The sequence below is a fragment of the Oreochromis niloticus genome, linkage group LG19 (genome assembly GCF_001858045.2).
Source record: "Oreochromis niloticus isolate F11D_XX linkage group LG19, O_niloticus_UMD_NMBU, whole genome shotgun sequence".
NCBI lineage: Eukaryota > Metazoa > Chordata > Actinopteri > Cichliformes > Cichlidae > Oreochromis > Oreochromis niloticus.
In genome coordinates this window covers 26,182,986-26,310,560 of record NC_031983.2, presented here as the reverse complement: position 1 = coordinate 26,310,560, position 127,575 = coordinate 26,182,986, and the positions used below count along the sequence as shown (strand labels likewise).

The 127,575-nt window shown below is 41.3% G+C and overlaps 3 protein-coding genes and 2 long non-coding RNA genes across 15 annotated transcripts in view; 1 reads left to right on the top strand and 4 right to left on the bottom strand.

Moving 5' to 3' along the window:
- LOC102081255 (uncharacterized) overlaps positions 1–3,047 on the top strand; it is a 3,556-nt gene extending 509 nt beyond the window's left edge. The window contains exons 1-4 of one of the 2 annotated variants that reach the window (XR_001224418.3): positions 1–176; positions 967–1,034; positions 2,224–2,369; positions 2,618–3,047. The exon at positions 1–176 is cut by the window's left edge and continues 509 nt beyond it. This is a non-coding gene — a long non-coding RNA (uncharacterized LOC102081255). The remainder of the gene's footprint in view (positions 177–966; positions 1,035–2,223; positions 2,370–2,617) is intronic. The other variant, XR_001224417.3, reaches the window with a different exon arrangement.
- Positions 3,048–6,766: 3,719 nt separating this feature from the next.
- On the bottom strand, positions 6,767–79,658 carry kiaa1109 (KIAA1109 ortholog). Of its 10 annotated transcripts, none has more exons than XM_025900930.1 (91): positions 79,500–79,658; positions 75,337–75,472; positions 74,461–74,577; positions 73,270–73,348; positions 73,110–73,174; positions 72,715–72,889; positions 71,842–71,923; positions 71,563–71,756; positions 70,930–71,009; positions 70,567–70,717; positions 69,490–69,646; positions 68,983–69,061; positions 67,226–67,317; positions 66,926–67,043; positions 66,670–66,825; positions 65,952–66,049; positions 65,560–65,744; positions 63,279–63,385; positions 62,970–63,178; positions 62,573–62,791; positions 62,105–62,242; positions 60,339–60,515; positions 60,030–60,158; positions 59,301–59,420; positions 58,851–59,179; positions 57,975–58,225; positions 57,496–57,739; positions 56,838–57,329; positions 55,469–55,742; positions 55,230–55,367; positions 54,997–55,067; positions 54,565–54,738; positions 53,960–54,080; positions 53,655–53,804; positions 53,077–53,204; positions 52,561–52,763; positions 52,168–52,368; positions 51,832–52,043; positions 50,024–50,175; positions 49,497–49,647; positions 49,160–49,312; positions 48,727–48,967; positions 48,352–48,500; positions 47,501–47,732; positions 45,956–46,105; positions 43,413–43,597; positions 42,796–42,971; positions 42,071–42,662; positions 41,070–41,268; positions 40,343–40,606; positions 40,062–40,155; positions 38,926–38,976; positions 37,998–38,204; positions 36,715–36,950; positions 36,329–36,579; positions 36,092–36,197; positions 35,441–35,538; positions 35,121–35,309; positions 34,807–34,975; positions 33,536–33,747; positions 32,463–32,546; positions 31,007–31,205; positions 30,763–30,822; positions 30,371–30,597; positions 29,250–29,417; positions 28,654–28,784; positions 28,445–28,568; positions 28,187–28,299; positions 27,631–27,724; positions 27,287–27,340; positions 24,987–25,243; positions 24,622–24,837; positions 24,235–24,415; positions 23,951–24,140; positions 23,425–23,586; positions 23,193–23,332; positions 22,788–22,983; positions 22,159–22,359; positions 21,832–22,008; positions 19,387–19,524; positions 18,667–18,912; positions 18,380–18,533; positions 16,475–16,632; positions 14,245–14,434; positions 13,505–13,722; positions 12,869–13,120; positions 12,531–12,734; positions 11,032–11,226; positions 9,856–9,990; positions 9,053–9,218; positions 6,767–7,683 (listed from the first exon to the last, which is right to left on the bottom strand). In XM_025900930.1, exons 2-91 carry the CDS (start codon positions 75,440–75,442, stop codon positions 7,467–7,469), a joined length of 15,525 nt encoding a protein of 5,174 aa, XP_025756715.1. In that variant the 5' UTR covers positions 75,443–75,472; positions 79,500–79,658; the 3' UTR covers positions 6,767–7,466. The 10 variants fall into 10 exon arrangements, with proteins under 10 accessions (XP_025756715.1, XP_025756719.1, XP_025756716.1 ...); XM_025900934.1 differs by having other exon boundaries at positions 24,044–24,140; XM_025900931.1 differs by having other exon boundaries at positions 48,352–48,494.
- A 4,883-nt stretch (positions 79,659–84,541) lies between these two features.
- Positions 84,542–98,606, bottom strand: c9orf72 (C9orf72-SMCR8 complex subunit). The gene is made up of 10 exons (XM_019349061.2): positions 98,439–98,606; positions 97,200–97,679; positions 96,585–96,680; positions 95,974–96,038; positions 95,340–95,412; positions 93,690–93,806; positions 92,112–92,347; positions 91,773–91,830; positions 90,493–90,602; positions 84,542–85,336 (listed from the first exon to the last, which is right to left on the bottom strand). Exons 2-10 carry the CDS (start codon positions 97,644–97,646, stop codon positions 85,150–85,152), a joined length of 1,389 nt encoding a protein of 462 aa, XP_019204606.1. The 5' UTR covers positions 97,647–97,679; positions 98,439–98,606; the 3' UTR covers positions 84,542–85,149.
- A 7,105-nt stretch (positions 98,607–105,711) lies between these two features.
- On the bottom strand, positions 105,712–107,202 carry LOC109196005 (uncharacterized). Its single transcript, XR_003215249.1, has 2 exons — positions 107,083–107,202; positions 105,712–106,560 (listed from the first exon to the last, which is right to left on the bottom strand). It is a non-coding gene; the product is annotated as an uncharacterized LOC109196005 (long non-coding RNA).
- A 17,833-nt stretch (positions 107,203–125,035) lies between these two features.
- lingo2b (leucine rich repeat and Ig domain containing 2b) lies at positions 125,036–127,114 on the bottom strand (the record flags this gene model as incomplete). Its single annotated transcript, XM_025901164.1, has 1 exon — positions 125,036–127,114. A coding segment is annotated over one exon (1,842 nt), but the record flags the coding sequence as incomplete, so codon positions are not given.
- Between the last annotated feature and the right edge of the window lie 461 nt (positions 127,115–127,575).

Below are 127,575 nucleotides of genomic sequence, written 5' to 3'. Positions count from 1 at the left end.
AGAGTGCGGCGGGCTTACGGCCTCAGTAGCAGCACAGTGCTGTGACATGATGATGGAGCAGTCAAAGGCTCGCTTTGAGAAAGCACAGCACTTGGTGTCGTTTGACTTCAATGACAGGGTGATTAGCATGTTTGCATCCCAGAAAACTCGATGATGTGATCTTCTCTTTAAATAAGGTAAGCCGACCCCCTCTCCCCTTAAAATAGGGTAACATGCTTCTTTCCTGTTGCCTGTTACTCATCTTTAAAGATCAACATTTTTCTGCTGTGGATACCAACTCCTTTTGTTGGTGATGTGTCGTTTGAGTCAGTATGTTGTGAAATAGTTGTGATATTGCAACTGTAGTCTATTGGCAGATTTTACATTTTTAAGTACATCCCTGGAAAATTCAACAGAATTTGAATAGATTTTTCTGGCATTCTGCTCATTCAACCGTCATTCCACCCTTCTTGCATATTTTGTTTTTGTAAAAACAAAAAAAGCATGTGCTAATGTGTACAGAAACAACCTAGTCAAAAGGTGTGTGTGAGAGTGTGTGACTGGGATTCTGGGTATTCCTCTATATAGTTTAGTTAGTGTTGCTTTGACAAGGTCTTGTGGCTGTAAAGTGGTATCAAGGATGTGATGTCAGTATTATTTTACAGTAATCAGGCTGTATTTCCCAAATGCAGTAACATCTGTAAACAGCAGTTCTGGGAGCTTGTGGCAGTTTATTTGACCTGTAAATTTACAGGTGCACTGTGGGATTTCTAACAGTTGTGACTGCAGGCAATTCCAGTGGCAGGAAGTGACTTATTTGGTTCAAATGTTATTTCAATATTTTACTCTTCATGTTTTACTCTCCTCTCAAAATGAAAGAAACCAGAAGAATAGTGTTTCTGTTGGTCTGAATTTTAAATCAGAGCTTCATGCAACTGTGCGTTTATGGAGACGCTCGTTTATCTTCCCCTCAACTTGTAATTTCAGTGACTGTTTGAGAGTGAAAAACTCCACTGTGCATGGGGAGGAACTATTGAGGAGTGGAGGAGAGACAGGTGAGCTATTTTATTCATAAAATGATGTGTGAACAAAAAAAAAAAAATCACAGCAAGCAGATGTTGTAACATAAGAACAGAACAGGGAGAATAATCCCAGCTGTTTTTTTGTCCACATCAGCAGCAGTAAGCATGTTGTGTTTGGGCCACACAGTTTAGTTAACTGCTATAGATGCACTGCAGAGCTGCTTACTTCATGCTTTTCCTAATTTGACCAGCTACACGGTCAGTAAGAGCCGTCTTTGATGTGGCGTTTTACAGGGATTCAACACACGTGAATGCATTAATCTTGGAAGAATGCACTTTGATGCATTGTTTCTGTATTTTTCATCTTTAAATGTGTATTCTGCCATGCACGGGTATGATAACCACTGTCAGAGAACACAGTGATAAAGTCTTGCTTCTGTGGGGCAGGGGGAATGGCCTCACTTGGACAGAGGGGGTCATTCAATTTCAAATCAACCAAGCCTTCTGCTTGACCATCGATTTACACAAATAATTTTGAACAATTATAATGATTGCTGTGACATTTTGGCTTCATATATCAAATAGTTTTCAAGATAGATTATTTTGAAAAGTTGTCTATTGACACACTTCCAGTTTTTCACACATTGAAATCTGAGGCAATCCTCCAACACGAATATCTGAGAAACTATTAAAGATAAAAGCCTGAACATTTCACTGGTGTCTCTCACCATCAACGAGAATCAGAATCTGTAATTTGAGACAGACACAACAAAAAAATGTCTGAGTACTGGCTAGTTAAAAGGTGGAAAAAACCCAGCACTCCTGCAAAGTTCCATATGATCACACACTGATTACAAAAAATGTTTAAGTGTTGAGATGATCCAGAAGTGTGCCGCCGCAGCAGCTTTTCAACCAAAACACACACCACCTGGGAGCCTGTGACTCACTGTACCCATGGTAGACTGTGTGCACTCTGTAATTAGTGTATTTTAAAGGCTCACTATTGGTCATGCTGTGATGAACAGATCTGTGTGTTTGAGCCTTTTGCAGGAATTTATTTGTACACAAAAAAGACTAAAAACTTTCAGTAAAAAGCAGTGACATCTTAAATCAGTTAAATTAAATTCGTAGCACATTAAAATTACAGTAATTAAAAAAAAAACAGCAACAAAAAACCACTTCCTGGATGTCATCACTTATGGGTGTGTTCTTGTAATTGCAGTGTTCCGCATCTTGGGTTGATGGATCCAGGTGAAAGTCTCATCGAGATTTAAATGTCCTTTCCAGGAGAGACCTGGCCACCATGGAAGCAAAGTTTACAACAAATACAACGCATAACATAAAAAGTGAGCACAATTTAAAGCAAAAGTACGTTTCCAGTTTTACTGGGAAACTTGTGACTATTTTTCAAAGATCAGCCCCACACTGCTCTCAGGGACTATTTTTGTAGTTGTAGAAAAGTTGTAACATTGAACTGGTATATTTAAACTGTTAATATTTACAACTGATCCTGATATTGTCACTGATGTTTATATTGCCATTTTGAATAATCTCGTCAATGTTTATAAAGCATGCTTTTATATCCTTCAGCTTATTATTCTTTTTTTCTTTTACAGTTACTGTATTGTGGATTTCAAATTAAAAGCCTTCCCTGTCTGCTTAGACTTGAACCTGACTGCAGCAGGTTCAAGTCTACCTATCTGTAGGGTAGGGTAGGGTAGGGTAGGGTAGGTGTGCACTGGATGAGTGCAGAGAACTTAATTTTTGTGGTCGCAACTCCATACGGTGGTAACGCTTAAATCTCTTTTAAAAACCTGCAGCCGTCGTACCTGGACCTGGGGAGCGTTTCGTGTCAACACGTCTAACAACGAGACACAAGCATCCTGCAGTTTTCATCTTCACTGTATTGGTTTGGTTTGGTATGGTTTGGTTTGCTTCTTTCTTCAAAATGTTGGCACCAGCAGTCTCTGTTGCTTCTTGAAGTATTTAGTGCAGGAATGCTGACAGAGTTTGGTACCTGCTCGAATAAAACTTTTAACAAACTGACTCCAAGAACAAGCTTGTATTATTTTGTGTGTTCCATTAACCAACACCAACCAAAGTATAAAGAACGTCGTCTTCTGTTGTAAATTGTCCTTCAAGATGATTCCGTCTATGTAGCTTGGACGTCAAACTTAGCTAGGCTAGCAGTGATAACAAAAAACAAAAATAAAAAAAAAATAAAAAACATAATTAAGTAAATAAATAAGAATCTGTAATTTCACAAGAAAGATCTATCTATCTTTCTTGTGAATGAAGGAACAAGGGAGAACGCAGAACTATACATAGTAGTTAGCATGATAACTAAGCAGCAACGATAACTAACACAAGCACCGACTGACTCCGTCTAGCTACTCTGGTCAGACCTTCAACTACATAATTATTATGTATTGTATTATGCTTAGCCCTAGCCACAAGGACCCACTCAGGTGCTAAACACAGCCATGGGGGGGGAGGTGGACACCAGGTTGGTTAACATGAAGAGGTTCCAGCTTCCAGCAGTGTTCCTGTCGTTATTCTTCTTCATACTTCCTCCAAGATAAAGATCATCTGACTCGCTTTGTTCCTGTGAGTGAGGGGTTATGATATTTACCCCCGCTGACCTGGCGTCCTGGCTCCCCCTTGCCGTAGCATGTGTGTTGCACTTTCTAGGTCACCCCAGGCAGGAATCGAACTTGTGACTCCCACTACAAAGATGTGTAGTCTTACCACTACGCTATCTAGCTGCTATCTGTGTATGTATATATGGTCCCTCCTAAAGTCCAGGGGCGTTAAAAGAATCTCATACTGGCACATTCACCCAGGCTTTCTGCTGTGTAGCTCGGGGCAAGAGACCAAAAATGATCAGTAAAGTCTTCCTTACAGGATCCAATAGAGAGCAGTCATGTCTAAGGTGATGTGATGACATCTGATAAACCAGAAGTCAAGCTGCTGCTGTTTGAACTAGCTCAAGGTGATATACTTGTTTTGTAGTGTTATGCTCTCACTTGTGTTCTGTATACTGCTTTTGCTTCAGCTTATTTTTTACCATCTCATCTTCCCAAGGTCAAAACTACTCGAGGCTGAAATTGAAATGGTCACAATATATTAAGTATTACTATTAGAAATGTAATTTAAAATGCACATTGAAAAGCTTGTATCCAAGCTGAACTTTAAATTAGGTTTCTTTTTAAGGAATAAATGAAAGGAATGCATGGATCTGTGCTGCCTTTTATTAATGGGTCAGGCTGCTGCTGCTAGTGTTGTAATGGGGTGGGGGATATTATCCTGGCACACTCTGGGCATCACAGCCTACCTGAGTACTGTTGCTGACCACGGTGTACATCTTCTGACAGCTGCTTCCAGCAGGATAACGCACCATGTCATAAAATTGAAACTGTCTCATGAACATGGCAATGTTCACAGCACTGTACTCAAATGTGCTCCACAGTCACCAGATCTTTTGGTAAGTAACTACAAACGATTATGAGGCTGCAAAATGAATACAAATGGGTTCAAAGAGACAAAATGAGCACAGATGGAAAAGCAGTGCAAAGTAACACAAAATGAAACAAAGAAACTTAATAAAGAGATGCACAACAACAAGGCTAAAAACTCATTTCATCTTTTAGTCTAGGTGAATTCTCTCCTGTAGTCCCAAAACTCAAGACATACTCTGGCACCTCAACAAAGACTCGAGCGTGGCTCTCATGCTGAGATGCCCGGTGTTTCTATGTGGCAATGACTTGCAATTTCTGCAATTACATTTTTTCTTGCCGTGATCAAACACAGAAGATATAAAAAAACATGCTAATTAATGACTTTCATGTAGTTTCGCACCCAGTTTGTGAGGTTAAAAGGAACCCTGGTGCTTTTGTCCAGCTCAGTTTGTTCATTTGGGTTGGTGAAAACCGGAGAGACTGGTCTGCACCACCACCAAGTTTGCAGTGATTTTGAAATTAATGCTACAATTAGCTTTTCAGAACGGTGTTTTGCACTCTAATCTATCAAATAGAGATTGTTGTCATCACATGGAGGCGACCTAATGGTCTTTGTTAGTCTTCCTGGACCTGGTAACTCCAGCGAAGAGCGCCTGAGCCGGACGGATCGAGGGCAGACGAGGCCAATTTAAGCTGCTCGACATCTCTGGCCACTTCATGACTTTTTAATGTCTTCTATTCCGTTTCTATTTTATAATTCAGGAACACAGCAGTACACTAAAGGGAGGTGTCATTAAGGTGTTCAGCTTGTAGGACGACTGGCTTTTGACTCCATCTACTGGTCATTTGCTTGGCTCTCATGTTTATATGTATATACTGTAGCTCCAGGAAATGAAGGAAATAAAAGAAATATGCTGTAACGATATGCAAATCGGAAATCACTTCAAAGGAGAGCGCGTGGAGTAGGCAGAATAAAAAATCAAAAATAATGTCCGGTCCTGGCGAGCGAGACCAAAGACGAGTGTGCTCTCACACTGAGCTGTCTGCCTTTCCTCAGGTGACACTTCTGCAGTCTCACAGCAGACATCACAGAGGAAACGCAGCAGTTCTCTTCCCCCTTTGCTGTGCTGCCGCGTGCCCTGCTCCACCCGCCAACGCACCATCAAAAATTCAAAAAGCATGGCATGGAACCAAAAGTGGAACATGGCTCATGGTGAGGGGGGGAAGGCACGGAGGAAGAGATTAGCACTGGAGAGGTGGGGAGGTGGGGAAGGGGGTCTTACAGTCAGAGTAATGTATTAACAAAACCCCGCAGTGAGCAAAGCCGGTGACATGTGGGGAGGTTTTTTTTTCCCTCACAGACATCAGTGGAAACTAGTAGGAGTTAAATTACAAAGAGTCTTACAGGAGCACTCATTACCTCCTCCAAAAATCCAGAGGTGAAGCAAATTACTGCCTCAAGAAAGGAAATGTATTAATGCAGATACCATTACAGCTCTGATTTAAACCATCTGAAGCACTTAAAAGCATCAGACATTGCTCCTGTAACACCTGACTGACATTTCCTGGAAAAGTATCAACACAAAAGATGCATTTCATAGATCTGAGAAAGAACTGCTCGTGAGTCAGTGGCTTTTAGACAAGAAAAAGAAGAGTGCTGCCCTTTTATTTAAAGGGTAAAAAAAAAAAAAGGGCTTTGTTTCTTAAACTGGATCCAGTTGTGAACCAGTCCACCTAGAGGCAAGTCTAGACACCAAAGACAGTAGAAATGACATCCCTCCGTCAAGTCCTGTTGGCATCTTGGCGTTTTGAAACAAGATATGAAATATCGGTGACTGAACCCATAAAATCATCTGGAAAGTGTTTAAAGTTGTTAGTGCTGAGGGACATTTTCCCATGGACTCCTATTAAGCTGCCTCATGTGACATTATGTGGACATTGGATGGAGGATACAATGACAGATGTTTAAACAGGGAATCACTGAGCGGTCTGTAGGCCTGGATTACTGGGACATTCAGTAGCACATTATCAGTTTCCCAGCTACCACTCATAACCAGTCGGGGAAAACTCACTTTTTTCTCTCAGGACTGGTGGTTGCCAGTTGGTCGTAGGCAGAGCTCAAGGTTTGTGAGATGGGGGGGGTCTAATTCATGTAAAACTACACTAACTGTCTTCCATGTTGGCTTCATGGGTGACCTCATAATGAGGACATGAGGGCTGTTTTACATTTACAACAAAACTGCTAAAGCTCATGGAACAGGTAACCTACCTTTAGGCTGTGTAAAATTAACAGACGTGAGCTTTATCTTTTAAAACTTCATGGCAATAGTTTTATTAAGTTATGAAATCAACACATTTAAGAAATTTAACTATATACATTGGTTCTAATGTGTGGATTAAAAAAAAGACAAAAAGAAGCTTGACACATCAAGCTAATACATCATACAGACGCTGAATTTCACAAAATCATAAATAATGATCAAATTATAATTACAAGCTTATATCATCCTCACAAGTGAGGGGATGATTTTAAGAAAAATCTCCCAGGATTTATTTGTTCGTGTCAAGACTGAGGAACGCGTCACCAAATTTCTCTTAAATATCGCGAAGCTGCGCTATAAATTACATCAAGCATACCGACCATGTGTTCCATGGGAAACAGAGAAAAAGGCAATGGTTTAAGAAATCATTTCTCATGAACGACTGGTAAGCCTTAAAATAAACTTTGAAGCAGTTTCAGTAAGGTCATTTACAACAGGTAAGAGAGGCAGGGTTTTACCTTTAAAGCAATCAAATAACGCTAGCATTTGCTAATTTGTTCAAAATGTACAGAAAAAGACAAACAGCAGTGCAAAATGCTTCAGTCAGAACCCCTAGAGGCAAGCACCACAGTAAACAACTATGCAGAATGCTGGACATCGTAAAGTAGTGGCCTTTTAAATACAGAAAACTAGTGTTGAAACATTTTGCACAGCTTTGATTCCAGTGGCATGACTGTCTGAGTTCCTCAGTGTTCTTCTTTGTCTCGGCCTCTCTTTTCCTTTTCGTCCTGCAGAGCGGTGCCCAGCTTCTTGATGAGTACTGACAGCACCTTGTCCAGTGGGTCCATCACACCTCTCTGCAGCCATTTGGGAATTGTAGTCCTGGCATGGTGGAAGCCCAGTTTCTGTAAGATGTAGTCCACGCCGACTGGGTCGATTTTCCGACCCGTCCAGGAGATGAGCCTGAAGGTAGAGGTGAAGTTTAAGCATTGCTAAAGGTGCATGAAAAGAGTCCTTGTTGCTGCACGTCTTTCTCCATTAAAGGATTTGCTTGTTCCTTTTGAATCTCAGGGGAGAAGCTGGTGCTTTGTACAAAGATATTTCATATAAAGATTCAAAAATATTCTTTTTTTTTAATTAAAATCTTTGTTCTTTCCTGGGATTAATGAAGCAAAGTCTTTGTAAAGAGACTAAGATGCTTTATTTATTTAGTGTTTGTGCTGCATTTGTACAAACTCACAAAAGACTAACGATTAGTAATTATGAACTAGTATCCGAAAAAGACTAAGGGGGTTAATAAGCGATACTACACTGCAAAGTTATTGCTCATCCTTTACAGGCCATTTGTTAAATTATACCTCCGTTCATTATTTTTTGATAAAGGTTATCGTTAGGGCTGATCGGGTGACCCTTAACCATCCCTCAGTTACGCTGCTACAGGCTCAGGCTGCTGGGAGACATCCCATGATGCACTGAGCATTTCTTCTCTACTGTTGCAGGTCATTAACTTTGGTCTTCTCTCTCCTGTAGTTTGAGTTTAGTCGTCATTTTTTCCTCTTCTTGCCTGAGCCTGCCTCTGCGGGACATTTCTTCCTGTGATAAAGGAGTTCTTCCTTCCTGCAATCACCTGCAAGTACCTTCTCATAGGAGGTCGTCTGTTCGTGAGTTGGGTTCTTTCTATGATACTGGTTTTTTCTCACTGTATTACTAGGGCTATAAATCATACAGCTATAAATACATTGATGTGAATCTAATTTTTAACAGGCTCCACCTAAACTAGCTTCACAAATTGCTTCTCACATATAAAAGAGTTACTAATATTAGTAAAAATCGAAATATAACATTTAGATAACCCAGCACTGACAGCGCATCTTTCTGTTCATTTCAAAACTTACATTTTTAATGGGCTAATTGCACTTTTACTTTTTACAACGCAGCTCATTAAATAGCTCATCTGCATCTCAGTGGAATCGAAAATATTCAAAGAGTCTTTAAGAGATGATAAAACCCACAAAAATCCAACAAACAGAACAAAATTAGGCCATAATTGGGGCTCAGCTGTTCCAAAAGACCCACATCTTAGTGTTTGTGCTAGAAAGAAGAAATGGTTGTGCTGTTTCACCAACTAAACAAAAATTTAAGCAATTTTATTTTAAACCTTTGCTGCATTGTTTGTTTTTGTTGGTTTGTGCAATCACGGTTGCTTTGAGAACAAAGTCGTAGAGAATGATGCTTTTTATTTTCTCCTGTAACATTTTTGAGTGAGCTTTAGGACTCCTGCTCATCATGTGAAAGTGTGCGTCTTACAATAAGAAACAGATGCTGAGCTGACCTGAGAGTCGGCTCCAGGTGCCACGTGTTGCACATGAACTCCCTCCAGTCCACCGTGGTGTAGTTGATGCTGTCGTCCTTGTCTTTATCCGCGGAGCTTTCATCGTGCAGGGCGGTGGGGCTCTTCTGGCCGGGCCGAGGTGCGAACATCCGCGGGGCAAAAAGAGCTGAGGACACCGAGGGAGAGAGGCAATCAGGTCTCTGCTTTGAAACGCTCCAGTTTTCTCTTTTAACACATTTGTGAACAACAACATCAGAGCACAACATAGATGTGTCCTACTTCAATTAATCAGAATAAATGAAACGTGTGAAAATCTGAAGCGCTCGCAGTGCTTCTCTTTCTACTTTGCTGCAGAATCAACAGAACAAAGTCGCGGCTGTTTTAATTGTGGTGATGAAAGCGAGGTCGCCGGCATAAAGAGTGCTAATTTGTTCCTTTGTGACGACTTGAAACCCATTAGGATGCGGCGCGCGTCGGGCTCCCTGACCTGCCTGCTGTGTGTGAAAGTGACAGTCAGACGGCTGCGTGTCACGCTGCTCCCAAAAATCTGTCCCACAGCACATGAACAGCTTCACAGGTACAGAGACAGACAGATGTGCTTAATCTTGTGGTCTTCTCCTCCGATGGCTTGATGACTCATATTCTTGACAGACTGTACAATGCTTGGAACTCTGGAGGGTGTTTTTTCGTGACTAGATGAGTCATAAATTTGTGGGCAGTTGAAATGAATAAACATTGTTGTTGGGTTTTTTTTCTATTGACTGACAGACTAACATCGATGAGTAACATGGAAAAGACAAAACCTTTCTCTTTCTCTTTTAGATAGGCTGACACCAGGTCGTGCAGGAACATGATGAGCTCAGCGTCCATGGTGACGCAGATGTGGTCGGTGAACTCTGTCACCACGCTGCACTCCACTTTGGGTTTGCTGCTGGAGTCTGGAACAAATGAAAACAAAGGGATTGGATTTGTAAGGTGATATTTAAAAAAAACAAAACAAAAAAATAAAACAAAATCAATTTCAGCAAAGACATCGATGTAGAGTTAGTATGACCTTTGGTTTCCTACATACTCAAGAATATTATCCAACTCAATGGGATTATCTCCTCGCTCTTATTTTGAAGTTTCCATTGCTGCTGACTGTGTGAGTCCTCTGTGTTACTCAGATTGACTCTTTGTTCTTTGACAAAGAAAATTATGATTTTTTTTGTGTCAGCATGAATTTGTACGTAATATTTTTCAGTAGGGAGTATAATTTGTGTTGTCCAGGCAAAGTGGGGGATACGTCACCATAGCAACTACAAAAACCAGATGTGTAAGAAGCAGCAGCAACTGTTGTATTTGAACCGAAACCTTGATTGTTTTCCCCTGAACCTAACCTGGGAGGTTTTAATCCTTAATCTCAACCAAGTAAGTTTTAATGTCTAAATTGAACCAAGTAATTCATTTAGAATTAATAACTGAGTCGGGTATGAATCCCTCCGACCTCCAAATGTGGATATGGACAAAAATGAAATGAGTACAAATTATGAGACACGATGAAATTATTAAGTTCTTGTTCAGAAATACGAATAAACAGATTCGGGCTGCAACTATTTAAAAAAAACAAACAAAAAACTGCCACAAGACTGCGTTGGTTTTGCTCTGAAATTGCTTTGCAAGCTAGACAGGCACTAACAAGAACCTGCAGCAGGGCGAGAACTGGTTCACAGTCACAGAAATCTGAGGCTCACGGAGCAAAGCGAAGGGCTGCCGTCACTTCCTGCAGTGCGAGACGGGGCTGGGATGCAGATGCTCCAAACAAGACGAGCTGATTATTCGTTCATTTGTTAATTTACTTAAGGAAGCGCAGGTAATTTTATGACACTCCCATACGCCGAGTGTGATCCCAACAGTTCATTTACAGACTTGTGTGAACTAGAACATCACAAAAAGCTCATTCATTAGCAGATTGTTTTTATGGTGTTACTGTCACCTACCCGTTAGAGAAGGCTCATCCGGATCTTGTACGTGAATTGACTTAAAGTCCAGCTGCATTCTGGGTAGTGCAAAGATGGTCTCTGTTTCGTGGTTGTAGCTGGATGTGCTGCGGAAGCTGCTCAGCAGACTGGAGCTCTTAGCAGTCGATCCGCTCTCTTGGTTGTTGGCCTCGACGTTCCTGAGCAAGTTCAGCTCTGCGACAGGAGATAAAACACGTGGGAACTCTTTTCCTGAGTTTAAGGTCACGCTCACGCTCTGCTTTTCCGCTTTGTTAAATGCTATCTCCACCTATTTTACATTTAAGATAAGACGCAGCTGCTGCGCGGTGGAGAGAAGAGAAAATATCTCCTTTTAGTCTGAGCTGTCTCAAGTGAAGAAAAGGTTAAAGTCTGAAGCAATCTTTTCTTCCCCAGATACCCCCAGTTAACACTTATAGTCTAGTAAATCAGTTCTGAAGCTACTTAAGGCTAGGAAATTTATTTTTCCTTCCTTTCTGTTTATCTTCTACAAAGTTTGTGTCACTGATTAAAGAATGCAGGATGTTTGATTTGCAACAGTCCCAAACTGGCTTTTATCAACATTTGAAGTGGTTGCTACTTTGCCCCCCCGCACCCACATATCGGCATGCTCGTATGACATTAAAGCAGCATTTGGTCCCATTAATTGATCTTTTTGTTCTCACTCGGTCTCAAGAGTCCTAATGTGACCGATGGCTAAAAATGAATTCTGTGCAGCTGAACTTGATGTGAGACAAATCGAGTGAATATATTCTAAACTTATAGTCCAAGCATGAAGTGAGATTCTCGCTTTGTTTACCCAGACTGTGTTCCCCTGCAGAACTAAAACAGATAAACACAAACACATCAACTTTGTGAGAAAAAGGGTGTGATCCTGGAAAATTCCCATTTGATTTGGTTCACTCAGAGTGTGAAAGCTTCGTTTTAGAGACACCTGAATGCATTTTTGCACAGAACAATGACTCTGGATTCTGTTCCCCTTTTCTTCTATTGTCGTGACTGAGTTTGGAGGGATCTCGTCTTGGCTACTACAGACAGAACGCACAATTATATCCAACCGAAAACTGCTCCCATATTCATGGAATAATCACATTCCAAGGACAGCGTGAGCCAAGTTGATGACAGAGTTGAAGCGGACATATCCTGCACATTTCCAGGTCGTTATTTTAAATCTGGGGGTTTCTTGGCATTAATCAACATGATTTACAGATCCAAATTGATCCTATAGTTTAAGTAAGTTCAGCCTCAGGCTATTTAAGGTCCCCCATCAGCCCACACTGACTGATTGGACAGCTCCAAAAACAAATCACAGTAATTAGATTGCACTTTTTTCCTGTATTTTCCAGTCCCAAATATTTTCTTTTTAAATACACGTTCAAGCCTTTCGATCCCAAATAAGCGAGCATCAACGGCCCACTGAGGAGGCTTTGCACTAAACAAATGGGAAGACATGAATGAAACGATTTTGCTGAAATGTTTACCTTCATTTCTCATTGCAGTGACGTAGTTGAACCATTCTTTGACAGTAGCGACACCATGTGGAGGGTTTTCATGTCGCCGTCGTGTGATTTTGGTTATGGTGGCCATTGGGCTTTCGAGAGCACCACACGGCTTCGTGACCATCGTGTTGTGGCCGAGATGGAAATCCAGTGTCTGCACGATGTAGGTAGAGTCGTCTTTGGAGCCTGTGTGTAACAGGAACAATTCATAAAGAGATGCACCTTTATATATTTAGTTATGGCATTTATCAGGAGCGAGCATCATCTTGACTGAATAATAATGATATTCACGAGTCCCTAAAAAGAACATTTAGTCTCACCATCCTCCCAGATTTTCTGTGCCTCTGTCCAGAAGGCGATGTTGGGCTCTTCCAGGTGGAACAAGGCCCACGACTTGGAGCGGAAGTTTGGCCCGTGGAAGCAGGCCAGAGTCATGTGATTGCCATGGAGGCTCATCGACCCGCCAAGCTGCACGGCATCCTCAGGCAAGGGCGTCTGGAAGAGGGAGATGTGGCAGCCGGCGATTACCTTCAGCACCCCGGGCCAGTGGCGGTGATGGGCTGCATCCATGTCTGCGTGACAAAGACGGTTAGGAGGGAAAATGAGAAGCAGGCGGACAAATGAATTCTGACTGGAACACGAGGCTTGTTGCTGGCGCTAACAGGATCAGATTTAGTGTGTCATGTTGTTTTTGTCCTTATAAAGCCCTCGATCTTTAAAATGTAGCTGCCTGTCTCGTTTCTGATTATCTCATGAGTGAGGCTGATTACATTCAGTTGCTAAACAACCTTTTCAACTGTTTGAAAAAGTTGTTTACAAATTAGGCTTATTAGAATTACAAATCATTTCACTTCCTGTAAGCAGCACAGCCGCCTAAGACGCTTGCTGTGCGCGCCTTATTATGCTACAGACTGTGCTCAACATTCACCCAGCAGTATGGAACGAGGCATGCTTACAAAGCTCTGCAGCTCCTTTGTCAGTGTTGACGACGGGGGTTTTGGGGGGCAGGTAGGGGCCAGGGCCCCAGGTGGAGAGGGCCCGCTTGCTGGTGTCGAATTGCTGAGTGAAAAACTCCTGCAGCTTCATGCCGATCTTGATGAGGTCTGGTGTGGTGGACCGTGAAATGATCACCTGGAAAATGTCCCACTGCAGGTCTCCGTGGATGAAGATCTCACTGGAAGGAGAAAAGACGGGGAGGGAAACGGAGCAGATGAGTGAAAAAGGATGTTGCAAGAAACAAAGGAAAGGAAAGCAGGCATAAATGGCTCGCAGATGAAAGAAAATGGCATATATTCTCGACATAATGTCGTGTAATTTCTGTATTCTTGTGTTCAAACTAGATATAAACACAAACCCTCGAGTCCAGACATAATGTTGTTCGGCTTGCCGAGCATTCTGAAACGTGGGCAATAAATGTCAGCAAATTGTCTGTTTTTCTTCATAACCCGCGATGCTTTGAAATTGTGCTCTCTGGTTAGTGTGCTTTGTGTTTCAACACTTCAGAAACTGAATACAAACCTCTTTGTAGAGAAAACATCTGCATTTCAAAGTACAGAGACATGGAGACGTGAAGCAGGCTAATCTCTGATGGCCACAAGAATGAAATGAATAAATGGCACTAAACATGACTCATCTGAAAGTGCTGTATTGATCGTGTTGTGCTGAACGGTGCAGTCACGCTGACATCATACCACACCTTTTCTCTGATAGGCTGGTGTCCACTGTACACAGGTTGACCTTCCATTCATCCTGCAGCTGCAGGTCAGCATTACTAAACACTCCCATCAGGATGCTGGAGCCCATGTAGTCCACTCGCGCCTCCGTGGAGCCCATGGTAATCTGGATCTTGTGGCTGGGCTGCTGGTTTGGATGTTCTGAGATGTGGGCTGCGAATTACACGATAATAGTTACCAATGAGAGCCCACAAGCAATCTCATACCTCTCAACATCAAAATCAGTGGATTCTAGTAAGTAAGGACTGACTTCTTTCTAGTTTACCTTTCTGTTTATTGCTGCCGAACCACAACAGCAACGGGGCAACCCTACACAGCAGAACTCACACTACACATGGCTGCTTTGTATCTGTCTGAGCATGACTGCCCTCCTCCCCAGCCCTGTAAGCTTAAATTCACAGCTCCACAACCAACAAGGCATATCATCTAAAAATGGTAAGCTAACTTGTGTTAAGATATTCAACTGGCATTCATGAAAACGCTTTAGGCTTTTGGTAGGTAGAAACCACAACTGGTACATGTCAATATGTTTGGTCTAATAATAGTTTTATAAAGTCACGCACATCCAGCCACAGCTTCATGGCTTCAGTGTCTTTAAATACATGCTGAGACTGACTGTGAAGCCTCCTCTCAGATAAAAATGGCTCAGCACCTTGTTCTTATGTTTTTAGTCTAAAATACCAAAGTTAAAATGATTCATTTTGCTGTAAATATTCACTTTTGTGTCTATTTATAAACTATTGAAGGTGAACAGGCGAGAAGGTGATGTGTTCTTCACACACACTGTGGCAGATTTAATTCATCTAGAGAGGACAACAAATAGGGACGATTTCAGCCAACAAGTAATTTCTTTAGCTGCCTGCATCTCAAGCAGAAGCATCAGTGATCAGTGCTACATGTGAACCTGTAGCAGGAGAAAGAGGAAAATGAAAGTTTTCAGTTTGGGAATGGCTGTTCTGCATTTAGATATTAAACTCAATGAACAACGATCTAATATGCAATCACTGATCATTTCATTAGTTACACTTTGCTAGGACTATGTTGGACCCTCAGAGAGTCAGACAGTTGCTGCAGATTTGTCAGCTTTACATCCATGATTTCAATCTCCACATCCCAAAGGTGTTCCAGTTTAGAGTACAACAAATTTATCATCATGTTTAGAATGAGTTAGAGCTGCTTTTCGTAACACTTTGTAATATTCTGCTGGATATAGCCATCAGAAGATGGGCACAGTGTGGTCACTCAGGCAGGCTGTGTTATTTAAATGATGCTTAGTCTGTATTAAGGGGCCCACGGCGTGCCGGCAAAATATCCTGCACATCATTACGCCAGCAGCCGCAACTGTTGTTTTTAAAACTGTCGTTTTATGATTTTATCCCAGAAATCGAGACTGGTCACACCAGGCAACATTTTCCCAATCGTCTATTGTGCAAAAGTGGATTTTAGTCTCAGTTTACTGTTCTTAACAGAAAGAAGTCGCACCCAGTGTGGTCTTTTGCTGCTGCACTCCATGTGCTTTAAGGATAGATGCTCATCTGCACATTTAGATTTTTTAACAAAGCTTATTTGAGATACTGTTGCTTTCCTGTCAGCTTGATACAGTCTGACTAATGAAATCCAATCCATTATTATTATTATTATTATTATTATTCTCCTCTGACCTGTTGAAAGAAATGTTCATCATTTGATATTTTCTCTTTTTTTCAGACCAGCCTTTCTAAACTTTAGACATGGTTTTTAGGAAAATCCCAGCAGATCAGCCTTTTCTGAAATACTCACACCAGGCCGCCTGACACCAACAGCCATGCTCCAGCCACGATCAAAGTCACTTAAATCGCCTTTTTGTCCTCATTCTGATGCTCAGTTTCAACTTCAGCAGGTCGTCTTAACTATGTCTGCATGCCTAAATGCACTGAGTTGCTTCCAGCTTCCAAGTGGCTGCTGAATCTATATATTAGCCTATTAAAACATCAAATGTAAGATATAAAATAAAATGCATTTTATGCCTATTTAGCAGAGTAAACATTTTTGTATGTGCATAATATTACATTACTGCTCCCGGTGTTTTAAGAACTCTAGCACTGAACTTTGGCTCAGCTCCACATCCACACTTTACACTCTGTTAGAATAAAAGCTGCTAACGAGTTGGAGAAAAACACCAGATGTCGGAAAGCTGATGCCTTGTTTACTTACAGACCATCTCCAGGGTGTTCACGTCTATATTGCCACCCACCACCCCGCCCTTGGAGTCGAGCTTGGATCGGCCGAGGCCGACAGACATGCTGATCTCTCGGTCTCGGTTGCTTCCGACAGAAAGTCGGCCCTGACTTTTCAGCCCGCTGGTCGTCCAGCTGCAGGGACAAACACAACTGTGAGGCTCCTGAAATGCTGCTGAATAATGTAGAAGGCTTCTCTATGAAACATAAATGACTCATCACAAGAAGTTTCCAAGGAATAAACACAGGTAACAGAGGAAGAAATGAACAGCCAGTTCTGAGCGCTAAACCCATTTTCACAAGTCAACATGTCAACTGTGTTTTCTAACGTGTCGTTGTGCGTTTCACCTTCAGCAGTTTGATGTGTTATTGCCTTTTTGCTTATATCCAAGCGTAGCTATTTTGACAATACAATTCTTGCTTTAAATCCAGGCTGCACCCTTGCATAAAAGTTTTTATGAAAGAAGAATATCCTGAGCTCATAAATGATTTAATTAGAGCTGGAGAAGTGTACCGTCTGGCCTTGGTGAGAAAGAAGCAGAAGGTGTGTGTTGTTTGTGGAGCCCACACACTTCCACTGTGGAAGAGGGTTATTTTTTTAACGTTATGGAGACACAGAGCTCATAAAACAGTACAGCCTTAGTTATGAGGGTGCTGTGTTTGCCACTGCTTCAGCATCATTTTCTGCACTTCAGCCTCAACCGTAGAGATCAGGGGTGTACTGACACCATATTGTGGTGAACAGTAAAATCCAGCAGTGCAGTAGAGTTAAACCGAACCCATAAGAGTGGATGATAAAGGGTGATAAGAAGTGCAGGAGAAGCACCCCAGAGGCATCTGTACGCCAGTTTAACAGCTGTTTACTGCAGTAAAAAGGTAAATAAACAATGTTGGCTATGTTTTATTTAGACAGTAACGTTCTTAAGCTAAATTTATAACTTTAGTTTTACTTTTAGAGCTACAATGAATAATGAAGAGTGCTTTCCAGTCAGTAATTTACTGTTCAAGCGTGGAATCTTTCACTTAAGTTATTATAGCTTTTAAAGTGACTTGATATATGTTACAGTAGCAAAAATTGCAACAATTAGACCAGCATGTGAGCAAAAAACCTAAGGATTCAGACCAATCTATAAGAGAGCTTCCAACAGCTTTTCTCCTCTTGGATCTTAATGATACCATAATAGGAAAGGATAATATAATGTGGACATCTCAGGCTCTGAGGAGGGAACTAAATCAGCTGGTTTCAAACCACATATGACCTGAGGGACTGCAACAGGGCCGGGTATAGGATAACTAAGGATTATATTGAAAGCAACTTTAAGTTTAAGGCTGGTTTCAATGATTGCATCACCTGTTAGGATACTTTAGAATAAACTAAAGAAAATACAGACACTTGTAAACAGGCTTGATTTTGTCTGATGTGTGGCTGTGAAAACGCCTGGCTTTTCTGAGGTACTTATTAAAAATATGTTGTTGGCAATTGATTCTTGTTGTGAGACGAGAGTCTGTTGTAGCCATCAACAAGCGTTAAAGTGGGGCAGCCAAAGAATATACTTTGATTGAAAATCATGAGATACTTTCAGATGAAAGATTTTTATCTCTCATCCATTTAATTAGTGTTTTTTTTCCTTTAGTGCATAATCCCCCTGCTAATTCATTTTTAATGATATTTTGTGTTTGTTTTTCTAAAGTTTCTTTTATGTTCTTTTGATTTTAATGTTTTTTTTTTTTCATGATTTGCGAAACTGGACAAGTGTGGCTAAGATATTCTATAAATGAAAATATAGTCAATAATTTTAAATTGCTTCTGTGTTTGAGTTACCAGAGTAAGAATTCAATCCTAATTATTAGCACGTGTTTGCACAGCGGTGGGTGCACTTACGTATTGTTTCCCATCACGTTGCTCATGTTCATTTGGACGGTGAGCAGCTTTAGGTTGATGGCAAAAACCACCAGCGTCTCCCACGGTGACCCCTGCTGACCTGCTGCCTTCACATTTTTACCAAATGAAGGAGTCGATGTTTTTGTGACTGAATCTAAAAAAAAAAAAAAACAAGGAAAAAATAGGAAAAAAGCAATTGCAGTTATTCTTTCTTCTTTATCTGGATTTTGGGGTGTATGTGAAGATTCATGCTCAGGTAACAAAAGGCATTTAATGTTCCCCGTTACCTCTCCTTGGAGCGGAGGAGTCAGAGACGCTCCTGGTGCGACCAGGTGCAGGGGACTTGAGGTGGCCCAGGCTGCCTGGGGACATGTTGCTTCCGGTGGAGTGCTCCGAAAAGACGTTGGGGGACTGGGGCACATGCTGCGTCCCGGTGCTGCCGTCCCACGTCCTCCAGTAAGCTTTCCGGCTGGACTCGGGGGACAGGTGATGGGTGACGTTTTCAGCTGAGTCGGGAGTGGCGGGGCCGGAAGCTGAAGCGAAGTAAAGGTTCGAAGAGGTAAGTAAAGGACACCCTTGTAAATGTCAACGTAAAGTGACTGCAGGAAATGTTTGCTAAAGGACTGCCAGTGAGACAGGATATTAAAAATGAAAAAAGGCTAAATGCACAGAGGTTAGAAGGTGGATATTGGTGCTCATATTAGAATTTTGGGGGAGAAATGTTCACTCATTTCTGCACCGAGTTAAAGATTTTGTTTTTAGAAACCCATATGAAAGGCAGTGCAGAGATTTATATAGAAGCCAACAATATCTCGCTTTAGTAAAAGCACATCAGTTACACTATGATCATTTCAAATAAAGATCAGCACTGCCAGAAGCCTGGAAAAGCTCACTGTTCCCTGTGTCAGATGCCACATAAAAGCTGAAATTCTACAACAACTTGAAAGCCAACAACGTAAACAACACACGGCCATCACAACACCCGAGTGCAGCCGCTGAGCACTCACGTGGGAGGTTGATGGTTTGGTCCCCCAGGAAGAGGCGTCTGGCGATACTTCGACGATACCAGGCTCTCGGGAAGGCCAGGATCTCGCTCAGTCTTCTCATGTCGTACTTGAAGGAAGCCGAGCCGATGTCACACACAGCTGACGGAAGAATATCACATTAGTGAGCATGTGAAAGACTTCTTTATAAGATTGCACAGGATAAGGCCACAGTTCTAAAAGCTACAGGGGGAAAAGTATGCACTTACTCTCACAGATTGGAAAGACGTATTCTTCAGTCTCATTTATGTGCTTGTAAAATGTCCCATTCAGCAGCTCAAGCACTCACTGTGAGATGCCTATTTCAAACCCTGCGTTAGAGCTCTTGATGTTCCCACTCTCTTTTTACAGTGTGGCTAACCATTTTGGAGTGTTTCTTTTTGAACATGCAGGCTCTCCAGGATCGGTGCCTACACTCACCATACATCCTGCCTTTCTGCTGCTTCTGGCCCGCCTCTGAATGACTGGACTGGTGCCCAGGCCTGTGCACCAACCCTTCCAACACCTGCTCTGAAAAGTGGCTGTGATCTGTCAGTCAGGGAGGCTGATTTGGTATGAGCAGATCGTCATTGTCTCTCTTTTTATTAACTTGCTTGTTAGCGGTTTGTGCTTCCAGACACTCATTTTCTCTGTGCTAGTTTGCAGACACCTTATCATGCATACCTGCAGCTGCGTGTTGCAGAGGTTGTGCACTGGAGACTGGAGAGGGTTTGTTGAATAACTTTATTGTAAAGTGACACTCAGATTTTAAGGTTGCTTGTCCTAACTGTTTGGGTTTAATCTGGCTGGTTAATGGAGTAAAGCTCTTTTGCTATTTTTCCAATTTTCTTTTTAATCAGTAAATTTTAATTCGAATGCAAGTTCGGAGCCCTTTATTTCTTTGTTCTGAGGAGCATCCATATGCCCATGGCTCTTTCACTACTTCTTTTGTTACTTTGTGCTTTGCTTGGCTTCACTGTTTGTATTCAACACTTTCATAAAAAGATAACATTTTTGCCTTCAGCCGTTTCCATCTGGTTGTTTGTGTTACTGCCGTTACCCCCCGATGAGCTGGGGTCGCAACAGCCTGCTTCTGTGCTGGAGTACATTCCCACGGTGCTGCTGATATGATTGAGTACTCAACACAGAGTTTCATATCCCTTAAAGATGCTTCTCTGAAAGGGTTCACATCTGTTGTACATCACTTCCACTTCATATATTCTGGCTGTATTTCTGACTGCTTTACAGAGAGAAAGAAAGGGGCACGCTTCTTGATTCCCACTTTTAGTGAACATGAAATATTTAGCACTATGCAGGAGTTCCAAAAAAACACAACGTTGTGAAAGTTCCTGCTGAGCTGGGACAAACTTTGAGACAGTTCACAAAAAGGATGGCCAACAAAAACACTCAGTCCCAGTCTTGTTAAGCACATCTGCCCAGGACTCCTCAGGCTGTGCGTGCTGACACATGCGACCGAATTTACTCCAGTTAACTAAAATTCTTTGCCTTACGCCTATGTTCAGAATTTAATTTAGGTTTAGTTAACCCTTTTCAAAACTGAAGCTGCTACCAAATGTCAGCCCCAACTGCATGATTGATGTTTTACCTTAAAAGCAATTTAAGTGAAGCGATTAAAAGGTGATTTATGGTCGCACAGAGAAGGATTGTGGGAATTTTAACCAGCTAATTAGCAACACTGACGCGCTTGTGCCTCGTCCAGTCCAAACCAACAGTGTGACGTAGAAGAAAAGGTGACTGGCTGAAAATCGGGGCTTAAAAAGTAACAAAAAAAATGATAAAAAGCAGAGTTCACAACAACAAAGAAGAAGCACTGATGAAAAGCAGAATGCAAAGAGTGAATCATTTTTAAACACACAGCAAAACCTCAGCTTCAGCACTGTTCAGTTCCAGTAGTTCAACATACAGTATGTTTGACAGTCCCCCCACGTTAGCGGACGACAGATACAACATGAAGATATGGATCTTCAAAGCTCTGCGTGGTTCAGTATCAAAGCAGAATCAACACAGCACCATGCTGGAGCAAAGTCCTTCCAGAAGCAAGCCTCACGACTCAGGAGCCATCTTAAAATGGCTCAGTGTATTTATGTGGGCAGTCACGAGAACATAGAAATGCTGAAAATAATCACCAGTCAAATCAGCTTTTGATAATTCTGCCCTAAAATCCATTTTTAAGACGTTTTTCCCCCCTGAACATTGCACTTTGACAAACACCTTCCTTTGCTGTTGCAAACTCTTCTATAAACCCAAGAATAAACTGACAACTTCCTACTTTGTATAACTTTGTGCTGCATAACAGAAAGCATATATTTGATAAATATACCTTAACTTTTGCAGGAATTGTGTCAAATTCCCAATATTGTTATTATCTGTCTAATGGATAGGTGTTTTTCTCTGGAGACGACTGTGTACCTGAGATGTTGATGAGGGTGGTGTCCATTTTACCCCCTTTAGGAGGAATAAAGCTCTCAATGAAAGTGGGGCCTCCTGTTCGCCTCATCCTCGATAAGCTGACCTTCACAAACTCCAGGTTGATGCTCAGAGAGTCTTTCCTTCCTGTCACTGAAGTCGACTCCTCATCCACGGTACCTTCAGGAGGGGGAAAAAATTATGGGTGATGGGATCAGCTGGCATGTAATTATTTTACATGAATCCTATCTACACGAGGTGCATTTATTAGTGGATAAAATGCAGTCCTGTATCTTTAACAGATAAGAATAACACAAAAGTTTAGCATACCTAACGGCCCTGGCCCCGGAGGCAACCCCGTGACTGCAGATTTCTGCTTTCCGGCGCCATAGGGGTGGAAGACGTAGAGGGAGAAGTCAGACATGCAGGCTGTAAAGCTGAGGCCCGAGGAGTTACTCGGGGGCCCGGTGAGGTCGGACTGGCTGCTGCTGTGACGGCTTCTGCCCAGAGGGCTCCCCAGCAACGGAGATGCTGGAAGGGGGCAGGAGAGACAGAAAAACATCCAGTCACACACTCATTAACAGCACTAAACACTTGTGATATATTTAAGTCTAATTCTTAGAATGCATTAGCAATAACACAATTTCTGGATGGAAAGGAGTGAGCTACCAGATATCCAAACTGTGCATTTAGTGACTCGCGGATTTCCAAGACCTGAGATGCATCTTAACATGCATCATCTGGCATAAAGACAGACTGGAGAGAAGAGTAATGAATGCAGGAGAACATGCTGCGAGCAACATTAACTCACACAGGGCCCAGACATGCCATGGAGTGGCAGCTAATAGATATTCTCACGGTGTGCGAAAGACTTTAAAAGAATGTTTCGTTCACGTATCTCTGCACACATTAGAGCGCCATTATTCTGCCAAAATAAACTGAAGTCATGCTCTAGATACCTTTGCTGGGAGGTGGTTTGGGGATATGCTGCCCGGGTGGAGTTGAGGACGGCTGGTGTGACCCGTCTGTCACATGGGCTCCTGTCGGGGTCTCCAGTTCTCCACGGTTAGAGGAGAAGACCAAGTCTAACGAGGGCAGTTTGAGCATACACTCCACCCTGGACATTGGCAGGCAGCTGAAGCGGATCTGAGAGGGCTGGAAACAGAAGACAGCAGATGTTTTTATACACTAAAATTCTTATTTTAGTGTAAATGTATGACTTGTAATTGTTATTTGTCATAATACTTTCCTTGTGCTTTTAGTTTTTTCTTACATATGACACATTAATTATTATTTATGTAAACAGTCGACTTAAATTCCAAAGCAGCTCTGAAGAAATTGCACGAATTACAGCTCATCAGTACCTGGACTCTGACGTAGACAACCACATCCACGGGGAAGGAGGAGTATGCTGACGTTGAAGAGGAAACCAGGGAGGTGGTCGATTCCTCGAGCTGTTCCACTGTATCAAACTGACCCATGTCTTCCTCCTGGGAGGCCACAGCTGATGGAAAGACATCAGAAGAAGAAGTTTACTATGAATATCAAGGAGTCCTCCAAGAACACGGTCCCAAAGGACTGGATTTAAAAACACACCTGTGTAGTTCCTGTCCACTGGAGTGATAGGAATTGTCTCAAGTGCTTTTTCCAGAAAGTCCAGCAGGCAGGGGCTGATCACCATCTCCTCTGGCAGGGTCTGGAGGGCCACCCAGGCATACAGCTTGGCCGTCTTTACCCCTCCACTGCTCTTACCTTTAGCTGCAAAAACACATGAAAGTTAAAGTCATCTCCACACTCTAACTATACACTGACAGCACTTTCAGAAGTTTGTTTCTTGAACTTTAAATAAACTGGAATCATATTAACAGAGGTTCTTTTAAACTGTCTTTTTGAGTCTCTCCCTCTGTGGGGCGCATCAATATGCATGAACCCGTTTGATCAAAGGGTGCCCTCTAGATCCATGCCGTAAAAAAAAAAAAAAAAAAGGGATGGAATCGCATGCATTTGATTTGGTCGGTCCATGTGTAGACTTAAATCATCAGATCGAAGAGGCGTGGCACTCTAGTGTCGGTGATTATGGATGGTACAAGGGCATGCAATTAAATGAGGGAATGCTCAGTACCTGATGGAATAGGTGGGGGCGGGGGAGGTAGGAGCGAGTTAGTCTTGCTTTGGACAGCATTGGGAGGATTTGGAGGGCCGCTATCTTTCATACCATACAGCTTCGACTCTTTGGAGAGAGTGCGGGGCAGAGAGGATCCACGCGAGGCGTTGGGTGACTCCGTCTTCAGGGTCTTGGAGTTGTAGTGCAACTGCAGGGAAAAATAAAGGAAAAAATAATTATTTAAAGCACAAAAAAAAAAAAAAAAAAAACTTGGCAGTTTGGATGATGTAGAAGAAGCTGACCTTAACGTCCACTCCTGGAATGTAGAAAACTGTAGTCTCCATGTCATTGGATTTGGTCGGCAGAGTGGAGGGACATTTCTTTCCAGCTAGGAGATGGCTGGATGAGGGGTAGTTGGGCTGGAGCTTCTTCTTCTTGGGAGGAGATTCTTGGTCCAGGTTTCGGAGGCTGCGCTCACAACTCCTATAAAACCCAAATTACTTTACTGAATATAGAACGTCTCATTTCTTCTGTCCAGTGAGGATAAACCATCACAGCTGTTCAGGTACTTCTGCTAATATAGAGTCTGATTTAATCTACGCTTAATACTACATTTAGGAGGAAATGTGAGACCAACTTTTAATATGAGTTTGTAGTTCCCAGATTGAAAAATGAACTTTTTACTGCACCTCCTCAAAGAAACATCCTCGTGCTCGGGCTGTTGAGTAGTAGGGTGAAGGACGCACTTCCCGCTGTCGATTTCCACACGGACATCCAGCTCAAAGTCGATGTTTCTTTCCGTCGTTGGGCCACTGAAGCTGCGGTTGGCAGGAGTGCTTGGCCAGCGCTCACTGAACAACTGACTCACAGCAGAAAAGCCCGAGGACTTTCTCTGAGACGTTTGGCTGAGAATCAAGGAGGACAGCACCGTTTAGTGAATGCTGAAAATTGAAAAGCTTTTCTTTTTTAGACAAAAAATAAATTAATGGCGCTTTCTTTTCCGAACTGTCATAACAAGTACGCCTGCACTGACAAACGCAATAAGACAACTCACACAGGCCTTCGATAGCTCTGCTGTCTGTCATGCTCGAAGTCTTCCTTGTCCGAGTCTTCCGAGGAGGAAGAGGACAGGTCATCGCGCCTTATGTCGTCATGCTGGAAGGGAAGTGTGGGTGAGAAGACAGCAGGGGTGGCGGGGGCACTGAAAACTGAGTGATGACCGTCGACAACAGATAGGGGATGGAGGTGATGAGGATGGGATGAATCGTCAATGGAGATTGTCGACAGGTCCCCCTCTGACTCCTCAGGGAACTTTAGAAAAGGACAAAAGGTCAGACTCACACAGGAAATGGTTTAATGTCTGTCTAAATTTGTTCCTACGTGGAGACATCGATCCAGGGAATCTGAGAGCTGGAGCTGACGTCTTCAGCAGAAATTCGTCCAAAAAAGGAAGCAGTGTTCTGTAGACTGGACCTTATTAATTAGTTTAACTGATCAGTTCTGAAATTTGTCTTTACTGCTCAAATCAAATTTAATCTTTTATGGCTACACGCCCAGAGGCAGAACACTACTACCTGCAACTGTTCACCCGAGGAGCTCAGAGGTCATGCACTTTCTGTGAGGAGGGATGACAGCTTGAAACAAAGGAAGAAGATGAGGATGAGAAGATGACACACCCCGTCTCAAGATGGTGACAACAGAAAAATGCCCAAGAAAGTGTAGAAGTATCCTTATGACAGCCAGGGAAAAAGCCCATTTGTGTAGGAACAAACATAGTGACAGAACCCAAACAGTGACAGAGGCTGAGCATCAGTTAAATTAGAAATAATCCGTCTGCGACACAAATACTCCTTATAGGACATATTTACAATATAGAGTTTTATATAAATGTGGTATTGATTTATTGAGCAAATCTTGTTCTTTGATCAAAGAGTAAGAGATTTTTTTTTTTAAATTAATATTAGGATTATTGTTATCAATTTCATCGTTAATTATTTTATTGAAAAAAAAAAAGATTTAATGTACACTCACCAAGAAAATAACAACTGCACAACAGATTCATCACCATTCAGTTACAGCGCTGAGCAAATAAACCCAACAAAAGCTTAAATAACTAACTGAGAGATTAAATAACTCATGTCATCAAAGGAATTTTGATTATGCTATTGACGTATATTTTAAGTGGCTACAGGTTGCTTGGCAACTACATAATAAGGTCACCACTTCATTTTAAGACTTCCATCTCTTGCTTTGGTTAAAATTAAGCAAAAATAAATGATTTTTAAAAAAATCATCTTTCATGATGGATTATGTTACGTTCACACATGCCTGTGACCACCTGTTTAACCCGGATTCCAGCCTTTTTCTAAAATTTCACTAAAGTAACTAAAACTGTGGGGTAGGGGGAGGGAACCTTCTTGTGGCTTCTGAAGAGAGAGGATTGTCTGAAAAAGGTTTGGGAACCACAGTTATGAAAGTTGTTTGCAGTTTATGTTTGCAGTCATGCCTTCACGACTGCAAATAATAAGAAAGTTTTCTTATATAGTTATAATTCTGCTCAACACACATGACTGCAGTCTTCACAGTATGAGCCACAAAGTTAATGCTGCTTCAGGGATGTGGGGTTAAAGAGAATTGATTCTTTTCCCCGGGTATTGGCTGAGTTATTATTTGTGATTGTGGCATTTTAAAAGGTAAACTGGTGACTTTACATTAAACGTATTATTTATTTTATCCTTGTGAAGTTTTTGGTATTGTCGGGGGCGATTAAGGACCTGCTGTAGTGACAAACAAAAGCCGACAGACTGTGACTCAGTGGCCACCCATGCATAGTTGTTAGAAATCACTCAATATACTAAGGTTAAAAAAAAAAAGCTGATGGATTATTTTATGCGGCTTCAAGACAGGATGAGTGTGTGTGGGGTGTGAAACTATAATTCATTAAGCAGCAATTCAACTGTAAAGTGTTTTTATTCTGCAAACAATTGATTTTCTGAGAACTTTCTTGGGTTGAGGTCATCTAAATAAAAGCAGGGATAAATTGCTGACTCTCACACTCAGCAGCTAAGGGAATAGTAGATTTTATTATAAATCCAGATGATCCTTATGCACCAGTAATAAATCAAAATCTAACTGTGGACACAAAAGTGTAAGTTATTATGCAAATGAACGCGCTGCTGCAGGTCTACTGCATATAGCCGAAAGTTCCCATCTTATCATCCTGTTTTGATTTTGCATATTCAAAATCCTGTCAGCACTGTCAAGGTAATCACAGAGGAGAAGAGGAAACAGAAGTTTTTGATCAGCGTTGGTTATGTATTTTCATTTTTTAAATTTTATTCTTGGACCATATACCTTGAATATATCTCCTGGACTGACAGGTGCAGACTCCAAACCCTGATTATTAATCTTTAATTGGACAGAAGAGTTATTTTTAAAACGAGTTCATCGCTCTGTTTCTACTGCAACATACTGTACAAATCAGCTTTTACAGAGATCAGTTATGGTAACAAACAAACATGTAAATGGTGGATGAGATGCAGATGATCGCATATAAAATTGCACAAAACTAAAAAAACATTATATAAAATATTGATTTGTTTGGAACTGCTTTAATTAATAAATAAATCAATTAAGAGGTACAATGCAATCTATCAATGTGCTACAGCATATCTGACACATGAAGAAGGCAGGCTTACCGTGTCCTGGATGTTGAAGGTGACCCGTGGTGCCGGAGAGGACACGTCCACACGGATATCAGGGAAATCTGCATCCACATCTCCGATTCTGGAACTGAAGCCAACATTGTGAGAATCTCATTCTTATTTGATTTTGTTTCAGAACATATGGCAGCCAACACTTCTCAAAGCCCGGCCTGTGATTAGTACGATTCATTTCAAGTCATTGTTGAGCATTTGTTGACCCCTCCAGAGTAAATATTTTTCTCCTGTGAAAGGTCTGTGAACTGCCTGAATATCAATACTACATTAATCCTGAGATAATCTGCATAATTACTATAAACAAATGCAATGAGCACTTCCTCTTCACTACATTCTAATTTGTGAGTCACTCCGTCCCTCTTTGTCAGCAAGATAATGGGAAAATGTTTGAAAAACATAATGGCGGCGGCGGCAGCAGCGATGTGAGACAGAGGTCACACGGTCCTGTTTGTTTACAGTGAAGCTCCCTTAATGGTGTCATTTCTATGATAATCTGATACCAGGGAAGGTGCCTCCTGCTGCCCTCCTTTGTTACCTTTGTCTGTCCATCCTTTTTAGAGGTGGCCGGCCCGCTGCCGCCGAGATGCTTTTGGAGCGGTTGTAGCTTGGTTTGTAGCCAAGACCCCACTTATCCTTTAGAGAGGCCGCCTGGGAAAGAACAAACACAGCTAGAAACGGGTCCATAAAAGGATAAATATGACCAACACTCTAGCATTATTTCATGCTATTTTAAGTTAAGGTGCTGTGGCGAATGCACTTCTACTCGGGGAAGGTAGAGAGACGGGGGATTCACCCTCATGCTGGAGCGACGCAGCTTCTTTCTGACATCTCTCCTGATGTCTTTGACGGCCACAGACTCCAGCTGTTGATAGCGCTGGATCTCTTGGTTGATAGTCCCTTCGCTGGCCCCCAGTTTCCTGCGTTCGTAAGAAGAGGACGTGGCTAGTCACTTAGTTGTTGCAACTCTTTAAACAGAACAGTTACAAAAAGCTGGAGTCTTACTTGAGGTCATCGATGACTTTGGCTTGCTCATTCAGTTCTCGGATGTCAACAACCCTTTTTGTGAACTTCCTCCCACGAGCATCAATTATCTGGTTTCCCGTCACCATCGGCCTTCTGGGGTCAACCGTCTCCTGTTGCACCAAAGCAGGAAACCAAACACACAGATGTGGTAAAACTGACTGACAACTGTGACAAACTTTCTGATCAACTGATGGTGCAATTAAGAATCCATCGTCCCGATGTCCCCGTGTCTGATTAAAAGGTGCATTTTTGTGATTCAATCATTAGAAGTTTATCTGTAGAATTATCCACACACCAGGAGCCATGTCACAAAACAAGAGACACCACCACCACCACCACAACTCCTAGTGAAAGAAGGAAACAAAGCTTTATTGCCAAAGGGAATTATGGGCCACTAATCTACTTCTTTTCACCCATCGTTGAAGCTTAATGAGGAGGGCAGTGGAAGCAAATAACACCGCTCAGAATTTTGGAATCCACAGCCTTCATCTCTTAAGTGCAGGTGCCTGAAATGTGACCTTGTAAGTGATTCAACCAGCCTGGAGAAAAGTTTAACACTGCGGGCGGCTACATACACAAGCCCAGGAGAGGGGTCTTTGGGTTCTGCCACTGCCTGGTAGGCAAGGAGATGCGCAGTTTAAGTAGTCGGCGGGGACAGATACACTCTGAGGCCTGGGGCTGAGACCCAGGATGTGGTTTACCAGACGCTTCCTTAAGGTCAGCCGAGGGCTGAACTCTGGAGTCTGTAAATAACAGCAGGGACAGGTGAATGGAAAGGTGGAACAACGGACAGCCTGGGTCAGACTTCGCCTTCTGAAGCTTTTTTTAAATGCAAGCCAGGTAGGATTTGTTCAAACGGACTGATGCATTATTAAAGGAATAGTTCAACATTTTAGAAATCCACAAACACTATCCTGTCGACAGCACGATGAGAAGATATCGTAGATCTTACCTGCGACACCACAATGAACAGCAGCTGGTTAGCTTTGTGAAAAGAGAATATAGGCAGTCCTAAAGAACCCAAACTAACACATTTTATCAGTTTGTTTAATCTGTGCAAAAACCAAAGAGAAAAAAAACAACAATTTGCTGTTTTACTGAAGGGTTACGTGCCTGAGTGTTTCCTAGCTGGGAGCTGTGGCCTCAATCTTGTGAGGCTGCTGGAAACCAGCAGAAAATCATAACAGCCCCCCAGACAACCCAAACCAATTTGTTTTAGAGGCAGCTTTAGTTATCAACACATTCCCTGTTTCCAGTCTTTGCATCAAACTAAGGTAACAGCTGCTGCTGCAGTCTGTTATCTCATTTACATACACCACAGTGGTACTTATCTTCTCATATTACCAGCTGCAAAATAAGAGAATAGATGCATTTCCCTGAATGTTGAACTTCTTCTTCAACCTGTGATACTGACTAGTAGTAAGCTCGACAGCTGAATATCCCCACTTCAGTTTAGAGTTTTTCTTTTCACAACTTTCAACACTGGAAATATATATTTTTTTAGCTATTTCCTGAGAACTTTCTAACTTAAAGGAGACCATCTGATCTGACTGATGTAACAGCTGCTTGTGTCTCGTTAAAGTCAAGCTGTGAAAGAACGACTGAATCCAGCTGTGGCGGAAATACACAATTACTCTTTAGCAATCTTCCGAATTCAAACTAAACTGTAATAAAAACGAACTGAGGGGTATCTGACCATGTGCGTGGTGGGTGACATGGAGTCGGTTTCGTCCTCATCTGAAAGGTCTGCCATGTTCACAGAGTTCAGATCAGCGATGTCGTCTATGTCCTCCTCGCCCGTCAGGGACGTCAGGGTGTTACCCAGAGCGTTGAGGCGCTTGCCGATATTGGGGTCCATGTGAACGTCGATTCCACACATCTTCCAAAGCACATTGAGAGTCCAGGTACCAGCGCTGCTGCTTTCTGTTTTGGTGAAAAGGAAGCCAGGATTGAGAGGGAAAACAGTGGATGATGTGGGCAAAATTAATGCAATAAATAATAAAATTTTCCACACAGCCTCAATATCATTGTGCAGCTCTAGGGTGTGATCTATATTTAATAGACCAGAGCACAGTTAAAAGAACTTGCCTGCAGAGGGCTGCCCTGTAGTCCTGGAACACACTTCATATGTACCGTCAGGGACTACACCTGCACACAGGTACATACAAACAAATATCTTTTATGATCTCTATAGAGACACACTGACATAGTCTTCTCCTGCCCACTAGCTCACAAATCAAATGTGAACGGGCTCACACAGTACACAATTTGTACTTGAAATGGCTTTCTGCAACACTTAGATAAAAACATTTGCATAAACTGTGTCACTCACAGGCATTCATGACGAGGTCTCCCCGGACTTCAGGCTTCCAGTCGTCCCAGGAGGTCTCGAAGCCCTCGGCGAAGCGGATGCAGAAATTTTTGAAGTGTCCTTTACTCACCAGGGACTCGGAGGAGCAGGCGGTGATCAGTGTGCTCTCGATGGTCAGGACCAGTGCAGAGCCCGTGTCAAAATCTATGCTGTGATTGGCCTGGTGGAATGGCAGGGAGAAAGGTTACTCTGGCCTCAAGGGAGAGAGGAGAAGGTGGGAGAGTACAAGGAAAAACAAACCACCTCCATTTGTTTGGAAAAGGAAGCGCTGGCAACACTTCATTCTGTACAGCCGTCATCAACTTAACTAAATATTAAGAACAATAGCACAATGGCAAATTATTGCACATTAAAGGGGATTTGCTATGCTTATTTCCAGCTTTATACATTTTAGCTTGGACTCTAGATTATACATGATTCACAGTACAAAACAAATAATCCTTTTTACATCTTTCGGGCCTCTGTATAGTCTGTCTCCACACAAGGTGGTTTAACACCCTTTGCACCCTCTCTTTAACGCATCTTTACTCTTATGGCCGAAAAATCACCAACAGAAGCTTTGAATGGCAGGTGAAAGAGTGGAGCCAGAACTGTGTACCTTACCAGGTCAGCATATCAGTTCTCATTAGCATCATAAAGATCCAAAAAGTCTGAAACTTTTTTGTTTGTTATTTTAGCATGTTTAATATTAAAGTCCACCTGAAAATAAGTCAAAAGCTTAACAAGAGAGGTCCACTTTAAAACCTTCAAGGGAACAAGTTTAAGTGCTACTGACATAAATATATCTCTGAGTGAAGTGTTACCAAGCTCTTCAGTACATTTCAAGTTCAAACACAGAAAATCAGTGATTAAAGAAGAAAAAACAAACAAACAAAAACCCACACATCCAAATTACATGAATTTGATTAACCTGACATTAGTCCCAGAATAGCAGTCTGATCATCATCATTAGGAAAATACATATATCTGTATCTGAACTATTTACTAACCCATTTTTAATCAGCTGGATGAAAATAATCAGACCACAATTTTGGGGCAGCTATTACAAGATCCCAGATATAAACCAATGCAAAATACCACATGCATACAAGCGTAGAGAGAGCCCACCATGTGCAACACTGCACCTAACTATATTCTTGATTAGTCTCGTATATAGAAATGTACGTAACTTAAAGGCACTCACATAATCAATACTCAATACCAACAGGCATAACTTTTATGATGAAAACACACCTCAAACACCAGCCCGAGCTTCACTACTTGTTATGCCGCCGTTAGAGAAGCATTTTTTTTAAACCACAAAGCACCTATGATGCAGTATACTGCAGTGTGACAGGTTTTATAGAAGAGCGTCACTCAGTATCAGTCAACACCTCACACCAAGCCATCCCAAGAGATGTAATAAACTTTTGGTTACTTTTCGTGCATTTCTTTGCTGGCCTGCTGATGAGCTGGCCCCAGCTTCAGAGTTTGTGCCCTCCGTAACTGGTTCTTGTCCTCTCTATGGAAATAAGTGTAACATAACTGTCTGTGTCTCAAATCTTTCCAATCCTAGCATGCAAAGTAGAATAAGCATAATTCAAACTATAATGAATGAGTACAGTAAAATATAGGACACCCAATATGCACATGCTGACTTAAAATAACTGTGAGGAAGCCTGTCTGTTGGGACTGTATACAGATTTACAGCGATTATTGAGGAAGCACTGACATCAGATATGATAGGAGTAGCTCAACATTACTGAATGGTTCTTGGTATCAGTCTAACATGTCTGCAGACTGGTTGGTGATGAGCTGGAAATTTCCAGAAGCCAGGGAAAAATGTGGATTCTCTAACTTCTCAACTTTTTGCTGCAAGTTGCTGGCTGCTGCTCGGTGGAATGAGCTGCAAGTACAGCAGACTGCGACCAACTACTAGGCAAGCAGCAGTTAAATATTGTAAATTGTGATACAAACTGGAAATTGCCTTCTAAGTAAAGATAGTGTCTTATGACTGTAACCAACATGTTTCAGCATAAACTACTTTTACTTTGAAGGCAAGCAGTCTGCATTTCCAGTTTACCTACTGCTACACTAGGTGAGCATTTGCAGACATAGGAAATCAATGTCTTCCATGAAAACTACTGCAGATTGTGGCATCTACTCGTGATCAGTGTAGATTCATCAGCACATTCAAATTTGGCTGATCTGAAAAAAGCAGCAGTGATGGAAGCAAGCCATAGAGCCACAAGCAGAACACCTTGTTGGTGATTTTTGTTTTTTATAACTTTTGAAAGTGTGTATTTCAAGTCAGCATATATTAAAACTATTTACAAAACAAAATAAGTGATGCACTTTATATCCTAAACCTGCTTTCAAAGGATACTTAGAGAACAGACTTTAAACTTTGTACTGCTGCTTAAAAACATATAAGATTATTTATAAGAAAACATTCTAACACTCAAAGGGACTGACCAATGACACTTGGCAGACTCAGTCATAGCATATTACCTGAGATGTGTTGGTAATTGGCAGGCAAATACCCAGGTCATTGACAGTCAGTTGGAGAAAGAGGGTGCTGAATGCCTGGGCAGAGGTCTGTTGAATGCCTGGCAGCTTATCCACCACTTCTTTTGTGGCCACGTGGATGTCCTTGTTGAGGGCCATACGCTGCTCATTCCAGTTGTCATATGCTGCTTTGTAGTTTAGCCAGAAGAGCACAGCTGCAGGAGAGCACAGTGGTGGGATGAATAAACATTAAATAAGATCTCAAATGTCATTTAAGTAATTTATATCAAATTTTGAGACATTAAGGAACCAAAAACTCCAAATACGGATCTAAATAAGGAAAATCAGTTTTTCCCAGAGCATGAATAAATCACACACACTTTATCCACCAGTGTTGGAATTGGCATCAAAGTGTGAAATAATGTTACACAGTATCAAAATATGAAACCTATACTTTATACTGTTGATTCTTCAGTGTTACCCAACAACATTAATAGGACTTTTCTCCAAACAAAAATACTTGAACAGCATCCTAATTTATGCAAACCAGAAAGTCTTTCTCCAGTAATGTCACCTAAATATGTCAGCTACATATCTGAGTCTTATTAAACCAGACTAAGTAAGACCGATGGAGTCATCTTAACAGACAGACATGTTTCTAAAATTTCTACAAAGTGTTTGATGGGTCGGATTATTGAGACACAGTAACAATGAATAATGTATAATGGGAGTTTGAAAAAATGTTAACAGGAGCTGAAGTTCGGCAGTTGCTTCCAGCTGTAGATGTTTTCAGTTTATTACATTAACTGCAACATCAGTTAGTAGCAGCGACTTTTAAACACATGGCAAAAAAGCAAAAACTTAATCGCTTGGAACAAATTATCCCAGACAGGTTTGATAAGGATCCAACAACAAATTACACTGTGTACTTTCCTCACACAGTCACAGCTTTTAAGCTGTCACATCCATTTACTACACTTTATTACACGTGTATATATACCGCCCCATAATTTCATAAAGGACATGCCCACTCTAATTACCAAAGTAACTTTAACAATAAAGCTGCCACGTAAAGAAAAGTCTGACTTCAAGGATAACGTATGTTTGCTGTACTGCATTATACATAATGAGGCTTCTGATCCTGGTTCAGTCAAGAAAGCTGTGAGAAACTTTGAACGTCAGAAAAATCATCACCTTAAAATACAGATTAAATATCATGCAGCCCATGTTTTAAAAGACCTATACACCAAAGACAGAAAAAAAGCAAACCTAACCTCTGTCAAATGCCACGGGCTGAGCGAAAACAACTGGCCTGTTGAGTGTGATGAGAACGGCCTCTTTGTCAGTGGATCCACTGATTTCCTCCTGCAGAGCGTTCCGCAGACCAATCCGAGTTTGGAAGTATGCCACCTGGTGGAAATCTGAGCCAGCTTCTTCATACACCTTTAAAGTGAAAGTGAGAAAAGGAATCCAATAGTCATCTGATACGATAAAGCACGGGACGAACGGGACCTGTTAAGAAGTGAGGTTTCTGTCTGTATGTTGAGTAAGACACACTGCTCAAGAAAGTGCAGGATTTCATTTATACCTGGTGCTTGACAATCTGTCCAAGGGCTAGGTTGAGGTCAACTTGACATTTTCCAAAGAGTTTCAGGTAACTGCTGCTGCCTCCCGAGTGAGCCTTGCACTGGATTCTGTTGGACAGCTCGAGCTCAATCAGGCCCGTCTCAAAGCGCACGGCTCGCATGGAGGGAGTGGTTGCTGTCATCTGGATTCCCTGTGAACACGAAGACAACAATAAAATCTCCACAGAGAAACCTTTAACTGGTTTCATCCCTTCAAAACAACACAAAGCTTCTCCCAAAGAGAATAATTTTGCATTTCTGAAACCAACCGAACATCACATACCTTGAACCTGAGGCTGAGAGAATAAAGCAGGATTTTGGGCTTGTCTGCATCTGTTGAGGTGTCATGCTCATTCCAGAGTGGGATGGGTTGTTCTCCTCCTGTCAGAACAGAACAAACACACCTTACAGGTCACTTCAGGTCACACACAAGCTGGATAAAACATAGCTACAGTGTGGCAATGTGGACGGTGGGCAGATGTCCAAGTATTAATCTGCTGTAGTGTTCAATTGCAGCTTTTCCTCCTTAATGTGCCTCCATCGTTATTCTTTTCTCTAAAATGGCAAAAAACTACCACTACTCTCTCTGTTGGGCAATTATATCAATCAAGCCTGGTGAGCTTAACAAATTACTATCAATAATGTTGTGGAAATAAACAAGGGTGGATTTGTAGCAGTGCATCGGGCATTGATATTTGAGGGAAAACGATTTTTTTAGCAACTGAAGCAGCAGCTGCAGGATACAGAATGCTGTGGGGAAAAGCCAGATGTCTGAGATTAGATTAACTTTATTGATCCAAGAGGAAAGCTCGGCTGCTGCAGCAGCACATAAAGGATACAGTACTGGAACGTGATTCTGTTAAGTCTGTAAAAATGTTAAAAAATAATAATTAGAATAAGAATTTTAAAAAACAGAAGGTTTAGGTTACAGTACCTGACACTTTCTGAATGACCTCGTTCACTTCCTTCATGAAAACCTTTTGCAGAAAGACCAGGTGGTTGAGCAGGTCTGTGGTCAGGTTGTGCTCAAAAGAGCCAATCTGTGCATGAGAGAGGACAGCGAACACAAAGATCAGTTAGTTATTAAAAATAACAAAACTTTAAAGATTTAAAACGCAGATTGTGAATCAACAGGCCTTTAGGTGAAGCACCTGCTGCTATAGCTTTTTACCTCAGCTACACATCGCAGGTAGTTGCCCTGCAGGTAGTTTCCTTGTTTTGCTGGGAAGTCGTCTTGCACCCAGCCCTGGTCTGAGTGACTATCGTGATCCTCCATGATGTACTCTCCCGACATTGTAACCGGCGGCAGCGTGAGGCTGGCTGATGGCGACATAGTGTGCTGGGACATGTCCACCGGGGACACTTTTGACTGAAAGCAAAGTTTGTGGTTCGGCAACTCAAACGTGAAACTGGTTTGTGCTCCTAAAGACAAGATGGTGAGAGAAGGAATATCATGACTCATTAACCTCAGCAAATTGGTACAAAAGGCTGGGAGGAAAACAATTATTTTAAATAAATATCATTGCAGAAGGTAGTATCAGATATATTTTCACACACCCGTCATGCCGTGGCTCTTCATGCGGCCCATCTTGTACTCTGCTTTCAGTGATGGGAGCAGGGCTGCGCCAATGGTGATGCCATCCATCATGGCGCTGAACTTGAGGACAATGGGCTTCTTCTCCAGGCCTTCGGGAAGCTGAGGGAACTCGTTGGCCTCGACGGGGGTCTGGTTGATGCTGGATGCTTTGTCAGAGGGTTGTGGGGTGGGGGTGTCCTCCCTATTAGGAGGTTGGCTGTTAAAAAACATAAAAACAATTACTCATGAGGTCAGGATTGCATGACTTTCTACTTTAGCCACAACTTTGGCTTTTAAAGTATTACATAGCCTTAATCCCACTTAAATCCATCAACTTCTTTACCGCCTTTTAAATCCATTCTTTTACTCCGAGGCGTTAATGAATGTTTGATATGTGTTTATAAATGCCGCCTTGTTCCCCAATGGCGTGTTTGATTCTTTTTTATAATCTCCTCTTGTTAATATTTCTGTGTTTCTTTCAGATGATTTAATTACTTCCATAGGATGAGACTTTGTTCTAAAGTGCTATATTGATAAAGTTTATGTTTATTACTATGTGTGTTGTATCGTCAGGAGGGTGGCTGGCTGCGTGGGTTTCCTCCCACAGTCAGAAACGTCCATGTTAATTTAAACTGATGATACTAAATTGGCTGCCAGTGTGTGGGTAGATAAAGTGCTTAAGTAGAAAGTAAAGTGTTTTATAAATGTGTGTGGAAATCACTCTGATTGGTCAGTGAGAGTAGAAAAGTGCTACATAGTTACATGTTCAAGTGATGATGTAATATGTTAATGTCTGGACGGGATTTGGGAAGCAGTGCCTCCGATTTTTCCAACCCAGCGTTATGAGGTAAACTGCGTTGAAGGAAGCTACACTCGGAAAAGTCGCTGCTCAGTTATGTGTGTGTTATTATTCAGAACTCTGCAGATACTGACTTCCATTCCAGCGAAAATCAAATTATAGACAAGTTCTTTAATACCCAAAGCACACCTACAACTCTATAAATATATTAACATAATTCAGCATATTACCATGGAAACTGACCACACGCAGGTTTTAAAGGCAGGCGACAGTGTGGACCTGCTGTAGTAACGTGTCAGTTTAGTAGACATTAAGAACTGAATGAGTAAACATTACAATTCAGAGACAGCACGTGTTGGATGGTGGATTCATTTATGGTTTCAAGTTGAGCACATTTTGAAACTGATTACTTTGAAGTGGGGGAAAAAAGCTGTGAGAAAGGCTGAATAGGTGAAGCAGACGTACGCATTAGAAGGCTGGCGGATGAGGTCGGAGATCTGCTTGGAGAGCTGATGGGAGCTGCGGACCATCATGCTGTGCAGCGTAGCCGGGTGTTGGGGAATGTTGATCAGGATGGCCCCCACTTTGAAGACAGCAGCGTTGTTGGTCTTCAGGCCCCGCTGGGCGCTGTACAAGGCCTGAGACTTGGCGATGTTGCATTTGACCACCGTTCTGTAAACACAGAGGAAACCGGAATAAGCAGCGGGACAAAAAAAGATGCAATCATAGAGAAGACGTGGACGCATGAATGAAGGTGGGGTTAGACACCAAACAGTGAAACACCATGCAGATTCAGGACTGCAATTATTTGTGTGTGCGTCTTTGTTTTTTGTTTTTTTAGGGACGTAATGAGCGTAATGGTAGTGACGCTATGAATGAATAACAAAGAATGCATGGTCTGCAAGCCTGGCTGGCTCAGCTAACGGAAAATGATATCGCGTGGACTAAATATGAATACACTGCAAGTGTTTTATCAGACTGATGACATTAGAAGAGAACATGAATGCTGTAAACAAATACAAGAAAGCTGAATAGATAATGAGACACCATTTTTTGGCTTCAGTGCCTCCAGGTTTTCTGCTTCTCACTGGCACAACGAGATACTGCACTGACTCACTTTTATTTTTCTGACATCTTATAGAAAAAAGTGAGATGAGAAAGAAATCGGATGATTTTATGTTTTGGGGAAGAAAAAAAAGTCAGCAACAACAATCCACAGGTCTTTAGCCAGTGGCAGTTGCTCCATTTACACAAACTTCATGGGGACAGAGCTGTGTAAATGCTCACTGAAAACAGATGTGGTAAACAGGTGACTGAAACAAATGATGGATGTACATTTAAGGAAGTAATGCTTTTGGTTTAATGAGTCCCCTAAAAGGCAGCATAAACATACAGAAACTCTTGTTTAGCAGTGCTGGTGGGAGATGTTGGGAAATCCTCCAGTCTAGGCAAGTAGTTGGAAGAGAAAGCAAATAAAAAAATAAAAAAAAAAAAAGAAGAAGAAGAAGAAGAAGAAGAAAGTGTAAAATACTTTGAGAAACTTGAAGGTCAGAGCAATTTTTCACATTAAATGTACTGTTAAAATGTTTTAGAAGTTCAGGCTTTATTTATGATAAGGCTCTGGATTAACAAAGCAGTTAAAACACAAAGATGAGCTCAGGCAGCTCAGAGAACCACAGTTGAACATATTCTTAATTAATCTGCATCTAGAAGGCAACACTAAAACAACTTCTGACAACCCACTGGTATGTCAGACACCATCGTTTTGTTTTACTTCTGCACTGGGACCTGCTGTCTTTGCACACTGTTATTACTTGAGTCAAAAGGACAAGAGCCAAAATAAGCAATCACAGTAACAACTCGAGAATGCTACTGTCTTGGCCACATAAATCTAAAAACAGGCAGAGTGTGCAGGTACATTATGGAAACAGTATTAGGGCTCAGTTTTCTTTTCACAGTGGGAGGATTTCTTAAGTAAGCCATGTATTTATGTAATAAACTGAATCAAAACTGTGGAGACACACTGGCCTGTCTAAAAGCATAAATACAAGGCTTGCAACCTGATTAGGTTGGCTACCTTTTGAGGAAATTGCTTGCAGTAAAAAGAAAACATAATAAAATTACCTGGCTGGATAGGAGCCTGTAAATAGTTCTCACTGAGCACTAACACAACCATGTTTTAGTGGGCTTTTAAAGGTGTTTATGGAGTTTATGCTTAAACACTCAATCAACTTTTTTTGATAAGAGTAAACTACATTTTGCAAAAGTTGTTTACTTTACAAAATTGTGATTAAGAAATAAAAAAAGACACATTTTTAAAGAAACATTCAAACTAATAGAAAAGAAAAACACTACCACCTGCTGAATTATTAAAAAAGAAAGAAAAACATTACAATGAGAGAGAGGGAGGATCAATACAGTTAAGATTAGACGGGAACAAAGCGCTTCGATTAAAATGCTTTGTTTCTTTTTAAATAGCTGCTAAAATATTTAATCGACAGGCTGAACAGAAGGAGAGTTTGCACGTACTGAATGTCAGGAGTTATCCCCTCCAGCAGAACGATGTTTACCCCTCCTATGTGAGCCGATGCGCACGTCTCTGTCATTTTCTGGTGCAGAATATCTGCAGGCACAACAACACCAAAAAAGAGATCAGATCAAACAAAACAAACTTCTACTGACCAGGAACTTCCCTTTTTTTGCACACCTGCATCGATCTACTTTGGGACTTTCCAAAGTTTCATATCGGATCTTTCCTACCATAAAAAAAGATGGAAAAATCATTATCTCTGTCAATATCCCTGCCTAACCTTTCATCTTCTCCTTCAGGGTGAAACTTCCATGTATCTTCTTCAGTTCTGCTTCCATGGTCAGCCCGCCGATGTCTGCCTCCAGGTGTGTGCGGTTCACCATGCCAATGCCGAACACGATGAGCGTGACGTGCTGAGGCTCGGAGCTCACAAGGCTGCGTCGCCTTCCACCTGCACCGGGAGGCTTGCTGGGCGTGTTGGGATCCTGCTGCTCATTCTCAAATATCACTTTACAGAACGGCTCCGAGGTGTGACGTCCTGTCTCTGTGGATATGAATGATTGGAGGGGATTTAGATTTACACGTTACATTAAAAACTGTTTCTGTACTTTCATTTATAAAAACGGTGATGACAGATGCACCACTTTTTTTTTTTTTTTTTTTTTTTTTTTAAATGGCAAAGTTTATCCTCCCACTCCTGAGGAATGGTCACTACGTCATAGCCTCCTCTGTTACAGCAGCAAAATATTCTAGTAGCATGAACTGAAATAGGTGTGTCACAAACAGGAGAAATTAATGAAAAGGTGTTTATAAAACAGTGATCATGAAGGAAGTCAGATTTGCAGAGCATAGTGTGCAGATTATAAGACAGTAACAACTTCTAAAAATAAAGTCTGCAACAAATGTACGAAAAGGTACGAGTGAAGAGTAAAGCGGAATGAAAAAGGCACAGTTAAGCTAAACAACTGAAATGTGGAATTGGATGCGTGCTGGAAGCTTTTCTCCACCTGAAAGGCAGTTCTCGGGGGAGCTTTTCTCCAGGATGCCAGTGGGATCGGAGATGAGGGAGTAGAAGTTGAGCAGCTTGTACATGTTCTGCCAACATTCTGCTGATGGCTCGCTCTGCTCTGACACCGTGATGGAGTCCGAGTCATCCATCTGGATCGCCATGTGGTCGGCCACGTCACGAGACCCTTTCCGTGACACCTGAGGGCATTACGCAATATTCCACATTATGAAACAGAAAATAGACGTGCCACAATATGCATCATGGGGCTGAAGGGTAAATAAACAGGCCTGCTGACTCATTCCTTATTTTATTACCCCGTTGTTTACTCTGACAGTATAGTTATGATGCAGTAAGCTGTCACGACAGAGCCACTTAATGGAAGCTAAAAACAGACACTTGTGAAATGAACTTTGGTATACAGGGAGGTGACTCAGTTATTTCAGGAGAGTTTCCTAAGAGTGGAAAATACTTCAAATGTATCATGGGCCTCTCTCATACATCATTTACTTTAATAAAAATCTCATTTAGAAAGTGCTTAGCGCCTCAAACTTCAAAGCTCATATTCGAACTTCTGAAACAACAGAACTTTCACCAAGTCAAACATGTTTGCGAGAAGATTTCTAAAGTTGAAAACGCAGAGCCGAGCAACAAAATATTTCTTACTGAAACATCACAGATGTGTTTAAGATACCACTGTCTGTTCTGAGAAATTCTTATAATCTACTGGCTCCCTCTAGGGTTTGTGTGGAGGAAATGTCAGCTGCTGAATGAATTTAGTGATTCTACTAAAAGGTCTGGACAGGTGTGCCTCACAAAACCGTTGAACAGGCACAAAGGAACTACGAGACTTTGGAAGTTTCCGTTTGAGCTCATACTCCTATCAAATCTGATCAGAGCCATTTACAGTTAAGTCTTTATTACGTTTGGCTCCTCAAAATACACATTACTTTCTATCCATGGTGCTATTTTCCCATCTTGTTCTGTCATTATCATCGTTACCTTGGAGGTGCGTCTTTCCGAGCGTCCGAGGGAGCTGCGTCCTCTCGGCTCCCTTCTTCCCAGCGTGTCCATGCCTGATGGAGGTCCGTTTGGAGGTAAACCACCAGCATTTGCACCTCCGCCTCCGGATCCTCCCCCTCCACCCACTCCTCTCTTGCTCTTTAGAGTTTGGGTTCCACTGCGGCCCGCCCCATTCAGGCTTCCACGGGAGCTGCGGCTGAAGTCCGATGACCTGAAGTAGCGATACGGCCGGGCCTTGAAGGTGGGTGTCGGGGAGGCCGAGCCGGCGGTGTAGCGGCTCAGCTTGATGTCAGTCTGCGTGGCCTTGATATCATCGATCATGGTGCTGAACTGATGGATGAGGCGCACCAGGGCCATGTCGACGCGCTGGCTGATGGCCTGGCAGGCTGTAGTGAAGTCACAGTGGAATGTATTGTAGTGGCGGCGGTTGAGGTCGTGGAAGGAGAGCGGGGCTGCGGTGGGGCCCAGAGGAGCGCTGGTTGACTTCTCCATCACCACGGCATTCACACTGAAAGTCTCAATCAGCAACGCTGGCTTGAACTCAAGGGGAGGCAGGTTCACCATGCCTTGCCTTAATATAGAAGGAGCAAAAAGTGTTAGCAGATGATTTCATTAAGAGAAGAAACCAAGGAAAAGGCTTAAAAAGCCAAAAAGCAGGGATGGGTAATGCAACACGTGCCTGCCGTGTTTTAGGACAGTTTTACCTCCTGGATCGCTTGTTTTTGCGCTCCTTGGTGGTATCAGAGTCGGCAATGTCTGCTCTGAGGCACTCGAGGTTGCCGGAAAAAGACAGGTGCTCTCCAAAATACATCTTATAGCTAAGCGGAGTGGTATCTTGGGCCTGGATGCCTGTGTAGCTCAGTAAAGGCTTGAAAACAACCTGAGGGGATGAAAACAGACGATCAAGGCACAGAAAAGAAGATATTTTTGTAGAGGCTTAACTAAAAGCTTTCTATCCGTCTGACATCTGCGTATGAAATTAAAATAAAACGGTGAAATAAGGAAATGGAAAGCCCAATGAATGCCGAACGGTATGAGACAGGTGACATTTATATTAACACAGAATGATTCCTTATCAACAGACCTGCTGGATATTCAGCTTTTTCTAACTCAATAAACAAATCGGACTAATTGCAAATCAGTGTGAATTAAGCCTGCATTAGCTTTTATCTGCTTCAATGGCATCAACATAAAAAAGCCTAATTTAAAAACCAATTTCTGAACCAGTTCTAAAACTTATCAGTGAGCAGCAGATATCACACAAACTACCTGACTAATTAATGTCTAATTATAAAGTGTAAAAACAGATTTAGAGACAAACCTGAGCATCAGCCAGCTGAACAGCAGCTGGACACTGGTTCCCCTCTTCAATGTCGGCCATGTCGTCCTGGCTCGTGCTGTGCTGGGAATGCTGTGAGTGGGTCCCGTCGAGGGTGTTCTGGTCACTGGACAGCACTGTGTTGAAGTCTGAGGCCGAAGGGATGGTGGGCAGGTTACACGTCCCACCTGAGGGTGTTTAACACAGGTTTAGGATCCACGTGGTGTAAGAAAAGGCGGCACACGTACAAGCAGCAGTGAGAGAGCAGAGCACTTTACCACTCCAGCTCCTCATAAAAAACATGTTGGAATGAATTACACAGACAGCAAGAGAGAACGTTAAGGGGAACTTTACAGCCATTTAATGCACAATTTGCAACTGTAAACAGCCACATCACACTTACTTAATTTGTTTGTGAGAAACTGCTGCAGCTAATTTGCTGTGCTGTCATTGGCTCACACTCGGGTGACTACATAACGACGAACTTAATCATCTTTGGCACAAATCCGATCATTACACACTTACAAATGTATCCACAATTGCGAAGGTAACAAATGTTTTTCAGTCATTTGCATGGCTGATTCCAAGTAATAAACTGGTGTTAAGAGAGAATGAAACAAAATGCAGGGTGCCGCAGTTTGTAGCTTAGAAGATGAGTGGGAGTACAGGCTAACAGAGCGAGGGATAGAGCGGTGTTGTGAGGAATAAGAGAAATTTCAGGTCACTAAACTGAGAGTGTGTTGAGCAGGAAAGCACCAGTGAGGAAACAACGTGAGCTTTTCTTACACAGCTTCAAGCTGAGAGAGGCTAACAGGCTACCACATGACTTGAGGTGTATAGATTTCAAGACTCACAAAACAAAAAGGAGTCCTAGTACCACATAAAATTTGATCTTTGCAATGTGAAGGTTTTGAAAATACCTGAAATGGCACCAGTGCTACAGCTAAAAAGAGAAGACACACTGGAGGCAAAGCGTCTGTCTGTATCTTATATATAACTGTTATACGGGTTCATCTTGGCACACCTGGATTACAGCTCCGTATCTACCTGAACAGAGGCATCGTTACATCCTTCCTCAGTCAGAATCTTTACGCCGGCTCCTACTACGTTGTAAATGTAATTCTAAATGCTTTTAAGCCCATCCAAGGACGCTTTCTTAGTCGCATCACTGACATTTCAGTCCTACATGTGTTCTGCACTTTTAGACAACCATGAATTCACACTGACCAAGTGGATGTTGCGTGCCCAGGCAGCATTTTAATCGAAACCACACAGAGCATTTCCAGTAGTGACAACACAACTGACTTGGACCATCTGTTGTGTGCTACATGTAAGAAAAGGCAACAGGGGCCCCGACTTGTTTTTCTAATAAGATCCAGAATTCACGTGTGAGAACAGTTTGAGAGGCTTATAAGAACAAGACTAAACACAAGAAGAGACTAGCACCACAATGGGAGTTTGACAAATAGATCAGTGAAGTAACTGCTGGTAGCGTTAAGTTGATGATGCAGAGCTTTACTAGTCCCAGTGTTGAGGAAAACTCATTTAAGTGGCTACAAATGAAAAGGCCTAATGAGGACTGACATCTGTGGCGGTGGGAAATATACCAGAGCCTGAAATGTCCACTAGTGATCAACTGTCAGCTGCAGAGAGAAAGGTGATGAGTGACTTGCTTTATATGAAAGTGAAGCTTAAGAGTTAGCGATCATGGTACCAGCTTTGCAAGGCTGTGAAGCTCTGTAGCAAAATTTTTTTAAGTTAATCATTCCAATTGGTGGGAATTCACAACTTTGGAGAGGCAAGAAGACAGTAAAGCCTGATGGAGCCTTTAAGAGAACAATGACTCGTTCATATAAGATCATGGATGCCATGTCTTCCACTCTCTCATCCAAATATAGGCCATATCTGGTTTAAAAAAAACTAAAAAGCAAAACAAAACAAAACAAAACAAACAAAAAAACAACCAGCCAGAAATTCAAAGCTGAGGCTTCAGATACTGTGTAGAGCCTTTTCTCATTTCATTTTAGTCTGGAATAGCTTGCAATATTTTTCTAAAACAAATTGGTTTCTGTCTTCTTTTACAATTTTAAAGAGTTTTGTGCTAATTTTGCAAAACATGCAAAACAAAAAGGCTTGTTATCCAATTTCTAATTTCTTCCATTGCAATAAATCAAAAATATCTCTCTAGTATATATGAAGGTGTTCTGGATGGCTAACAAACTAATGGGGGAAATCACAAACTAGCTGCTAGTCAGCTAATTAGTTCAACAACACCATCAGCACAGCACTCAGTGACTATTTAGGCCTGACCTCCTTCTGGACTGTTATCTGGCAGTGGTTGGTACTGGTAGCAGGGGTTGACAGAAGAACCCAGTGAGGCTACTGAAACAACATTACAGAAAACTTTGAACTGTTACCGAAAGAGTGAATATGTTAATAATTTTTTATCTATTCCATCATTATCATAACAAAACAGCTGGAATGCTTAAAACAAAAATGCATAAAATAGAGCATTATATAGCTCTATTAAGCTCATGGTGTCTCACCTGTCTGTAGACTGTTGTGCTGGGAGCGGTTGACCGGAGACTCCTGGACTCCAGCCCCTGTCCTGTTGCTCACAGCGTTGGACATCCAATTGTAAAAGCTGACAGAGGAGGGCTCCGACAGCAGCGGGTGCTCAGTCAGCATGTCTGTCCCTAAACAAGGAGAGATTGAGTGTATATTGCATCATGGAACAGACTACAAAAACCTCGATATCACACTTGGATTGACTGCTGTTCATGCATAATTCATCTTTTACAGTCAGCACGTGGATAATGCGTATAAGGAGATGTTTCCACAATGTTCCCACTTTCACACCTTAAAAACATATTCTACTCTATTTTTTTTTTTACAGCTTTTATTTCTCATCTTTGTCCTTCTTGGATCTGAGTGCAATTCTCTCTGTCTACATATTTGTTCACAGTGAGCTGGTGGCTGATTTAAGAGCACGCTGCAGTTTATTCATTGCTAGGGATGGGTACCGGTATCCGGTGCCATGATGGCACCGCTTCTGACATAAACGGTAGTAACCAGACCGAAAAGCAGCGCACATTTCGGTGCTTTATTTCAGTGCTTTCTTTTTTTCCCTGAGATGTGATACACTTTAGATTCTAGCCAATCATTTTACGTTTCCGAGGATAGTAGGCGGACCCAGGTACGTACATTCTTTTAGAGCAGAGCTACAGATTAAAAATGCCCAAGGCGAAACGGTCAAAAGTCTGGCTGTACTTCACAGCAAAAGATGCAAACTCAGCAGCCTGCAACAAGTGCTTTAAGCTGATACTGTGCAAAGGAGGTAACACCTCGAACCTGATGAAACACCTGGCGACGCATAGCGTTTTTTTAAAAGCGGAGAAATGCACCGTGTTTGATAGCTTGCTGCGAGACCTCACAGCGTGCACATCTACTGCGGGTGTGGTGCCTGTTATCAGACCCGGAGTTAGCAACATCCCCCAACAACCCGAAGAGTAGAGTCCTGGCCCCTAGCCCTGCCAGTGTAGCAGAATGATGACGGATGATGATGGCAGCAGCAGCCGTTCTTCTCTGCGTGAGTAGCTTCATGTTGTTTGTGTGTAATTAACGTTGAGTATGCTAACCACATTATTAAATTAATGCATGTAAGGTGAACTAGCAAACACCGTCGTAGTTACATGCGGCTGTCTTCTTGTTTGATGGCAGATACTCCCTTCACCCTGGCCAAAAAGGCTAAAATGACCAAAGAAAAAGTGGAAAACAGCTAAACATGAGAGGTTTTTGGACAAAGTTTGTGTTCTCCATTCTTTAAGCACCGGTTCGAGCACCGTTTAAGCACCGGCACCATTTCAAAAGTACCAGTTTGGTACTGGTATCGGATAAAACCTAAACGATACCCATCCCTATTCATTACTGACATTGCTGAACAGCAGAGGTCAGTGTTGGAACAGAAATGCAACTAGATTGTTTGAAGCTGTGATGAAAATCAAGTTCAAACTCATGATTGACTTTTACCAGAACCTTCCCCATACTGCAGTTAGCAGCAGTGCAACAAAACAGCGGTCGAGTGTGAGCACCTGTGCGAGTGAGCGAGCTGCTCTTGGTTGCGGTGGCGGCAGACGGCTCGTTCCTCTGGGGCGTGCCCTCCAGCAGATTGTGCAGACTCCGAAAGCTGCCCGTCAGGTTGCTCAGAAGGCTCTCCTTCCTGGGGCTGTCCTTGGCTGGCAGGCCTGCGCGGCTCACATGGGCGGGTGAGTCAGCTGCTGTGTCACCGCTGGTGTAGCTCAGCGACTGGTAGGGATGCGAGCCCTGGGTATGACAAATGTACAGATTGCTGAGAGGAGTTTGTGTTCACACTATATAATTTTTTTCTCAAGCTGCCAGAGCCTGTTCTAGTTCAGCGACAGGTGGGATAAATTTTGTCTGGCAACATTATGAACACGGCTGAACCTAAAGCTGAGGTAATACTTTTTTAGACAAAAGAGCCGAGTTGTCTAAAAAAAAATATTGTATAAACACATCACACTTTAATTTCGGAGAGAGGAAAATGTCATCTCGTCACTCAGTGTAAAGCTCTAATCCCTCCTGGCTTTCCAAAAGCAGGATCACCTTCATACCACAGCCAAGACAGCACAATCAGTCTGCAGTGGAGAGCGCCTACCTTTGAAAAGTGTTTATGTAAACCAGACTATCATTATGCAACCTTGGGTTTTGAAATGCCAGAAAAAATAAAACCAAAAAAAAAAAAAACAATGACTATCTCTCACGACAACCTAAAATTCCTCATTTCATCCAACCAACAATCCAAATGTATGAAATCCACAATCTCTGAAGATTTTTTTCATTACAAGAAAGTACGTCCATCTGTTGTGCCATCTTTACAGCCTAGTTTGCATATGAATGCATGACATAAAACCAAAACTCTTACCTTTATTCTGAGCACAGACTCGTTGTGTGTGTGTGACTTGGAAAGTTTCCTCATGATCTCCACTCCGCTCACAGGACCAGAGTTGGCTTCTTTCGGTGGGGGGCGGCTGCATGCTACCTCCAGCAACATCGTGTGTTCACTCACTGTGGCTTAAAAATAACAACACAAAATAAAACTCTGAAAAAAAATACTTAAAAGAGGTTGAACAGTCTGTCACTCAACCCCAGAGCTCCTTTCAGCAAACTAGTGGTATCAGTCTGTAACAGATCTTTGCAAACACTGACAAAGTAAAGGTCAAGAGTTTCACAGCCCATCTGTGGCAACAGATGGGTGCCTCACAATATTATTAGCACTGTGAAAGCTGTAGTTTCCCACCTGCATCGAATTCAAATTCAGCCCCATCCGCGCTGGTGTCACTCTGCAGAGCAGCTCCATTGTCCAGTCCCAAAATTGTGTCACCCTGGTTCTGCTGAGGCTCCTTGGGTTTGGTAAGCTGGTTGGGCCTCATCAGGCCAATAGCCTTGAAACCCTGAGTTACCACAATGAATTTCATCCACTGCCTGGCCAATGCTACCAAACCTTTCTTTAGAGTGACCAGGGCTGGAACCCCATCATTCTGGGGTAAAAGGAGAGGAGAGAACCGGATTAGCGCCACCGTTTCACACTGATAACAGATTAATTTAAATAATGCAGAGAAGACAAGAGAAAAGAGACGTTTGAATCTCTTTTAATTTTATTAGTCATAAAACTACACATGATCATGTTATGATCCTGCAGCAGTGAAGAGAGTCAAAGGGCTCGCACTAACCATAGTAGCCTCCTCTATGACAGAGTAGTCAGCTTGTTGCAGGTAGCGGTGCAGGATGTTACAAAGCATGCAGGAGGGGTTCTCGTGGAGGTAGCGGGCTCGTTTGGTCACGCGGTTGTACTTGCTCCTGATCGGGATGTGGATGCTCTTTTTCTGTTGGGGATTGAGAAATAAATAAATAAATAAATAAAAAACATAAAGCCATCTGTTGCTGGCAATTTTAACAGTTTTAAATGGTTTTTCCATTATATTAAGCTCATTTAAGAAAATGTTTTGAAATAATAATTCAACCAGGAGACCCATACACTCCTCATGCAGACACATATATGCTCCTAACCTCCAGAGCCTCGGTCATGATGCAGCCCATGACTGCACAAACGCGCAGCGTGCCCTCCATGTCCAGTTTCCGAAGTGACGATTTGAGCTGGTCAATGGGAACCAACCAGGCTCCAATGGCAGGTGTGGCTGTGCTGAGAAGATTCAACTGCCTATAAACACACACATACACAACAGTCAGACGATTATTACTCACCTAATAACTACTGGTCATTACAACCAACAATATAATAAGACCTCTGCAAAGTTTATAGGTTAAAAGGCGCTGCATTTAAATTAATATGCCTGCAACTGCAAGTGGTTAAGAATTGCTTTGTTTCTTTATTTTCTAGTGCAGATGCCAGCCACAGTAGGCTGAATAATGAGGAAATTCACAACTCAACTTAAAACTAAAAGAGAATGACTAATCAGCTTATTGTGCTTCAGACAGACGATGATGAAAAGCGACTGACATAAAGAAAAGAGTTGGTGTGATTATAATACAGCTTTTCTGTACAGTGTATAGTCATACAGTCATCACAGCCCTACCTGGAGATGGCCTGTGAGGCGGACCGCACATTGGTGGGAGCAGCAAAACTGAACCAGATCTCTCTAATGGTCAGTTTCATGCTGCTGGAGTCAGGCGGTGGGGGCATGAGAGGAAGGTCTTTCTTCAGGTCGTCTGATTCGACCCCTTCATCCTGCAGAGCAGAAGCGAAGAGGATTTAACAGGAGGTAACGAATTTATGGCTCTCCTCTGTGTAGAGCTCCATTTCCCATCACAGATCATTTTTCAGATTCAATAAAATGTATTCAAGGCTGTTGCATCTTTTTTTCTCATGGGTGAGAAAAAAGTGGTTTTTTTACACATATCTGAACATTAATTTTATTGTGAGCAAAACAAATCTGAATCAAATAATGGTCCCAGATAATGACTGTTGTGCATTAAAGACAATGTTCAGTTTGAAATGAGTGCGGCAGAGGTTTTGCACTTTTTTATGACACTGTTAGCTTGTTGCCTAGTTGTTCAGGATTATGGAAATGAACACTAATCTGACTTTTAATGCTGATTCGCAGCATTAAAATAACTAATTCTGACTGAAATCTATTTTCAGAAATAAAGCCCCCGTGAGGAACCTGCACAGTGCTCCACTCCCTCTTGTAGACACTCATCTTCGTCAAGCATGTGGGGGACAAACTGTAGATCCATGCTTTTCACAGCATTTGTTTGTTCCTGCGAGTCTTCCATAAGAAATGGTGCACCGGGGTCCTGCTGTTTGCTTTTTTTGGTTTATTTTTTTGCCAGATCGGAGCTGATGGCACAGCAAAACATCGTTTGATTCTGAAGCAAAGTCAGACTGATGCGTCTTTTGCCAGCTTCACTCAGTTTTCAGTCCTCGGGCTGTTTCATGTTTCTGCAGAAACATTTAAGCATCACATCTGGAAACACCTGTCGGCTGTGAAAATTCTGCCTGCTAGGGCTGCTCAATTAATCTAATTTTAATCTAGATTACAATCTGAGCTTTCAACGATCATTAAAAATGACTGAGCCGATTATTAGCACCTCCCTCGTGCTTTACTCTCGAGCTGCTCCGTGTGGCAAATCGAGCGCACCTCTCTGCGTTTCGAAGAGGACCCGAGGGAAGCTCGGAAAGCTAAGCAGAAGTTATTTGGAGAGGAGAGGATAATGGCTGCTGAAGAAAGAATGCCGTTGGTTGAAAAGAGAGGTAAAACGACTTCAGTGGTGTGCAAACATTATGGGTTTGCGGAGTCAGACGTGGATCAAATATTGTGCAGCATTTTGAAGTTCACTAAACATAGATGTTTACATTTTTCATTTATTTTTTATATTGCAAACATTTCCACTGTAATCAGTATTTGCACACTATTTTATGACAATCTTTAAAGCCATTATTTAATACATTGTTATTGTTAAATAAATATCGTCAAATAATCGAGATCTCAATTTCAGTGAAAATAATCGTGATTATCATTTTTGCCATAATCGAGCAGCCCTACTGCCTGCCTGCTCAAGCAAGATGAACATGTTGTGTGTCTTGCTGTTTCTCACACTTCTGCCTATTAGATGAATATCTCACTTCTTCAGTAACCTCATCTTTTCAGTGCAGCTGCCCTTCACCCCCCTTACAAATCCATTACTGTTACAGTTTATGATTTTGGTTAAACCTCCTGTTATGCTGTTTATTACCAGGACCACTTCGCATCACTCTTTATTGTGCAGTGGCCTATATCTTACTGTCATGGTAATTAGCTGTTTCACCCTAACCAAAAAGCCATCAGAGTTTTGTTCATTTTTTTAGCCACTTCACAGGAGAGAAGACTTTCTGATTTCTCACCTGGTCGTCTGAGTCTGAGTGCTCATTAGCATCAGAGGCTGGACTGACAGCATCATGTGGGAGGTTGTCATCAGACATATCAGTACTATAACCGCTTCCTGTCTGAGAGCCGGTTGAACCGTTGGACTTTGACATTCCTGCCTTCCCTCCCGCGTCTGAGCGCCCCATCACACCGAACGCATTGTAAAGAACAGCTCCTGACTGACGGCCCCCTGCAAAACAAGTGTAACACATTTATAAATGGGTACAAAAAACCCCTCATCTAAATCAGAATATTCACATTTCCAGGAGCAAACTTAGTCAGGATACATGTTTAAGGAGCCTGCATTGACTTACCTTTGACTGTGAGATTCTCAATGCCACATTCAAACATGATCCAGCCCCATTTCTCCAGAGATGCAGCAGAACGGCTCAGATCGCCTGCTGTTCCCTGGGCATCAGTTTCATCCACCAGTGAAAACTCCTCCATTTCCTCCAGGCCAAAGAGAACTTTGGACTTCTCAAAAGGAATTGCTGTGATAGCACATGTGCCAATATCTACAGATGAAGAAGAAGTAACACAACTATTAGAAAATGCTACATACCTTATAAAAACAACATGTGCTAAAATCCAACAAGTCTTGATAGTGAAGGTCAAATAAGAGCAGATCTTTCCACATTGTTACACACAGCATTGTAACAAAGAGGTTGGAGTGAAGTTCAAATAAGACTACTGTTCCCAAAGCCAACCTGTGGAGTCCAGGCCTCGCAGCTGGCTGTGGATTCGGTGGATGTTGAGTCTTGCAGCAATCTCTTTGCCTTTCTCGATGCCGGCGTTGGAGCGCAAAGAGCCCGAAGACTGAGGCTGCATCTTAGTGGCTGAAGCATACTTCTCAAACATGACCGAAGGTCGGCCATGCTCTGTGGTGTTGGGAGTCTCTTCTACAATACCCCTGAAAGCAGCAGCGGAAAATGTGCATGTAAAAATCTTTATAATGTAAATTTAGTTGATTTCATACTCTGCATATCTCCTTTTCAATCAAACAATAAAAATCTGAATTAGGCTGAACGCTTAAATCCTACTGAAAAGTACTAAAAATAAATAAATAAATAAATAAATGCAATCCAACAACCAAACGTGATGGAGTGTGTCAAACCGAGTGTGTCAAACGGGGATATCTGCCCCGGGCATATTCACTCCAAAAAGCTTAGTCACTGTAAGCACACAAACACATACAATGTCATGACAAGAGCTGGAGGCATTACCTGTTCATCCTGAACTGGGTGGCAATCCTGTCAAAGCACAGTGCCACCAGAGACACATGTGTGACACTCTTACTGGAGCAAGATGGTGACCCTTCCTCTACAGAGGCCTGCAGGAGGCAAAGGTTCACCTGCACATAAAAGACAACAAGAGAAAGAAACACAAATCCAACTTTAAGTTAAATGATGTGTGGGGAAAAACATTGTTCTTCAAAATAAAACATTCAGAAATACTCATGTCCAGAATAACAAGAAAGAGTATGATAGTAGTCATTTAGGTAGTCATACACATTCCATTCAGAGGAATTAAAAATGCTTGTATAATCTAAAGGGGTCTGAAACTTCGGAAAGGGCCACGCTTCCACAGTAAAATAAAAATAATAAATAAGCAGCTAAATAACACTAAGCTGTTATTAAAATATTCCACACTAAATCAGAAACTATTGCATATTCATTGTTTCAGTATAAAGGGATCTACAGCAGTGCTCATGAGTCTGTGCTTGCTCCCAAACCCCTTGTGGCTAGAGCATATTTTTTAGGAAAGCCACTGGCCTCTCATTATTCTGGGTCACAGGTCTCACCTTGGGGATGGACACGTTGGCTTGGAGGCCCTTGATTTTCACATTATCTGGTTTGACGGACAGGTCTGTCTGGCCATGGGAGATGTTGAGGGAGCCAGGGGTCGTGCCCTCTGTCTTGGACAGCTTATGCTCCTGCTTGCCTGTTTGGCTCTGTGCGGATCCAGACCCAAAATAGAGGGACAAGAGTCAACAGGCAATAAACCCCGCTTCTACTCACTTTTAAGCTAAGGTGGAGATTTTATTAAATCTCTCAACATTTAAATGTTAAGCTGTTGCAGCTCTGCGCTGTGACTTGCTGTACTTACAGACTCAGTGACTGTAGATTTGCTGATCTGATAGGCTTCATTGAGGACTTTCCCGTGCAGGTCATCCAGAATCGCTGCTGGGTGTCGGATACTTGCAAAGTGGGCCATGGACTCGATGTACCTGAAACAAACCAAATACACAGAGCTATTAGAAAACTTTAAGTTTTATAGAAAGAGTTGATACAAGTTTTACCTATCTGCAAAAAACTGTAAAGGCTCCAAATTGAACAAGTGATTAATGTCTTTTAGAACATTTCCAACCCAGTGCTGCTGGCCTCTGGCAAACTAAAGATTCCCACTGCTAAACAATCAAGAAAAGGACCAGACTCTGAAGCTCTGTAAGCAGAATTTTAGATCCAAGTTTCAGTGTGCAGAGGGATTAAACTGGCTTAAGGTCAAATCTTAGCCTCAGGCTAAAAATAACCGGAAACTAAGAAAGTGCAGTGTGAGAAAGAGTTTTTTGGCAGTCATGAGATTATCTTTATAATCTGGTTTTTCAGACCAGTATTAAAAACCTATTTCTAAAGGAGATGTGGCTAATGAGGCAGCCTGACAACACAAATGTTCCAGGCCAGCTAACTCTGTCTGATAAGCCTCGTAACTACCTGTCCAGGGATTCAGCCACAAGAGGTGTGAGCACCACGTCGATGGCTCCTTTCACCTCCACAATGGCAGTGGTTCTGGTCTGAGCTAGGGGCTGCTCCAGAGACCAGTCATCTGTGGTTGTGTCCTCATCTGTGTTCTCCATGGCCCTCTTATCCAGGGGTGTATACGGGGTACTGTAGACATGAAGACACATTCATAGGCTTAAAGCAAACAAAGAAGAAGCTGCAGCCTCAAAGGACTGTAACTCGTGTGGTGCAGAGTATAATTAGTAATGGTGGCTGACACATTACTGGCTGATAAAAAGAAAACAATGCCATGAAGCTGAGCGGCAATACAAGTTATTGGAAAAATCTATGATTTTAAAGCAAAAAAAAGCACACGTTCCTATGAGAATGCTTCAACTGGAAGTTATAAAGATGAAGGTCAAATACCTGTTGTTCTCACCCATCAGCTGAACACCTCTGTCTAACAGGGAGCTGGCTGAGAGGCCGTGCTTTATTACCTGTAATGTATAAGAAACAGGCCCATTCTTAAACTGATGGTCTGAGTGAATAATGGACATAGAGGCACGACGCCAGCATTAACAGCATTACAGAGGAAATAATACATGTGGGCTGAGTCAGTAATCTCACTACATGAAGACTAATACTGTTAAGATAAAGACCTTAAAGCTTGGGACGGAGAGCTGGTCAAAAGAGCCAGAGCTCTCCTCGCTGGTAGGCGTGTCCAGATCAAGGGGGCGATGCAGCGAAGACTTGGAGGTTCTTTTATTGGTGGGTTGTTTGACAGACCAATTTGAGACCTAGCAGAGGTAAAGTTAAATATAGGGATAATAATCATATCATAATGTCAGACTATAGATGAACTAATTTTCCATCAGGGGTGTAATGCCAAAGAATTTACCTGGTAGTGGGCCAGGTAGTTCTGGTAACACGCCATGACGTGAGGCTGTCGAGTTACTGGGCCCGGTTCCGCCAACTTTTCTGCCTCCACTGAGCTCTCCTCCTCCATTGCCAGGGCTGAGACAAAGGAGGCCTGAGATGTGTGGCTGGGCAGGGGCTGAGGCGGCAGTGGAGGTAGTGTAGGAGGCAGCGGCAGAGGACGTGGTTCAGTGATCAGCTCCCCATTGAGAACGTACGTGAGGGGACCCTCAACACTGTGGTAGATGGAGCTTCGGCTGTGGGAGGACAAAATATGAATAAAAAGGACTCAAATTAATTTGTCAAGGTATTAAAATAATGTCAGTGTTTTGGTGCAAAATGGTCTTTTATTGCATCTAAAAGCAAAAATCTTTTGAAAGCTTAGTTGTGAACCAAAATGTTGAGAACGTCCGTGTTCAGTTTTATGCTCTTGAATTCAGCTTTATGCTTTCACAGTTTCCACGACTGAAACTGAAACTTTTCACGAGAGCGAATCGATTATTTATGTTTTCGTGGACGCTGTATCAATCAGAAAAGCGTGCTGAAATCAATGCGAGGGCAATTTATGGCAGCAGAGAAATGAGGAGGTAGTTTCAGAACGAGAGCGAAATCCAATTTGTGAAACATACCTGCAGTGAGTGGCTGCCGTGGATCAAACATCTCATTTGTTCAAATCCCCTACATGACGTTCAGCCGTGCATGCATGATTGAATCGGAGAAATAAAATAAAGCTGCACCGTATTTAGCTTCAGGCCAAACTGCTTTACACATTGATATTTGCAACTAGTTTGGTATTAAACATAAAAATTGCATAACACAGTTCAAGTATTGTAACTCATAGCTGAATTGAGCCATTTTACAATCATTGTAAAGATTGAAGGTCGTCTTGTTACTTGTTTTTAAAAGGTCTCTGAATTTGCTTCCAACTGCAGCTACCTTCAAACTTCAAGTGAAACCACTCATTCTCTTGGTGTATTTAAACAGAGTTTGAATCTTAACATGTACAATATATATTAAAAAAAATTCTTTACAACTGCTCATTAATATTATTTAAAAAGGGGCAGCACTTTGAAGGAAATGCAGCAAGGTCAGAACTTTTCTAGACAGGTCATTAATTCATCTGCTCTTAGAGAGGAGAAATGAGAGACTCTTTGATGTTACTGTGAGCTGTCTTCAGTCTACCATCACCTTAATCCCCATGCTTAACCTTGTACTTGATCTGACCATGCTCTCGCTCTCAAATTTTCAAACTCTTCAACTTTGAGAACTTTTGCAAGCTTCCCTGGGGCTTAGCGACATTTGGAGAATATTGCACGCTCCATTTTCTAAAGTATGTTATCATCTCATCTGACCTGTAGTTCTCCATGTGATACGGTGGCTGCTGAGGCTGCTGCATCTGCTGCCTCCTCTTTTTTTTGCGTCCTGGGTAAGTCCCCGGTCCCTCGTCAGCGCTGCTGATTGGCTCAAAGTCCTCAGCAGCGGAGAAGTAGGCCTCGCTGTCGGCCACTGACATGCTGGAGTCGGCAGAGCGGTACTGATGGAAGGTGTTCGAGTCTGCTGATGGCGTGAAGGGAAAGGAGCCGTAGCTTCTACGCTGATGGGGGGAATCCAAGACGTTCTCATCACTGCGGGAAACCTCGCTGCTGAACTGCACGCCTCCAGACAACACCGGTGGCGGCTTATCTGTGAAAACGGCCGCCGACAGGCTCTTGGTGCTGCCCAGCCGACCAGAGTGCACAGAGGACTGACGCTTGAGAGGAGAGCAGAGGGGTGAGCGCACTGAGGAGCGGTCCTGGGAGCTGTTGGGTGAGACCGGTGATACTTCTGGGACTTCCCCTAGGGTGCTGCAAAGAAACCGGGGAAAATGCAACATTTAGCAGGCATGACAGGAAATATATAGAGGGAAAACTTCAACATTTTATATCTAATAAATCAACTAAACTAGAAGAGTTCAATATTTGGGGTTCAGAACTTTGGGACCACAGTAAATTACATGAATGTGCTACTCACTCAGCAGGGCTTTTGCCATTCATGGGGAACACGCGTTCCTCTGTGCTTGGCGAGGGGGAATCTCTCTCTCCTGCAAGTAAGGGTAAGGCAGCACTGGAGGAGCTGTTTTCTTCAGAGGAAGAGGCCGAGCTGTGGGATCGTTGGGGCACCTGGAGACTCAGGTGTTGCTGACCATGTCTCTCAGGCAGCTCAGGAGGCAGACAAGGGGAGTGTGTGTCTGTTTTCAGTCCTACAGCCTTCCCTCCTATAAGAGAGGGATTCAAAAATGTATATACATCAACATATTGTTTATCTAAAACATTCTCAGTCATCAAACCGTGGACAGAAAAGGACACGCATTCTTCCTGCAGGGTCTTGTTTAGTCAGAGAGGTTCCTTTTCCTTTGCTTATGAATTAAAAAGATCACATCTTATTCTTTATTTTTTCCTTAAAACGAGAGTCACTCTTGTTGATAGTAGAAAATAAAGAATAAATCTTACCATCCACTTTGGGTGTTTCCTTTGCAATAATACACTCCCCAGGCTGTAGCAAAGATTGGCCATAACACATGTCTGACTCGGTGCTGGATGAAGAGAACGCAGCTGAGGAGCAGGGCGTCAGATCTTCTAGCTTGAAGAAGTCCAGCCCCATGTTGGTACCTCCAAAGAACCTGCAGCCACCGAGGCAGCCACAGCGGTTCCTGCTTCGCTTGTTCCGAATGCTGGCATCCTCTGGCCACAGGAACCAGAGTCTGAGGAAAAGAGGAGTGAATAAAATAAGAGGAATGGAGTAAGTAAGAAAAAGAAAGTATTTGGGCTCTATTCCTCAGCTGGAAAAAAGCTTTTTCCTTCCCTGCTGTATGCCTGATTTTGTCCAGTCACTCATACAGAGACCTTGTCAATAAAACGTACCTGTAACATTTACCTACAGTAATAATACACATGCTGGAATAAAGGACTGAAAACAAAGCACTTCACTAGCACTGGTTCCTTAACAAATTCTGAATTATTCCATTTACAATCACAGCAGGTGATCAATACTCTAGTCTGATATCATGTTTAATGAGTCAGGTTACTGTAAATGACGAAATAGAATGAATGACATGTAAATGAGTTGAATAGCTTCACGACTGTCTCAGTGACACATACTAGAGGAGTGTGATTCAAAGTGTGAGTCAGTCCTCCTCTAAAAGGAAGCGTCAGCTTTTACATTCTCCAAAACGTGCAATTATTACTGGTCTCCCATGATTTGTCTCATGGGTGCTAGTGAGCGCACTGCTGGAAAGTTGAGATAAAAAAACAAAACTTTTTTTTTTCTTATTTTTCTTTTTTTAAATAGTTGCTTGGAAAACAAAACGTTTAGATTTTTTTTTCTACCTTTTGGTCTGAGCATCGTGCAGTTCCAGAAATTGCCTCTGCACTTCACATTTGGCTGGGTGGTCAGCAGCCAGGGCAATATCTGCCGTGATGAGGTTCAGGTTGACTGCACCCGCCTCCAGCCAGACAGAACGTCGCAGCAAAGGTGGCTGACCGAGACCTAACGGCTGACCCGGACCTTGACCCTGTCCAGCCGGCTGCAGCCTGGTCACTTCAGCGTGTTGTTGTTCAATGTACTGCCGGATGTTTACATCCTGCACCACGGCGCTGATGCCCTCGCCCACTGCCTGGTTGTGCAGGTTACAGTTGGCTACACGAATAATGCCCGTCTGGAGGTGGGGAAGAAGAGAGAAAACAGAGAAGATCCTCAAAGAGTATAGAAAAAGAAACATTCTGAAGTTAAACAGTTATAGCTTCAGAGTTTAGTTTAGTTTTTTTAACGCTTATTACCTTGATACTAGCAGCACAGCCATGCTCCACAATGAAGAGGTCAACTCCATCCATGGCCAGGCGTGTCATGGTGTACTTCAGGTCCTCGGATGTGCGACAGTGACCGGGGAGGCAGCTCAACTGAAAGACGACCATCATTTAGTAGCAGAAACTTTTGAACCTTTACTAAAAGCCGAGCTCCTGTTTAGTGTTAGACTGTGCTTTAAATACTGCTGCACAGCTTGCAGACACAGTGGCTTAGACACTAATGAGGGCTTTTAGGCAGTGTTTTCAAAAATATCCTTGTTAGTATTCAAACACAGACAAGACATTTTGTGAGACATGTTCCATCATTTTATACATCATGGTGCTGTGTATGTGCAGCTGTTCCAAGCAGATAAATAGATACGGGTGAGACTTTTTTCTCAGACTTTGTTTTTCTGTGAGAAAAAGTGCACGTTCTGAGTCATGCATCATTAAAGAAAGGCTCAAAGTGGTCTCCGTTTATTTTCTGGTCTCATTTGAACATTTCATTTCACAAAGGACAGCTCTGACCAGCATTCAAATCTCACAAAAAGCAGCCTTCAGCCATAATGATCTAATTTAGCAGCTTCCAGTAAGAGATTCAGACACACGACTGCTAACTAGTTCAAACCGGAGCTTGACAGCTACAGCAGAGAAAGTGAAAATGTGTGTAGAAATAAGTCTCAAATATCACACAGTATTTCATTGTATGCTGTCTGGCTGCACCTTGGCATCGCAGATGCGACGATCAACACCGTGCTGGCAGATGACAGAGGGCTTGGGTTGTTCTAGCTGGAACTCTCGGGAGAACACGTGGAAAAGGAAAGTCTTTGCCCACTCAATCATGCTGGCCACCTAAATAATCGAGAAAAACAGTCACATTGAAAAAAATAAAAAAATAGATACAGTCATTACGGGAGTTTGAAGCATGAAAAACATTAAAGCAATTTGCACATTTCTTCAAAATTTGCAAACGCAGGTTTGATTTCTACTGTACTGGTGTTTAATTCCAGCTAATAAAACAGACTCACACACCTGTGGAACAGTGACCCTGCCGGTGAGACCCCCAGCCTGCATATCAATAAGCCAGGCATACTCCAGTGTGTCACTGCCCAGAGGAAGGCCCTGAGCGGAGAACATGGCGTGGGCCCTCATCTGCAGGCCAGACAGACTCAGGTGGCCGTCTCTCAACACCCCATCAGCTGTGGGACGCTGTCACAAAAGAAAGGATTTGCACAAACCAACATAAATTGATATGACATGATGCTTTTTTCCCCTAACGTGTAACCTGTGACCACGTTCTTTAATAAGCCTCCAGATTTTCTGTATTCCAGATTTAAAGAGTGCATATTATCTGGCCAAGGGAGGGAGATGAAGACACATTCTCTGTCGAGGATTAGTGAAAGTTATTAACTCAGCAGCAAATAGGATCTAACACAGCTAAAGATTACAAATTCTGTGCAGTTGCACAATATGCAGCTGCTTATGCAAACATGTGGCAATTGCAAGCGTGATTCACATTATGCAACATCTACAGCAGGTTTTATGGTTTTTGAAGGACTGAATTGCCCTTTCAGGCTAAGTTTTAAAAAAGTCATTGTTTGTTTTTTTATTGCTGACTCAATTCAAATGTGAAGCCACATAGTTGCTTGACTTAAGTGGTTTCAAGTAATATCCGAATAAATTCAAGCTAATAGCAAAATTGCACTGAAAATACTCCTACTAAACACAACTGCTGTCAGTTCAAAAGAAAGAGTAAAGAAATGGCAGAATTTGCTTAAGTTAAAGAACACTTGCCAAATGTGATTAGTATGTGAAAAGAAAAGAAAAATACACCAGCACCCTGGAGGTCTAAGGTTATTGTCCACATTTGGGTAAACAGCTTTTGAAAAACACCTTCCAGTCTGGAGATTTTCACAAACTCAGTTTCTGCATTTACATGTGGACATGACAAACAAAGACTTACACCTCTCCTTATCTGACATCAGACTGTGCACTGTGTTACTGGTCCATCAGGCTGCTAATAGGCCAACATTTCTCAGGGGTTATATCATCACCTGTTGCTTCCTTGACAGAACTTGACATAGGTGTTTGCATTTTCATGGAGACAGAGATTCTTAAACTAAAGCAGTATATCTATATTTTTTTTTTAAAAAGAAAAGAAAAAGAAAATCCATATATGTGTGTGGACGCAGCCTAAACTGGACCCAGCTGGGCCTAAGGGTTGGTTGCTTTTTTGGGTGTGTGTTTCTAACAGTTTTTTATTGGCATATATTTTAAAAACCACAAAGGTAGACATGAGTTGCATAGTAGTCACCAACCAGTGATTAAAATCTACTTAATGTACCGAATTAGCCTGCTGTCACGATACTTAATCTTAGCTTGTATAAAAACTATCTGAAGGTTCAACTGAAATACTGAGAAGTTGTGCTGATGTGGTCTAATGCTGTTTTAACTTCAGTTATTCATTTATGTTTACTCAGTATAGCTGGCTAAATCACACAGCTGCATTAACATGGTAAAGTGTAACTCTGTGCTCTCCTGCAGGACAGCCCTCTGAACAGGAATGTGGTTTGGGAGTCCAAAAATAGTGTAGCACTAAGATGCAGGTGCTTTGAGTCACTGAAAGGCATAGAGGGAGTGAAATAGAAGCATTGTTTGCTGGAAATACACAGAGACGGGACTAAAAGCATCTAAAACAAAACCAATCAGATCTAGTCTAATACTTATATATTTAAGAACTTCCAGGCACCCTATTAAATCACAGGAGCCCTACATCAGCAGGTAGGTGAGTCTAATACCTGGTAGTTGTCACTGACAAAGATGTGAACGGGGGACAGGAGCAGCTGAAGCTTTGTCTCCTTGTAGCCCTTTTTCATCTCAAAACACAGCCGCTCCAAGAAGCCGGATGGAGCTTCGGGACCCTCGCTGCTGCAGTGCTGTAGAGCCCAGAGACAGCAAGCAAACATACTGAGTCATCAGCACAGACACACACTGATGGAAACCTACTGACCAAAGATAATGAATATATATATAATTGAATGTATACAATCTATCTACATGATGTAAATTTACATTCTTTCATTTTTCTTTTACCAATTAAAACAATATTTAGTAACTGATTGCTGTACTTTAAAAGTATGGGTTATTTTGTTCGTCTTACACTTGACTGTTTCCAACTGCAGTGAGTAAATGCTTCATAACCATATTCTGTGCACTAACTCTGCTCCCCACCCCTCGTTCTCAACTACTTGTGTCATCAGTCTTACCACTGGCAGCCGGCCGTGAACTTTGTAGAGGTTAATGAGCACGGTGATGTCCCAGGGCCGCAGGTCAAGGGGATGGATGTCTGAGGTTTCTTTATGTTCGCTGTCCTCCATTCCCAGAGGAGACCAGCCAAGGCCCGAGGAAGTAGAAGTGGACAACACAGGGCTCGACACGGCTTCCTCGAAGTCTGTGTACATGTCATCCTCGCCAAAATAATTTTCCTGTGAGAACAAAATATGAGGGAGATTAGAAAGTTGTTAAAAAAGGGCAACTTTTTCATGATTACATTCCACTTATGCTTATTTGGTGCTTATGTTATGAAGTGTCTATTAATAAATTGGTTCAGTGACTACATAGTAAGTCATAGCAGCTGTATTACTGACTGTAGGATTTCAGTACCTTGATGGAAATCAGAGCTCGGAGCAAAGGCCCATAGAGAATTATTTGAGAATCTGGTGACATTTCCATTTCCACATGAAGTCTGTCAGGGGGCAGCTCTGAGGGGTCAGTGGTTGCCCGACTGTGGGCAGCTGAAGCAGATGTGTGAGCCACTGAGGTGTGTTCTGGGGGCCGCAAGGCCGATAGCATGGATTCCTCCATCTCAGAAACTGGGGAAATAATCAGAGCGAGGTAAAACAACAGTATCTAAACATGAATGTAAAAAATGATGACAGATTTTAAAGAACTCATACTGAGCAGTTAGCTTACATGACTGTTTGAGTTGCTCATCAGCCTTCTGGGGATAAATGGGGTGCCAGGTGTAGTCAATGATAAGCAAAAAGTTGGGCACACTCCAGCAATCTACCCAACCAGATCTGATGCAAGGACGAGAAACATGGACACTCAGAGCACAGTCATAATGCTTTATCACCATTTCAGATGGATTTTACACTTTATCGTTTGCTTCATGACCCGTTCATCCGAGGACACAGCAGACGCAGCAAATAGGTCACGCCTGATTTCTCCGTAGCACACAGCGTGCTGGCCCAGAAAGTATTCGATCGTAACCTCCCAGGGGGTTAGTGGGTGTCTGACAGTGCTGCGCCTGTGGGTCATGTATAATAAATGATCTGGATGTTGGTTATCATGTACCCAGTGCACAAGGCATGTGCATGTGCTGCCTAAATAGCAAAGGATCTTTACAATCTCTTTAAACTCCCACTGACCGAGTGGTTTACACATTTGCATAACAAGCCCCGGTTCAATTCCTAGTTTGTCAACACTGATCTCACATAGCTCTAATGTGAGCAAAACACATAACCTGCTGAGTTCTGACAAGAAAAGCATTTCAAAAAATGTCCTTCTCTTAAAATGTAATTTATTTTCTTCTATATTCTCAAGTTCACAGAACTGAAAATAAATTTGAGGATTCATCAGTGATTTGTTAGCATCTGTAAGAAATATCACAATACAAGATAATTTCGGAGCTTGATAAATAGATAAGTTAGCTTTTAAACCTTGCTAGACATCCATACATACATCTTTGTGGGGCTAGGAGTCTAACCAGACCTCTTTCTCCTCAGTCACCTGCACCAACCCCTCTAATTGGACACAGAGACTTGATGACAGCCAAAAGACAATATCTCCAGTGTATCCTGGGCAAGTTCGCCATGACTGAAATACCTCATCTGGGGGGCATCACACTCAGACACCTGAAGCACCTCAGCTGCCTCCTTTTGATGTGGAGGAGTAGCTGCTCTACTCTGAGCTCCTCTCGAATGACCGAGCTCTTCACCCTATCGCTAACCGAGAGCCACAGACATCCTTTGGTGGAAGCTCATTTCAGCAATTTCTTTCTTTCGGTCACTACCCACAGCTTGTGGTCGTACATGGAAAAATAGATTGACCATTAATCACAGCTTCTCTTTTCACGCTCCGCTCTCTCCTCTCCACCTCAGACCAGTACAATGCTTGGGTAAGGCTTACACATATAAGAACATTTAGATAGTACAGCAGCAGCACACCACTTCTTTATGTCATCAGAGGAAAACAACATCTGCACAGAAGGTAGAATCATTCTGGAAACAAGTGCTGTGACCAGATGCAGGTAAAAATTACGGCACTGTATTAAAACAAAGCTCCGTGGGGAGAGAAAAAGATAACAGTTGATGAGAAGAACAGTTTGCTGCCTTTTTTTAAATGTGGGTATAAAATCTTTGAGGTTGTTCCACAGCAAACAAAACAAAAAGGAAAGCATGTATCACGCCATTTCTGGATTCAAATTTTAATTCATGCAGTGAATAAACTAAAAAAAAAAAAGAAAAAGAAAAAAGAAATGGCGTAAAGAAAAAAAGGAGACCTCAAAATCCCCCATCACCTACTTCAAGAAATACAAACTGAAGCTTTTGGAACAGCCCGCGCATTACTCTGCTCTGAACATCACTAAAAATTTGATGTGCAGCCCTTAAACATGTGCGTGCAAGACACCCTAAAATATCTCAGAACACAGAGATATGCAAGTAAGAGTGGCTGACATTTCCTGAATCGAGAATAGAAACACCCTCGGGGGTTAAAACAAAAAACAAAAAGGAGGGTTTGTGAGATGTGATATCTGTAAGCTATCCACGCTTTTACAATTACTGTTCATGAAATAACAAGATATGACTGCAACAGTGCAAGGCTTATTTTTCATTTTTAATGTCTGTATTTACTGCTTTTGACTTAAATGGCACACAACTGCAGCTTCATCTTGCATAAGATGTATTCATGCAATTCAAAAGGTCCCTTTCCTGAGCAGAAACGAGCTCCATTAAAAAAAAAGTCTTCTTCATGTCACTTCAAACCAACATGGCAGCAACAACTGATCAGACCACAGCATGAAAAGTGCAGGTTAGTGCTACTCTTACTTGAAATTACCACCTAGTATCTTTTTACCTCAGAAGTAAGAGATGTGAGTCAGTGTTACGGTGGTGAGTCATCATGCTCTTTGCTAACGCACTCACTTTGTTCCCCCACAACTAGAGAGAAACGATTCCCGGCCTTAACTCACTCTGCACGGGTGATGTTCCTCCACCTCGACTTGGCGGGTTTCGGAGGGGGAGCTCCTTGATTCTCCCCTGGCATGAACATGTCTGGCGGCAGCTTCATGTTCTGGTAGTCTTTGGCCAGGGTGAGGAGGGGGCAGCGGCTCGGATGGCACTCTGGCAGGGAAAGTCGCATGTCTGTATCTTCCGCCTGAGGAGGACAAAGTACGTGAACATTAACGCACCTGCACCCGCACCCGCACCCGCGTTCTGGAGTCACATTTGTGAGTACATAGCAAATAAATCTGTATCTATAAAATACTGCTTTGAAATGTTTTTTAAACAAGAAAATCCTTTACAACTACATAAAAAATATGGATATTTATTTTTGGAATAAACTATAAACCGATTCACTCACCTTTAAGCTGAAGCGGGTATGGCAGGTGGTTGGAACAAACTCATTGAAAGGCAAAGTGAAGTCTATATTGAGCGTCTCGCCGCAGGCTGCTAGGTAGACTATAGAAGATCAATAATGCAATTGATTAGATTGCTGTCCTCCTAGGATTAAGTAGAGTATACATATACTGTAAGATGTATCATGACTTAATAGAGTTAAAATGCCTTGGACCTTAGCTGCCAACGTTAAAGAGGTATTAAAGCATCGATTGCCTTCGTGGCTCTAACTGGATGTTTTTCTTATACTTTGATCTCACAGTGTATACATAACAAGCATAAACAGCAGGTTTATTTGACACACTGTAGAACTGTATCACTATTATTACAAAGGCTCTGTGTTATTTCACATACACATAACTTCCTTTAAAATGACACATGCAGCAAGGTACGTCCTAACAAATCAGGACATCGTTAAACACATTTGCAGTAAATATTCAGTATGAGGCTTTTAAACTTCTAGGCTTATCTAATTAACATCCTATCAATCTAATCTTTTTATAACCTTACAGTCCCTTCATTTCAATTACTAGTTTAACTTGCCGAGAATGAATGCTCGACTGGTAAAGTGACAGTTACTCAGAGAGCACACCTACTCAAGATGTTTTTTAAACACATTAAAGTGATTTCATGAAAACATTTCATTTAAAATGAACATCAGCTGTTCGGTAGATCTTTCTTACCATTCTCCTGCTGTTTGGTGGAACAGTCAATCCAGTTGTGTTGGTTTGCTGCCCAGATCATCTCAAACTGGTGGAAAAGGATCTTGAACTTCCAGGAATACGGCACGAACGAGTAGATGTCAGGGGCGCTGTCACTCGCCCAATCCTGGATCAAATCTAAAAAAGAAAGGGAAAAGAAAAAGTGACTTTCAAGATTGTCTGGGATTTCCTGATGTGTCACACATGGCCAAATAAAAGAATCGGAAATTTTGCTCACCAGTGAAGAAGCTTTTCTGGGCGTAGATGAAATGGTACGTGGCTTTGTACACTTCAATCTCACACTGCCACGACTGGGGCATGTTCCATACCCGGGGGTAGCTGGCTATCACATGGAACTAAAAAAAATGGCAAAGACAAAACAAATGTTAACCTTTGAGGCACCTTGTGCGTATGCAACATTAGTCTCTGCTTTGGCTCCTCTCTCCTTGAATGCTGAGGGAGCTGAAATGTAATAACTTTCGAGTATCTCTCCAAAACGTCAAGTGAAAAGCCTCGTTGCTGATTGCCTGCTACTTACAGCCAACATCTCAGCCTCCAGAAGGGTCCTGTACTGCATGCTGCTGGTGGTGTCCACATGAAGCAGCTGACCTTTGATGGTGGGAGAGTAGCCTGAGGGCACAAGCAGAAAAGCAATCATCTTTCAAAAGCTAGAGCTACGGTTAAGTTCTTGGAAATATTGTCATTTACCAAAGCTGCTTATGTTAACTTCTGGGAACAGAGGTGAGCACTGACATAATTTCATCTGCTCTGTGTGACAAATCGTTAGATCTCAAAAACTATGGGTGCTTTCAAGGTGAGACAAAGGTTTGGCTGTGGAGGAGTTTTATAATGTTGCTTTAGTTCATTGAGTTTTGCAGTCATTAGTTTATGCACAGCTTTTCAGTCATGCTGAGGTCTGAACTTTGACTGGGCCGTTGCAACCTTGATTCTTGTCTTTTTTTAACTTGTAGTTTTGCAACTGTGATGGGAATGACTGTCCTGTTGCATGACCCAGGTGTTAGCCGTTTCATGGCCTCACATTTGACTCTAGAATACTTTGGTATACAGAGGAGTTCATGGTCAACTCTATGACTTCAACGTGGCCAGGTCTGGTTGTCCTTTTTACTGAGGACAAAATAATGATTCTCAATGATAAAATCTTCACTTTACAGTTACACAAGTTCACTGACTTCTTACTTATAAAAATACTTAATTATCAGAGTTCCTGAAGTCAAAAGTTGTTAACAAAGTTCCTTACAGGCCATGACTTAACAAATGTTGACAAACCTCAGTCTGTGTGCAGCACACAGAAGAGAGGAGCTGAGTAGTTGCAGCTTAAGCTGCAGCTTATCATTGCACGGTTAACCTCAATCACATAGACCAATGAGTGATTACTTTCGGCAATCATTCAGCAATCTTTAATAAGCGATTAGTCATTTACTAAATAAGGAAGCAGGAGTTAAGTTAAAACTCTTGTTTAAATGTCTTCAGTTTATTTTTTCAAACTATTTTTATATTTGTGAAAATCATTCATAAGAACAGTGTTGTGATAAGATGCATTATGTAACTAAACTGTATTTAAAGTTTAGTTACAGAAAAAAGGAAAAGAAAACAATCTCCAGGTCTTGGGCCTGGCAGGTGGCTGGCTCGCTGAGTAATATCACAAAACAAAAGTGCATGTAATGTAATTTTAGAATTTTTACAGTGCAATATATAAGAATGATTTCCATAATAGTAAACCTACACTCTACACACTGACGTACCAAAGATTTTAATAGTTTAAATTCATTACAGCCCCTAATTTGAATTTAACTTGAATGGAGGATGTTGCACAATTTACATTGGTTCACTTTAAGAAAAAAAATCATTTTAGGAAAAAAAAAAAAAAAAAAAAGAGTGAATTATGATTCATTAGATAACTGAATAAACTGCAAAATTAAATTTAGCACACTTAAACATTATTGAGAAATGAATTTGATGAATATCAATGGTAATAAATATCTGGAATAATAATAAAAACAGAGATACCCTCATCTTCATCATTAGCCATACTATAAGCAGGTTGAAGAATCCATCGCTGCACACTTAAATGAACTTATAGTGAGATCTGATAAAGCTGCTTATCATACGAGCAGTTCAGCCATTATTAAGTGTAAAAGATTATTACTACATGATGAGAAAACTGCTGCGTGCGCCTACATTAACCAGAACTGACCTTGAGCCAGGGGGATATTTGCTGATGTGAACACTCATATTTTGGTCTACTGCTGGTATTTGAATGAAACACACACTTACCATTCTCTCCCACAGTCATGGGGATGTTGACTTCCAGGTAAGAGCCTGCACCTACATTCACATGAATGGCATTGGTTTCCTAGTAACAGGGATGAAGACGTATCAGAAGAGAGAGAAAGCAAGCAGCAATATCATACATGCTGTCAAATTATGAGTGGGCGCTTCAGAGAATAAAAATACAAGAAAGAAAAAAAAAATCACCTAATCTGAAGAGAAACGTGTTCAAAAGATGTAATAAAATGACAATCTTTCCTGACTCGAGCAATTTTAGGATTTTATTCAACGTGTATTAATGGTGTTATTTAGTATGCACTTCACATGCTTTGTGAAGATCCCTGCACTGCTCCAGGAAGAAAATATGAAAAAGCATAAAACATGAACCAATATCAATAGCTCAAACATGGTGAGATATAAAGACAAAGATGAGGAGAGCAGCAGGGAGAGGAGTAAAGATCAAAGAGTTTGGCAGGGGGAAAAAAAGCAGACAGGAGAGAGAGCAAGAGTCACCCTGTTTTTGGTGAAAAGCAGATCGATGGTGGCGTCAGCAATGATGTTCATGCGAAGCTCGAAGGCCTGGATCTGCCTGGGTTTTCCTGGCTGTGCAACCTCAGTTGCCTTCATGGCCTGGTAGTCTGCAGGCAGGAAGAACTTCCACAGACAGTCCCTGAGAAAGGTAAAATCATATTATAGAGCCAAGTCTAAAGACTTACAAGTGTGAACCAATCATACCATCGGGGTGTTACAATTAAAGACTTGATGACCCCCCCCCCCCCCCTCCCTTTCAGCCAGTTTCTACTGGCACATCTCTGAGCTAAACTGGCCAGTAAATCAGGAGTTTTCTTTCAGTCATCAATCAAAACGAAACCCCATCAGTTTCGATTGGCTGCCTTCCAGAAGCCAGCCCTCAGCAAATACTGGAGCTGGATTTAATTTTTTTCCTGGTTCATGAGCAATAGGTCACCATCTCAAACACATTCACTCATGTTTTAGTTGGAATGAAATCCAAAATATGGAAGTGCATAATGACCCTGAAAACAACTTCAGCAAGCAGGCAACAAACAGCTTTTTATGTGTACACAGGAACACAGTCTATTCAGTGAGTAAGGATTTCACACAATGTTCAGAGATTTAAGGCAATAAAGAGATGGACACAGCATCAGTGCGCAGCCTACTGTTTGCAGAAGTTTTTAATGCCTAGTACTTTGTGATGGCCTCCACAGACAATCTCCAACTTCTTGGAGTGCAGCTGATGACGCTTTTACTCGGTAGCCTTGGTGAGCTCAACAACACATGAAAAGGAGTTACGCTCCAGTTCTTCAGTTCATACCACATCACTGTAAATATGCTTGAAAGTATAACTGGGCCAGGGCTAATATGTTTGGGCAGCTCACCCAAGGAAATTCTGTGTGTGCAATAATAAGTTTGTGGTATTACAGTGGCAAAATCCTGAGGAGGACCTCTATGAACTACAATTAAAAACAGAGATATCTTTAAAACTAATACCTCCAACTGTCAGCTTGTACTCTAAAAACCTATTAGCTCAGGTTTCATCTTGCTGATTTTGTTTTGTCCATCTGTACTCACCTCTGGCGGTCTGCCCAGGGCCCATAGTTGAAGTCAGTTCCTTTCCCACAGACGATGTCCAGACCCCAGCAAGGAGGGAGGTCCTGCAGCTTATCATCCTCACTGCTCGTCTCTGCTTCCTCGCCACTCTCCTGCTCCACAGGAACCAGACCTGGACATATACACAGTGAAAACGTCAAAACCTGGGTATCAGCAGAAGGCTGAACAAAAATACACAACTGCACTAAAAACAATCATGAATATGCTTTAATAGAGACAGCATACTGGCTGGGAAATTTTACATTTAGTGTCAGCAGCTATTAGTTATTCATGTTTCTGTGTTAGCACAGAAATCTCAGTGGATGTGTGCAAGCATGAGCTTACCTGGTTCATCTTGGTAATAGTAGATGTCAACATCATTGGACTGCATCACAACAAAGCCCTCTCCCATCAGTCTGGGAGGTCTAGATGAGAAATTCACAAAATGACAATTCAGGGACAAATATGTTAGACTCTGAACTCTGTGGCCTATTCTACTATACTGTGAACCCATGATCTTTTAATGCAATGCAATGCAATGCAATTCAGTCTCAGCATAGTTGAAAGAGAGACATTCACTTGGCAGCATAATTGAGTAAAAAACAAGAGTAATTAAAATAAAATTGTTCTAAGGTAACAAAAATCTTCTACTTGTGTTTTGTACAAACCAGCAGAAAAATATAAACCCTGTCTCATCCTGTCTGTGCTTAACATTCACACCATATATATGCATGCTGCAGGATAAATGAGAAGCACTACGGAAAGAGCGCCGCATAATGAGCCGATCTTTTGCAGTCATTATAATATGCTTAAAGAAACAAGTGGAAATAAAGAAATAGGATATTCTTCAAGCCGAGTTATTTTTTGGGCTACAACTCCTCTAAAAATGCTTTGAGGTAAAAAGTTTTATTATTAACAACACTGTAAACAGAGAAATACTGTTTATGTGCTTATCTTTGTTAGATGACTTGAACTCACTCGTCATTCTGCATGCCCAGGTAGCGAGGACTGGGAACCAGCATGACCCGCACATTCTCCAGTGAGCCTTTGACAATGTGCATGTACTGGTCCAAGTGGCTGGAGGGAGGTTTGGTGGCATACGTCAGGCAGGCATCCTCAAAGTTCATGCACAGAGTCTGTGGGAGGTAGTGGTTCCCAAATGCCAAGCGACCCTACAAGACAGCAAACACACATTATTTCTTTCACAAATGGTAATACATGCCCCTAAAAGGTTTTGAGACATTCTTAGGTACTTACAGTGCTGATGTTAACTTTGATGACGGGAATGAGGGACCGCCAAGATGATGACGGATCCTGACTTTCAGCTTTAATGTTGACACTACACAAGAAACAGAAGACAGTTTCACGATCTTTAAGTAGAGGTGTGATTCTAGTCAGCTCACTTCATTTGACTGTCAGCAGGAAACGACAGCAGCTCTGTTCTGTCTGCACTCCTAATCCACTTGGTAACAACAGATAGAAAAGGGTGTGAGATTATGCAGCTTTTTCAGCAGCTGTTTATCATTCACAACCACAGCACTAAATATGCTCTCGCACTCATTTCTGTTCTGCTGAACTGAAACCATAGAGACATGCTGGTGAGAAAATATATAAAGCTGTACTCCTAACAATGTTATCACAGTTAAAAAACAAAATATACACTTTTTTAAAAATTGTAAACAAGCATTTAGACCAGGGGTGGGCAATCTCAGTCCACGAGGGCCGGTGTCCCTGCAGGTTTTAGATCTCACCTTGGTCAACACACCTGAAACACATGATTAGTTCCTTACCAGGCCTCTGGAGAACTTCAGGACATGTTGAGGAGCTAATTTAGCCATTTAAATCAGCTGTGTTGGTTCGAGGACACATCTAAAACCTGCAGGGACACCGGCGCTCGTGGACTGAGATTGCCCACCCCTGATTTAGACTGTTGCATGTGTTCTTTTTGTTTCAGCTATAGCCAAAAACTGACAAGTCATCCAAAGACATTTTTATTTGATTTTAAGGTAACACAACTAGAGAAGTTAGCGTTTACCAATCAACAACTTAGAAACTTCAAATAAGACTCATTTCCAAATAATATTAACACTGGATAAATAGCAAAGCTGCCTGATGATGCCATAGTTATACCTTTCCAGTGTCTTGTTTCTGTCCTCTCGCCCCCTCTCTTCATCTTTTTTGGGCCTTTGAAGCGTGGGTTCCAGTCCAAAGGTCTCCTGCAGTCGTGCGTAGAGGTCAGTCCGGTTATAGACATGGAACTCAAAGCCGTTGACAGTCACGTAAAGCCTCGTCTCTGCCTTGGGATCTGATGCAAAAAGACAGACAACTCAGAACTCAAGGTGATGTTTCCACACTAGTCATTGCTAGTTGTAAATAGAAACTAGCTCAGTTAGAAAAGTTGCATCTTGATAGTCAAACATAGATAAGCTAAGAATTCCAATATATAAATATATTTTTTCTGTGGTGAACTAACATATGCATTTAAAAGTTTAATCTAAGCAGTCATCAAATACTTCCCTACTCACCATGTTGTTTCTGTTTTGGATTATACATTTTCCACCAACGAAATATGAGAAAGCCGTCCTGTATCCTGTAACACACACAAACAACATTCAGCATGCAAATTATAAGATAAGAGTGGGACGGATGGAGGAGAAGCAACAACAGAAACATCGGTCAGATTACCTGATAGACATGTCTTGGTTGATGTAGTAGACATCTCTGAACATGACCTTCCCTGACAGCACAGAGAAGGAGAAGGAGCCTGTGCACAAAGGCAAAGTTCAACAGTGTTAGCATGTTTTAACAATGGCAACATAAAGTGTTGGTTTTACTATTAAACCGTACTAGTAACATCCTGCAAAACTCTTTGGATTTGATTGCAATGTCTTCAATTCACGCCTAACCAGTTAAATGAAACACTACAAAACTGCAATTAAAGAATTATAAAAGCTCTGGTACAATAACAGGAGCATGGGTGTTGCTGGGATATTTAATCGCACTTTCACTCTTATCAAAGAGAGAGAAAAAAAACCCCAAAAAACAATTTTAATTACGATCTAAATCAGCAAGTGGGTCAGAGTCTGTCACTGAGTGAGAAAGATGAATTTGAAAGCTCGAACATGATTTCCTGTTAATAATCTCTTTTGGCTCATAACATGTCTTTCTCAGTTTCAATTACTTCATGCAAACAGAGCGACAGCACCTGAGTGCTTCATGCATTATCATTCAAGGTAACACTTCCTCACACTGGTGGAATTTCTTTCCACTGACTGACGAGACAATGTCTAACTTGCTCCAAAAATCCACACAGAACCACAAAGGCTAATGCCTTCCTGTAAATTCATGCAGGATTGAACTGAAGCCAAATGATGGCGAAACACACCCGAGGCATGTTTGAACCTGCTTAACACCTGCCACAAATATGTCAGTAAAAAGTGTACATTCTCTTTATCTGGATAGAAAAGACAATCGCAAACAAAAGGGTGACTGCTCAGTTTGTACCAGCATATGTTGACAAAGAGATGTCAACTACGCTTTGCTCTTCTCATTAAACTTTCATGCTGTCTTTGTTGTCATTTTGCACTTCTCATTCATGCAGTCAGTCAGGTTCAATTTTGTGTTTGTGTTTAATTGATATGCGTTTTTGAAAGAGAAGCTCACATCCTAAAAACTAAGTGAGGTTTCACTGGATTGTGGATTGTGTCACCCACGTTTAGAAACTCAGTCTGGTATTGTTTGCTCAGACTCTGTGGATATAATCACTGAGAGAACCTGGCTCATCATGAAATATTCAGCAGACTGAGTTAACGCCTTCAACTGAAAGCTTCCTCCTCCCTATTCATCACTGTGCCACAGAGCTCCTGGTGAACACACCGATGTGAATGTAGCCATCCTTGTAGAGTCTGTTGATGATGAGGGTGAGAATGAGGCCAATGTTGCGTGAGTTGTAATAAGTTAAATAGATAATCCATCCACAGGACAGAATGGTGGCTAAAAGAGGAAAGAAAGAACATGATTTCAGTCAGTAAAATTAATTTTAAGGGTAACAGAAGCTTCTGTCTGCTTGTAAACATAAAAATTTAGTAGGCCAACACTTTCAAATATAATCACAATGCTTGATTAATTTCTGTTGGGTCAAATTCTGCAGCAGCACAGCATGAGTACTAGTAACACATTAGGAACCCCACCTGAAAGTACTCTGTTTCCTTAGGGATTATAATAGTAATGCAGATGGAATTCATATACACTCCATTTCACCTGCTTTAGTGCAAATTCAGGTGAACCTGCTCTTCTCTATAAAAAGATGGGGTTCCACTATCAAACATGACAAAGAAATAGGTTTAATAAATTATTTAACATATATACATATACATATATATATATTCATTAGTGACTGAAAGCTTAAACTCAAAGGACACCTGCTATTAAAAAGTTGATCTAGGACTATACTCAGTCCTAGAGCTCAGTACAGCAAAACGTCCAACATGTCAAGAGAACACATAAACTTACTGTAAACTGAGCTGAATCATTGCTGAGTCATTGCTATGCATTCAACGCTGAGTATAAAGGCCAAAAAAATGCCCTTTGTGTGCAGTGAATTGAATTAAATTGCACTCTCATAAAGGTGCATCGATTGAAATAATATTACTGCTGCAAAGCCAATATTTGCAACTGGCAGGTTAACCAACACTGAATTTAACAAAGCTACACATACAAATTAAGTGTCTCCATAAAAATTTTACTACTGACCAACAAGAAGCCAGATGAAGTTGGAATCATGCTTGGTAAGGAAATTATCCAGATCCACAAAGCTGGGGAAGGTGCTTTCATTGGTCTTGGCAGCATGTCCATCCATGGCTACAGGCTCACAGTCTGATGTCTACAACTGAAATGATCAAATGTCAGATTACTTTCACTGGCACATGAACATGTTTAAGTATGCAATGAACTACATTACTGTAGAGAAAGACAAATACTATCAAAAGTGACTTGTTACAACCATCATGCAGATAAATACAAGATTAAACTTTTTTTTCCCTTTAGAAATGTCTCTGCATCCACAAAACAACACAGCTGCCTCCTCAGGGGGGGTGAGTCAACAACTTAAAATTATTCTTGGAAATTACAGGAACTGTTTTGGTACATAGAGTTCCAGATTTCCAGAGGGGCCTTCCACTTTCTCAGAGCACAATTTGAAAGCCAGCATCCGTGGAAGCACGGGATGGTATTAGTGGTCACTACATGAACATTTTGCACATCCATGAAGAATAAATTCTGAACAAGCTTTGGAAGTTTTAAAGAAATACTGGCATCCAGATGTCTTTTGTAGGCAATGGCTTGAAACTTGTTCAAACTATATCCTGGACGTTATAAGTCTGAACTGGATGTCTAGACTTGTTAAGAGCTGAAAAGTTTAGACTCATTGTGAAAAAACAACAAAGGAAGTCCTGAAGAGCTAGGCAACTAAGGTCCTGTTTCCAGTCTTGCTAAAATCAGCAATAATGCAAAAAACTAAATATGTCTTAGTCACAACTGCACCACACTCAAAATGACTCATTAAAAAAAAAAGATGATAATAATAACAATAATAATTAAGTTTCTAGCTCTAATATGTTTTCCTTTAAAATTCTTTAATATAGAGTTTAAATAAGTCACAATTTTTTGCTTTTCTGCTTTTATTTACATTTTACGGTGTCTTAACTATTTTGCAAACCGTGTCATACATAATGATAAACAATGTGCGTTATCAAAACTGCTGCATCCACACTGCAAGTTACATGTTAGAACTACACTATGTCTACACTGGCAGGGCTGCATCATATTTGGCATAAAATTTGCATCACATAAAATCTGGCAGATTAATTTGCAAATATAATTCTGTAAGAGAAGAAAAATAATAAACGAGATGAAGGAAGAATGGTGGGCAAAAGGATCATTACTTATTTCATCTTATATCCTGTGGTCATATCCCTCCAAGTTATAGTTCACATCACGTAGACATGAAGTAAAGATGCAGCAGACATTGTCACACATTAGAACTTAACAGTCAGCACGTAGATTTTCCAAAACTGTGTTTTTGTCGGGTCACAATGCCCGTGAACCTTGGCTCCTAAAATCTAATCAGTTCATCCGTGAGTCCCAATGGACTCATGTACAGACAGGCAAGCCCAAAGCATGAAAATAATACAATTAGCATTAGTTATTAGTATATAGTTAACTTACTGTGAAGTTTTCTTTAAGACTTCAAACCAGTTACATGATGCATATTTCCAGTACATTACAGTACAGTATGGATAACACGATGCACAATCATAATTAGCTAAATGTGTAACTACTTTGCATGCTGTGGCTCATTCGGTGATTTGTATTTTGCTTCAAGGATTATTAGTGAGAGGACGCTGGTGAAAAGCTCATGTGTGCCCGTGTATGCTGTGATCTCAGTCACCCCATGCTTAAAGGCTTCAGTACTGTACACACAAACACAAATCCTCATCTAATCCACCCCAAACATTGTTGGCTGTAAAACCAGTGAGATGAAAACAATCCCAGCACTATTTCCAACAGAAAACACAGTTTCTAAAAGTTTCTTTCTGACAGATACTACATGTAACTACATGTGTTTGCTTGTCACATTTGACAAACTTTAAATTAACAGAAGTTCCTGATCTCACATGGACTTTAAATCAGCTACCTGCTAGATGCTAATCCAGCTGTGGCTGTCGGTTTCTTTTCTGAAGCAAATGATAAGGAAATGGGCAAAAGATCCTTTAGGTCATTGTGTTCAAACCTGCCCACATTCCAGAATCTTACTTCCTGGCTAGCCTACCATGATTCCTTATCATAAAGCTTACTTCACTCTTCTGTATATCCAAAACACACATAAAGAGTACTAACAGCAAACAGAAAGAGAGATTATATTTCTCTCATATTATCTTCTCTTCATCGGCTCCCTATTAAATCGAGAAGTAATATTAAAAATTTTTCTTCTAACGTACAATTTCCTCAATGATCATGTTCCCATCACATTAAAGTCATCATAGCATTACATTATGATGATGCACTCAGCATTTCTTCTCCCCTCTCATCTTTTCATATCACTCCTGATGTGAGATTTACACTCATGTTAAAGCAACGCGTTAAAACGGCAACCTCTCTAAAATACTTCACTGTAACTCACACCATATTCTGACATGCATTTCCAGCTACTACAACTACGACTTCTGCTGCTATTTTTAAAATCAAATGAAAAAGAAGGGATCAACTTCACTTGATAAACCACAGAACATATAACCACTTGCCAAAGTTAAAACATAGACTCTATCTGTTAAGAGTAAATCACATTGTGCATGGTTGCCTGAACCATTAGTTTAACAAAGAAGTCTCAATGATCATCACCTTTAAAATATTCTTACTGACAAACACATTACCCACATTCATACAAAACCAAAGTATGATGTTTAAATCATATGAAAACTGTATTCTGGAAATACACAGACTACCCATCCATTCCTGTAGGGCAAGTTCAGGTTTTACAATCTAGCATAAGATATGAGATGCTGGCCTTCAGGAAATATCAGCACTGGCAATCAGTGACTCATAATTGTTCTCTGCAAGCTCAGTGTTTTCACTTTAGGTTCATAATGGTGACTAGATTAGACCAAGAAGCCATCACCTGAAGTAAACACCCATCAGTCTTTAGTTTGTATACAACAATTATGGTAACTAACTTTTTCATGCCAACGACCATTCAATGGGCACACTGAGCAGAACTACTGCATAATTCAGTACATGGGGGGGGGGGGGGGGGGGGGGGAACACCCCTCTATTCTTCATTAAAGAGATGCATTATAAAAGTATCCACATTTTCACACAACGAGCAGATGAACAATACGCTGGGATGTCAGAAAAAAGTCCAATTGAAGTCTCTTTCTATACTTAGTGAGTCTACTGTCATTGAGCATTCATTACAATTTCAGATCCTAGTAGATATATGCAGGTACAAAACCCTGTTATAACTAAACAGTACTGTTTTATGTCTAATTCATTAGTCAGTCACTTACTGATAAAAGTAACTCATAAGTATGAGGACATGATTTATCAACCACCAATGCACCTGTTCATAACATCGATATTTTTATTTAGGAGGGATTATAAATTATAGCTTATGGTTGGGATTCTGACAACAAAAAAACAAAGGTACACAAACAATCGAGGCGCACTGTCCCATTGCTATAGTTGAAAAAGGATATACAGAGAATCAATAGCTAAGATGACTGGCAGATTAAAAGCCCCAAAATATGTCCATTAGTTTGATTATTAGCATTATATTCGCGCAAACAGGTAACCAAAAGAGCAATTAAAACGTTTTAACGTTTAACCCAAATAAATGTGGGACTGCAAGATGATCCGAATGTGGCAAAAAAAAATGGGGAAGTTGTCTGGCAGTTTGTCTTTGTTGACAGAGGTAATGACATACATAAAAGGACATCGCTGCATCATTTTATAGAAGGCTATGAATTGGAGGGAAAAGATAAACAAGGTCAGGTGTGAAACGATTACTCACTCCAGCTCAGTGTAATCTGGAATCCAGAGACACCTGAAACTAACCACACACCTAGCTAATCCCAAGTCTTGAGCAATTTCCTGAGCGTTACCTACAACAACAAAAAACTGTTGTTGAATTTAACTTCTCTTCTTTTTAGACATTCGTAGCAAAAGGCCGAGTTACTGATTTGTCCTCTGCGATCAGCCTGCTTCTTCGCTAATGACGTATTAAGCCATTAATTTAAGAGCCGCTCAGTATCATAACGTTAGCACTGAGGTTAGCTAGCATGCTAATGACAGCAGGCCGCGCCCTCCAACTTCTCCTTTTCTGAATTGTGAAAACAAAACAGCTGGTGCTCCTTACATACCTTAATATTCTCAGTAAAGCATGGGGTTTCATCTTTGCTCCAGTTAGTCCGGAGTTTCTGTCCTTTAGTCGTGTCGGAGATGGCCACAGCTAGCATGCCCGGTGTGTAATATTTACCTGCCAGGCAGACGACCAGTTAGCATCTCTTCCTGTTGTGACGAGACCGGCCACAAAAACGACCAATAGGAAAAAAGAGCCAAGGCAGCTTCTGACCAATTAGATGAGAGCGTGACACACAGCTGACAGATATTCTTCCTGCCTCCCAGCGTGATTGTTTTTGTGACAATGGTGTTTGACGTCGTATTGGGTGCATAAAATCTATTTACCATAACATAAAAATTACTTCATGCATTAAAATAATACAGACATTACTCTGTAAGTTGCCAGAGTGTTAAACAAAGAGCACATACTGAACAGAGATGCTTATATTTTTCATAAATGATGACTTTATTTTTGTCGGTTTCGGATTAGTTTTCATTATCTTGAATTTGTTCTTCATTTTTTAATCACTACAACAACATCAACAACAACAACAAATAATAATAATAATAATAATAATAATAATACAACATTGAATTTAATGTATTTTTATTTTTCCAGTTGACTAGTCCTCTATTTTAGTGAACTATAACTTGAACATCACTCTTCAGGGATGGTACCTACCTTCAAGCTGTTCAGTACATTTAAATATGCACTGAACCTCCTGCTAATTCAGTTTAGCGGCACATATTGCTTCAGAATGCCATGAAACATGTTTCCTCCTGTAATCTGGGCTCTACCTTCTTGCACTAAAAAGCACTTTAAAGTTAGGTACACTGATACACCGCACTGCTTCAAGGGGCTGATGTGTTACACGTTTTGTTGTGTGTTGCTGGCTGCATCAAGACAATTTCCTATCAGCTGTGTTATTGACATGACTACAATCAACTTGAATTTACCTTTAACAGCATTGCTTGTGTTTTTAGTCATTATTATGACTAAAACATTTGAACATTGTTAGATGGTTATAAATAGGTAGTGCATTGCCAGCAGAGTGGAGGCTAATCCAGAGAAGTAAACTAATACTTTATTTCCTGGCATCTCATCAAAACAGAAAGTGTAATGTGTATGCTGATCACGTCAAGACTTCAACACTATACATTCAGCCTGTCTCACAATCTTAATTTGATGTTCTGGTTGAAGAAATTCTTTCTAAATTATATTACAGTGTGTTGAGCAGCAGAGCTCCTCTATGCTAATTCTGTGTCTTGGGGATGGTGAAATATTTTAGTCAAAAGAATTATAACAACCTCATATTTATTCTTCTAGACCTTTCAAACAATTCTCTTTGTTAGATTTGTAAATGGTCCCAAGATGGTTTTATAACATTTTTCTGTTACAAACTTGCAAAGAATGTTTAAAATAAGACCTTCTCTAAGAATATATGTAATTTTCTGCCAAGTTGTTATATTAACTTTGGATATTTTTGCTCTTATAGACTATGGCAATATCTGTACAGTGGAAAATGACTGACATTTGAGCAGTTTTGGGATGTTGTAAGAAAAATATTGCAAAAGCAAGCAGCAGGTAGTTCACATGATGAAGAGCTAGTTTAAATGGTTATACTGTTTCCCCTTCTCTGTATCTGCAGTCAAGAGCTCAAAAGCTAAACTGTAGACACTATAAGAGAATGAAAGAAATGAAAAGTATTCTGATCTCTGACCTCTGTATCCTTGAATTCTGAAAAGGGAGAATTCAACTTAGTGTGATGAATTTTTGTATTTATGTTTTTATGTATGTAGCCTTTCTTATATTGTATAGCTTTATGTACCCTGTCCAGGGACTCTGAATGTGAATTAGAAGGTCTGAAAAAATGTGCCATGTTCACATGTTAGATTTTTATACAGATGTTCGTTATGTGTCAGTCTATCTATGTGTTTAGCAGATTGTTTATAAAGTAGTTATAATATAAATTAGAACGATTCAAAATTAAGCCACTTTGCTCAAATACATTTGCTTCTGTAGGGACCATGAATATTATTCAAAATTTCATGGCAAAATTAAATCATTTTGTAGCAAAGTGTTTTGAAATATCCACAGTTTCCGTTCCCATAACTAAACCATGCTGCTCTTCACTTCTTCTGTTATGGTTTTTAGAGAATTGCTTCCTCCATTTTAACCAATATTGTGAAATTGTTAATAATATTTGAACCTTAAGTTGATGAAAATGCTTCTAGCCTGGAAGCCATAACAATAATAATAATAAAAAATAATAATACCAAAAGAGAAGAACAAGAAGCAGTTTGATTTCTGTTATATTAAAAAAAAAAAAATTCAAAAACACCAGAAAACAGTACAGGCCACAACTCTTTGTTATCTCCAGGAATTGCCAGAACTCTTGGGTATTGTTTAATGTAAGAGGATGTTGTCAAGCCCTCCTCCAGTCACAACAACAAAGCCTCCCCAAAGAACACGTGGGAGTCGCTTTACCGCAAAGCTTGCAAACATCAGGTTCAAAGCTCTTCCCTGCCAATCAAGCCTTTCCCACAAGACCAGCCTATTTTTCGCCGTAGCTTTAAGGGAACCCGCATCTCACACAAATCCTTTTTCCTGTCTTGTGAGTGTTATTTCACCTGAATTCCTGAAGGATGTCCGTGGCGTAGCAGCTACAAATACTCTATTAGTAATTAACAGCTCCTTCACTTTTGCTTCATTACCCTCCTGTTTTTAAATATGCAGCAGTTCAAGGCTCTCCAGAGGACACGTAATTAGACTTTTCTTGCATGAGGCAATTACAGAAGGGCTATGAACTTCAAAATTGTCTTTTTTTTCTCTCCAATGGTTTACAGAAAGCAGGTTTTTTATTTTTAAAGACGGTCCAATCTAAAAGAAGCTGCAGTTAGCTTACGAAGGCCTCCACTTCAGGCCTCGTTCTCTGACACCATTGAGCAGTTCTGCATTATTCAAATGTCATTAATGTTATTCAGCAAAAACATCTTGAAACACACAGAGGCAGCTCTCACACTGGCCCACTGGTGTTTACTGTATCCGCTTGATTGATCAGCTATGTGTATTCTCAGGGTCTTAGGTCCGGTGCGGCTCTCTTTGCATACTGAAGACCTCCACTCGGTCTCATCAGGGTATCAGATTTCATTGTGAACACTTTGCCTGATATTATAACTTGGATTTATTAACCACTTCATCTCAGGAAATCAATTACTGACTGGCTAAAGTACATTTGGCACACTCAGTTACATCGAGGACTCTCGTGTTCATCAGCCAGTCAAACTGAGCTTGCCAGTAAAAATCATAGTGATGTTTGGGAGCACTTCCAAAAGCACAGTTCTAAAACTTGCTGATGAGAGAGAGGCCCCAGCTATCAGTGGTGCATATACATTCCCGATAGTTGGGATTGCATTCTCAGCTATATTCAGCTTTGCTTTAAACAAAACAATGATGCACATATTTGGAAACGATCTAAAAACAAGTACAGCTGCAAGTTCATTGGTCATAATCCAATATTTTAATGGTGCCAGCATATCGGGGGCCATAATACTTTGTAAGACATTTCATTACTATCCATCCAATAATGCCAACAACTACAAATTTTCTACTTTCCAGCAGAAACTGAGGCAAAGTTAATAAATGCAAAGTATGACAAAAAGTGCCACAGAAGGGCCCAAAGTGGAAGAGGCTCCTGCAGGAAAGAGACCTCCTGCAGTAGACCGCACTGTCGCCTCACAGTCCTGGGTTTGAATCTGCAGGTCAGCTGGGGGCTTTCTATGTTGAATTCGCACGTTCGTGTTATGTCTGTGTGGGTTCTTTCTGCGTACTTGAGCTTCCTCCCACAGTCCAAAGACATGTTTGGTTAACTGCTGAATCTACATTGGCTGAAGGTGTGAATATGATCATTAATGGTTTTGGTCGCTCTGTATTGGCCCTGTGATTGACTGGCAAACTCTTCAGGGTGTAGCCTGCCTCGCGCCCAAAGCTGTGATAGACTGAAGGCCCCCACCCCCCTTGTCCCTGAAACTGATACGTGGTTAAGAAAGGTACCAAATGGACCCTGCAGATTTTCATTTTTTTTTTTTAAATTACCACGTCTGCTGCTGTACACTATCCTACCAAAACAGAACTGACTCTGCACATGCACCAGCTTCATCTCCTGGGAACACCGGATGTTTGCACACCATTTCGTGAAATTCCACACTAAAGCTTATGGGATATATATGTCTGGCAGATATTAGTAGTTGCCCTACTAGGCACGGCATGGCTAAGAGAAGCATCGAGCTTATGATGAGAAGCTGAGGTCCTCTGCGTGAACAGACACCTTAAAAAGCTTCAGCTTCAGATTTTTACCCAGTCAGTTGTAGAAGAGTCTAATTCTTTGATATTAAAATTTAAAGAGGCAAACAGAAAATTAAAATATATCGATAAGCTTATCATTGTTAAATACATTTGGACATAAATACACATTTGCAAAATTAACCACAAGTATAGAAATAAAAACTGCTGAAACTTATTAATGCCGTTTTTGTTAAGAAGCATGAAAAACTATATATGTATAATTTGACTTGTGACTACCTGAAACATCTCATTTTAAACCTTATGCTGTTGCCTAAAATATGACCTTGAATCAGCCTCTCCTATCAGGGACCTTCAGCTTTCAGACCTTAATTTTTTTCAGAGCTTAGAAGGGCAAACATTTACAACCGGATACGTCTTTGTTTGTTATTACTGTCTTTATTATTCATGGTAAATTTACCATTTACCATTTATTATTCATGAGCTAATGTACAATTAGACAAATTAAAAAAAAAGAATTCCAATTTGCAAGTACAAAGTTTAAGATTAAAAATATAATAAAAATGTAATATGGCGCAACATCAAGTAAGCTTATTACAGAGCCACACAAACAAGATTTTAAGACCACAGCAAATTCAGGCTTGCAGTAAAGCTGGGCATTTCCAACAATCCAATAACTAGGCAGTTACTGTGGAAGGAAAAAAAATCCATTTTACATACAACTGGGAAATGCATTCAGTAATGGCAACTAAACAAACATATCGAGTCTGTCAGGAGGGATTACGAGGAGATTTAATTTACAGTGCTTTTGTCTTTGTCCATACTGAAATATGGGCGCCTTCATTACATAACCTTTCTGTAAAGTCAGGCAATCGACACCGCTCACATTAATTGAACAAAGACAATTAAAAAAAGAAAAAAGGCAAGTGTCAGAGGTTCAAAGACCAGCAGAGGTTGTGGCACGATGCAGGCAGGGAGGAAACGAATAACTCAAGTTTGAATAAATATCATTTTAAATTAGATTGCAAACATCCCGGTGGACACCTAAGCCAATTCTAACAATAACTTAATGCATATTCTCTATTAACAGAAGGATGAGAAAACACTAATACTCCATCCCTCAGAGAATCAGCCTACAGAAAACATACTGACAGTATTCTTGATCAAGATAATATAACAAAAGTTTAATTGTGATGGCTCATAACAGCAGCAACAATCAGTGTGATAAAGGTGTAAAAGGAAGGCGAAGACGACTACTTTCAGTCAAGCAGAAACAGACACAGCACATGATGGTAGCCTTGCATCAACGCGCATGCTTTCATGCAACAATGTCACCAACCTAAAACGATACAAAGTGCGAGTGAAAGTTAAAAGCTCGTGAGTACATCTCGCTCCTGCATGCTCGTGTAGAACGGTTTCCCGAACACAAACGAGTGAAGTCCAGCCCTCAGCTTCTCAGCGAAGGCCATCACGATGTTCAGGTCTCCCTCCACCATCAGATCCAGATCCGTCTTTAAGTTGCGCAAAGACCGAAATGGCTTCTTCCCTTTTTGCCTGTGGAGAAAGACGTGGACACGTTGAAGTGTAATGCAACCGTTAACCTATAAAACTCAGGGTCAGGGGACTTGCATTAGCATTTAGTCGGGCTGCAGCTGTGCACAGGAATGCCATGCCATGATGAATTATGTATGCTGCTAAAGCACGCTACCTGAGCATAAACAGCCTTGTCAAGGCACCTGTAAAATAGTATGCCCTTAGACCTCAGGCTGTCGACGGCACCATAAACAAGACCGGTTTTATGCTTTCACACAAGCCCACAAATAATGGTTTTGCTTGTGTAGTTAGTGTTGTCTCTGGAGTGAGATATGTTTGGGTGGTTTTTATGCATTGGAAAGAGTAGGCTTCAAAATAATTCATTTGGACTCAGTTTAAACATTTTGGACAGGAGGGGAGCAAAAATCAAAGTAATGATTTGTAGAAGCAACGGGAGTTGGGGAAGGTCAGTCAACTGTTGTGGAGCACAGAAGGAGATGAGTCAAGCCCAGATGGAGCGATGACCGGGTCACCACGGGGTGGGAGGCATGAAACAATTCAGCGAGCCTGAGGAATATGGTGGACTTTAGAGCCTCAGATGAATTGAAGGGCTTAAGAAGGCGCTTCTGGACACGGACCAGAGATGGGTAAAATAAGCCTGATGGGATCAGAGTGTGACTGGTCATACAATTATGTCCCCCTTTATTTATTTATTTTCTTAACCAAGCAAAAGGGGGAGGTAATTAAAGCATATAGTGAAGCATAAAGCTTCAGTACTGGTTTCAAACACGCGCTGCCTTAATTAAAGCTTTAGTATGGAATGAGGCCACCATAAGCCACCAGGTCACCTTGCAACCTGGACTAGTGTCACATTTCTGTGCCCGGGAGGTAACAGAGGTATGAGAAATTATTTTCAGGGATCAAATGGCGATCATAAAAACATAATTTAGTGTTTTGATGATGATGAGAGGAAAATGCAATTTCCAGAGCCCTTTCAGAAGTTTAGCTGTGGTAACCTGTGAAGGTAATGCAATGTCTGTGCACCATTTCCTCTCAAAAACATTATTCATGCACTACATAGATGGGGAAGCTGTCCTTCTGGGAGGATGCTGAAGATTTATCACCCTGTGTGGCTACAAAGTCGGCCTCTCCCCAGTTTCCTCCTTACACCTTACACATATTAGAGCTGAAATTATTTTCCTCTCTTTATTAATAAATCATGTTCTTTTAAAACACATTCTGCAGAGAAAAGCCAATGCTAATATTGGAAAAGCTGGCATAAGCAAGCATTCAGTATTCTTTCTGATAAATTACTTCTTCAGCAGAAGAAAAAAAATCCGCACACATATCTCTACTAACCGCCCCCAGCAGATACATATGTGCAGATGTCATAAAAATTTTTCCATTCACCATTTTTCGCACTCTTGTGTGGTAGCACTTAAACTATTTATGTTTTCAGGGCTGTAAAGAGTAGTACACCGCAGGAATCTTTGGTTTCTAAATGCATAAGATGTATTCTATTCATGTTTTAGCCCTCTTTTTCACAGTTTGCTGGATCTGCATTAAAGCTCTGATGCACTATATTCAAGGAAGGGCACAAATTGCCTCAAAAGTGAATCAATCTTTTTTTTCCCTTCAGCTGAGCTATCACAATGTAAACACATTTTACTGCTGCTTAACTACAGGACAAACATTTTGTGCTCTCCACTGCACACAGGCACACTATTTGAAGATATGGGGTAAAAATGGAAGAGGGGAAGTTATTCAAACTCATCAGTGTTCAGCAGCTTCCAAATAACCTAATTTTCAAAAAGTTGGGCCACTGTTTAAATATAAACGGAGTGAAATAAATGTGAAGGTACCAGTTATACGGAACAACTTTCCAACTTTTCTGGAAAATAACTGGAAAAGATGAGAAATGTCTAATTCAACACTGATAATAATGTTTTATGTAAAGCAATAAGTGTCTGCTGTTTTAAAGCTGGGCCCATGATTAACAGTCATGCACTTCATTTTTTGCCTCTAACAGATAACACAGTGGAGAGCTGACTGGAAAGGTGGGGAAAGAGGGCGGGGGAAGACATGTAGCAAAGGTCTGCGGGTTGAAATCAAGGCCAGGCCACTGCATTTGGCTTTTGTGGCATATGGTCGCCGGCTCATGCTGTGAGCTAAACTGGCGCCCAGTCCTCACAGACTTCTATCATAGACAGTACAAACGATGTAGTACGAAGTTCTGGGTCTGAAAACTGCCTTAAACCTGCATTTTTTCAGGCCAATAGAGGGTGACCCCCTCTGGTTTCCAAAAACAGCCCCCCCCAAAATAAATCTTCAAACTGTATAAAAATCAGAAAACATCCTTGAGCTCCTTTCCTCTTTAAATATTTTCCTGATGACTTTACGCACTCAGTTAGTTGTTTCAGGTCAGACTGAATAAAAGATGAAGTTCATTTAGTAAATTACAGTCATCAGAAGTGTCAGAAGCACAGCAGTAAAAGGCTCATTGCCCCGAGGTGCAGGACCGAGTGCTACAGGAGATCTTTTCAGCCTGTGGCTATTAAGACTACTTAACTCCTCCCCATCCTGTAGGAGGGACATTTATAAACATTTTGAAACTCATCATGTGCTCAACAGTACTTTACACTGTTTAGACCATTTCATCTGTTCTTTACTGGATAGGTGGATTACACCATTATCTCATTTTTTCTGCTTTTTGCCATCTCTTACCTCCATCTGCTGCTAACAGCATCAATATTATGAAAATTTTGTCACTTTCTGCCCATTTACACCACAAGTCACGCATTTGAGATACAGCACATTTTTATATTTCCACCTTTTCTTTAATCTGCCTCTTGCTTTTAATCATCCTTTCTATTTATATTTTACAGCTTTTATTTGAAAAGGCACAAAAATTGTCCTCAGGATGAGTAAAAGTCTTATCACATTTCCTCTTATTAGCAATGTAGGGTTATCCAGAGTAGCAACTTGTCACAAGTCATTAGCCAATAAGAGCGCATTTTCACATGCAGATGCATCCTTAGTTTTTCAAACTCGTCTCACAAACAAGATGGCGACAGTGAAAATGCTCAGCTTGAAGCGTCACATCGCAGTGGATACGTCCATCTTTTATACCATCTTTCCATATTTAAATGCCAAACTTTATGAGGCAGAAATAGGTGGGTTTATAGCATGGTACAAAAATACATAAATAAAAATAACAATAACGGCCTTTATATGACAACTATACAGGGGGTTAGCTTAAAATTGCAAGGCTTGAAGATTACAGTATTAGGAGGCCTGAAAGCTTTGCGGAGCAGGTAGGCTGCCCACAGTTGTATTCGTGGCATCTTTTGGAGCATTTTTAACCAACTATCAGACAAATAATGTTGCCTATTTCTTAGTCCAAAAAGTCTGTGCTCTGTGTTTGTTGAGCAAAATTTTAGTATTTGATCAATTAACAGGTGTCTGCGTCATTGCTGTGCACACATATGGTTTGTGGATGCTCAGGCCCAAGACACACGGGCCAACAGACTGGTCAGCAACCATCTAGCAACTACTGGTCGAGAGGCAAAAATCATTACTCCTTGAGTGGTTGGCGATTGGTCGCTAAGTAAATGCAATGAAACGAATTACTAGGCCTAGAGACCAGTCAGTGATCCCCTGGCTTCGGTTGCTAGCAGGTCGCCATAGTCGCCAGTAGTTTACAGGCAAGACGCTGACTTGTCTGCAAACACTAATCACATACTCGCATCATTTAGCCGCAGTTAATCTTGGAAAAAGTGCCACGCACACTGGAAACAGAAAACATTTGCCTGCAAAGTAAAACTTGTGCGTTGGTTGCCGATATGGCACAACTCATAAGTTTCCAGTCCGCAGACAAGCTTCATCTTCATTATATGCAATTCACAAACTAATGGATGATATGTCACTGCTGCAACACCCATCCTTTATACAGACTCTATGAACAAAACAGAACGGCAGATTATGAAAACAGATTACTAGTGACTATGTTATTAAAACGTAATCTCCATGTTCTATCAGTCCTGGGGAAAGGATAGCAGCTGTTAAAGAAGGTTTTCTGATGTCACTAGTACAGCTTTATATGTGTTAGACATTGCGAATACACATTAGGAAGATAAGCACTCTTAGGTAGAAGGTTGCGAAATACATTATTTTGACTAGCATCTGGTATCCCCTGAAAGCTGGGGATATACATCGCTGCCTGTTGTAGAATAACAATATGCAGATGAGTTCTAGATGTAATCGCTTAAGCCAACAGCAGCAATGTTTGCGCTTTCTGCTCATGGGCAAAAGGGTGAACGTAATGCATAGTAGAAAAATTCCCTCCAAAAGCAGCACTTTGGGGAAAACAAGCACTCAGACCTATAGATTCCTTGGGAAATGCATCACAGCCTGCTTGTTGAGACCAGTGTGAAGGATGACTCATCTGATCACAGGAGTTTTTTTTGCCTCCTGCTCAGCAGAACAGTGTCTGTATTCTTTGCACTACTTCTCCTGCAAAGAGCCAACCCCCATGTTCCCCTGACCTTATGTTCCACTCTGCGCGTTTCTTGACACACTCCTCTTCATCTTGATTTAAGTGTAGGCTTACACCTGCAGTCAGCTGAATCTGAGCTGTCTATATTCCTGTGTTTTTCAATCTAACATCACCGATAAAGGGACACTTCTCCTCCGGTATAGTTTTGGGTTAGTACTCTGAGGGTGTGGGCTTATCGTGGTACCGTCTCTCCTCTCCCACTGTCCATCTACCCGATCATGTCTGAGACTGGTTTCATCTGGGCGCTCACTCTAACTCATCAAATGTTTCGTAAATCCTAATTATCCACTTTCTGGTAACTTGTCCCTCCAAGCTTGCTGCACTCTCACTACTGCACAGCAAAACCCTGGACACAACAATAACTGAAACTACTATTTTGATAACAGGGCTTTAGGGTACTTCTGGCTGTGTGCTTTATGGATGCCCAGCGGTGATGCTGGGTCAAAGCAAGGTCAGCAGCTAGAATGCAAAGTCGAATCAAAAACAATGGTTGAAAACAAGGAAATCATCAGCTCTCCTTTTGGGGATTTTCTTGAATCTTCCTGTGGTGCAGTGTCTCTGAGTGCCACACGGTAATCTCTTTTCTTATTTGGATTAAAGACTTATTAGTGACAGCTCTTACGTTTCGTCCTCGATGTACTTGAGCAGAGTGAGGGCCTTCCTGTGGAGCAGCAGCAGAAACTGGGCCAGATAGGTGCTCCGCAGGGACAGGCCTGGCTTCAGCATGAACACCTGGGTACGAGACAGGATGTCAATTAGTAGTCGGAGCCGCGGCTCTGCTGGAAGAAGAGCAGAATAATACACTCCTCCCTTCCTTTGTGCTAACCTTGAGAAACAATCATGCTGTTGCTACCGTCTTGGGGGGAGAATCCTAACAACAGCAACAGCTCTAAGACCGCTTTCATGTGAACAAATGATGGGGTGTGACCACTTGGCTTCAAATATTTGCCATAAAGCCAGGCACAAATCTGATCTGGATTTTCTCACCAGCTATGAAAGTGACTCAACCACTTTTAACTTCACAATAATACACACAGCAGTAAAATTACAACTATGCTCTGGTGGTTGCGTGCAGCCATCTGTGAGTGAAGCTGTGGCATAAATGCAAAAATATTTTCTAATTGGTGATTAGACAATAACCCTCTAAAAACCAGCAACTCAGTGATTAGAAAACAAGTATTAATTAACAGCATACGCCGCAAAATATTTGATTTAAACTACATTACTGTCTATGTAAATCTGCTTCAGCATCACTTTGGCTAATTATAAGTTTGACTCAGTGAGACAGGAACTGTTCTGTTTTCATGCTCATGAACTGAAATCCTTGAACATTTCTGTGACTCAAATCTAATTAAAACTGAACCCAATTTTTTCTGCATATTTTTTTATATATATATATATTTTTTAAATTAGACTGTGTGTAATGTTAAATACACCGATATTTTAAGTAGACGCCATGTACAAATCTCCTACATAACAGCTAGAGAGTAAAAGCTGAATTTTCATCTCTCTGAGTCAGAGCTGACTGTGAGCCAAAAATCAGATGACACATACCTGCAAAAACATGTAATTTATTTAAGCAATTACAGGAAAGATTTTGCAGACTGGCTCAAGCAACAATCAGTCACAAATGAGTTCAACTTAGGAAAGATAAAGCACAGAGCAATGTATATGGTCATCAACTCTCATTTCACACCACAGAAGATATGGCTCTCTCCATTTGATTATTATTTCTATTTTACTTTAAATGACAGCAAAGAGAGGACTGCTTTTCTGCATTTAATTATGACATTACTAATGGGCCTACTATACCAATATGTCATGAAGACTGACATCTTTAATTTCTTCATCTTAAAGCAGTTTATATATAACAAGAGATGATTTTATTTGTTAGATTCTTACCTCAATTATAAATGACTTGACCAAAGTGTCTTTATGCATGACATCTTGAAATATATTCCTAAGAAAAAGAGCACAGAGGTTATCGCATTAGTGCTTTTCATTTTAGAGGTTTTTAAGTATAATGTAAGGAAGCTCCAACTTTAATGTTACATCCTTGTTTTCACACAAGCCCTAAACATTTATAGCTGTCACCAAAAGGAGCATGTAAGAATGCAAATCTGTGATGCAATGGTAGTGGGAATTAAACTGTCTTTATATTACAGAGCTGGCAGGTTAAAGCTTATATGATGCCTTACTGAGTACATCTGTAAAAATACAACATATATGAGTATCACTTACAGGTCAGGTGTAAAGGTTTCGTCAGTGTGAATGACTGTATCTGGAGGTATGTCGTCCTCGCTATCCGTCTTCCAGAGTGCGCTTAGCTCAGAACGCATGTAGCGCCGCTGGTTGTATGTGTGTTCGTGGCACGGCGGCATCTGTTTCACTGTGTTGATGTCCACGTCGATGTGTGTGGTTGGGTAGGGCGAGTAGAGTACCTGGCGGAAGGGCAGAACAAAGCTGCCGGTCGAGTCCTAAGAATGAAAAAAAGGTGAAAGAGTTGCTTGTATTTGCACCTGTGAGCACAAAAGCTAAGCTCGGTGCTTGCAAAAAATGTTATATTAGAAATTTTGATGCACATAAAAGTAAAATGCAGCACATTGGTAAAGAACAATCAAATCCAAAGGATACAATATGCAGATAAGCTTTAATATATATCTTGATGCATGCTAAATCATCCAGGTAAGTAAATCTCCAGAGGTTGATTCTGTTCATCTGGATGTAGCGTTTTCAGTGGGAGAAACGTTTCGTCACTCATCCAAGTGACTTCTTCAGTCTCCGCTGACTGCAAATGTACTGTTTATAAGATTGGGAAAACCTGCAGTCAGCGGAGACTGAAGAAGTCACTTGGATGAGTGACGAAACGTTTCTCCCACTGAAAACGCTACGTCCAGATGAACAGAATCAACTTTTGGAGCTTTAATACATAATTTACTTTTAGAAACACAGAAGCTTTAGTCATTTTTCCTCTTGGTCAGTTTCTTTAATATTTGATTCAGAAATGTATAAGATGCAGATTTTGCATTTGCTCTACAATATACAATAGCAACCCTCTATGACTTTATGACTATGATGGTTATTGCTGTTTTTTTGTTTTTACTTTCTGTACACTAAAAAATGACCACAAAACGGCTTTAAAACGTGTAGACGCCTTTAACTTTAATCTTTTCCATGGACTATCATAAAAGCAGATCTATTACACTAATTTCCAAGTCCTTATTTTTATTTTTGGACTCGAATAGCTCTGCACAATTCACATTTCAAAATAATCCTTATTAATCTTATGCTAAGACTTTCTGCAGTCCCTCAGTTCATCCTCTGTCAGAAACAAACCATCGTAGCTCTTCTTAAATCTTCTTCCTTCCTTTAAAGCCAACTTTTTCTGATTGGCACAAAACAACAAATTGAAACAGCAGGTGGGTGGTACACCTGAGATGACCATATTTGGAATTGTCAATGACGTACAGTTCCAAGAGCAGAGAAAAAGTCTAAAAAAAATTAATGTTCAATTATAAATGAAATATTTAAGTAAAGGCTTCTTTTTGAATACGTTCTTTCATAATCTAAAACTGTGTCCGTCACAATTCTGACCAAATATGTAGCTACTGCATGTTTTACTTTGCATGGTTCAAAGCAGATCTGAATCTCACACAGTGTAAAGCAAAGGTCTTATTGAATTATGTCCTTGATATGAAAAAGAAATTAGGTCAGAGCAACAAACAAGGGCAACATCAAATCAGCAGAGAAAACAAAACAATAGCCAGATCCTAATTCCAACCACTGTGTACTGTATAATGAGAAGGAGCTGGTGGCTACCTTGAGCAGACCCTGAACAAACAGGCCAGTGTCATACTTGAAGGAGTCGTCGGCCCTGCAGAGGCGAGAGCACTTCCTCTCAGCAGGAGTGAGAAAGAGGCAGAGAGTCCGCACAATCTGTAAAAGACGGTCAGATTCATCAGCCCACAGTCTGACTTTCTAACTAAAGATGCCTGAAGATAACCAGGTCTGATTATTTACAGAAGAATTCATGCAACAAAAGCTTTTTTTTTTGTACTTTATTTTGGTAGTTAGGGTTCATGCACACTGTATTCAAGAAGCTATACGTCAGCACTAAATTTACTAAAGAAACCACATGTTGGTTAATAACCACCTAAATCTGACATAAGGCTAGAGGCTGGTTGCTTGATGCAAAAAAACAATCTTTATTTAATTGGTGTTCAGTTTGGGCCTCGAGACAAGAAACCTAAAAATTAATGCAGTGCGTGCTTTTGATATTCACTGGGAAAAACTGGAGCTGCTATATTTTCGCACCACTAATCTTTCTTTAAATCAGGTACCTGGAGATTTAAAGTGGTTTTTCAAACACACTGTATGGAGAAAGTTTTTCACACTTTGTTTCACTTTTGAATCACTTCACTTCAAAAAAAGACTCTTCTTCTTGCCAGAATTGTTCAAGCTCACCTAGGTTGGATGATGAGTGCACAGCCATTTTCAGCACTCCCAAGAGATGCTTTTATGCTGCAGGTCAGTCTTGAAATGTAAACCTCTGCTACAGCCTGAGGGGAACTCTGGATCAGGTTCCTCTGAATTTGTCTGCCTGCGTCTTTCCTCTATCCCAACTAGTCTCCCCGTCCATATTTATAGAGAAACCATCCACACAATAAGATGCTCCTACCACATTTGACGATAATAAGGTAACGCTCAGCATCTGCCTAGTTTAGCCTTCATTTCATTAAACCAGATGATTTTGTTTCTTATGGTCTCAGAATCAAGTATTAGCTGAGTGCTACCTTAATAATGGTTCTTATTCAGTAAAGCTCCCTCCTCTCAACAAAGCACACCCAGATCTCAATTACAGAGATAGTTAGTTTCTCGGTTACCTTCTGACCAAGACCCTTTGTTCTTCATAGTTGAGTTTGGCTCAGTGGCCAGATTTGAGAAGACTGTCATGGTCACAAACCTCTACCAATGAATAACAAAAGAATGAATGAAGCGATAGCACTCTCGGTTCCTTTTAATGCTGCAGAAACAGCCTTGTACCCCCTAAAAATCTCTAAGTTGATACAATGTTTTCTCACACATCATCTTGACCTCTCTAGATAACTGCGAGCCTCCCTACTTGACTCCAATTGAGCTGTAAAAGCATCTCAAGGACGACTGATAGATTTTAGGTGTCACACCGCAATAACAGTTTTTGAAGTGTTTTGCAGAGACTGACGAGGGGAAAAAATAAAACGCAGGCTCATTTTTGGATGAGTATGAAACAGGAAGATGAGGAAAACTTGAAAGAGTCTGAAAAGAGCAAAGACTTGAAGCCGTAACCCGACTGACAATCAAAATACTGATGCGAAACTGAAAAAAGTGCAAGAGGGGCTCATTAAGAAACAAACAGAACAACAAGCTTCAAAACATTTAAAATTATGTAGATGCTGCGTCTGTGTGCAGCCACTAATCCAGCACATTTACCTTGTTTATTTTCTCCGGGTTGCTTCCAACCACGATTGAACAGCCACACGTCTGCAGATGAGAGCTGATGGCCCTGAAACACAGAGACAACATCATGCAGATTAGCGCCAATTAGCTTCATTAGAATTCTTCTAATTATAAACGAAAAGTTTTTAGGAATAACAACTGAGACAAAAGAACGGCATCCCTCCCCGCTAAAAATATGAGGCCTTAAACCTTTTGACTCATCACTTTGGCTCACATTCCAGCCTTTTTGAATTGACTTGTTTGATTGCTCATAAAAAAGGATTACTTCTAAACCTGAGATTATTTCAAGTAATACACAGTGAGTGTGTTCTTTCTTAAAGCCTGAGCTATAAATATCAGATCCGAGCAAATAAGTTCCACTTTCCAGATGCTCTGTCGTCGTCACAGGATACTGAGCTAATCCTGTTCAACTCTGAGCAATTTGGCGCTTCATTGCCAGAATGGACTTTGTAGACTCTCGACACTAAACAGCGATTAAGCTTTTCGTCCTTTCTCAGGAGATAACTTCAGCTAAGTGGAGAGCCATTACTCATCATTTGAAGGTTGATGGGTGTTAAATGGGCATTGTTCATCATCTGTCTCCATTTGCCTGTACTGGATTGCTTACTTGTGTAGGAAATCCTCGTGGCAGCTGTCCCCGATGTCATCATCATTTAGCACCGTGTCTTTTATCTGCTCAGCAGGAGCGAAACAAATGAGTCATTTTAAAAATTGGCCTACAACAAAGACAAAAGTGCTGACGGGCATATCTGCAAGGCATTGTAATGAAAGTGGAGTGTGAAGAAAAAAAAAAAAAAAAAAGAGTGAAAGATTCTGGGGAGCTTCTTTGTACTTTTGCATTTGCTGCATTTGCATATTAAAAGGGAGCAAATGTGTTGAATCACACTGGGTGGTAATCTAGGCAGGGAGAGAACCTTGTTTAGTTAAACCTCTTGGAAAAAGAAGCCATTTGAACAAGAAAAACCACAGAAAGACGAATACTTTCCTCATGTTTTGTCAATAAATTTCACTTGTTGGAATTCAAGCTCCTTTCAGTCACTGGCAACATGATATAGGATAAAATACTACTGGCTCTGTCTTGATTTTGTTATTTTAAATGTAATGTAATGATGCCAACAATGCCAACCAGTTTTTCTAATGCAAAATAAATTAGATTTTTTTCACTGTCTCTTAGTTACTTTGCAGTTGGTATTAATAGACTGAAAAATTGTTACTTACATCTATATCTTCTGGTACACTGTGTGTCTTCATAGAGGTCAGCAGCTCCATGATAGGGACAATTTCTAAGCTCAACACTGAGATGATATTGTAACCCTAAAATTAACAGAAAAAAAGGAGAGAAATGAACAAGTAGTATCCAACCTACATAGAAACATCTGACCAGATGTTGACCGCTTTTACTACTTTATCAGTGCATTCAGTATTCCAGGAAACCTCAAAGCTCTAAAAACAGCAAGTGCATCAGCCAAAAGAAAGGTCCTACTAACTGAATATTTACTCCAGTGATGCATTTTAGAGCTGTTTTTTTTTCTCCCAGTTACTGGTGTGTTAAATCATTCTATCCAATGCTATTATTACTTGTTCACTAGCTTCCCCTGTAGGATCCCTCAGACCTAATTAGCTAACTAACCCCTCTGTGTTCGGAGGATACAATTTTATTATTCTGGCAATGTTGCTGAAATCCCAAATGGGTACAGCAAATGTGACAGATAAGTTAATACTCCTTGAAATGTAATAATTAAACCTGAAAGGCAGGTTTTATGAGTATAACGAATAATAATTTGCCTGTTCTTCAGTGCACGCTAAGGCCAAATGCCTGTAAGTCGAGGCTACCTTCTGCATCCAAATGCGTCCCTTGCGGATAACGTGCTTCAGCCTCTCCACGCAGATGGTGTGCAGGGGCAGGTAGAAGGCCAGCTCTGTTTGAGGAAGAATAATGGACAAGGCACATGTGTTCTTATCCCCCTTGAGCTCGCCATCAAAGATGAGAGACACAATGATGACACCCTTTTCTGCCAGTACAAAGAACTTCACGTCCACGGCACCGCACTCTGCGCTACGCAGAATCTCCCCATTGAGTGTATGATTAGCCAAAAATGTTACTTCTCCATCGCTGAGGAACATCAACTGGTCACCCTTTGGTACCCAGATGTGGCGCACCCGTGGTCCCAGAATATTGTCCCAGTAGGCAAAGGTAGCAGCCAGGAGCGGGCATTCTCCCTCTACTGATACTTCAGACTTTGCCACAGCAGGTGATTGGGGTGGACAGCCGGAAGACATTGAACAGGTCTTCAAGGATCACTTATAATTAACCTGAAACAAAGAAACCACTTTGTTTATGTTACAAATACAGGACAAAAAAGTGTGAGTGGAAATGAAACTGATTTGTTTGCACGTCACAGACCAGCCCTGAAGCAACTTCTGCTTCTCTGACAAATGTTGAAAGTAAAAAAGATGTTTTTTACAGGCATTAATGAAAACAAAAAAGAAGGGGTCATTTCATATTCGACAGATTTCTGGAAAACTACACACACGTTACAAGCTTACTCAAAAAAAAAAAACCTCTGAGTCTTTCTGGTCTTCTGTGAAGTTCGGATTGTACAGCTGACACTTGGATTTAATTTCAGAGAAAACATCCGTTCTCATTATTCCCATCGCCCACTGATTACAGGTCAGGTGAAATATAGCCAACTTATCCCACCAAATAAAGAAATATATTGATTACAGGCACGCCGAATTTACCAGAAATGTCAGCTTATTCGAGCCTTGAGCTTATTATTTTGCCAGATAGTTGTACATTTCAACAGCAATCAAATTTAAATTTAAATTAGAAGCTTTTAAAACAGAGTTTGGCGTCTAATAGTTACACCAATTTAAAAAGCACCCAAACAACCTTATACCTCAGACACACATATTATTGTAATTTCCACGTAAATTTTGACTGGAAGTTAATATGTGTAACTTTTAGAAAAAAAGAGTAAGAAACGAAATGCAGGTAGTGTTTATTCAATTACAGGCTAACTAAAGCTAACCCGCTAACTAGCGTGAGCCAATGACATCAATACAACTTACTTCTTCGGTGTTTTTGATGTTGAAAACGTCACACCACAACGGTTCCAGAAGATAGAGGTTCGGTGTTAATGAACAGTCATTGCATTTTTGCCTGTTGGTGCCATCGCTTACAGTAACTACGATTAGCCAGTTGCAGCTTGGCTGCAATTTTGTTATGATCGTTAGCACACTTCCTACTACGTCAGGCTTACGTCACTGGTAGGGGTAAACGACGACCTCTAGCGACCGGTACATGGCAGTGTACAGCGAGTCAATGATGTCATTTTTATTCCAGCCTGCCACCTTCAGAAAATTAGTTATTTTAATTCATTTACATGGAGCCTGGTCATACAAATGGATGTAGCTGCGGGCCCCACACATTGTGTTTGCCTTTTAATTTCATCCTCCAAGGCTAATGCTGACTATAAATAATGGTTACTGACTCCTTCTTTTCTCCCTTTCATTATACATGTGTGAACTGCACAATATCTTCTAGCTGCAGAACCCCACAAGCTGAACTGGAGATGTTAACATTACAGTATTATTTATTTTAAACATCCTCATTCTTTGTTCGCTTTCAGAGCAGGCTAAAAATCTGAGGTTCTCTTCTTCAAACAACCAGAGACGACCACGTTTTCCAGTCAACCCCTCTCTATCACAGGAATCTGTTTGAATGCTGTACAACCAAGATACCTTCACACCTAATCCTTGTCTGTAAGCACACAAATTTACAATATTATTCCAAATGGTCTTAGCACGACTCTAATGGGACAACTGATGCTGGCTCTAAATGGCTCTTAGGATACTGAATTGCTCCTGAAAACAGTCAGGACTAATTACAATTCCAACTAAGGATTGAAATGCTATGCCTGTATCACCATCTAACCACATGCATTGCTCTATCTTACTTTACTCTGTGTCCACCTCAGTCAGACTATTTTCAGTTGCTTGTGTGGCCTCTTGTTTTCTGTTGCAATTCAGGAGTGCAAATCTCACAGGGTACACTAGTAATAGGCAAACTACAAATAGTAAGCAGCTGTGTTCATCCAAGCCTAATCCTATAATAAACCTCCCTTACATTATACTGTAGCGTCCCAATGCACAGTGAGAACCCGAAAGTAAACAGTCTGATAAATTTTAAGTCACAACAGATCAATAGAGGAGTGGATCTCAAGTGTTTTACCTCATAACCATTGGCCTCTCTAATTGCTCTAGTTTGTCTATCGAGCTTTTCTGCACTGGCTCGCACCTTTCAAAGTCAAGCTGTTCCCTCTCCAGAAGGGAATAGCTTGACAGGGAATAGTTTAGTCATTACAGTCCAATAATTGCAAGGTTACAGTGAAAAGAAGAAGAGTCTAGGTTGTAACATCACCTAACATGAAAATCCTTCCTGCAGTCCAAACACCCCTCTCTAAACATCTTAGATTACCCTTTAGAAAATTTTCTTATGTTAATTTTGAATTAATTGTACTTATAAACCTGTACAACCTAAACTCCTCAAGTTCAATTAACACTATTCATTTTTTAAATGTCCTAGAAGTCAGTGGAACCACACAGATCCATTGTCTTCAAGCTGTAATTTTCCTTGTTCTTTCTGAATAAAACGAAAACCTTGTGGTCACAAAACAAGGCTATTACAGCAGCATTTGGATAAAGCAGCCACAGTTTTTGGCCATTTTGGTCTATTATTTTCCACTACACAGAATTTTAATAAACATTTGGTAAAACTAAAAGCACACTTTATTTTATTGCTGATTGAAGTCAACAGAATTGTTTGCAACTATGTTTCCGTTACAATTTATTTGATGTTGCCAGAGTTAAGACCCACAGTCGTGACTGTATTACCCTCTGGCTGGAATAAATTTGCATAGCATATATGCAAACTGGCCCTAAATAACACTGAATATTATTTCAGTGAAGTCAGTTTCTTTCTGTTGTGTCCCGTCACAGCATTCCTCCTGTGTGCAGTAAGCCTATAGCTGAGAGTCCCTTTTTCTATGGAGCTCAGCAACAGCAGACTTGGACAATGTGTGGACAGTCAGCCAACCAGTCAGCTTAAAAAAAAAAAAAAATGAAAAAATGAAAAAAGTTGGCTCTGGCTGAAGTTTTCAAGGTCACTGACCATCAACAGCCTTTCCAAATTGTGTCCCCCCTGGCTGCTCTACTGATGAGATTTCAGTCTGTGAAAAGCATTGCAGCAACAGCTCCTGCAATAGTCTGACTCTGAGCAACAGTCCCCTCTTTTCATTCTTCAAAGACAAAATTCTCAATAACTATTAGCTGTACATGTGTAGTTGTCATTTTAATATTGATACAAAATCTTTTTTTTGTCCATAAATGAAACTAGTGTTATCAGAACATTTCTATTGTGATGATGAACCTGTGAGGTTAAGAGCCGCCTTCAGTTTTGACCCTAATTATGCCTAATTAAAAGGATGCTAATGCACTGTACTTCAGCACCGTGCTTTACATAGAAGAGCCTCAGGATCTTCTCCCTTCATGTTATAATTCTTTTAATCTTCAAACTATGTGAAGGTTCTTGGGGAAATGAGCAAATGTTTGGCTTTTTATGTCTCCCACAAAAGCCTTTCTTATTACCACTTGCCAGCCACCTTCTGTGATGATGGTACATATTAGATTTACCTTTTTATGTGTTTTATGATTGTAGCCCTTGCAGTGATGCAAACAGGCTCTCTAACTACCCAAAAATATGACTTTGCTACTTGCAGGTTTTCTTACACCAGAATCAAGGTTTGGAAAATCGTGTTTGTCGCCCACATTGCTCCTCTAGGAGGTGTTACATCCCAGCTGCTTCAGATTCAGCCTTGAATTCACATTTGGATCCTCATTACACTAAGTGTGCAGATGTAAGACAATAACTCTCTGCCTACGATATTTTGTAAAGAAATTAAATTACCATTAATGTTAAAATTTGTCCTTCTGTCTAAGCATTGATCTGGTTATATGTCAGCTGGGCTTTAAAGGAAACCTTTCAATGGATTTAGAAAATTAATTGGTTTCCTGAGCAGAATTAGCTGAGAAGATTTAATACCAATCCATTACATTTGTAACAGACATTAGCATAGCACTGGGTCGCAAATATATGCCAAACCTGCCAAAGTTAAAAAACAAAACAAAACAAAACAAAACAAAACAAAAAAAACACGTTACTTTTGGTGTTAACTTTGTAAAAAGAGAAAGATGTAGAAATTACACATATAATTATTATCTGATCAGATGAGTGATGTTTTCCAGAGAAATTCAAATGACATTCAATTTTTTTTGAAGGCTAATGCTAACAAAACTGGCACTAAAGCTGTCGATTGGGAATATTTTAATATATCCATAAAATAAAAAGCATATGGCCTGCACCTCTAATAGTGTTATTACTATACAATTAAATAAGGTAAGGTTAGGATACTTTGTATCAATATTTTGAGTATAGCTGGGAAGCCCTAAATTCAGAAGAATCACATGGGAAATCACAGGCTCTATACCGTGCTGCCTTACATTCATTCTTTTCCACATATTCAGTAGATATAAATCTTATCCTGCAGTCAATACTGTATCCACAGCACTCTATTGTTTCCAGTTGTATACCTACTGAACAGCCACTTTGTTAGGTCTCATGCAAGGGCTTAACCAATCTTTTATGTCTATGAAAACGGCATTTTACCCTCTTCCTCAGCTTTTCTGCTTTTGCAAGAACTAGGGCTTTGTCAGTGTAGACTGTGTTGTCTTTTGACAGTAGAAAGGCTTCATTTGAAATTTTACACGCCTCCTCTTTCATCTTAGCTCATCACTCAACTTGGCGAGCAGACTTTTTGAGCAGTAGCGCTGTCGTCTTCAGCTGTCATTTGATCCGTATGTGCCCTAATGAGTAAGAGGCAAGTGTGTCTGTGATGCCTTTCCCCCTCCATCACACCTCAGTTTAACGAGTGTGAAAAAAAAAATCACCAGTCAATTATCTAAATGTGTCATAATAAACTCACAACACAGACCACTCTATTTCACAGTTTCACACATTATTAGCAGCAAAGTTGTGTATCCAACCGTTCAAAATGCTCTGACCCTTGTGCTGATGATAGTGTCAGCATCCCACATTTGACCGGACATTTATTTAAAGACAAAGCGCCACTACATTAATCATTACGAACATAAAGGCAAGTGAAAAAAAAATGAAGGCAAAACAAACAAGTAAGGTCACTGAAAACCAGTAGAGAGCTACACACCATTTTTCAAATCATATTTCCTCCTTTTGTGCTTCAGCGATGGTGGTGGAAAGTTTCTCTAACATGCCGGCCCAAAATCTCCAATTCAACTCAGTTAAAATATGGTCACTGTAAAGGCCATAGGATGTGAATCACAGCGTTTTTGTACTATAGAACTACTCACTGGCAGCTTGCACGCTGTGAATGGGGGCTTGTCATCCTGGACGAGATCACTCCCATCAGGAAATAAATTTGATAAATGTGATAATGTGATTTGCACTGATGCTTCCCGCCAGGTTCAGACTGCACATTGTCCTGACCTCAAAGACATAGGGCACTGGCTTTGGATTGGGACCAAAAATGGATGTCATGCACAACAGTCGGTCATTTGATCTCATAGAGAGTGTAATGGATGAGAATCACTCCAGTCTGACAGGAAGACTAGCATTTTAGGTTTTTTTCCCCCAAGTTTTTGCAGTGGTTAGATCCCCAGTAACTGTGTACAACTGTAGACATGACTTTGTATGAATTTAAAAAGAGGGAACAGTAGACAGACAGTATATATGTGATAGAGACCTCTTCAGTTGCCAGAGTACTCTAGAACCATGTCTCGTCTTAGTAGCCTCTTTGAAATGCCTCCTGGTACGTTTTAAAGGAGTTATATTTTAGGGGTCTAGCATCTATATTAGCATTATTACAATGATTGCATCAACATAAAACAGACACTTTTAGGTACATGTGTTCAAATATCACATCAGTCAATTTATGTGGCAGCAATTTAATGCATGCAGATATGGTCAAAGTATCCTGTTGAAGTTCGAAATGGTGAAAAAAGGTGATTTAAGTGACTTTAAATGTGGCACGGTTATTGGTGCAAAATAGCCTATGGCTGGTCTGAGTATTTGAGAAACTGTTGATCTACTGGGATTTGCCCACAAAACAACCTCTGGGGTTTACTGAGAATGAAATATCCATTGAGCAGCCGTTGTCTCGAGGGGAATGCCGAGGTCTGAGGAGAATGGCCAGACTTCTTTGAACTGATAGAAGTGCAACAGTCACTCAAATAACTACCTTACAACCAAGGTTTCCCAAAGAGCATCTTGGAACACACAGCACATCAAGCCTTGAAGCAGATGAGCTACTGCAGCAGAAGACCACAGCGGGAGCCACTCCTGTTAGCTAAGAACTGGAAACCGATGCTACAATTCACACATGCTTACTAAAATTTGACAGCAAAAGACTGGAAAAATGTTGCCAGATGTTATGAGTCTTGATTTCTGGTGCGACATTCAGATGATATGGTCAGAAATTGTAAAAACAAAACAAAAGCTCTGATCCACCCTGCTTTGTGTCAACAGTTGAGGCTATCCCTGCCCATCCCTTTATGAACACAGTGTGCCCATGTTCTGATGGTTGCTATCAGCAAGATAATGAATCATATTAAAAAGAAACATCATTAAAATGGGGCGATCGTGGCTCAAGAGTTGGGAGTTAGCCTTGTAATCGGAAGGTTGCCGGTTCGAGCCCCAGCTCGGACAGTCTCGGTCGTTGTGTCCTTGGGCAAGACACTTCACCCGTTGCCTACTGGTGGTGGTCAGAGGGCCCGGTGGTGCCAGTGTCCGGCAGCCTCGCCTCTGTCAGTGCGCCCCAGGGTGGCTGTGGCTACAATGTAGCTTGCCATCACGTGTGTGTGAATGGGTGAATGACTGGATATGTAAAGCGCTTTGGGGTCCTTAGGGACTAGAAAAGCGCTATATAAATACAGGCCATTTACCATTTAAAAACCAAACCGGTTTATTGAGCATGACAGAAAGTTCAGATGGTGTCCACAATCACCAGATCTCAATCAAACAGAACACCTCTGAGATGTCTTTTTAACTGCAACCTCCTTTAAAAAGGTCTTGTGAAAACACTAAATAGAGCATTATATTTTCACTGTCATTTTAAATTTAAACAAATGACATCTACTTACTGTCAAGTGAGCCTTAAGGTAAAAGTGTTCATTTTCTAGCCTTGATGGAGGTAATCTAGTCTCTTAATGGCGTCTCAGTAAGTCGCTGTTAGGCACAGTAAATACCTCATGAATTGATAATACAATTAATTGAGGACTTACCATAACTGAGGAGTGATCAGTTCTAAAAGCTCTGAGCTTATGGGGGTCTGTGGTTGTGTCTGTGGTTCACTTCATTAGCGTCACTGTTTTTGCTCAGGGAGACGTGATTGAGAGTAGTGACAGCACAGCATCTCTTTTCATTTGACATTAGACAGACAGATGGGCTCCTGTTGCTGTCCGGGCTGGCAGCCTGATGCTGACTGCCAGCATCCATCAGGATCGGTTTAACATCAGCCCTTTCCTCGCTAACCTATATGGCCATGAGAAATGGGCCAAAACTGCCCTCAGAGCAGCCTCTGGGGCCTCCATGAATCCCAGCTTTCCTAATTCTGCAACCCAGCTCTTCTATCTTTCCCTGAGACATACTGGGTTAAATCTGAAAAAGAAGGAAAAAAATATATTGAGTGAAGCCAAGACATATTAGGTGAATGCTGTGTTGCGCACAGTGACATATATCTGATCAGATAACATGAAACACTGACACGAACAGACATTGCAACTATGGGCAGAAGAAGAAAAATAACAGGGATGAATCATACGAGTTTGATCACGAGGATCTGTTATATTTATTAAAGGGTGACCCTGTCAATTCATATTAGTTTTCAATTTTTAAAAAAAGAGCAAAGTATGGACAGGCCGCTGGGCTATAATAAGCACAATCTCTTTGTATGGTTTCAATGCAGGCTCCAGGTTTGAAACAAGACACAACAACAATGATCTGTGTTGCCATTCAAAAGAGGGAACTTCAAAGAGACTCATTTTCTCTTGCCCAGCTGCACTGTGGCTCGCTGCCACAGGCCAATCGTTATAATGAGTCTGAAAAAAAAGAAGCACTTTGGAATAGACAGCTAGGCAGACTCGCACTGCAAGCTACTGTACAGAGTGTCTCAAACTGATCACGAGATGCTATGATGAACAAAACACAGGGGCTTTAAATACTGCCAGTAATAACTGTATTAATAATAGGCTACTAAATGTCACATGGACATCAAATTTTTAACAGTTAAAGAAAGTGAGCTTGTTTGGACAATTTTTGCAAATAAAACCTTTTCTGTTCTTTCTTGTTATAACAAGATGTTTGATTTATGAGAAATTAACATAGTGTGAAGATACGAAAGCGCTCCATTGGTGTCTCTTTGGGAAGATTCGCAGCCGTTCATGAGAAACACAAGATGATGATGTGTTGCTGGGAAGCTTCACGAGAGTGGACTAAGGCTGGCGTCAGTGCATCAAGAGCCACCACGCAAAGACGTCTACACAAAAGATGCTACAGCTGTTACATTCCTAATATTGAGCCACTGCTGAGCCAGAGAGAACATCGCAAGTCCAAAGTTCTTTTTCAGATGAAAGTAAATTTTGCATTTTATTAGGAACTCAAGGTCCTGGAGTGTGGAGAGGCACAGAGTCCAAGGTGTTTGAAGTCCAGGGTGAAGTTTCTGCAGTCTGCGGTGATTTGGGATGCCATGTCATCTGCTGGTGTTGCTGGTGCATCACTGTTTTATCAAGTACAAAGTCAACACAGTGTCTACCAGGAGATTTTAGAGCACTTTAGGCTCCCATCTGCTGAAAGCTTGCCAACACTACCACCAAATAGTTTGACCAACTAATAATGTTACTAGGCTTGATTGGCTAGCCAACTCGCCTGATCTGGAGCCTGCAGGGAATTAGGTATTCTCAAGAGGAAGGTAAGAACCTCCCAACCCCAAAATACAGATGAGATGAAGGCCACTATCAAATCAATAACACCCCAGCACTGCTGCAAGATGCCTCCATGACTGATGCAGTAATTCATGATGAGGGAGCCTCAACCAAGCACCAACTGTATAAATAAACATAAACATATAAATAAACATACTTTTCAGAGGTTACAGATTTCTGTGTGTAAATCGAGCTTAGGTAATAATTTGAGACTCTGAATTGTACTTTCCATCAATTATAAGTTATAAGAATCAAAATTAAACAAACGAAGCTTGAGTTAATGTGTAATGCACATACATTAAAAAAAATTTACCTATTTGGATTAAATAACAAACATAACTTGTTCACAATATTTTTTTTTAAATGCAGTCGTAAACAGGGGCAGATCTACTGGTGGCATGGGGTGGCACGTTCCACCCTGAATTAATCTCTTGCCATTGCTCGTCATGACATACAGCTCTCCCCTATATAAGCTGCCTTTATAGGTTAAAGGCAGGTTATAGGTTAGCATCAGCAGTACTGTCTCTGTATTTACTTGGTATTGGCTCTATACCAACATTTGCAGTATTGCACACCACTACAAGGGAAGGAAAGAAACAAAAGCAGGAAGTAAAATCTCAATAAGGTTCATTAGAAAACTAACTTTGAGTAAAACAGGAAGTCACCAAATGACAAATTAAGATGGTCCAGATAAGGGAACACAGAAAGCTCATGTATTATAGTATGAAAATAGGGAATAGAGAGACAGCTGAAATCTTTAAACAGACAAATATTGAAAGCAGTTGAACTGCCAGTTAAAATTTAAGTGCAAACAACAAGAACACTGCTACTAATAATAATAAAATTAATGTTAGTATGAATCAAGTATTGGTATTACTGGAAAAATTGAAAAAACGCTGAAGTGATCATGTTATGCTAAATTCAAACAAAAATGAAAAGGACTGGCATATTTACTTAAAATTCAAACGACCAAAGATGATAAAGTATCAACAAAGTCTGGATAATAAATCTGAGCTCAAGGCTTCTGTTAATGTGAAAGCCTTGAAAGAAAATTTGTTCCACTTCAGGTGAATAAAAGAGAATTTCAGCCAAAGTTTGCTGAAGTGTGAACACTGAAAGTTGTTGGAAGTGCAATTTATATAAAAAGTTATGGAGAGCAGGTTTGACAGGCATTCATTTCTGACATCATCTTGCTATGAAAAACTTGATTTCAGTCATGATATTCTGCCAGAACTTCCAAAACTTTGAATGAGATCAATACAAAGGCCAGCACCAGAAAAGTATTTAAAAGAACCAAATCAATAAGTGTTTCTCTAAATGGCGACTTGTGAGATGAATTACACTTTAAGACGTCTCGGGCAAGTTCAGGGGGTAAAAATTAAAAGCCTTGAACATCTTGTGTACCTCTTTGATTTTAAATGCATCACTTCAGGTTTGATTTGCTTCAAAATGTATTCACCGATGTTTACTGCGGGGGAAAGATTTTTATGAATCTTATCTTAGCTGCACTTTTGTCTGGCTCAAAGGCAGCTTCCTCTTCTCCATGTTTGTGTTGGGATTTCATGCCTCGCATGTGCTCATTAAGCTTTATTTGTCATGCCGCGAGCTGTGAGCCCTTTAAACACCTGCCCCTTGCTCTACCATTTTGCTGTGATCACACAATTTGTTGATACTACCGTTTTCTGGACAGCCTCAGTTACAAACATGCATTTGCGTAGGAGTTGACCGACTGCTGCTTACATGCTTATTCTGTCTCACTGGGCGGTGGGATGATACATGATGTGAAGGACATGTATGTGCCTCTTTGGGTTGATTTTGAAGCTCGCTTCTCTAACCGTCAATCTTCAACCCAGCAGCAGCCAATAGGAAACTGGAAATGAACCTCCTCCTTGTGGCAAGTTCCTTTAGGGTTTGCCACAGTGGATCATCTGCCTCCATCTCACCCTGTCTGCATGTCCTCCTTGATTACATCCATGAACCTCCTCTGTGGTTTTCCTCTTTTCCTTCAGTTGGCAGCCATTCTGCACTCTTTGTCAAATACATCCATGATCCCTCCTTCGCACATGTGCAAACATCTCCATACTGATAAACCTGAACTTTCCATCTGAAATACTCCTTTCTAATCTTGAAAAAACTGGCCATGAATGAGGATTGCAAAATTATAGTGCCAAAAAATTTAATGGAAAATATTTTGTGTTCTACAGTACTTTAACCAACGTTTTCCCATTCATGTTACTTTTAATATAGCTTCCTGTGACACCCATAGCTCTATAACAAAGCACTGTTTCCCAGTTCAACACGTCTATACTTGAAAATCTATTTTAGCTGCACCCTTCCTGAATATACCGCCTCTCCTAGCACCCTGCTGGTTTTCAAGGGTGTTTGTCCCGCGTAGATTTTCTGGGGTCAAGACCGAAGCTTCCCCAGTGGCTTTGAACTTGTTCCCAATTCCCTCTAAGTGGCACTTGGAGTTGCTTTACTCAGAATGAAGACCTCAGCAGTAGAGCATAAACAGAACTGACAACAATAGCTGCATTCAACTGTTGTGTATAATGCACTAGGTAGACACAGAATTGCATCTCTTTTGGATAATTATACATCCCCTAACTCACTTTCAATTTGTGTTCAATCCCAACACAAAAAGAGTTGCTTCCTTTTTGTATGTTTATTTGTCATTTCCTTTAAAATTTAGCTGTCAGGTAGAACAGACGGCCTGCTAAAGGGAAGGTTTTTGGTTCCATCCCCAGCTGCTCCAGACGAAGTCACCCTGTGCAAGACCAGTGTGTGATCATAAATGTGCTGTGGCAACAAAAATGCCCTTCACCACTTCATCATCAGCTATTTGTTATTGAATCTGTAATTTAAGGCATTCACAAACGTCTTTCTTAGATCCAGGAGCCCCCCATATTTGGATGAGGGTGGACTATGAAGCCAGCCCCCATGATTAGTAAGGTCCCTTCCCCGACTGCTTGGGTCAGTTGCACACTGACACTTGGTAAAGTAGCATACAAGGCAGGTTGGGCAGATTGCTTGAACATTTGAGTGCATGACAAGCCACATTATTTGTTAGATAATTGCATTAAACATACTTTACCACCAGAAACGCAGTTGAGAGCGTCACTTCTGTGGCCTGGATTAGCAAAGCTGAGGCTTAGCAATAGCAAATCAGCTATTGAGGCATTTCTGCTGTCAAGTTGGGGTGAATGTGGATAGAACCTACATCAGATTCTGGTCACAAAAGGCTAGGAGAGTGGTTAATAACTACCAGCTACTGGAAAAAAAATAGTAGCCTTGGTAAAAATGGGGTCACAAAAAGTGTGCAACACCAAAAACCTTGCAGTTGTTTTGGTCATGATAGCAGATAGCTAGAGGCACCTGTGGTTTGCATGCAATCACAGCAATCACAAAAACGGCTTTAGTGCAGCACCCTGTGCCAAGCTTGCTGTATCACACAGGTGTGTGATTTAGCATGCGGCTCAGGTGTGTCATAAGCAGGGTGGAGACCTCAAATATGCTACGCCTCTGGAAAATAAAAACACACCCACCCACCAAGACACGCACACACACGCACACACACACACCAATACAGGGGGAGGAAAGAAAGAGACACTGAGCAGCCGAACAACTACCAACTGGTTGGGAAATACAGATTTTTCCTCAAATCAGTTCAATTAAATTCAGTTTATATGTATAAAGCACAAAAACACTTGCTTAAAGTAAGCCCTACAGTAATAAAGACAAAACCCCAATGATCACATGACCCCATATGAGCAAGCACTTGGCTACAGTGGGAAGAAAAAAATCCCTTTTAACAGGAAGAATCCTCTGGCAGAATCTATCTATCTATACAGATTTATTCAGTTTATTTCATGATGCAATAAATCTCAGACTAATTTAAATCACAAACTCTTTAATCGTACTTGTGTTTATACAAGTGTTTTAGCTTTCAAACTGATTCGTGTGTTATGTGTTTTTAATTTTTATTTTGTAATTTTTTATGGTTTTGTTCATGCCCTGTTGCTTCTATCACCATTGTGCCTGCAGACACTAGAGTGCCAGCTCTACTCTTCTGCAGATTTAAATTCCTCCAGACATCCTTCCTATACACTGCTCAGACATTAAGGGACTCCCAGTAGATTCCAAACAACGCCGTTTTTTTGGAAGCAAGCCAAGCGGAGACAGCCGTCTGGGTTTCCTGTGCGTCTTTTATCCCGGATCAAACAATCAGACATGAAACATGTGGGAGCGGTATCTCTTCTGGTTATTGCTCCCTTTCTGGGAAAAAGCTGAACAGGCTATAATGATCATTCAGACTGTTTCTGCAGACATGCTTGAAGTGACAGTCCGACTGATCTTGCAGCACCTGCTGAGGCAGGGTTGTATATATTTAGGAGCAGGTGATCCTTGTTACCCCGATGCACTTCAGCTTTTTGGCTTATCATTTCATTTAGCAAGCAGGCAATTTTCACATAGTTATTGCAGCTGTCATATTGTCCATAAATTCCCTGACAGAAAGGAAGCATATTCATCCCTGCAACTTACTCTGATGGACTAACTATCATTGGAGCGTGTGCAGTGTGGTAATGAGCCAAGAGCTGTTTGTGCTGCAAGCTTCCTGCTTTCTCAACTCTGCGGACAAAGAAGCACATATATTTGAGGTTAACTTCAGGTGGCTGAGGGTTTATAAAATGTTAGCATTTATAAGCAGAAATCTCTGTCGTCCAATCTATTGATAATTGCATTTACCCCCTCAGGTCCCCTGTCAGTCATTCAGTCTAATTAGCTCTCCTGAACCTCTAAGCATGGCTGTGACCTCTTCATCCTGAAGAGGCTGACTTCTGCCTCATCATTTTGACTGCTGGCTGACAACCAGCGCCGACCAGTGTGGATGCTTCCTGGGCAAATACGTGCCCCCGATCTTTGTTGCAGTTTAAAGAGATTTTTCTCAGGAAAATTAATGACTTATCAGATCTATTCTTAGTATCCCAGGAAAAGTCCACGTAACCTGCATGTAGTCCACATATTTGTGCTTAAACAGACCTGTAATACAAGTGAGTGATGTAAAACTAGCTGCCACTGGCCAGCCCTCCAGAATGCACCCAATTAATTGGTGACTCATTGACAACCACGCTGCTATGGAAAGACAATTGTGTCGAGTGATTTCAGTTGAACAATGGGCCTATTTAAAGCTGACTGCAAGGCTTGTTGTAAAGGAGAATTAATGTTTGAATTAATCAGCACCTAGCTTTGCTTTCCTTCCTCTGTGATTTAGTGTCAGCGGGAAGAAGCGGGGCACAGAGTCATAACTCACAAATTAATCATTTATAATCATTCGTTTCACTTTCTGGCAAACTGCAGTAAAAAAAAAAAAGTGAACATGCACTGATAAGATTTGTAAATGGCATGTTTTTGGACCATCCTTTATCTTTTGAAATAAAGTTATGGCTTAGGCTTTACTGCAATACTGCAGACTAAGCCAACTCGAGCACTCACAGTAGCTGCCTACAGGGCTGGTATTCACACAGGTTACAAGTGAAGCCCAGAGGACATCTCTAATGTGACTGTAATCCTCCATGGCCTCAGCGCAGATCTCATTGTATGCCTACAGGCACCCAGTGGTGATTTTTATATACACATGTAACATCCTGCAGGGCAGGTGTCCCATTCATAAGCACCCCTACCCACTTTTAAACAACTCAGGGGAAAAAGTCTTTTAAATGACGTCACACTGAACATTTCCTACCCCCCAGAGCTTTGGGCGACGTATCGAGTCCACACCCTGGAGGGTTGACTACTGATGCAATGTGATGTGCTTCTGTTATTGCGCTCATCTTTCACGGTGCACCTCTCGCTGACACTTGCCACAAGCTGCGTTTTAATGGGGCAGTTCCACCGAGATGAGATGAGTGGTGCTCGACTCTGACCAGAGCGGGGTTAAACGAGAGTAGGCCGGTGCTAAGCGTGATTTCACCATCACTGACAGTTAGAGTGAAAATGCACTCATCTCAAGCATGAAGCATAATTACATTTTCACAAAAAACAGTGGCACTTGTATCACATACTTGTTTTTAATTTGAGTTTTGAAAAAATCAAATCATGGAATAAAAAAGAATGCAATAATTACTGTGGCTGAGGTTAAAAAGATATATCATTTTAAGGAAATGTGAGAAAGTGTGCTAGAAACCAATATAACATCTCCACATTCACAAATATACATTTCTGACATTCAAAAACAAATCAGACACTAGTCTCATTTCAGTTTGATGGTACAAACGTAACAGGAGTGACATCATTGATATTTTCCTATATACACACAGAACACAGTGACCCTACACTGTGTTCACTGCATCATTCCATGTTTGCACTGATCACCACCTGCAATCATGTATATATCTATCTACTTAGCACTTTTAGTTTTTTAATTTTTATGTTTATTTCAGCGTTGTCTGACAGTATGTTTTGCACTAAGTACCGCAGCAATTTCCTAATGTTGTAAACCTGCTCAACATTTGGCAATAAAACCCATTCTGATTCTGGAAAAAGAAAGCTCAGTGGTGGAATCAGATATGACATTTCAGTCAAAATTCAAGGTATTTATTTCTATTTCATATCATTTATGACCCTGTGTTAAAGCTTTAGTTATATTTAAGGACAATATCCCAAAAAATAAAGTCAGAGATTTGATCCTTGTGTGTTTCAGATGAAATGAAGACAAACTGATGATATAAATGTTCTTTTAGTGATGAGAAAACTGTGCAGTATAATTTACTTAAGATGTTGAAGATATGAGAGCATTAAACAGGCTGATGTTTGGGTAAGAGGCTCTAACAGGAGAGAGATGATACAGAAACATGACATCTTTATAAAATACTGACACACTTTATGAAGAGACAACTTTGTATTTAAATAAACTGCATACTTTTCCCACTGAAACCAGCACAATCCCACTGTGATGAAAACAATATTTGAAGTAAATATATTCTGGATAAATCAAAGCATTATCAAAGTTGTCCGTGGTTCCCTTATTTGTCCTTCTTTCCCTGTCAGATCCTGCAGGATAAACAGCAGTGAGTGGTTCCCTGTATGCAGCTGTTATAGTTTGTGTTGGAGATACTTCTGCAGATACAGGAAGCAAATATAAAAGTGTTTTCAATGTTTTTACCAGTCCCTCAACTACAGAGAGCTGTCTGTTCTCCTCTGCATCTCTCAGCTGCTGCTGGCTCCTCTTCCTCACACACTGTCCTGGATCTGTCCTGGTGTCAGGGGTGGAGAGCCTCCGTCTCCTCTCACCTTCTCAGTCTCTTCTGACTCTGGACACTTGCAGAAGGAAATCAACCACAGCAGTTAGCAACAAAAGCAGCAGAGGTTTATCAAATATCTGTAAACTTGCAGGATGAGAAAACAGTTTTCTCTTATAATCACAAAGACACACTTTATGCGTTTTAATCAGAGAAAGGAGAAACAGGACAGGAACCTGCAGAGCGTTGGTCTTTATAACAAAGGTGACAGACTCAGGTTGTTTGATATAAGCCTGACAAAAACAGCAAAGAAACAGGAGGAGGACTTCTCCATCTACTGTCTGTCTCATTATTAGTGCTTTATACAGGATGAGAGCTCTTTAAGGACAAACTGCAGCACAGCATGGTTGAGTCTGCGTCCTCACCGCAGTTCGCGGGCCAGATATTTGCTCAACCGTCTGCTCGGTGTTTCCTGAACCGTTTAAGTACGTTTGGCTTCACACCGACAAACAGACGCAGCTTCGGCAGAAACCTGAACTAACCGACCAAAGAGCCGCGTTAAACGGCGATATCACCACCGTCGTAACTTAGCCGAAGGTTCGCTAAATGTGACTTTTTATTATGCTAACATTTGTTCCGCGGTATATTTGAAGTGAGATAAAAGCGCAGCGCTTACTTTGAAGACTTTATTTCTGGACCGCTTCACTTCGGCCGTCCACCATTTTTCTTCAACCGTTGACTCGCAGTGAATCCTGGGATATGGTGAGCCATATCGAATCTATGAGCGCACGTGCGTTCTTTGTGACGTCACTGGCAGATCAAAGGAATTAGCTTTTGCTTTGATCGTCAGAGCCACTTCACAGGCAGGGAAAGCCTCAAATAGAAACATTACTGCTCATCTGTTTGCAAATGTTCAACAGTCCGCGTTTTCCAAAACAAGGAAATTATCCAGCTGTTCTCTCAAACCCAGAAAATCTAATGTGCGATACAACTATGTCAACACGCAGCGAAAATGAAAATTCAGTCCTGGTCACACCAGACCAGATTATGCCACCTATCAACAGGTGCGTCGAAAGGCTCTCTGGAGTTCAGTGGAGCATGATAGAAAGTGGCGCATACGACTCGGGCGTCATAGCGGTGCTCGCTGATATGATTTGTGAAATCATTCAGATCGCCTCTAGTAGAATCGTCAAAAATGCCCTTCCTGTTACTCAGGAGCGCATGACGAAGGCAGATCCGGAGCCTTTAGGTGCGGGGAAAATAAGCCCGTCCCTCGGAGACTCAATCTCAGCCGCCATGGCCAGCGCTCTTAACGTCCCGGAACAGCGACATGAGAGCGCTGACGAGCTGACACGGATGGTTGAGGAAGAGATCTCCGAAAAGGTCAGCTCAACAGTCAAACTCATTAGAGAAAGCCCCGATCTCCCGCAAGACCCCGCCGTTTATGTCAGCGGCAAATGTAGTAATATTAAAAAGCTGCACCGCATGGTTTGCCACGCTGCCTCGTGCCTTAAAAGGCACGTAGCACGTAAGCCGCGCTGCCGGTGCGTGTCGAGCGGCTCTGATTCCGGTACAGAAAGTACGGATTCAAAGATGTTCGTGCAATCAGCAATCACAGAGATTTCTGTGATTCTGTCATCAAGGAGCTCAGATGGAGAGATGACAGATAAAGATGAGGACGAGGAAGAAACTCCAACAGAAAAGGACGAAATCAAACCAACTGCAGGAAGCCAAAGTATCCGAGCTCCAACCCCAGTAGAAATGGTTGCAGCTGACATCGTAAATGAGATACTTGGCAACATGGATTTAAGCAGTGAAGAGCACTGTGAGAGGTGCAGCTTACCCAAATCTGCCTTTAATGCAGGATTAATTATCAACAAGCTGAGAGACTTTTTCTCCAGATGTTTGCCATCCACCTCTCACTCCTGGCTCAAAGAACGCAAACACCGCTTTTCCATGTTTGCGAGAAAACAATTTGAAAAAATGAAAAAAGAGCTGAGAAAATTAATAAAGGCAAACAGAAAATTTTTTGTTTGTCTAAAAAACATGTGCAAGTACCCCAAGAGTGACACCGTGCCCTCAGATGAAGGTATGGTTTCCAGCCTCCCAGGGTCCCAGAGTACAGAGGCTCATCGAGCCCCTTCTCGAAACACACTGCTCCGTTACATACGTTCCTCTCCCGTCGACTTTGACGGCATTGGAACAGATGTTAATCAGTTATTCGAGAAAATAACAAACAAAGAAAAACTCTTAGTCGTCCACAAAACAGTGGAAAACTTTAGAACTAGTGGGGGAATCAGAGATTTTACTGTGGAGTTAACGGCAAAAATGTTTGATCTACTCATGACGGATCGGCTGTATCAAATCCCCGAACCTGTAATGGGTAGATCCCTCTCAGACACAGTCATCTGCAGGACTCCACAACCAGCACATGGATCAAAGCGTCCCTTTTCTGCTGAAGTCCTCTATGTGCTCGTAGAAGACGCAGTACAAAAGTTTGTACAAACACTTTTACTCTGGGTGGAGAACGAAGACCAAATGATTGAGGACAAGGTTTCTGTGGCTGTAGAAGACATCCAGGACTTTATGAAAAGAACAAGGACCCCAACAAAGGAAAGAAGCACAGATTCAGATGGCAGTGGAAGAGAATCTGTTCCATTACCGGTAACACCAAAATCTGGGAGCAGTACCCCAGAAAAATGTTTTCAGTCACCTGATCAGCCACCAGAATCTGGGAGCAGTACCCCAGAAAAATGCTTTCTGGCACTTGATCAGCCACCAGAATCTGGGACCAGTACCCCAGAAAAATGCTTTCAGTCACCTGATCAGCCACCAGAATCTGGGAGCAGTACCCCAGAAAAATGCTTTCAGTCACCTGATCAGCCACCAGAATCTGGGAGCAGTACCCCAGAAAAATGCTTTCTGGCACTTGATCAGCCACCAGAATCTGGGAGCAGTATCCCAGAAAAATGCTTTCAGTCACCTGATCAGCCACCAGAATCTGGGAGCAGTACCCCAGAAAAATGCTTTCTGGCACTTGATCAGCCACCAGAATCTGGGAGCAGTATCCCAGAAAAATGCTTTCAGTCACCTGATCAGCCACCAGAATCTGGGAGCAGTACCCCAGAAAAATGCTTTCAGTCACCTGATCAGCCACCAGAATCTGGGAGCAGTACCCCAGAAAAATGCTTTCTGGCACTTGATCAGCCACTAGAATCTGGGAGCAGTACCCCAGAAAAATGTTTTCAGTCACCTGATCAGCCACCAGAATCTGGGAGCAGTACCCTAGAAAAATGCTTTCTGGCACTTGATCAGACACCGAAATCTGGGAGCATTTCTCCCCAAAAACGCTCTGCCAGTGTTTCAGGCTCTCCCAAGGATTGCTCTGACATGTCAGAGATGAGGTCTGTATCAGTGTCATCTTCTGATGCTGAGGGAATTTCCAATGAACTCGCTTTAATCCTCACGATGAGACTCATCAGAAAATCAAAACCTGAAACTCGAGCCTTTTATACCAGCCCCTCAAGTACTACAAAAGAACTAGACGCACTCCTCGATCGTCTGAGAGATCTGCTGCAGCCTGAACTCAGCAGCACACAGTCCGCCACAAGTCTGATGAAGGACAAAAAAAAGTTAATCAAGAAAATAGCCAAATGCCTCATCAAGGAGTTTGGCTCCCCAGACAATGTGTTAAAGGCTGCGATTGCAAAGGATGCGTCTTTTGATGAGGCTCTGATAAAGCATCTAAAAATGCTCCTCGGAGTCATCCCCAGTCCTCCCAAAAAGTCCAAAATTTCCAGGTTTTTTTCAGCGTTGGGAAAAAATCTGCGAAAACCCTTTAGGTGGTTCACTAAAGCCAGAGATGATTAAAATGACCATCCTGGCTTTTCCCCGCCGCCCTGCTTCTTTTAACATCTTGAAGCAGAATTTTAGCACCAAATGCAAATTTTAACAACTGTAGTTCACGCCATCTCGTCTCCTTTTTGAATTCCACCCCCCCAACCGGTTGCAGCGGATGGCCGCCCCTTCTGAGCCCGGTTCCGTTGGAAGTTTCTTCCTGTTAAAGGGAGTTTTTCTTCCCCACAGTCGCCTAGTGCTTGCTCAGATGGGGGATCATTTGATTGTTGGGGTTCTCTGTAGTACTGTAGGGTTTTGACCTTACAGTACAAACAGAGAGGAGACTTTGTGATTTGGCGCTTGATTTTTAAAATATCTAATTTGGCATCAAATAAAAAAATGTAAATTAAAAATACATTCCAACTGTGTTTGTTTTTTTCTTCTGTTGTCAAATATGTAGAAAGTGTTGCACGTGTGAATTTAGTCATTTTGCATCAATATGTAGCCAACATGTGTCTGTTTGTGATCATGCTGCATCTATTTTTGTCTGATTTGTGTCTTACTTTAGTCAATTTACATCTATTTTGTGGCCCAAATGTGTGGATCCTGTTTGCTATGTTTTGTCTTAATGCTTCACTTTGGTTGTTGAGGTTTGTGCTCATTTTGATTCTAGATGTAGACCTGCCATCTGAACATTAGCACCTCGCCCACTTGGAGCATTTGTTCTTTAGTCCAGGGTAACCCCTGGACCAGGGGTTACCCTGGACTAAAGAACAAATGCTCCACACACTTTTTCTTTCAAAAAGGGGAAATACCTCGGTTACTTTACTACTGACCAAATAAATGATGACATATACAGACAATGATGTAAGCTCTATGTGCAGGCAAATACTGTTTGACACAAGTTCAGCTTTTGTTCACTTCCAGTTTAAGCGTGCACAATATTACAAAAGCCCTGTAATGTAGAACTTGGACATCTTTTGTAGATCGCTTTCTTTCTACTACTTTCCAAGTGTGCTACTTTTGAAACATCTTCTCTAGGCAGGACAATTACCATAAAATAAGAGATAGTTATTCTACTTTTTAAAAGATATGGGGAAAATGAAAGCTGTGAAAAATTTGCTACTGAAATTTCCTACTGCTACGTGCTTTACTCAAAAGACCCAGAAGGGCCATTTGTTGGAGTTGAATGCGAGTCTGTGACTTGAATAAATTTCCCATAAAACACCCCAGTAATAGTTTATTATTTTCAATGTGTTCTCCAGTTAAATAACTTAAACCTGTCACAATATATAGACATTTGATTTTGTATTTATTATAGTTAACACAAGAAAATGACCACGATAAGTGTTTTGAAAGAAATATGAATTTTAAATTATCCCTTTAAATAAATACAGAGTCCAAACTGAGCACTAGGACTATACCTATCAGTTGTTTTTCAATTCAACTTATTATTCGTCATGAATTGTGGAAAAAAATATCCATAAAAAATTTCCAGTGTTCAGAGTGAGCTCTTAAAAATAATTTATGCAACATGACATGTAAAGCATTAAAAAAAAATCAGGATGTGTGTATTGATGTTTATAAAATAATTTAGATTCAGTGCTTTTGAGCTAACACCTTCCCTTATATTCCTTGTTATGGTGAGTCTGAAAACATGTGCACATATAAACCTGAACCCAACTCTAAAGATCTGTTGGAAAAGTTTCCTGCACTGCACAGTGATGTCTCAGTGTGTTCAGTATTATGGGGGTTTGCTGGGATAGTTTTTAATAGCATCTGAATTCTCAGATGTCATCGGCCAGTTGCGATGTTGATCCGGGGCCAACATTATTGCGATGATATAGGAACAACATCACACTGAGACATCAGCTGAGAGATGTATGTGCTCCAGCAGATCCTGGGTCTTCCTGGGTTCTACCTGCCTTCTCACGGTAGAACATTCCTGCTTCCCATCACACCAGAGGGTCCAGGAGGCATCCTACTCAGATGCCCGAACCACCTCAATAGCCTCCTTTCAATGGTGAGGAGTAGCGACTCTACTCTGAACCCTTCTTGAATGGCTAGTCTCACTAGGGTAAGGATAATGTTACAGGCCCACTGCAAGCTTGAGGTAGCCTTTAGGTTTTGGCTACTTTGTAACCAACAAGTTGCAACCATGTGAGTGTGCAGTAAACCAGATTTCTTTGTCAGATCCATCACTCTCTTGTAAAGTCAGATTTCAAAATACCAGCATGGCATTTGTCAAAATCATCAAGATAGGGTTTTATATACAGTCTTTGTGTGTAATGTGGTCTAGGACTACATCGTTTGACAAAAAAGTATCTGCAAAACAGAAATGCATTAAGATAAACTAAAATTATGGTCCACTAGCCAGTGAATTACAGGTCATACACAATCAAGCAGCTGCAGTAGTAAACTCTGAAGTGTATTAAGGTAAGCAAATCTTATGAATTTAAGTTTAGTTTGTTAGAATATGAATGTGTTATTTGTTCTTTAAAAGGTCACAGAAACAGCGTGTGAATGTTTTCATCCTCTTATCAGATAATATTCACTTCCTTCTGCTATCCTCCTCTGCAGAGATTCATGGACGCTTCAAATTAAAACGTGGCCAACTCATTCAAAGATGCCAAGCTACAGCTTTAGGAGCTGTAAACACAATTATAAATCTAGGGCTCCATCTGTTTTACGTAGCTAAGTTTTACTCAGTTAAATGAACAATTTCTTCTGGTCTGAATATCCTGAAAAGTATCAGTTTTCCAACCGTTTCCAACTCTTTTTTCTTTGCTGTGTTAGTTGGATTCTTTCAGCTACAGGGCTTAGCTTCTATTACACGAGTTCAACACTAGTCCCATCAAAACTATAACGTTATACTTTTACATTTTGTCTCAGAGGGCCCTCTGGGGTCCGACGTGGCACGAACCTGCCATCTCTTTGGACTGGCTCGATTAGTGGCTGACCTTTCATTATCGTCTGTACATCATCAGCGAGCTTCGGGGCACTGGGTAGAGCTGGTGCACCAAACTCCAGATTTCTTATTGATCTGTGTTACTGTGAAGCATGCATCAAGACGGCACAGGAGGAACTGACTGGAGAAACCAGACAGTGAAAAGTAGCAGGGATAATGATTGGTTACACAACCGAGGCAGGGACAATTTAAAAAATAAATAAGTAAAAAAAAATCTGTATCCTGTCAAGTTTGGTTACAAGTTAACTGAATGAAAACAAAATGTACTTTTTCAGAGTGTGGAAGCAATTCTCCCCACAGTTATGGCTCATTAAGTCAGCTCAAGCCATTCACAGCTACATAAGCAACAAAGACAAAGTTTGGAAAGTTTAAATTAAACATTTTTCAAGTGCCTGACAATCTGCTTCCATATCTGCTTCAAAAAAAGCTACGAGCAAGGGACAAATGGTTTTATTTCAATTACTGGCTAACAGGTCAGAGATTGTACAATAATTTGGATCGTCCACTCTTGAAAACCTCTATTTCATTCATTCTTTTTGGTACAGCTGCAGGTGGTGACACACTCTTTATAAAGAGCCTTTATGATGTGCGAAGTTATTCATTTAAGAGTCCATGGCTCTGCGTGTGAAAACCTCTACTTGAGTGGCACCAAACACTCCGTAAGTGTTTTATTCCACTTAAAATGCTGGCATCGTACATTTACTGCAGAAAATGATGGCCCTGGTTTTAATCAGAGGCATAAAACGGAGCTAATAACATGGTGTTTCTTTGACTGATCACTACGCAAGAGAATCTTTTACAAAATAAATTACACCGTTAACAGCTCGTAATGAGCTCAGATCATTAAAGAACTGATTTGGAAATCCTCTACTGAACAGAAGAAAAGAGGGAAGGAGTAACAGATGTATTGCATTTTCGTGGCATTGTTTACAGCAATCCTTCAGTGAAAGGAAAACTCCAATGGAAACAATGAAAGCCTGTTGGAGCGACTTTGATCCTGCCTTCATAAGGACTCAGCGCAGCCTGAATATTCTGTGTGAGCTTTCACACACAGAGACAGCCGCTCTTTTTACCATTAGCATCAAACCATCAAGTGCTGTTAGAAGCTTTCTATTGGAGCAGCATAACTGGCATTACTTTGTACATTTTGCCCATTTGTCATTGTGAGGATGTGTAGATGTCAGCTGTTGTTGTCAACAAAGCAGCGATATGACCTTATGTATGTTATCGCCTTACCTTAGAGTCAGGTCATGTAATGTGGTGTGTTCCCAGAATTTACAGGCTTTTTTAGGATACATACACGCTACAGCTCAAAGTGTCCCAGTTCTGATGTTTTTCTTTCATGTGGCCCAGTTTTAATGTTTTCTGATCAGTGTAAACAGCAACATAACTGCATGGAGTCGCAGTTTTCCAGCTCCAGTTTGGACCACACGGAGGTGTGCTGCACAACCAGATCAGCTTGAATATGAAAACACAATCAGATGTCAGCATGGTCATGTGCAGGGGTTTCTTCAGATTCATCCTGCAGTATAACACTTCTAAGGTGAACTATGTGAGAAAGAAAGTGAATTGCAGAGTTGAATTTTATTTACTTTTTTCTGAAGCCTTTTATTTAGTATATTTGTTTAAAATATTTTGGGGTCACAGAAATATTACTTTGTTAGCACTGTAGCTAACTGGTGATTGATGATAAGGACTAGTGATTTAAATTTAGTCAATACCCAGCAATCCGAGAAAGATTGCTACAGTAAATTGCCCTAAAGCAGGATCAGCAGGACTTCAGACCTCCTCTTAATTCAGTAAAATCTCTCTTTTAAAATTCATCGAGACGACATTTTTAGTAGAGAAATTTATAACAAACAAGCCAGCATCAACTAGTGTTGAAGGTAAATACAAGGCTTCCAGCTGGTAAAGCAGAAAGGCTAGCTGGATCTCACCATGCAGAAAACAGCAGGGACAGATGCAACAAAAACTGTGTGGGATATAAAACACCAAATACCTATCAGAGCATGTTCTAGTTGTAACAGAACACTAAATATTTTCGATATTATATACAGGTTAGTGTTAACAGTTTATTTTTTAACGATCTTAAAAGGAACACAAATGATATCCCCAATGACAGCAGCCCAAGAAAACTGAAGCTGTGAATTAAAAAGGAAAGCGTGAGAACTTCTTAAAGTAAGTGCGATTTGAAGATACAACCTCCAGGTTGAAGTGGATTAATTAGATTAGTAATGCACTTAATGTAAACGGGCTGTATTTATATATCTTAGTTTGACATCATGCTGTAATGTTTACTGAGAGTGCGGTATGGTCAGGTATGGCACAGAGCCTCAGATAAAAATATAAGGCTTTTTATCCTTTGCAAGTATTCCCATTTCAGGACTATTTTCAAGAAAAAAAAGCAAATACCTGGGGTAAGGTACAGCATAGTGAGCAGGACTCAAATTTGAAAAATAAATAAGCAATTATCCAGCAAAAACAACAACAGAACATTGTAAGTAGCAGTGTAAAAAATTAGCCATGTAGGCTAACACAACAAACAGGAATGCTTCCATCATCTTGGTTATCTTCAATATTATCACTGTTCTGCAATTAGAATTAAAGTTGTGATCGAGGCTTTACGGTGGATCCTACATTTTTTTACTGAGTGGTATGGAAGAGCATGAAGAAGGAAGTCTTTTGGTAGAGGAGTCTAATGCTTAGCTAACAACACGTTCTTTGATTCAAATAAATGTTAGCATAATCGTGTGACTGTTATCATACAGATGTTTATAGTTACCATTTTAATCACGTCTTGGTTTTGCTAGATTTCGTCATTAGCCAAAGATCTTAAAAAAGTGAAAATATTAGGGAATTTAATTTAATTGTCAACACCAATTTTCATGACAATTCATTCAACTGTTTCGTTTTAATGTTAATAGCAATGATCTGGTGTTTCAGCATCTGCAAAACCATCGGGATCCCTGGGGCTATGGATATTTGTGTTAACTATCAAAACCCAAGTGGTTTACCAACTGCAGCTAGTATGACTACAGATGTGATAAATAGCACTGAACTGTAGCATATTAAAGCGGCATGTTTTAACTTTGAAAAACCGCCACCATGCTGAGCAGTGTGTGGTATTCCTGATGTTAGGGTGCAATTAATTGAGCCAAAATAGCTCATAAATGTGCATGTTTGACACCATGACATATCAACCACACTGTTCCTATAATATTAAACTAATAAAATAAGTAAAAATCACATTAATTAATTCATATAAAGTCATACTTGCTTATGAAGAAGTGATATTATAGACAGGAACTCCAGATTTAGGGGTATGATTAAGATTTATTTCCTTTTGAAAATATACCCATAAATTTGTCATATGAAAACAATTATACAACCTTGAACATTTTATCACAACAGGATCACACAAGTTAACACCCACATCCCTGCATTACAAAGAATTGCCCTTAATTGAGTCACTTTTTTTTGTTTTCTCAAAACATTTAGAACAATTTCAACAACAACGTAAAACCCCCTTAAACAGTACAAGATTCCACTACAACTTTAAAATTTCCATCTATTAAATACCCAGGACCCTTTGGTACCCCCTGGGAAGCATCCCGACACGCTAGCTTGAAGTGATGCGCTCAAAGAAAAATGCGAGAGGAAGGGGAATTCAACCCATAAATCTGTGAACCTCAACTGTGTCTTGTCCCAAAGAGGGCACTGGCCAGTAAATCTTTGCCATTGTGTCTAGCTTTTATATCATATCAGGGGATTTGTCTGGCAGAAAAATCTCCAATGATTTATTATGTTATAAAATGGGTTTAACATGCCATTTCTATGGCTAGAAGCCTTTCCAGAGCAATAACAGAATTGTCCACTGCTGTTTGTCAGGAAAAGCGTCTTGTTTTGCTGGGAAGTGAGCTCTAAGGGAAAGACAAAGCTCTGGCCTCACATTATAACTACATTTCTGTAAGTTTAGAAAAAACTCCTATCTAATGTTGAAGTCATTCCAAGGAGGACAATGACCCCTTTTCAAAATGTAGCTATGCAGCATCTCTTTTGAATATATTAATTGTCATTTTGCATACAAACATAGATAATCCTCTGTTTTACTCAACAGTGGCGTTGGTGTCGTTACAATGACCGAACGAGAAGAAAAAGGCCTGGAAAAATGCTTTGGACCCCATCATTCGCTGTAATTGTTCCACCCAACAAGAAAGGCAATGCGTGCACATGCACAAAGAAACACACGAATGCAACATGCGCACACAGATGCACGCGCACATACAAGCACGCACGCACACATGAACACAACACACACCTTTCACACTGCAGCTAAGATGGGTATTAGACAATTTAGTCCTGACATGTTGCAGCGATGATAGCTCTACTGCCACGCAAAGACGTCCCCTGTCACTCCCGGCGGCTCCCTCCTTCACCTTGATGTCACGGTGAGTCGACAACATCATTACTCATCACATCACCACTGAATCACATGCCTAGTGCAACACTATATCACTCCCATATTGATATGTTGGTTATAGTATTATATTCAGTGTACTGTATGAGAACATTATTTCATATAAACACGTCCACGGTTTCATATATCACTTTTATGGTCACATGTCCACTTTGTCACAATGTCACCGTCATATCGACACCCACTATAAATGTACATGACTTTCATTTGTCACAAACCCACTGTGTCATAGAAAAAACGTTTTGTTTTTTTAACTGATATGTGTGCACTGTGCCGTTAACACCGTTATGGTGTGTGTCAGTCTGCGTTGTTTTCAGATCATTTTCATGTTGACCCTCCGTGGGCCACTTGTTTCCGTTGCCTCTGCTGAAGCCCCGTTGGATTTGCGAGGGACATACTCCATATCAAAGTTGCTCTTATGGCGTCCTTTCCCTCGGCTCCAGGCAAACAGAAACAGGAAGCAGAAGATGACCACACCTAGGAAGGACAGGCAGCCCATGGCTGTAGATATAATGATAGTCTTAATGTCTATGGTGTCCGTGTTGCGCAGAGCAGTCCTGTTCCCCGATGTGCTGTTGGAGTCTGTCAGATCATTTGTGCTCCTGTTGCTATAGTGAGATCTATCCCCAATGCCCAAAGTCTTCACAGCTAAAGAGGCCGACAGGCTAGCATTGCCAGCGGGGTTACTGGCAATACACCAATACACCCCGGTGTCATGCAGCTCTGCTGCCTTGATCTCAAGGGTACCATCTGGTCGGACCTCCACCCTACCACTGCTTTTGGCTGTGATATAGCGTCTGTGAGGTGTAATCCAGACCACAGAGGGCGGTGGCGCTCCCTCTGCCATGCAGCTCAGACGGGCAGGCTGGCCTTCGTCAGCCATCAGCAGCTGTGTGGTGTTGGGTCCAATCCGTGGCTTGGTGCAGGTCATGTACTTGGACACCAGAGGCTCCTTGAGGTCCTGGAGAGTTTGCCCCGTGAGGTTCTGAGGTGCGCTGCACTTAGGCTGGACGTCCAAAATCTGCAGAGAAGGGGGCTTGTGGCTGTTGAGCAGCCAAAGCAATCTGCAGTCGCACACTAACGGGTTTCCACCCAAACAAAGCCTCTTCAAGCTGTCTAGAGAGGCGAACACTCTCTTCTCCAGAGAGTCCAGTCGGTTCTCTGACACATCCAGTAGTTGTAAAGATTTGAGGCCCGCAAAAGCAAAGGGCTCTATAGAAACCAGCTGAGCCCCTTGGAGGCGGAGCTCCAGCAAGTGTGGGAGTTGGCCCAGATCTCCCTGGTGGATGTGCTGGATGCGGCAGTAGGACAGGTTGAGATGCGTGAGGTAGGGCAGGTTGTGCAGTGCTGCGCCTGGGAAGGCAGTCAGGTTAGTGTTGGTTATGAACAATGTTGTGAGGTTGAGGCCATGCAGCGAGAGGGGAGGCAGTGTGTCCAGCCAGGGCCAGAAATCAATCTCTAAATGGCGGAGACGAGATAACCTCTTAAAAGAGAAAGGCTTAAGAAAACTAATGCTCAGGTAGCGCATGCGCAGCTCGACCAGGCTGTGCAGATGTGCCAGAGCGTCACTAGGTACGACCGTCAAATTGGAACGTTCCAGTGTCAGGCTTTGAAGTCCGAGTAATCCAGTAAAGGCCCGCTGAGAGATGAAAACCAGCTCGTTATCGCCCACCTCCAGTGATGTCAACCTACGCAGATCCTGAAAGGCATGATCCACAAGAACCACCAGTCTGTTGTGGCTGAGATCAAGGTGGGTGAGGTTGGTCAGGCCTGACAACACACCGACAAGAACCAGTTGGAGAAGGTTACTGCGGAAGTTGAGCGAGCGGAGAGCAAGCTGAGAACGAAATGAACCAGGCTCGACTGCACTGATGAGGTTGTCGCTGAGATCCAGGTCTTCTAGTTGCTGGAATGAAGAGAAGTTGTCCGGCGTGATGACGCGCAGCTTGTTCTTACTGAGGTCTAGGACACGTGTCTCAATGGGGATGCCTTCAGGGATGGTGAGGAGGCGCTTGCGGTGGCAACTGACCGATTTGCTTGGAGCAGAGCAATCACATCGGGCGGGGCAGCTCAGAACCGAGCTGGCCAGGAGAAGCAGCAAGGCCCGCCCAGAAAGAGGTGGCAGTGGTGCGGGGCTGGGTGTCGCATGTCTCTTTTACCCACGATGCCCTCTGTCATGGCACAGCTTCTTGTGCATACACAGCACCATCACGAACAAGCCCTGCAAGACATGAACAAGAAATGTGTTAAATTACACTTACACTCAGGCTGCACCCCCCCCCCCCTCGCCTTCGTGCATTTTTCAACCTTTTACAACCTTTTACACTTTATGTCTACTTAAGCTGCCAACTCTGTTCTCCTTTAATGAACTGTCCCTTTTCCTGGCGAGGTGGATATGAGGGAATTAAACTCCCAGCAGGGCGAGACACAGCAAGAAATAGAAATATCAGCCGCAGAAAAATGTGAACGTTCATCACTGTGTTAGCACAAAAGGTTGCAGGCTAACTGGAGATGTTTTACGAGGATGGAAGATGTTTCAGCCCGATGGCGAGAAATGTCCCTCGTTAGAGTCCACTGAGGCTGAATGCCCATGTGGATTTGTTGTTGCTGCATGTG

Excerpts from the sequence above, each read along its gene's own strand:
- kiaa1109 (XM_025900930.1), bottom strand. The coding sequence starts at position 75,442 with ATGGATGGACATGCTGCCAAGACCAATGAAAGCACCTTCCCCAGCTTT. Across the intron at positions 62,243-62,572 it reads TTCACGGCCGGCTGCCAGTG|CACTGCAGCAGCGAGGGTCC; the intron begins GTAAGACTGATG and ends TGGGCTCTACAG. Across the intron at positions 34,976-35,120 it reads GACAGATTGTCAAGCACCAG|GTGTATGAAGAAGCTGGCTC; the intron begins GTATAAATGAAA and ends TTCACTTTAAAG.
- c9orf72 (XM_019349061.2), bottom strand. The coding sequence starts at position 97,646 with ATGTCTTCCGGCTGTCCACCCCAATCACCTGCTGTGGCAAAGTCTGAA. Across the intron at positions 93,807-95,339 it reads ACCCGGAGAAAATAAACAAG|ATTGTGCGGACTCTCTGCCT; the intron begins GTAAATGTGCTG and ends CGTCTTTTACAG. Across the intron at positions 85,337-90,492 it reads AAGTACATCGAGGACGAAAC|GCAAAAAGGGAAGAAGCCAT; the intron begins GTAAGAGCTGTC and ends CTTTCTCCACAG.